Raw genomic sequence first — 125,563 nt, 5'->3', positions numbered from 1 at the left:
ATCATGCCTGTGGTATTGTATCTAAAAGGTCATTGCCATAGTGCTCCAGCTATTCATCCCTCCTGCCATGGATCTCTTTTTATATGTATTTTTCTACTTAAGGTTCTTACAACTTGCAGGTAGATCTTACACTCATGAATGGCACAGGTCTGGGTTTCTGATTTCTTTTGATTCATGGCATAGGCTCATTGCAGGATTCCTTGATACTTCCACTGAAGTCCACAGTACTTTAAATTTACTTCATGGGCAGCCCTTTTTGGCTCCTGGCATTATGTTGGGACTTAAGTTTCAGCTCCTTTTCTTGTATTAATATTATGACCTTATTTTTAAAGTTTGTATTTATTTATTTTAAAATAATTTTTATTTAAAAATTGTGGTAAAAATACACAAAATTTTACTATATTAACCATTTTTTTAACATTTAAAAAATTTATTTATATTTTTGGCTGCGTTGGGTCTTCATTGCTGCGTGCGGGTTTTCTCTAGTGCGGCGAGCGGGGGCCACTCTCTGTTGTGTGCGTGGGTTTCTCATTGCGGTGGCTTCTCTTGTTGCGGAGCATGGGCTCTAGGTGCGCGGGCTTCAGTAGCTGTGGCATGTGGTCTCAGCAGTTGTGGCTCGCAGGCTCTAGAGCACAGGCTCAGTAGTTGTGGCACACAGGCTCGGCTGCTCCGCGGCAGGTGGGATCTTCCTGGACCAGGGCTCGAACCCATGTCCCCTGCATTGGCAGGCGGATTCTTAACCACTGCACCACCAGGGAAGAACTGTCTTAACCATTTTTAAGTGTACAGTTCAGTGGCATTAACTATGTTCACATTGTTGTGCTACCACCACCACCATCCATCTCTAAAACTTTTATCTTCCCAAAGTGAAATTCCATCCCATTAAACAATAACTCCCCATTTTCCTCTCCCCTAAGCCCCTGGAAGTGACCATTTTACTTTCTGTCTCCATGAATTTGACTATTTTAAGTACCTCAAATAAGGGATCATACTGTATTATGTTCTGGTGACTGGCTTATTTCACTTAGCATAATGTCCTCAAGGTTCGTCCATGTTGCAGCATGTGTCAGAATTTCCTTTCTTTTCAAGGCTGAATTACATTCTATGTATGTATATATCACATTTTGTTTGTCCATTCATCCCTCAATGGACATTTGGGTTGCTTCCACCTTTTGGCTATTGTGAATAATGCTGCTATGAGCATTGGTTTACAATTAGCTCCCTGATCTCTATGACTTAAGACTTACTGTCCTTTCCTCATAGACGAATTTAAACTCTATCTCTCAGCCCCAAAGGCATATTTCCAACTTCAAAACCCCTCTAAGTGATGTAGCTTCTGTTCCCACTTGTCAGGGCCACTGGGCCACTGTCAGTTGTATGGATTATATCCTACACAAGAGCACCTGGGCAAGGTGGTGCATCGGGGTGAAATCAAGCTTGAACTCCACTCACCAAGTCCTGCAGCCATGAGGGTGAAACTACTCAGAGGGTGGTCCATTTTCTGATTTATGAAAAGACACCTAAAGGGTTAGCTGCCTTGGCTCTCACTTGCCTCTTCTTATGGCTTTTAGTTTCTGCATCAGTTTTAGCATCCAGAGATTTCCCTCTCTTGCTTTTGAACTTATTTATGTATTGCATTTAATTTTTTGTGTTGTTATGTGTGTTTTATTTCTATACTTTTGGAATGGGAGGAAAGGTCTTTTCATTGACTGGAAGTTATGACCTTTACTGTTATTTTGAAATAATGCATTTCTTCTGTATACTCCTTATTCTTCCAAATTTAAATGGGGAGAGGATTACAATAAAAGAAACAGGAACAGTTAAATTCTAACCTATTAAGAGCTAAAAGATAAAGTGTCAAGTAATGAAGTGTGGATGTAATGCTAGGAACATATTTGTGCTAAGGGGAGATACTGAAAATAAAACCTAGCTGCCTATTTCAAATATCAAGGGAAGTATGATGGGCTGTATTTCGGGCATATTATTGGTAATTGATACGTACACAAAATATTTGTTATTCTTTAATTTTCCCATACAAACAAAAGGATAAACCCCTCTTATCCCCATAACATAGAAGTTCACTGTATACTAGTTATTCTGAATTTGAGTGTTTATAAGTGTAAGATTGGCTCTCCTATGTTTGCTTTCCCATCTCAAGAAACCAAACATTCCTGATTTATACAAAGTAACTGTCTCTGCCTTCCCTTGTTATATAACACCTAGCAGGTAGCAATGGAAGATGTTCTCTGTTCAGTCTCACTGGCTCTATTCACAGTGGAAGTTGAAGGGTTTGCACTCTAGGCAATAATTCTCCCTCTGTGCTTTCCTTTACACAATGACCTGGAAAAATGAAGACTTGAATGTTGCTTAACTTGTTTGAATGGGATGTGAATGTAGAAGCCACAGCTTTAGGATTCTGAACCTGCAAGTGAGGTCAGACCTCGGAAGTCATCAAATCCTAGTTTTGAAGCCAATGGAAGTAGCCTAGAATTTTTTTGTGTGTTTTCTCTTCTTGTTGGCCACAGAGCATAAGCAGATAACTTATGGCTGTGAAAGCTCTCTAGAGACCTGGTGGCAGAGGTATATACCTGAATCATATGAGAAAAAAAGTCTAGTCTCCCCAGCCAACAAAAGATGGCCTCACTTTTCAATGGCGCCTTATTCAACCTTTAGATAAGGCACTTACATTCAATTTTGCTTAAGGTGGGTAATTTCAGAGCAGCCAAAGCAGGAGTGAAGTTAACTTGATGAATCTTAAAAAAACACTCTATGAGAAACCCATATTCGTGCTCACAGTGGGGTAACAGAAGTTCGATTTGCCTGAGATGGATGTAATCAGAAAGAGAAGGACTAATCAAGAAAGAAGAATGGGGGACTTCCCTGGTGGTGCAATGGTTAAGAATCTGCCTGCCAATGCAGGGGACATGGGTTCGATCCCTGGTCCAGGAAGATCCCACATGCTGCGGAGCAACTAAGCCCATGCACCACAAGTACTGAGCCTGCGTGCCACAGTTACTGAAGCCTGAGCGCCTAGAGCCCATGTTCTGCAACAAGAGAATCCACTGCCATGAGAAGCCTGTGCACCACAACGAAGAGTAGCCCCCGCTTGCCACAACTAGATAAAGCCCGCACGCAGCAAAGAAGACCCAACGCAGCAAAAAAGAAAAAAAAAAAAAGAAGAATGGGATGAGTCATGGGATACTTTTGGAATGTGAAACAGAAATAGTTTACCTCTGTAGTTTTTTGTTCCCTGGGGAGTTTGAAGATGCAGAATATAATTCTCCCAACCTCAGCTCACTAACCTGTTGCTACCCCTCATGTTAGTTTCTGAAATAGTCTTGGTGGGGATAGGAGACCAGGGCATAATATGGTCTGCTACTGTCTTTGCCCAGGCTCAGAGAAAGATATCTTATATATATATGTCAGACGAGATGGAGTATTGGGTGGTGATATTTCCATAGGAACCTAGGTCTGCAAATGGACTTGTGTAGCTCCCTTAAATTACAGGTAGACTTGGTATTAGCAGTTTGCCTGCTCAAGAAATTCCACTAGAAAGAGTCTAGTCCCTAATAGGATTGCTGATCCATCTAGGCCGCTATACTTCTGTGAATCCCAGCCCACACCTTAGTCGTGATTCCTCCTCCAATTCCTTCATTCTTCCAACTCCCACACCTGGTGTCCATCAAAAACCTGTCTTCCTGCTTCCAAGTGATTGCAGAGTGCCACTTGATTCTTTAGAGGAGGGAAGCAGGCAGATGGGAATGTGTGTTGCTCCAAGTTCAGCTCCCACATTCTCTCTACCATGTGGATAGAGTGTAAAAGCATGAGTCCTAACCAAATTAAAAAAAAAAATTTATTGGAGTATAGTTGATTTACAATGTTGTGTTAGTTTCAGGTGTACAGCAGTGATTCAGTTATACATATATTCATTTTTTTATATTATTTTTATATAGGTTATCTAAGAATATTGAGTAGAGTTCCCTATACAGTAGGTCCTTGTTGTTATCTATCTTATATACAGTAGTGTGTGTATGTTCATCCCAAGCTCCTGATTTATCCCCGCCCCCCCCCACCATATTTCCTCTTTGGTAACCATAAGTTGTTTTTTTTTTTGAATTTTACTTATTTTTTTAAATACAGCAGGTTCTTATTAGTTATCTATTTTATACATATTAGTGTATATATGTCAATCCCAATCACCAAATTCATCTCACCACCCCCTCGCCCCACTTTCCCCCTCTTGGTGTCCATACATTTGTTCTCTACATCTGTGTCTCTATTTCTGCCTTGCAAACTGGTTCATCTGTACCATCTCTCTAGATTCCACATATATGCATTAATATACAATATTTGTTTTTCTCTTTCTGACTTACTTCACTCTGTAAGACAGTCTCTAGGTCCATCCACGTCTCTACAAATGACCCAGTTTCATTATGGCTGAGTAGTATTCCATTGTATATATGTACCACATCTTCTTTATCCATTCATCTGTCGATGGGCCTTTAGGTTGCTTCCATGACCTGGCTATTGTAAATAGTGCTGCAATGAACATTGGGGTGCATGTGTCTTTTTGATTTATGGTTTTCTCTGGGTATATGCCCAGTAGTGGGATTGCTGGGTCATACGGTAATATAAGTTTGTTTTCGATATCTGTAACTGTTTCTGTTTTGTGAATAATTTCATTTGTATCATTTTTAAAAATCAGATTCCACATATGAGTGATATCCTATGATATTTGGCTTTCTCTGCCTGACTTACTTCACTTAGTATGATAATCTCCAGGCCCATCCATGTTGCTGCAAATGACATTATTTCATTCTTTTTTATGGCTGAGTAATATTCCATTGTATATATGTACCACATCACCTTTATCCATTCCTCTGTCGATGGACATTTAGGTTGCTTCTATGTCTTGGCTATTGTAAACAGTGCTACAATGAACACTGGGGTGTATGTATCTTTTCAAACCATGTTTTTCTCCAGATATATGCCCAGGAGTGGGATTGCTGGATCATATGGTAGCTCTATTTTTATTTTTTAAGGAATCTCCATACTGTTCTCCATAGCGGCTGTACCAATTTACATTCCCACCAACAGTGTAGGAGGGTTCCCTTTTCTCCACACCCTCTCTAGCCTTTATTGTTTGTAGGCGTTTTGATGATGGCCATTCTGACTGATGTGACGTGATATCTCATTGTAGCTTTGATGTGCTTTTTGACCATTTGTATGTCTTCTTTGGAAGAATGTCTATTTAGATCTTCGGCCCATTTTTTGACTGGGTTGTTTTTTGGTTTTGTTTTTGTTTTTGACATAGAGCTGCATGAGCTGTTTGCATATTTTGGAGATTAATCCCTTGTTGGTTGCTTCGTCTGCAAATATATTTTCCTATTCTGTGGGTTGTCTTTTCATTTTGTTTATGGTTTCCTTTGCTGTGCAGAAGTCAACCACATTTTAAGCAAATATGTTTTCTATATTCCACTGTATGCTTTTACTCGCAATACAAAATATGATAGCGATTTATATTACCTTTCAGTAATTGGTAGGAATCACATACTCTTACTACACTATTCTCAGCAATTTATACTCTATCATAACTTCAGTTTATCACAGTACCTACCTGCAGTGCTACCTGATACTCTCCTCTCTGAAAAGAATTTCCTTCTCTTGTGCTGACTTTGCTCTTTTCTGTATAAACTCCCTTTTATAGAGTTTCACAGTTTGTTGGAATAATGGTGTCCTTCTCCCTTCCTTTCCAAGGTGGGTTCAGGGGCTTGGGGGGATGTTGAGTTCTATGCTCCTCCATTTCTAGTGGATTCTTTCCTGCTTCCTTTACTCTTCTTCTCTCCTCTGCTGCTCTCATCACCAGTGTCTCCAGTTTGCTTTTTCCTCTCTTTCCTCCTTTGCCAGTCTTATAGTGCCCTCTAAGAAATGTGATTAGCAGGAAGAAGGTTTCTGTACACTGGTTTCAATTTCTTCTTTGACTGAATTTTTAGCTTTTGTGTAGTCTCTGAGATTTCTGGTACAGCAACATTCATGGAGGACAGCTGGACACTAGGGAAAGGAGAGGGGAAGGCAGGCAAAGAAAGAGAGGAGGGAAGGAGAGGGGCCCTGTGAGGACCCCAAATAAGCTAACATGGAGCATTTGGGAGTAAACCCTAAAAAGAGGCACACTTTTGCAATATTTTTCCAGTTACAAAGTACTTTTTACATTTGTTACCTGATTTATCTGGGGCATAGGTATGCTTCACATTTTGCAGATGGTGAAATGGGGCTATAAATTAAGAATAATATAAACTATGATGCAGCTTGTAATAGGAGAGTTGGGGTTTGAGGCTTCTGACTTCAGCTCTATTTCTCTGTCTACCATTCCATAGTTCTAGGAAAGGTAAGGGGGGTGAACTCAGGGAGAATTCAAGTCACTTTACAAAAGGCTATGCTCTTCACAAATTCAAAAAAAACAAAAAGTCAAGACCTAAACCCTAGATTACCATGATTAGTTTTTCTTGGGGTAACGAGATAATTCAAAAATTAGGTTTGTTATAGCAACAAGGAGTGAATTACCTTCCAAATTGGAAATATCCCTTAATAGTCAATAGAAGAATGAGTAAAAGTGTGGAAGAGTAAATCTGCTTAAAGATAAATATAAGATCAACTGTAAAAGATTCCTGAGGCATTGACAAAGCATGAGACCTAATTTCCAAGTGGGCAGAAAGCTCTCTTTCTGAAACGGCTTTACTTCAGTCCTATGTAGATGTAGAAAGATGGACATGGAGACCATTCAGGGTCCCTTCCAGCAAGGCAGGGATGATGGACATATTCGTGGGCCTTTTTCACTTTTCATGATTTCAGAATCTTACAAGATTCTATTATTCTCCATCCTTTCTGTGCCTTTGTGAACTACTTGTTCTACCTTAAAGCACCTCTGGAATATCCAGGGTAAACATTCTGAGCAAGGAACTTATTGAGTGTAAGGTCTCTAGAAAACAGAGTGCTGTGTCATTGCCTTTGGAAAGCAATCATTTTAAGATAGTTTTCAGGTAGGTGAAAGACCAGTGCAACAAACTGATAAAAGCTCTCTGTCATCTGATCTTCTGCAGCCATTCTGATGAGAAGTGTGTTCCTGTTAGGAATCTGAGCAGAAGCTCTGGCCAGGAGGCCTCTATTTTGCTAGAATCCTACCCCAATTTAAGGGTCAGATTGCAGCTCTCCCAAAAAACTGCTCTGTGCTAGGCTGCATTACTTAGAAAATTCCAATAAAGCACCAGAATGTCTGAGATAAAAGAGCTCTTTGTAAATTAAGGAGAAAAATAAAGGACATCAGCATAATCCTATCTCTAAGCTAAATCTGGATAATGTTAAAGTACTTCCAAATAACACCATTTAACTCCTTCTTTGCCAGAAATACAAGAATCTGCACTGGGAAAAATGTCTCTCAGCAAAGCAACACCTCTTGAACTTACTATTTAAGCTATGGAAAGGAGAAGGAAAAAGTGGGAAAGGGTAAAGTGGGAAGATGTCAAGGAAATGTCCCACTCTTAAAACGCCTAAAAAAAGGAAAAAGATTTTAATGCCAAGATTTGCTTAAAGAATTTCCTCAAGCCCACTAGGGACCTAGAATCCATTGACCCTGACCTCTTTCATCCCCCCTCCTCCCATTGTGTCCTTACTTCCCTCCTTATCCAACTTCCATTGACAGCCCTTTCATACACCCCCAATTTCTTTGCCCCTCTCTCCTTTCACAGCACTTGTCTGGCAAACTCTCAACTCTAATTAATACCAGCGCTGCCTACTTCACACTTAAAAGTGTTGGGGAGACACACACAACCATGCTAACTGGACTCAATTTAAATTTGTGGTCATGGACATCACGTGGCCCCCCCCTCCATTCTGCCTGCCTATTCCATCACATCTCCCACTCTCTTAGACGTCTAGTTCACACCTGCCCCCTTTTACTCTGCTGGTCACCTTGCTTACTATTTCCTTATATGCAAAATTAGAGGAAACTTCCATGTAATCCCATTATCCTAATTCCTCCACAACTCATATCTGTTAAACCTTTGGAAGATGGTGCTCAGCATCAAATTCATGCTCTTAGTTGTCATTTACTTAAAGGCAGTTACTGGAGGTTAAAATAATCAGAGAGCATCAAGATAGCACTGTCCTGGGTACACTCTCTGGCAGCAGTGTCCCTTTGCCTTGTACTGCTGTGTCTCTTCTGTTTGAAGTTTCAATAAATGAATGCAAGCCTATGTAAAATAGGGACCAAGCATATACCCCTTGCCTACATTTCTGCTGAACTGCAGGTCACATGTCTCCCTGGGCCAGCCCTGGGAGGACCTAGGAGTATAGACTACTTTTGTAGTGAACCCTGTCCAATTGCCACACAGAGCCCTGCCTAAAGTTTTCAGGTGCATGTCACAGGAGTAGGGTGGGACCATTCAGGCCAGCACCTGTATAGTACTGCCCTGCTTTCTGTCACATCCCCTGATGTATGCCAGATGAAGTGACCATGGTAGGACTTGGAAAACAATCTTGGGCATTTTCAAAATAGCTACTATTTGTCGAGTGTCTGTTATGTGCCAGGAGCCTTACACATATTAGCTCACTTAATTCACACAACCACATTCCAAGGTAAGTTTCATTGCCCTCACTTTCTCGATGTAAACACCCTGCCATCTCCAGGGCCTCAGTTTCAGATTTCTGGATAGCACCTTCTCCTACAAGAATACACGTTTCCCCAGGCACAAGCAACAGGGCTGCCCTGACACATTTGGATTCATATGAAAATAAAAGCAGCACTGTCTCCACCTCAAAAGTGACAAAGCAGGCAGAGAGACAGCATAGGTTTGGAAGCTAAAAGCAATTGTGTTACCAATGAGAATACCTAGCCAGGTTCTCCACTGAGAGCATTGGTGTTTAGGTTTCCTCAAAGTGTTTTCCACCACCCAGGGAGTTACGAGTTTTATATTTTGTAAAGGGCTTAGTTGGGTCATTTCACCAGGACAAAGGGTGACAACAATGAGTAGTCAAGTTTTTACCTCTTTCTAAACTGAAAAACTCTCTAGCTTTGAAGCAATAGCTTTTCTAGATTCTTTCAATCGACTGCCAACCCTCCCTCACTTAAAAAAATCTTATAAGTTCTGGGCATCCTGCTGAAACAACCCCACTTAAAAGATTAGAAAACTGAGACCTAGAGAGGCTTAATATCCTGCTCAAGATCAGGCAAGATGTGCCCAAATTTTAGATATAAATTCCATGTATTTTCCATTGTAGAACACCGTAAAATTAAATACTATAAGCTCACAAAGAACTTGAGAGATACTCCTTAATAAGGTCCCAAGGTTGAACATGCCCCTATGTATTTTTTTCTGTGGAAGAGAAACTAGCCCCAATCTCTACATGACTATAACTGGAAAAATAAATATTGATCCCATTTCTTCCTGTAATTCTAAATTCTAGATCATAGGAATTTAAAGTTGTAAGCAAATTTTAGACATTAAAATCCATCATAAATTTTAAGTATAAGGGAAAACCCAGAATAGCCTTATTTAAAACAAAAAAAGCACCTTTAGATAAAATGCTTTTTCACATACACATTATTGATAAATGAACCTATTGAGATAAAAATAATATTAGAATAAGCTATCTCTGAGGCCACAATACAGGACTAGTCCTTTTTATGTTAATGGTAAAATTACAGGCTTAAAATATGTATGTTAGGGGCTTCCCTGGTGGTGCAGTGGTTGAGAGTCTGCCTGCCGATCCAGGGGACATGGGTTCGTGCCCCGGTCTGGGAAGATCCCACATGCTGTGGAGCGGCTGGGCCCATGAGCCATGGCCGCCGAGCCTGTGCGTCCGGAGCCTGGGCTCCGCAACGGGAGAGGCCACAACAGTGAGAGGCCCACGTATGGCAAAAAAAAAAAAAAAATTATATATATATATATATATATATATATATATATATATATATGTTAGGATGAAGGTGAAAAAAGTTATTTTACGAAGACCATCAAAGTACAATAAAAGTTTTGGCTTTCATACAAGGTTTGAATTTGTTTTGTAGATTCTTCTTTGTAATTAGATTTAGGGTTTAGATTATCTCACATGACTCTCTTATAAAAACAGAGGTTTTAGCCAAGCACTGACATGTAAAATAAAAACAAAAAATGTTTTCCTTCAAGGACTAGCCTAGCTATAGTTTTAGTTGTAAGTTCAGTAATGCATCTACACATACATGGTAATTAAATCTAGCTTCTAACAAACTTAGAGTTAAATTTTAATGACCTTTTATGGCTGGGCAGTAAATTATATGTAAATGAGTCATGGATATAGACCTTAGTTTATAGAAAATGTCAAAAAACAGTACTGATTGATACACTACAAAGACAAGAGGCTGTGGAGATCTGTGTTCTAAATCTAACTCTGCCACCATAGGTATTTCATCAAATCATTTAGCTTCTCTGGGCCTCAGTTTACTCATTGGTAAAACATGAGGGTTACATTTGGTTAATTGTAACTAATGTGTGTATAGTGCTTAAGTCTCCAAAGCTCTTTTCTGTGCATGGTCTATCTTAATTCTTTTAACTCTATGAAGTAAGTAGGACAGATACTGTTACCCTTATCATACAGATGAAGAAGCTGAGGCTCATAAAGGCTAAAATATAAGACCAAAGTCATGCAGTTTGTAAATGGTAGAGCTAGGATTCAGATGCAGCCCTTCAGACACAATTCTGTATAGGAAGACACCATGCCTACCACCTCTAAATGTCCGATATAATAAAGTCATGTTTAGTCATCACTCAAACATAACCAGACTTTTAAAGTACCTTAAACACCATTCAGCAAGCACAACATATTCTCTAGCTTGCAGGACTGAATGCTTTTATGATCCACTGTAGGAGGATCCAATTAGGTGCTAAGTTAATAGCCAACTTTATAGCCAAGTTAATAGAAAAGCCATATTACACAGGCTCCTTCTTGTCAGACCAGCCACTTTTAAGACTTTGTGCTGATTTATGTCCCCTGATATTTACTGGAATCTCTAGGTTACTGTAAAATAAAAATGCTCCCTATTTCTCTGTTACTAAAATGTGTTAAGTCACAATTGTAGCCAGAACACTTGTAAGTAAACAATGTAGAGTATTCAACCAGTTTAAGAAATAATGCTAGTTATGTCTCCAAGCTCTTTCCTCAGATGTTTGACCCCAGGCATTTGGTAAATCCTAATAAGCCATTTCAGCTTGGTTTCCTCTTCAGGTCAAGCCAAATAGTACACGTGCATGGCATGCTTTTGTATTTTTCAAAGGGCTTTCACGTTCACTATTTTGTTCTAACCTGATATAACACTAATGTGTAGGTTGAAGCTGTTCTCTGTGGTCTCCCAAAACAGCTATTTATTTAGTCTCTGATTTTCTGTCTGCTTTTAACCCACTGAGACATTGCAAATGTTAAAGAATGAATAGAACAGGAGGGTCACAGAACTTTTATGAAGATAATAGAATGAAGAACAGGAGGGTGCGCTAAGTCCACCTTAAGTTAGCAGTGCTTGAAACTAAGGAAGCAACAATAATAAAATAGAGCAACAAATGTTTCAAAAGTTATGAATCAATCTAAAAAATATAACCTAGGTTCAGTCATCAAATTTGTAATTCGAAAGGATAAGAGAAAGTTGTAGGAATTGGCAAAAATACCTTTGTAGCAGAAATGTCGATAGCACTTAAAGATTCAGAAGGAGGCCAAAATAAATTAATGCTAATTTTTTGAAAGATAAAATAAGAAATAACTCAACACAGCTTTACCAAAACCCATGAATGTTCAAAGTAAGAGAAGAGAATGGAGAGTGAGGTTAACAGTTAGATGTCATGGTTTAATCAATAGTCCTTTTTATAATAAAGTTTTAAAGATTATTTGAAAGTGTTTTTCTTTTTATAAAGAAGAAAACATGCTGGTATGTACTTAGGAAAGAATATCTGGAGGCATATACATCCCTTTATTAGAAGCAATTGGCAAGAAGAGAATATTTATTATATGGATCTTGATCTGATCTGACACAGAAGTTTCCAAATGTTCTCGAAATATATATGAGTGTGTTCTCTTTCATAAGACAGTAAGCTCAGTCTCCTTTAAAAATACCAGCTGGAGAGCTACTGATCTGCCTGTAAACTTACTGTCCCTTGAGACATTTTAAGTCAGTGTGTTTTAATCATGGGCCTATCAAAATTTGGCTTCATGCCTATCATAAATTGGTTGAGGGAGAAGGAAGAGAGGAGAGAATAAGAACCAGAAGTCACAAAATGGAGGATAAAATATTGTTGTTGTATTTCAACTTATCCAGGAACAGAGTGGGCAGCATTCTAAGTCTATTGCCAGTGATAGCATATTTCAGAATGCTCAGGGCCTTCTAACCATTTTATATATGCAAATTCTCCTAGAAAAATGCTAATTTGGTTGACTGCCACTTTGGGACCATCCTGGCTCTGGGGCTGGAGTTGTTTTCATCTGTTCCCTCTGGGTGCAGTTAAATGGCCACCTATTGACTGAGTTGGGAATTGCAGCTTCCCTACAGCCCTGGAAGCTTTTCAATTGAGCCACTGAATGAGAGAAATTAGCTTGGCAAACCTCTCCCTAACAGAGACCTCCTTAATGACCCACTTTGCAAGTCTTTTTCTTTGTCCAGAAGAATTTCTCACAAAGCCTTCAAGTCTCACATTTCCTAACAGGGTTACCAAAGGGATAAGCTGAAATTATTGATATATAAACTGAAACACATAAAAGTAGTTTAGAAAATTACTGTTGTTTTGTTTGTCAAACCCTTGGAATAGGTCACCAAAGAGCCTTGTGAAATGCAAGTCTGTCATAAAATCAAGAATGTCAAGCTAGGCAAGATTTAAGAAATCAATAGTCTGAACCCTTCATTTCAAGAATGAGGAAACTGAGGCTCAGAGAGGTAAAGAGGAGGAACTTCACGGGGCTGTTATACTTTCATTCATTTATTACCAGATATTGTTCACCGAATTTCTACTTGGAGCTAGGTGCTGGGGAAGCAAAGATGCATAAGGTCCAAAGAGCACTCTGTCTAGATGGGAGCCAGACTTGAAAGCAAGAAAAAAGAGTGTGGGAGTGCAGTGGTGGAGCTGTACAAAGGACCTGCTCATGCCAGATCCACTGGGGACACTGGGTCCCATATAAGTCAACACACTTTAAAAAGCACACAGAATAAGAAAAACCAAACATGGTATATCTGTACAATGGAATATTATTTTGCTTTTAAAAGGAAGGAAATTCTGACACATGCTATAACATGGATGAATCTTGAGGACATTATACTAAGTGAAATAAGCCAATCATAAAAGAACAAATACTATATGATTCCACTTACATGAGGTACCTAAAGAAGGCATATTCTAAGAGACAGAAAGTAGAATTGTGGTTGCCAGGGGCTGGAGGAGGGGCAGGTGGGGAGTTATTGTTTAATAAACACAGAGTTTCAGTTTGGGGAGATGAAAAAGTTCTGGAGACAGATGGTGGTGACAGTTGCACAATCTTGTGAATATACTTAATACCACTGAACTGTACACTTAATTGTTTCAATGGTAAATTTTATATTATACATATTTTACCACACTTTTTTAAGAAGTACACATAAAGGAATGAGAATGAACCAACTATAGCTCCACACAATATGACATGAAACTCTCACAATGTTGAGCAAACGAAGGCAGGCACAAAAGGATGCAGACTGTGTGCTTCCCTCTATATAATCCATGTATTAAAAGTCAGGGTGTGGGTCACCTCTGGGGGAGGCAGAGATGAGATAGCATGGGCTTCTAGGGTTCTGGTAATGTTTCTGTTGCTTGATCAAGGAGTGACTCTGTAAAAATTGCACTGTGTACATATAATCTGTGCACTTTTCTGTACATATATTAAGCTTCAGGTTTTTGTTGTTGATTTATGGGACATAGACGAACTGAAGAGGAATCAGTAGGAGAGTGAAGGGATTTTAAACTTTCATAGGAGGAAAGGTTGAATATTTTCAGGATGGTCAAAGTAGTCTGTAGTATTCAAATACCTGAAAGAGTGGCATGTAGAAGAGGAAGACGACTTTGCTATACCCAGAGGGGTAGAACTTGGAGGTGAAGGTGGGTGGGAGGTAGAGGAAGACAAATTCAGCTCATTATAAAGTATGCTTCAGGGACTTCCCTGGTGGCACAGTGGATAAGACTCTACGCTCCCAATGCAGGGGGCCTGGGTTCGATCCCTGATCAGGGAACTAGGTCCCACATGCATGCTGCAACTAAGAGTTCGCATGCCACAACTAAGGAGCCAGCAAGCCACAACTAAGGAGGCTGCAAGCCACAACTAAGACCTGGTGCAACCAAATAAATAAATAAAATATTTTAAAAAAAATCAGGGCCTCCCTGGTGGCGCAGTGGTTGAGAGTCCGCCTGCCGATGCAGGGGATACGGGTTCGTGCCCCGGTCTGGGAGGATCCCATATGCCGCGGAGCGGCTGGGCCCGTGAGCCATGGCCTCTGGGCCTGCGCATCCGGAGCCTGTGCTCCGCAACGGGAGAGGCCACAACAGTGAGAGGCCCGCATACCGCAAAAAAAAGAAAAAAAAAAAAAAAAAAAATCAAGTATCCTTCTGTTATAGGGTTAGAATGGGATCTCTTAGAGGATCATACAGTCAAGTGGAATGAGCACTGACTTCCAGGCCAACTGCAATGGGTACGAGCCCTGGCTTTGCCACTTGGACTAATTAAGTCACCCTATCAAGTCTCAGTTTCATATTTGTAAAATGGGGCTAGTGCTAACTACCTTGCTGGGCTATTTTCAGGATTAGTGACAATATATACAAATGCCTAACTCAGGCCTTGGCCCATAGGAGGTGCTCAATAAATAATAGAAGTTATTTTCAGTAGAACATTAAATAGAAGGTGGATAAGACCTCTGTAAGGTATTAGACTATGTTTTCAAGCACTGATCCCTTTCAATCCCAAGAATCTATGATTCTTTGCATCTTTCCCAAGATCACACAGCTACTGATTGGCAGGGCCTTATGTCCCTGAGATCAGTTCACTCTGGTAGCTGCCTCAGGCAAGGGGGTTACCAAGCAATCCCTTACCCAGTGGTAATTATATAACCATCATCTGCATTAGGCCCTGAGGGATAGGGCCCTGTTCCTTTAAATTCTGAGTGTGCTCTGGAAAAGTTCAAAGAGGGGAAAACCTGGGAAGGTTGTTCAAGTGGTGGGCTGTGAACAGACAGGTTACAGCTTGAGGATACCATGGATCTCTGGGGCAGGGGAGGGGGGAAAAGGGAGAAGGGAAGGAGAGATGGAGGGGAATTGTTTTTAAAAAGTGAATTAAAGACAAAATTTGAAGACAAGCTTAGCCTGACTCACCATTTTTTTAGGGTCCAGTTATTACTGGCCAAATTTATAAAGCATAAATAAGAGATGTTACTTTGAAAACCAGTTTCTTCATTTGTAGGAAAAGCAATAGGTTCATTCCACAAAGGCAAGAAAAACCTGTGTTAGTTTAGCACTTTGGGCTAAGTTTTCCCAAAGCCTCTTTCTTATCCTGATTCCAGGCTTACTAACCTTTACATTTCTAAAGGAAATGACTTGATGGAGTGGGGCTTCTCAGTTTTACTCAAGGCTACCTTCCTGACCTCTGTTGAATATTTCTGCCTTGGATTTATGCCCTGGAAACAAGGTGACTCCTTGTGACAAGAGACCTGAGGAAACAAACACCTAGAAACAGTTTCCCTTTGTCTTAGGCATTATACATTCTAGTCAGACTGACCCTTTGAACTTGTTTATTCTCTATTGGTGCTCAAATGTTATGTCTTGGTCTATACGACTTTCATATTGGATGAAAAATAAATGGTATGAATTTAGCTTGCTATAGCTTTGGCCCAGGCCAAAGGAAAGAAATACCATCAGCTTCCTTTTGCAAGTAGCAACTTATTTTAGCATTTTCCCTCTTCAGACTAGAGCCCTTGGTAGAAACCAACATTACAGCCCAAGCCTACACAAAACCCTCAGATTTTAGTCATATGTCTCACAAGGATATTACATCATTTCTTAGTTTACCAAACAAACATTTCCTGAAACACAGAGATCCACTGCAAGCTTCTGCCTAAAGGATTTTGGGGTGATCTGTAACTAGATCTCCTTACTTGGCTATCCCATCGCAGGTTTTTTCTTTCAGCTTGGTCAGTGGGCCTGTCCTTTTCACAGGCAGAGGACAAAGCAGTTAGCTGTCTTATTTTTTGGATCCCAAAAAGCCCCTTGTTGACATTGTTAGGGTCCTGCAGGAAACCATGGCATACTCAAAATGAGTAATTTGAGGAGAGTATATCGTAAAAGGACTATTTACAAAGGTAAACAGAGTTTGGGGGAAAACAACAAAGGACTGGACAGTATCGCAGGGTTAGTAGCTGTGAGAGAGAAAAAAAGAGTTGTTAGTTACAGTAGTGGTTGTCAAACTGTGTACGAATTACTTGTAGGGCTTGTTAAACATAGATTACTGGGCCTCCCCCTGGAGTCTCTGCCTCAGTACGTTTGGCATAGGACTGGAGTATTTGTATTTTTCACAGATTCGCAGGTGATGGCAATGCTGCTGGTCTGGGGAGAAAACTGTGTGGAGAAGGCAGTTTGATTCTAGCTGTGCCCTTCATAGAGAGATGCAGTCAACCCGAGGAGAACCAGCAGGGAGGAGACCAAGGGAGTCTAATCCAAGCAGCTGAATAGCCCCCTCTCCAGTCTCTTCTGTTGCTCCTCATTGATGAAACTCAACCAGCAGCCAAAAGACAAGGGAACCCACTGATGCAATTCAGAAAGTTCAGCCTCTAGAATACAGATGAAAATGGAGAGTGGATCTGGAAGATCAAATGGAAAATACCAGCACTTCCACCCCAAAATATCTTCAAGTACCTTGTCCTCACTACTTTTTTCATGCTGCCTTATATTTCTAACATGCTTTCCAGGATACATGAACATTCACATACACGACATAATGTATTTCTGAAAGTAACCCTACAGGGTAGGTGGGAATGATATTTATGCTCATTACAAATGTGGATACTGAGGCTCAAAATAGTAAAGGCTGCACATTTGATAAGAGCTGGGACTTCAACACAAGTTTTCTGGGTCCCAGTTCATGACTCTTGCCACCACTTCACACCTCAGACATGAGGGGATCGCAGTGACATCAGTCTCCCCTCTTCTGGCTCCTCAGAAGCTGTCTCTGCCTCCTCACTGTCCCATGTGCAAGTCCTTCATGCTGCATCCTCTTCTGGAAGAGGTGGCTCCCTTCCTGACTGAGAAGCTCAGCTCTTGCTCAAGGGCATATGGTGAATTTAGTCTCCTGCTAAAGTCATTTCTTTGGGTTATTCGCTGGTTTTTAAACTCTTCAGTGGCAGGGCTCCTTAAAGTCTTAATATGGGGGCTTTGAAGGGCCAATAAACTGCAGCTCTTAGCCCCTCTGCGTTCAGAACCTTATGAAAAACAGACATGGAGATAGAAGCATTAGCTTTGATAGGGTAAGGTCACAGTGCAAGAGCCCCACAGGTCAGGGCTTACAACCAGACTTCCTGACACTTGCCCCCTAGACCTTCTGGGGAGGCAGGGATGGATGCATGTGTGCGGGGGCTCAGGGCTGGAGGCACCTGTCTGGCGGGCAGGCTAGTCCCAGGAGAAGACGAAGAAGGGGCCGAGTGTGCTCAGTTCCTTCCCCAGTGGCCCAGTCAGCTGAGTCCCTGCTGCCCTGGGGAGAACTGAGAGGGAACTATCAGGAAGGCAAAAGTCTTTCACAATTTTGAAGAAGTGGAGATTCTATTTTATGGACCTGGGAGAGGGAGAGAATGACCTCCCTCCACAATAATGCCCTTTGAGGAATATCTTGCTCTTAGCAGTAGGAACAATTGATGTAATTAATTCTCTCATATGATCTAGGTACTGTATTTTTAAAGATTTGACTCTCATTAGTTTATTAGTATAGCCTCAGGCCTCTTTAGGTGATTAATACCACTTCAGGTGATAGTATATTATCACCTCTTTGGAATGCTACTTTTGTTTCCTTCACCTTGATTCATTTCTGATCTCTTGATCATTTTTTACAGTGCTTTGGATTAGAGCCTCCTTGAAGATTGAAGACGTTCCCATGGTTTCCTTCTGAGAAGATCCTGCTTATTGAATCTAGAGTCTATCTCTTTTTCTTGTCCAGGATCTGGTAGACTATTGGGAAAAGTTCTTACAAGGGTTTTCTGGGAACTCGATTTTTAAAACAAGTATCTGTGGGAAAATACTCTCCAAGTACGAAGGGGCTCTGTTTTTGCCTCTACTTATTTCTCAAGCTCCTTGGGGAAAAGAAAGTACTACAGGTCAAATCTTTTACAAGTAAGCTCCATTGGACTGTCCAAATACATGGTATGGATTCGAATTTTGTTTCATTGACTGTGGCTTGAATTAGGTTAGGCATAAGCTGTGCTGTGGAGGACTCTTGGTTAAATAAAGATTTTCATTGCAAATTTATTTGTTTTAGAGGCATTTACCTGGTAAACACAGATCTCTTCCAGCTAATGTTTTCACCAGGCTGATTCAGACTGGGGAACAGGAGTGGGAAAACACTGTGGACACAGTCTGCTGGCTAGCAGTCAAGGCAGAGGAAAGAAAACATAGGCAAAGGTCTGTGTGAAATATGAATCTGAGTCACAGAGGGAGAGGAAGAAAATAGTATGTGTCATTCTGAAAAAGCTCCTCTAAGGGCAGTTTCTTTTGGCCATAACGGTTGCCTCTCTCCTGGAGAGAGTCACAGGGCCTCAGCTGGCTCTTCCTGCCCCATTTTCAGACTTAAAAGGAAGCCACCTTCAGGCAAATTCCCCCTTCCTCCCAAGAAAGAAAATAAAAGGAAATTGAGAGTACTGGTCTCTGAAGAACCTGGGTGGGGTTTTGAATGAACCCAAGAGAGTGCCCTCCCTCAGCTGAGAATGTCTGCAGTCACAACTGGGACTTGCTCTTCTGGTGCCCCCTTGGGCATGAGGGTGTTCTTTAAAGTTGCCTAAATCCCGACTATTGCAGTCACCAGAACTCTACCCATCATGTCTCCTTTTCTAGGCCTTGCCTCTCAGTGTGGAGCGTTTCCTGACTAACTTTTGGCCGTTCCCAAGGCTGCTCTCTTGAACTTTTTCTCTGGCCACTCCCTATAGGCCCTCCTCAATATATTCATTTTTCTAACAAATTCTTTCTTTTCATTTGACATGCATCTCTGGTCACTAAGTCCCAGAAAGATCCTGCAGCAAACTGTGAATCAATAATAAATGAGCATTTCTAAAATTCATTTAAATATTTTACACTTTTATTGGGATATAACTTACATACCATAAAATTCACCCATTATTCACTTATAATAGTGTACAGTCAATGATTTTTAGTAAATTTATAGTGCTGTGCAACCACTGTTACAACCTAGATTTAGAACATTTCCAAAACCCCATAAAGCTCCCTCATGAGTATTTGCAGTCAATTTCACCTCCAGTTTCAGGCAACTGCTGATCTGATTTCTGTCTCTACAGATTTGCCTTTTCTGATCATATCATATAAATGGAATCATACAATATATAGTATTTTGTAACTGGCTTCTTTTACTGAGCACAATATATTAGAGACTTATCCATACAGCATGTGCTTCATTTCTTCTTTCTTTTTAAAATATTATTTATTTATTTTAAAATATTTGTTTATTTATTTATGCATTTATGGCTGCGCCAGGTCTTAGTTGTGGCACAAGGGACCTTCGTTGCAGCATGTGGACTTCTTAGTTGTGGTATGCGGGCTTCTTTAGTTGCAGCATGCGAACTCTTGTTTCGGCATGTATGCAAGATCTAATTCCCTGACCAGGGATTGAACCTGGGCCCCCAGCATTGGGAGCGTGGAGTCTTACCCACTGGACAACCAGGGAAGTCCCTTCATTTCTTTTCATGGATGAAAAATGGTCCATTGTATAGATATATTACATTTTGTTTATCATCAGTTTATGGACATTTGGGTTGCTTCCAGCTTTTGGCTATTATGAATAATGCCGCTATGAACATTTATGTACAAGTCTTTGTGTGAACATATATTTTCATTTCTCTTGGGTAGATACCTAGTAGTAGAATTTCTGGGCAATTTGTTTAGGTTATTAAAAAAAAACTATCAATCTGTTTTACAATGTGGCTCTTCCATTTTACTTTCCTACCAACAAATACATGAAGATTTTCCCACATCTTGTCTACCACTTGGTATTGTCTGTCCTTTTGATTATAGCTCTAGTGGGTATGTAATGCTATTGTATTGTGGTTTTAATTTGCATTTATCTAATAACTAATAGTGTTGAGCATCTTTTTTTTTTTTTTTTTTTTTGCGGTACGTGGGCCTCTCACTGCTGTGGCCTCTCCCGTTGTGGAGCACAGGCTCCGGACGCACAGGCTCAGCAGCCATGGCTCGTGGGCCCAGCCGCTCCACGGCATGTGGGATCTTCCCAGACTGGGGCACGAACCCGTGTCCCCTGCATCGGCAGGCGGACTCTCAACCACTGCACCACCAGGGAAGCCCTTGAGCATCTTTTTTTAAGTGCCTTTTACCCATTCATATATCCTCTTTGGTGAAATGTGCATTCTAATATTTCCCCTATTTTTAAATTGGATTGTTAGTCTTCTTATTACTAAGTTATAAGAGTTCTTTGTATATTTTAGATAAAAGTCCTTTATCAGATATACAATTTGTAATACTTTCTCTCAGCCTGTATCTTGTTTTTTCAACTTATTAATATTATCTTTTGAAGCACACAAGTTTTCATTTTGGTAAGGTCCAATTTATCAAATTTTTCTTTTGTGAATTGTGCTTTTGATGTCATATTTAGGAACTCTGGGACTTCCCTGGTGGTGCAGTGGTTAAGAATCTGCCTGCCAATGCAGGGGCCATGGGTTCGAGCCCTGGTCCGGGAAGATCCCACATGCCACAGAGCAACTAAGCCCGTACGCCACAACTACTGAGCCTGCGCTCTGGAGCCTGCAAGCCACAATTACTGGGCCGGCGCCCCTAGAGCCCGCGCTCTGCAACAAGAGAAGCCACTGCAATGAGAAGCCCACGCACCGCAACAAAGAGTAGCCCCCACTTGCCCCAACTAGAGAAAGGCCGTGCGCAGCAACGAAGACCCAACACAGCCAAAAATAAATAAATTAACAAACAAACAAACAAACAAAAACTCTGCCTAGCCTAAGTTCATGAAGCTTTTATCTTATGTTTTCTTCTAGAACTTTTATAGTTTTACTTTTACATTTAGGTGTAAGATCCATTTTGAATTAATTTTTTTGTGTATAGTGTGAGATAAAGGTCTAAGTTAACGTTTTTTTTTTGCATATGGATATCAAATTGTCCCAGCATCATTTGCTGAAAAGATTGTCCCTTCTCTATTGAACTGTTTTGGCAACTTCATTGAAAAATCAATTGAAGGGGACTTCCCTGGTGCAGCAGTGGTTAAGAAGCCGCCTGCCAATGCAGCGGACACAGCTTCGATCCCTGGTCTGGGAAGATACCACATGCCATGGAGCAACTAAGCCCGTGTGCCACAACTACTGAGCCTGCGCTCTAGAGCCTGCGAGCCACAACTGCTGAGCCAGTGTGCCAGAACTACTGAAGCCCGTGTACCTAGAGCCTGTGCTCTGCAACAAGAGAAGCCACTGCAATGAGAAGCCTGTGCAACACAATGAAAAGTAGCCCCCACTCGCTGCAACTAGTGAAAGCCTGAGCAGCAACAAAGACCAATGCAGCCAAAAATAAAGAAAGAAAGAAAATCAATTGACCACAAATGTAAGAATTTATTCCTGACTCTCAATACTGTTCCATTAATATATATGTCTATCTTTATGCCAATACCACACTGTCTTGATTGCTGTAGGTTTACAGTAAGTTTTGAAACTGGATATTGTAAGTCATCCAGCTTTGTTCTTCTTTTTCAAAATTGTTTTGGATATTCTATATAAAATTTAGGATCAGCCTGTCTGCTTGTGCCAGAAAGGCTGCTAAGGTTTTGCATACAGTCTATAGATCAATTTGGGGAGAATTGCAATTGTAACAATATTGATTCTTTCCAATCCATGAACATGGAATATCTATCCATTCATTTATATTTCCTACCTATCAACAGAAAGAAAAACTGACAAAATTGAAAAGAGAAATACAGTGCTACAATAATAGATGGAGACTCCAATATCCACTTTCAATAGTACATAAAAAAACAGACAGAAGATTTATAATGAAATATAGGCCTTGAACAACCCTATAACCAATTAGAACTAATAGACATATATAGAACACTGTACCCAACAACAGCAGAATACACATTCTTCTCAAGTGCAGATGGACTAGTCTCTAGGATAGAGTATATGTTAGGTTACAACACAAATATTAATACATTTTGAAAGACTGAAATCATAAATACATGCAAGGTATCTTTTCTAACCACAATGGAATGAAAGTATAAATCAAAAACAGAAGGAAAACTGGAAATGTATGGAAATTAAACAACATACTCTTAACCAATAGGTCAAAGAAGAAAATACAAGGAAATTAAAAAATACCTTGAGATGAATGGAAACAAAAACACAACGTACAAAACTTATGGGATGCAGAAAAATAGTGCTAAAAGGGAAACTGTAAACATATACATTAAAAAAGAAAAAGAATTTCAAGTCAATAACATAACTGTACACATTAAGTGACTAAAAAAGAAGAAATATCTAAACCCAAAGCTAACGGAAGGAAACAATAAAGATTTGAGCAGAGATAAATGCAATGGAGAACAGATAAACAACAGAAAAATCAATGAAACCAAATTTAGTCTTTCAAATGATCAACAAAACTGACAAATAACTAAAATCAGAAATGAAAGAGGGGACATTACAACTGATACCACAGAAATGAAAAGGCTTATAAGAGAATACTATGAACTGTTGTGAGCCGACAATTTGGATAACCCAGAAGAAATGAATAAATTCCTAGCAACACACAACCTACAAAGACTGAATCATGAAGAAACAAAAAATCTGAACACTCATAATTAGTAAGGAGATTGAATCAGTAATCAAAAACCTCCCAACAAAGAAAAGCCCAGGACCAGATGGTTTCATTGGTAAATCTACTAAACACTTAAAGAAGAATGAATACCAATCCTCTTCAAATTCCTCCCTGATACCTAAGTCAGAGAAAGACACTACAAGAAAAAAAAAGTATATATCAATATCCCTTATGAATACTGATGTAAACACCTTCAACAAAATACTAGCTAACAGAGTTCAATAGCACATTAAAAAGACTATACACCATGACCAAGAGGGATTTCTTTTTGGAATGTAAGAATGATTCAACATACAAAAATCAGTCAATGTACTATACCACATTAACAGAATGAGGAAGTAGCTCATTCAGATTCAATATAATTATGCATATGGCTGGATTCATGTCTTCCATTTTGCTATTTGTTCTCTATGTACCACATGTTTTTTTTTCTGTTCCTCTTTTATTGTCTTTTGTTACATTTAATAAATATTTTTTGTGCCCCATTTTAATTCCTGTGTTAAGTTTTTACTATATTTTTGGTGTTATATCAATGTACCATGAATATCTTTCCATGACGATAGATACAGATTCTGTTCTAGAACTGAGAATAATAAAAACATGCTCTCTATCCCTGAGGGTTCAGTTCTAATAGGGGAGAGAGACATAAAAATAGATCATTTCAATTCAATTTTAGTAGAGGTTGCATAAGGTACAAACATGGGGCAGGGAAGGCTTCATAGAGGAAGTGATGCCTGAGTTCTGTTTTAAAGGATAAATAGCAATTTTCCAGTTAAGTAAAGAGTAGAAGGATATTCCAAACAGTCAGCATGTGCAAAAACATGAGGAGTTAAAAGTGCGGCATGTTCATGGAACTATCGACAGCTCAATATCCCTAAAACAACAACAAAAAATGCTAACCTAAGCCTTGCAGGAAAAGAGGCTAGAGAGGTGGGCAATGGGAAAGTTATCGAGGTTTAGATCCCCCGATAAGGAGTTTGCAATTTATCCATCAGACTAGTTTGAACTGAGAATAATATGATCAGATTCTGAAATAGAACGCTCTCTCTGAAGGATTAGCTGAAAAGAGAAGAAATTGGTGGTGGTGGGTGACTAATTAGAAGACTTTTATAATAATCCAGGACAAAGATGAGATAGTAAAGCAAGATGGCAGGGGAAGTGGAGCAATGGGGATGTTTTAAGCATGTTTTCAGGGGGTAAATGGAGGCAATTTAGCTTGAGTGGGAAATCAGAATTATTGGTGAGAGCTGACAAGGGCTTTGCAGGGAAAACACTGCCAAATGTTAAATGCAAAGAGCAAGGGGATGAAGAAAGCTAAATGGAGTTTAGAAGTTGAGGGGGTTGGGAATGGGATGGATGACTTAGAGCCTAGGTGAGAGTCTGGCCAAGGATAGAGGGTGAGAACTGGGGCCGTGGGTATGTGTGTGTCCTGTAATTCCTCTGTCAGGTGGTTCCCATGCACACTCCTGGGACAGCATGGAAACCTTTGAGTAAGAGAGCATGAACAACTGTTGTCTGTCTTCAACAGTCCCATCAACTGAGGGCAAGAATTTTTGGAAAAATGTTAGATGAAGGAATGATTCCCTAGAGATAAACTCTGAAAATAAGTGGGTTGAATTCTCTGTGGGCACAGGGGTGGAATCTAAGGCTTTCAAAGTGAAAGCTAATGTTTATGTATAAAATATTTCTGAAGAAATAGATCATAGCAGTTGTTTCTACTGAAGGGAAGTGGATGGCTGGGGAATGGGAAGGGAGGAAGACTTTTCTGAGGATAACTTTTTGTACATTTTGAATTTTGAATAAACTGAATTTAATATCTATTAAAAATAAAAGTTTGAAAAAAGGAAGCTGAGGAAATGTACTGGAGAAAAATACTTATCACCCCTTCACACATCTGTATGTACTTTCAGGTGAGACACCCCTGCTTAGACAGCCCTGTTTGTTCCTGTAGGGGAATAAACTAGTTTGCCCCCTACTGTCCTAGGACCACTGCACTTTCTTAAAATGTACTGAGTCACTTCTCTGCCCTATTTTCAGCTCAGTGAGAGCCACCTTCCTCCCTGACTGGAAGAAGAGACAGAAGAAATCCAGTTCTTGAGGGTTTAATTTAATAGGTTCAATCCCTGTGACAGTATGTCATTCTGAGTGAAATTACCTGGGACAGAGGTAGAGACAGGAAAAGGAGAAAGAAGAGCCCATATTTACAGAAAAAATATACAGTCTAAATTTACAAGCTTAAAAAAGAACATCCATATCCCCTACATTTTAGGGTAGGACTTGGAGCCAGAGTCTCAGAACAGGAAGCCACAGACAACCTCTTAACTGTCAATACCATGAAAGTACAGGTGAAATGTTCCAGGCTCAGAATCTAGATTTAGGGCTGTAATTTCAGTTCTACTCCTAAGGACCTTGATCAAGTGGCTTCCAAAATCTAAGTATCAGTATTCTTTTCTACAAAATTAGCTGATTGGATGTATAGATGAACTCCAAATATTCTTTCAGTTTCCACATCTTATAATTCTAAATCTTAGCAGGGCCTGCCATATAGTTCTGTAGCTTCTCCTAATAGCCATTTCACTTCTGGGCTTTCAACATTTGTTTCTTAGCTCTACTTTCAATTTTTAGTTTCGGGAGGTGAAAGCTAGAGGAGGAAGAGTAGGAATTGGTGGGTATTCAATCTTTGTGCCTGGGCCACAGGGTAGGAAGCTCTGGCTGTCGTTTCAGCAATTATTCCTTCATAACCTGGTCAACTGGAGATAATTTTGTCTTTTTTTCCCCCACAATTTCTTTTTCTGAGAACCATCACCCTACCCCTAAACTCTTGCTGTTCACTGGCCTATACTCATATATTGATTGTTGTGACTGAATTATATATATAATGATTATTTCAACAAATAATTGAGCACCTACTATGTACTAGATAAGCAGTTTTCAAACATTTTGGTATCAGGACCCTTCTATATGCTTAAAAATTATTGAGGGCCGCCCCCAAAGCTTTTGTTTACATGGATTATATCTATAGATATTTACTGAATTAAAGTAAAACTGAGAAAAACCTAAGCTACTGATTTTAAAATAGCAACAGTAAACCTATTACATGTTAACAACATAAAAAAATAAAACACAACTATATATTCAAAATGAAAAAAGTGAGAGAAGTAGCACTGTTTTACAAATCTGCAAATCTCTTTATGTTAGGCTTAATATAAGATAGCTGGAATCTTGCATGCTTGGTTCTGCATTTAATCTATCACTTTGGGGTTTGCAATAGTTTCCTGGGGCTGCTGTAACAAATTACCTTGGTGGCTCAAAACAACAGAAATGTAATCCCTTATAGTTTTGGAGGCCAGAAGTTCAACATCGGTCTCACTGAGCAGAAATCAAGGTGTGCTCAGGGAAGCACTCCCTCTGGAAGCTCGAGAGGAAAATTCATTCCTGCCTCTTCCAGCTTCTGGTGGCTGCTGGCATTATTTGTGACTACTTGTTCCAATCTCTGCCTCTGTCTTTACATCAATTTCTCCTCTTTTGTGTGTGGTGGCTAATCTCCCTCTACCTCTCTTTTTATCTTTTTCTATAAATTTATTTATTTATTTATTTTTGGGCTGCGTTGGGTCTTTGTTGCTGCACGCAGGCTTTCTCTAGTTGCGGTGAGTGGGGGATACTCTTTGTTGTGGTGCAGGGGCTTCTCATTGTGCTGGTTTCTCTCGTTGTGGAGCACGGACTCTAGGCGCACAGGCTTCAGTAGTTGTGGCACGTGGGCTCAGTAGTTGCGGCTTGCGGGCTCTAGAGCTCAGGTTCAGCAGTTGTGGTGCATGGGCTTAGTTGCTCCGCGGCATGTGGGATCTTCCCGGGCCAGGGCTTGAACCCGTGTCCCTTGTGTTGGCAGGCAGACTCTCAACCACTGCGCCACCAGGGAAGCCCTGCCTCTTTCTTATAACAACATTTATCATGGCACTTAGGGCCCACTGGGATAATCCAGGATAACTTCTTTATTGCAAGATCCTTAATTTAATCACATCTGTGCAAGTTTTACTATATAAGAAAACATTCACAAAGTCCAAAGATTAGGATATGACCATATCCTTGGGAGACAGTATCAGCCTGCCACAGGTTGGTATGTTGTTTAAGTTTATGAAGAAAACCTGGTCTCACACAGATATGTAGTTCAGGAAAAAAGAGTATTTTAATAGCCTTTTCAAATAATTGTGGATATTCTTCATTGATACCATACCAAAACTCAACAAGCAGTAGTTTCTTAAAGGTTTGTTGCAATTTTAAAATATATCAGTGAACTTTTTGTATAGGGTTACATTAAAATCATTGGTCTATATTCATTTTAAATAGATCTTCAGTCCATGCATAATTTTATAACATCATGCATTGATCATTTGGGAAATATTGTTTCATGGAGTTATACAGATCTTCTGAATACTGACACTTTTAATTATACACTATCAAAAAATAACATTCATTACTATCACCACTGATCTTGTCAGAACAGTTCTTACATATTAAGATTACCAGACTCCTGGTAGCAGATACACATTTTTCAAAATTCCAATTTACTCTTGAAAGTTTGAATTTTATTAGTGGTAATGAATACTGTCAGTTATTTTTCTTGAGGCGACAGACTCACTGCTCATTTTCAAGAAAGCCATTGTTTGTTAATCATTATTTCAATTAAAATTGTATTCCATGAAGAAAAGTGGCTGGTTCAGCTTTCAAGTCAAACTGCACCAGTGCTTTTCCTTGAGAAACCTTGGTTACGTGTCAGAACTGCTTTAAGTGTACTCCCCATTTTGTCACACACAGTATTTAAAAGAAATGTACTCAAGGGTTGATATTTAATAAAATTAAAAATTCTTACTGCTTCATTAAAGATATTCTTTTGTGAAACTGGCTTTTTTTTTTTTTTTCTTTAATGTGAGTGTCAGTGGTGAAGAGTACAGTTGGGAGCCTCTGCCTTGATTTGTGCCAAGGTGCCAGCAGTTTTGCCCAGTATTGCTTTTATACAATTAGTGCAAATATCAGCACAGTTGTTCCAGAATAAACTATGAGATAAAAAAAATTGTACAATGTTTTATTTCAGCATCACTTTAGTTTATTGCCAGGCATTTATATAGATCTTCAAGTATTAGCTGGTGCTGCCACCTGACAGATACAAGCAAAGCAACAAGACTAGCTACATCTATAATTATATAATTTTTGTCCATCTTAAAGACAGTATAATTCTGCAGATAGGATATTCACTCAGTCTTTATGTTTGCAACATAATTTCTAATTTGGTGAGTTACTGCATCTTTGGAAAACAGCACTGCCATGATTTCTTTGACTGATTTTTCATCTAGCAGACATTCACTCAGTAATGTACAGGCTTTATTAGTCTTTCAGCTATCATATGTCCTTCTCCAGCCAGTGCAATACAATAATTTAACCTGTAAAATGCTTCAGTTGGTTTTTCATTTCTACTTTGAAAAGTGGTAAAAAAAAAAAAAGCTTTGGCTTTTAAAGAGGTTATAATTTTTATTATTTATTTATTATTTTTTTTAGGTTATCATTTTTTCAATATTCAATTCCCTTTTCTTTAAACTCTGAATGATTGGTCTCAAAATGATGCCTCAACCTACCTGGCACCATAATAGTGCTTGAAAATATTCTGTTGAATAAGACAAAATAAGGTAAATCATTAACATCTCTAACGTCAAGGAAAAGAAATAAGCTTTTGTCACATTTTCCTTTCTTATTTACAGTTTCACCCAGATTATTCCCTTTACCTGAGTCAGAATCCTCTGATATTGATGTCAATATCATATTTTTCAGCATCTTTAGATATGGGAGATTGAGAAAGCAGGTCTTCTAATCTCCCTCTTGTGAATCAATGAAAGAATCTAAAATTTAAAAAAATTATAAACAAAATTTTATTTTAGAATAAAAGATTAAATTCTAAAAAATAACAGTTTTAGATAAAGTTGAAATATTTAGAAAAGTTTTCAATAAATTAAAAATATTCTTGCAAAACAAGTAAACAAAATGAACTTCTTTCTTGTGTTTCTACATAGGCACAAGGAGAATTTAGGGATTTCAAAATACCATTTATTAGATGATTAAATGAGGAGAGATAAGTATAAATGAATGTAGACAAAATTCTTTCTTAGGGAGAAATGGAAACCTTTATTCGAGCCAACTGAGGATTACAACCTGGGAGACAGTCTCTCAGAGAGCTCTGAGAACTGTTCTGAAGAGGTAGGGGGGAGGCCAGTAGTATATGTGCCTTTGGTGTAGGGGTATGTACAATCAAGCATTCATTCATTCACCTTGGTAGAAGGTTACTGCTATTTGCGAGGAATAGATATATTAGTTAATGGTTTTAGTGCTTTTCTAAGTATAAGAAGATGCTGGGTTCATAAAATTTTCTCCTAAAAATATCTAACTATCTGAGGGCCAGTTCTGTCAGTTTTCCAGAGCACAAAGTGCCTCATGCTGAATTCTTTTCAGGGTATATTGTAGGTCAGCAACTACAGTGGCTAATGACTTGATTTTTGTGTAACTGAATGATAGGTAGCATTCTTTATTTTACAATCCCTTCCCTTTTGGTCTTACTTTTGACTAAGGTTTAGGAGTCATTTCATGACCATTTGTCCCATGGTGCTAGGAATGCTCATTCCCAGGTCAGGCAAGGATTTCATTGATATGCCCCTCACTGTGCTATTACTGGACTAGACCCTGTTAACAGTAATCAAAAGCTTCTGTACTGCCTGTCTTACTAGTCTGTTACGGTCCAGGAAACGGTTCCCTCTTGTTGCTTCTTCCCATATTTGGAGTTACACTGTTAAGGTCATTGATCTTATAGGACTATATATTTGACCAATAGTTTCAAATCACCTAATCATCATTAATTTTATCTGAGGCTCAGCCACACATTTGGTGATGCAAAAAAACAATAATCTTATAAAATACGTGGAATACAAGTAATGTTCTAAGTAAATATTTAAGCTAAGAACTTCCACTAGGTGTGGCCCAGTATCTCCCCAGGTTATATGACCAGCCTGTTGTGTACCACCCGCTATCTTTAAGGGAAATGATATACTGGCATTGTACATAAAGTTCACCAAGGTTGTCTGCACATACAAGGTGAGTGGTGGAGCATCGTGACCCCTTAGAGGATTGAGAAAGGAATGTTATCTTCTAAGAGTTACATGGCTGGTGCCAGAAGAAGAAAAACTGATCTTTACGGCTGAGCAGATACTTCTGCCATGGGGGAAGTCTGGTTAATGCATGATGCAGATGCACAATGAACACTAGAGGGGAGACAGGAGGCCCAAATGGGCGGAGAAAAATTTTATGTCTAAATTTCTCATCTTGCCTTAAAATATGAATTTTTATTTCATCATGAAGATAGCTTGTAAGAACACACTAGAAGTACTGAGGACAAACTGAGTTAATCTCTGAAAACGCACTTATACCCTAAACCTTAGATGGATCTATAAAATACAAGAGTAGTACTCAAGCACACACTTCATCAGTCAGTTGAGAGGTTCTAAGTCCTCTATCCTCTTGAAAACTTCTCTATACGCTCTGGAGAGGATGAGAGTGAAAACAACAAATAACATTTAAGTAATATTATGAATATAATTTTGACTTCCTGGATCCTTTGTTAGGGTCTCCTTCAGAACTCACCAGACTACATTCTCAAAAGTACTACACTAGCTTCTGTTCTAGATGGAAGCTGAGGTGACAGCAATGAATAAGACAGGGAGATACATATTTATGTAGTGGCAACTGCCATCAGTTCTACAATGGAAAAGAACAGAGCGTTGTGAGAGGATAGGACTGCGACCTGCTGGGCAGGAGCAGGGGATCTGGGGGGCGCGGGCGTGGCCAACCGACCACTTCCCCTTCCTGGCTGCCTCCCCAAACCCCAGGAGAAGGGGGGCGGAGGGGAAGGGACAGTGGCCAAGAGTCCCCCGCACGCGGCGGGCGCTGAACCCAGAAGGATGACTCCACAGGACAGCCGCGCCGTCATTCAACACCACCAGGGTCCCCGGCACCGCCAGGGCCAGGGCCGTGCGTGGCGCCGGGGCCCAGCATCGATTCCGCCCCTCCGAGTGCGGCCGAGGGAGGTGGGCGGATTGCCGGTGGTCCCCCAGTCAGTGAGAGGCCGCCGAGAGAGGGCCAGGAATGGCCACCTCCCCCGTGCGGTCTCGGGCAGCGCGTAGGCGGCCAAAGGGAAAGGGAGACTTTTGCGGCCGAAGTATAAGAGGGACGGACGGCAGCGGCTACCTCAGGAGGACCCAGAGAAGCTCGGAACGCAGGGGTTGCCATCGAAACCGGGAGCCTCCCGCCCTTCTGCTCCTCCACAGGAGGACCACGTCCACGCAGGCTTGGCGCGCGGTCTTTCGCTTGCGGACTCTCGCGCCCTCCCGCGGCGTCTCTCTAGAACGACACTGTGCTTGTCCGCGCAGAACGCGAATAAAGATTTCTTTTTCAGACAAACAGGAAGTGCCTACGGAGGCCGGGGAGGCGGCGGGGCAGGGCCTGGGCATGAGGCCGGGCGGCGACCGGAGCGCGGGTGGCGGCGGCGGCGATGAGCGACATTGTGGAGAAGACGCTGACGGCGCTGCCGGGACTATTCTTGCAGAACCAGTCGGCTAGCGGGCCCGCGGCCGCCAAGGCGTCCTTCTCCTCCCGACTGGGCGGCCTGGTCCGCGGCATCACCGCGCTCACCTCCAAGCACGTAGGTGTTCTCCGGACCGGGAGGTCAGGGGCGCCTCGGGGAGGCCCCCTCGCTGGGAGGCTCCGGTCCGGCGGCGAGCCTCCGGGGCTGGCCGTGAGGCGTGTGTGTCTGTCGGTCCTGGCGTCTGTCCGGAAGCGTCACTTTGCTGCCCGGACTGACAGCTGGGAGGCCGGGTTTCCACGGTTGGCCCTGACACTGACTCATTATCTGGGACCGATATCTTTAATATTTGAGCCTCCGTGTGTTCCTTGAACGTTGACATAACAGAGTACCAATACATATTTCATAGGTTGTTTCGAGAGTTAGGTGAGACATCGAGCGTGTGAAACTACCAGGTGCCATGGAAATGTCAGCATTATTCTTCTAAAAAGTTTCTTTCTGGCTCCCGGTTCTTTCAACTGCTAGATGTCCTACACTAGAACAGACCCTGCCATTTGAACCTGTTGTTCAGTATGTTTGGGGAGCTTGAGGTTCTTAGGTTAGACCTACGGGTTGGGCAAAGAAAAAGCCTAATTCTCCGCAAATGCAGTATTTGCTGAGTAAGTCTCTGCCTCAGATGGGCTTTGAAAACGAGCAGTTATAATGGAAGTTTTTAAGTTCCCACAGACTTTCAAAGCTTCAAGGGTTTTGTATCTTAAAAAAAGATCATGTGGTAGGTCAAAATCTGTTCAAAAGGTATTTGTGGAAGAGACTATGTGTTAGACCCTAAAGAAACAGTGTAAAACACATTTCCTTTTCCCAAGGAATTGGTCCTTCATCTTAGGCTTAAGACAGCTGTAAGCAGTATACAGTGAAATATGTGTCAGGAGAGAAGAAAAGACAAAGAAAGAAGGTTTTTCTTCAAAGTGCTCTGAGGGTTTAAAAAACTTCTTTTTTAAACTGAAATAAGATGATGTTGTACTGGGGAGGATCTGCTTCACATTCAAAAATCACAAAAAAGAATTATTTGTAGACTTGATATTGCTTGTCTTAAAATTTTGTCCTTTGCTAGTTTTTATGAGGTGGCTGAATGAAATAAAATACTTTTGGTTTTAAACTGCAGTTTGAAACTGTACATAAGGTATCTAAATGTAGCAGTACTTCACTAGCATTGTTAGTTCTTGGTTAGTCACCTAATGGGCACCTGCTAATTCAATGTGTAATTTAAAGATAGCATGATATTCGTCAAAATTGGGGCCAATTTTCAAGTGCTTAAGGAGGTGAAATACAATACAGACAGTAGAAGTAACCATATCAGTGTATTTATTCTGTGTGTGAGAGAGAGAGATGGGAAGTGAGGGAAAGGATGCAAACAATAAGGAAAAAAGGATAGGGAAGAAGAATATAGTTTAAGGGAAAAAGAACAGTTTCTGTTTCTGCCTTCTTACCCTGTTTCTGTAGTCCATGAAGAAGGAGAAGGTGTGAGAACCTTATTCTGGGTCACTACATAAAGAATTGCTTTTCTACTTTCTCTCCACTGTTAATTTTTTTAAAAAACCATTTTCTGCTAACCCGTCCTTAAGGGGACAGTAACTGAGTGAAGAAAAGAGGAATGGTGAGTTAGCATGAAAAGACTTATTCTTTCCAGGAATGATTCTGAGGGTTGGAGAAATGCCTGTAGGCAATCTTAGGTGCAAAATTTTTGTAACTCTCCTTTAAAATAATGTTTCTTTTTTATTGAAAATATTATAAGTTATATTTTTCCCTTTAAAAATACTGTTACAGTTTAAAAAGATGGTTATTCATGCATTCAAATATTTTCATTTTTTCAGGAGGAAGAGAAATTAATCCAGCAGGAACTGAATAATCTGAAAGCAACTGTTTCTGCTCCTGCTACAACTCTGGTAAGTTTGCATAGTCAGTGCCAGCACATTTTGAATTTGAAATCTGGTCCACTGTGGACTCAATAGGGGCATGAATTGATCAGTTGCTAAAATCTAATTTATCACAGTCGAGATCAGTTATGGATGGTAACAAGTCAGACATTAACTTTAGCCTTTTATTGTTGACTGGCTACACCAGAGCAAGACTTGCTTGACTGTTGTCAGTTCAGTGCCAACATGATGATAGTTACATAAATGTGGGACTCCTGGGACCCCAAGGCTGATCTTATTGTTTTAATGTTGTGCACTGGGAGAAGGTTAGGACACATCATTTAAAATAATATTTTCAGGGAACTTCACAGGTGGCTCAGTGGTTGGGAGTCCACCTGCTAACGCAGGGGACATGGGTTCCATCCCTGGTCCGGGAGGATCCCACATGCCATGGAGCAGCTAAGACCATGTGCCACAACTACTGAGCCTACGCTCTAGAGCCCGTGAGCCACAACTGCTGAGCCCGTGCGCCTCAGCTACTGAGGCCCGCATGCCTTAGAGCCTGCACACTGCAACTACTGAGCCCATGTGCTCTAGGGCCCACGTGTTGCAACTACTGAGCCCGCGTGCTGCAGCTACTAAAGCCTGCGCACCTAGAGCCTGTGCTCTGCAACAAGAGAAGCCACTGCAATGAGAAGCCTGCGCACTGCAACGAAGAGTAGCCCCCGCTCACTGCAACTAGAGAAAACCCACGCACAGCAACAAAGACGCAACGCAGCCAAAAAAAAAAAAGTAAAAAATAAAATAGTATTTTCAGACCTGAATTGGTATATTGTAAATCTCTCATTTTACTGTTATATCTTGGAATATAGGTTGGCTGACAAGGTAGAAAAGTGATTTTCTTTCTGTAAAACTGAGTATATTGCACAATAGCTAAATCAGGATCTAGTTTTTTAAAAACTTGGTTCCGTATAATTTGATTTTCAAACAGCATTCATTCAGCAACTATTTAAGCTGTGACCACCATATGCAGACCACTGTGGGACTGTGGGACTGTCCCTACATAGTTAGATTAAGGCCTACTTTTTTTTTCTTTCAATTTTTATGTGGTTTCAGATAATGAGATTTTTCCAAGCAACATTTTTTCAGCAGATATTTTGTGAGTGCCTTCTTTGTGTAAGTTGCTGTGGAATACACTTCTAATAAAAATATTGCGGTGATCATTTTGCATGAATGCATGATTATGTATGTGAATAACACTTGTAAAGACTGAGAGGATATATATATTTCCTTTTATGGTCATAATAATATGTGGACAAATGAAACTCAAAACATAGTTAATGTGATCTATGTGTGTATGTGTATATGTATGTGTATGTATAGATATATATATATGTTTTTATGTGTATGTATAAAATCATTGTGTGTTATGATACTTAATAGAAATGTTACAGAGAAATGGCTTCTCTCGTTTCATTTAGTTTGATTTCCATTTTCTATAATTGGCACCAGTAAATACAGTTTTCATGTTACCAGGCATAAACCTGGTGTTGACAGAATTTAGATAAGTAGGTAGAAGTTAGGGAGCCAGAGTTCGAAGGAAGATTTTATAATATTTATGGCCATCCAACTCTGGGCATACTTTACAGAATAGTCTGTCCCTGAGGTGGTCATGTAGAAGTTGGATTATAATTTGTTAAAGAAATTTTCTAGAGTGAATTCCTACATTGGGAAAAGCATTTTCTACTTCTCCAAAAATAAGAGAATAATAATGTATGCAGTAGAATTTTACTTAAACAAAGTCCATAATGACTTTTGAAAAACTATGAGATAAAATGTTACAAAATCAGGTTTGATACATAATGGCTTAAATGAACACTTTCACTCCTCATTGATGTAGAAGCCTTTGAAGAGGCTTCCAGTATACTTTAAGCTTGTTTTCTCAGTGTTTAATAGTTTTAATTAATGTGCTGATGGATTAACTTTTATTAAACACAAGTGACCTAAATTAAATCATTAAACATTATTCCCTTAAGATTTTCCTATGGTTTATTTTTAAACTCTTCATATTTACATGTACGTGTGTGTGTGTATATATATATATATATATATATAATCTACTCTCTGTATATAATATATATGGAATATTAAATGTTATTCTTTAAAACATTTTATTTTACTGTTTCTTAAGCATTTTTTGATTCAGTAATCCTGTAATATATTAACCCTAATTAATCTTTAGATATTAAAATAGTCTGAGCTTTTCTTATTTTGAAACACATTTATATTTTAAATTTTTGATTAAAATTTGCTATAAATATTGATGCAGATATTCTCATACTAAGAAAACAGACTTGTAGAATCTCTTAAAACAAGTTATTAGCTCGTGTTGTAAATATTGAAAGATCCAGTTAAGTTAAATATTGGAATGATTATACCATTAATGAAATCATAATAGTTGTGAGAATTGTTGAAAAAGTAATGCTTATAAAACAAGCTATCGCCTATTTTAATATATAGCGCAGTAATTCTGAAGAAACTCCAGGTGCAATTTAGTCTTTAAATGCGAAAAATATTTTCATTACAGAAATTATTACCAACTTGTGGGAGCTCTATGTATGCTTTCATTTGACAAAGTATATTAAAATGATGTGCTGCATTCTAGAAGCCACGTTAGAGTACCATGAGTGAAATTTTGTCTGAGGACCATGTGTCTCACATTATAACCAAATTTTATGCAAGGGACACCTAGAATTAGAAATAGCTACATTTGATTTATTTTGTATTGTTGCCAGTAACAAAATATTGAGATAATTTTACTAAAATTTGTACTGTTGGTAGTTAAATTTGGGAGAAACTCTTTATAAAGTCTGACTTTGGGTGATTAATTTATATATGTTATTTCTTCAGTGCCAGGATTAAAGAAGTCTCTTATTAAATGATTACAACATACTAAAAAAAAGTCAAAGCATTCTATTTATTTATACTGTTACTGGATATTTTGTTTTTCAGAAAATGATGAAGGAATGTATGGTGAGACTTATATATTGTGAAATGCTTGGATATGATGCTTCCTTTGGTTACATACATGCAATCAAGTTGGCACAACAAGGAAACCTTTTAGAAAAAAGAGTAGGTATGTATGTGTTTAAGACTTTTGCACTTAATGTTGTCCTTAAAGTTCTGGCTGTTATATAAAGTGAATGATGGCAGGTGTGTAGTATGTTTTTAGAATACTGCCTTGTGATTTCCATAGCTTTAAAAGATAACACTTCAAAAACTCACAGCCTAAAATGGAATCAATTTTCCTGATTCATAGCATTTTGGAGTTATAGAAAAGATGAAAAATTGCCTGTTCTTGTGATGGTAGTTAGATGACTTTGTCAAAACTCATTGAACTATATACTTAAAAGGGTGAATTTTCTTACATGTAAATTATACCTCAGTAAAGCTGATTTTAAAAAGGCTGTCTAACCTCATCAGTTTAATGATAAGGGATGATTTTTTTTATAGACAAAAACTGAAATTGACTTGAAAAATTTTCGGTATCCTGCTCCTAGTTTCACAATTGTTAACTATGAGGATTTGAGGTATCTTTTAAAAAATTTTGTTTCTATAATCAACCTTTAAGTCTATTAGGAAAACAAGGACTTATATCTTGTATTCATATACGTACAGCTTTATATCAGAAACTTAAGAAGGAAGCACTTTGGAATAATATAGGAGTAGAACATGTTCTTATTCAAAGAAGTTGATAGTGTCATGTTGTCAGGGACCAACATTCTTCTCAAGTTATATTGACCTGTGCTGTCAGATGATGGGTACGGCATGGGAGATGTCTTGGTAAAGACTCTGAGACTATATGAACGCAGTGTTCCACTTGTTGAATCTCACTCCACCGAAAATACTCTTTTGTGTTCTAGATTTGTTACATTCTTCCCTCCAAGTAGAGTGTTCTCTGGCATCCTGTCTCTCCCTTTCTGTATTCCAAACCAAGTTTTAACTCTTCTGTGATCTCTTAGGTGGCTCCTACCATCTGTTGTCTTACGGTGTTTGTCTTTTCATGTCGTTTCCAAACTAATTCTGAGATCCCTAACAACAGGAAATTTAGAAAACAATAGATAGTCTATACTTTGTACATCTGTTGCTATATTTTGCTTTTTAGACTTTCATGTAATTTTTCCATTTTCAATTACAATTTATGTTTATTTTTTTTTATTTTATTGGTTTTTTTGGCCATGCCACGCGGCTTGCGGGATCTTAGTTCCCCGACCAGGGATTGAACCCAGGCCATGGCAGTGAAAGCACTGAGTCCTAACCACTGGATGGCCAGGGAATTCCCTAAATTTTATTTTTAAAATATGTAAAAATTACATATGTAATTTGTAATTTATACATGGTCCAAAAGTTAAGACCTGATAAAAAGGTATAGTCAGAGAAATTTCATTTTTATCTCTAACCCCTCTACCAGCTTTGACCCTTACCCCATGGGTAACTATTTTCATTAGTTTCTGATTAATCTTTCCATTGTTTCATTTTGAAAAAACAAGCAAATTCATGGGTACACACTCAAATGCTCTCTCTTACGCAGAAGATAGCATGCTACAGAGATTACTCTGCACCTTGTTTTGACATCTTTATACTTTTATACAATTGCATAGTTTTCAGTGGGCAGATGGATGTACTGTAGTATTTTCAACTAGGTCCCTATTGGTGGATATATGGGTAATTTTTGTTTTTTGCTCTAATAAATAATGTTGCAGTGAAGGACCTTGTATGTGGGTTATTTCATAGTTATAGTGACTAAGGAAACCTCACAGTCATTTTTATTGAGATTCATGATCTTCCTTAGGAAAGTATTTTATTGACACCTAGAAAGATGTGTCTGTGGGTATCAGATATTCCTTTTGTGTGCTAATGAGTGGAAGTTTTTTTTTAAGATAGCATTTAAGTTTTTTATGCCTTTACTCCAGTACCATTGCCTCATCTACTCTCCTGAGATTTCTAAGGCTAGCTTTGGTGCTTTCTCTGATGGATAATGCATTCTTATTTTTAACATGAATACTGTTGAGTAAATAAATCTCAGTACCCACTAAGTCAGGAATTATGTTAGGTGCTTTATCTTGTGAGATGTTATTTCGTTTGACAGAGGAGAAAACTGAAGCTCAGAAAGGTCAAGTCAATTTCCCAAGGTCATAGAGCTACTAAATGGTGAAGCCAGAATATAAACCCAAGTTTCTATGAGTCAAAGCCTGTATTCCTATCCTGTACCTCACTCTTAGTCATATCAAATGTATTCTATAATCATAGTTGTTATTCTTTGTTTTCCTGAAACCTTTTAAATTTTTGAATCACAGAATATCTTTTTCCCTGTTTCCTGATTATCAAAACAGTTTCCTTGTTTTCCCTGATTGTCAAAACAGGATATTCTTTTTAACACATAGAATTAAGATTTCATAAGATTCTGAGGTGGTCTTTGGATTAGTTTGTTGATCTTCTTATATCTTGATATTGGTGACTTGAAAGGGGGTGATATCTTAGCTGAACAGATGTAATCTGATAAGACCTAATTTCTGCTTTAAATGCTGTCTAGGGTTTTTCTGTTTCCTGGTCCTGGTTTGTTCTTTTTTGTCTCTCCTGATTGTGGGAGTGATAGCTCTGCTCCTCTGACCTTCAGTGAAGATGTTGCAGTGGGTCATGCTGCTACTCATTGGTTATGAGAACAGGAAATTTTTAACAGTTTTCCCATCTTCCCCAACAGACACAGTATGGATGCTGGATAGTAATAGGGATAGTTAACACTAGAATTCCTAATAAAAAGGCTGGAAGAATTGAGAAGAATGAAAAACAATGGGGATGGGAGTCAGGGAATAAGGTCTCAAAGTAGACTGTGTGAGAGACAGAATAGCATAGGGGTTAAAAACATGAACTAACTCCTACTGGCTGGGTTGTAGTCTTGGCTCCACCATGTAGTAGCTGTAGACCTTGGGCAGTTATCCTTTTGGGGCCTCATTATTATATTGGGGATAATAATAATATCTACCTCATAGAGTTGTTGTGAGGATTAAATGAGGTGAGGCTTGTAATGTACCAAACCCACAGTAACTGTCTAACAAATGTTATCGATATTAAGGGTGACAGAAAAATGACATGGAGCATCTAGATTCCATGCACATGGTATTTGTCAGAGTATTAATGTACTTCCTCAATTTTAAGTTATATTTTTTAATGTTTTGATATTATTAAAATAAAAGTACTTAAGTAAATGAGTACGTTTAATGTGGTAGACATTGTTTCTTTCCTCAACAACTTCTATTCATTCAATAGTTTATCATCAAATTGAGAAAATAAGGTATTGTTTATGGCTAATAGATGATTTACATCATATGGATTGGTATCAGGTAGCTCATTCAGTAATACAAATAGCTAGTAACTCACTATTTATTAACTGTAGTAGCTATTAGTTTTTGAATAATTATATTTGGCTACAAGACAGAAAATGTTTTGATTGATTGTGTAGAGATTTGCACAGAAGATAGAAGGCATATATTCCTAATGTCATTTATAGGACTTTAAGTTGGTGCACATAGCCTCTTTTCCATTTCAGTTATATCCTGTGAAATACCTAATTGTGAGAGTTCAGGATGAAGAACACCTGAAATCTTCCTTACTGAATTTTTTGAACCTTGTTATTTTACTATTTGTTTTTATATTTACCTGTAACTGGTATCTTTGACACTTAAATTTTGGAATATATTATTGCTTTGTTTAACTTCTTGGGAAATGTTAATTTTTGGCAGGTAATTATGAGACTTTTCCTCTCAAATTTTATAGGTTATTTGGCTGTTTCTTTATTTCTACATGAAAGTCATGAACTGTTGCTTCTCCTTGTGAATACAGTTGTAAAGGTATTGTATTGTATGCTGGTTAATATGAAGTCTTAAATTATTCCTTCAGGCATCTGACATTTCTCATCAATCATATGAAATTAAGTATTTTTCAAAGAAGGTAGGCTTATAGAATGGGCTTAGAAAGATCTTTTATATCAGTTTCTGCATCTGTAAAATGAGGATAATAATAGCACTTAACCAAGTTGTTAGGGTTAAATGAAACACTGTAGAGAATAATAGTTGCTACTGCTGCTGTTATTATTGTTGCATTTAAAAAAGCAGAGTTAACGAAAATATACTCAAAATGGTCTAAAGACCTACATGTAAGACCTGAAACCATAAAACTCCTAGAAGAGAACATAGGTGGAACACTCTGACATAAATTGTAGCAATATTTTCTTGGATCAGTCTCCTAAGGCAGAAGAAATAAAAGCAAAAATAAACAAATGGGAGCTAATTAAGCTTAGAAGCTTTTGCACAGCAAAGGAAATAATTGACAAAACGAAAAGACAACCTATGAAATGGGAGAAAATATTTGCAAATCATGGGACCGACAAGGGGTTAATATTCAAAATATACAAACAGCTCATGCAACTCAATATCAAAAAAAAAACAAACAACTGTATGAAAAAATGGGCAGAAGACCTGAATAGACATTTTTCCAAAGAAGACATGTCGATAGCTAACAGAAAAGATGCTCAACATCACTAATTTGAGAAATGCAAATCAAAACCACAATGAGGTATCACCTCATTGAGAATGGCTATCACAAAAAAGTCTGTGAACAGCAAATGTTAGTGAGGATGTGGAGAAAAGGGAACCCTTGTACACAGTTGGTGGGAATGTAAATTGGTCAGCTACTGTGGAAAACAATATGGAGGTTCTTTAAAAAACTAAAAATAGAACTACCATATGATCCAGCAATTTCACTCCTGGGTATATATCTGGAAAAAATGAAGACACTAATTAAAAAAGATACATAATCCCAGTGTTCATAACAGCACTATTTACAGTATCTGTAAAGACATGGAAGCAACCCAGGTGCCCATCAGCAGACAATTGGATTAAGAAAATGTGGTATATATACACAATGGAATATTATTCAACCACAAAAAAGAATGAGATACTGCCATTTGCAGCAATGTGGATGGACCTAGAGAATACTATTGAAGTTAAATATTAGTAAATAAGACAGAGAAGGACAAGTACTGTATGATATCACTTATATATAGAATCTAAAGAATAATACAAATGAATGTATATGCAAAACAGAAACAAACTCACAGATATAGAAAAGAAACTTGTGGTTACCAAAGGGGAGAGAGGGAGGGACAAATTAAGAGTATGGGATTAATAGATAACAAACTACTATATTTAAAATAGATAAACAACAAGGACAGCATAGGGAATTATACCCATTTATCCTATAATAACCTATAGTGGAGTATAATCTGCAAAAATACTAAATCACTTTGCTGTACACCTGAAACTAATACAATATTATAAATAACTATATTTCTGTAAAAGAATACATTAAAAAAAAGCAGAGGTGGAATTATAACTCAGATCTCCAGACTCTTAGATGCATCTTCCATGCTGTTGTCTTTTTCTCTAGGATCTGTTTTAAAGGGATGTGATATAAACTGAATAATTGAAGTCTTTTAAATTCTGAAAGTCAGTTTAAAGAAGAACAGAGTTTAATTGGGTAACTGAAATGTACAGATAATAAAAACACAATTTAATCCATACACAGTATTGTTTCCTGTTAAACGTTTAAACAAAATTGGTAATGAAGTATAATTGAATTGTTGAGCTTTTTCATGTTTATCTTGTTTCAGTCTTTTGATATGGGAGAGAGAGAGTGTGTGTGTGGGTGTGTGGTATCGATACTTTCTGAATTGTTAAGTTATATACTCTCTTAAGTTTACTAGTAGCTTAAACTTTTGCAAACTTTCAAAAACGTAGTTTTGGGTTCTATTAGAACGGTTTGTAAACTTTGTGCTTATGTAAGTATATATGAATGCATGCATTTTATCGTATATATTCAAGAATTGTTTCCTTTTAAACTTCCACTCATATTGTTGATTAACAAGAAGAATTCATAAAATTATTCTGTTACTAGTTTAGAAACGTTTTAAAGGCTGTAATAAGGAAGACTACTTTGGTCATTGTCAGGACAGAAATACAGTTTCCTTTAGATCAGTTGCCTTTTGGCTATCTTTATCTATTGACTCTATTAAGGCAAATGAAACAGGGATATTCCTATAAAATATGAGGTAAGCCTAAATGTACAAATTAATTTAAAAAGTTAGTAGAAAACTATTAAGTGTGTAGGACCATTGCAATGTTGAGCTCAATGTCCCTAGATTCAGAATTTGCACTGAATGTTTTCTTTGCTTAATAATGTTAGGACTTGCAGAGCACTAACCTAGTAGAAGTATGTATGGCACTTACTATCGTCAGCCAGATTTTCCCTCGAGAAATGATTCCAGCTGTTCTTCCATTAATAGAAGATAAACTTCAACATTCTAAGTAAGTAAATTCTTTTTGGATAGGTGTCTACACTATGTATTTCATAAGGAAAATTTATACTCAGAAGTTTATTCTAACTTTAACTTAATGCTACCAGGGTAGAGGATATTCTTTGACTGCCAGGTATAATGCAAAAATCCCTGATATTTGTCCCTTATTGTCCTTTATTTTTATGTGGGTTTAGAAAAATGTTAGGCAACTTTCTAAAGTTAAACTGAGAGTCAGTGAGGCTTAGCATCAGGAATCCTTGGCTTTCTTCCCACTTCTTCTGCTAACCATCAGGGGTCCTGTTTTTCTCTTGGCTATACGGGGTTGGTTGGTTGAAGATCCTTCTCACAGAGTTCTTTTGAGGATACAGTGAAGTAATGGAAAACATATGGAAATGGTTCAAGTGCTGTGAACACAGACCTTCAATGTATTGGGGATGCTTTATATCAAAACTGCAGCTTTCAAATTCTGTTTTATAGAAGAATATATGCAAATGAACCTTAACTTGTAGTATTTTGCTAATCTTGTATGATTCCTTAACTCTCTCCATCTCAACTTGATTACTTTTTCACCACATTTGGAATTATTTTGTTTTTGACCAAGCCCTTAACTTCATAATCTTTAGAGTTAGGGAAAAGTTTACAGTCACTTGCCATTTTTCCTTTGTGATTGCAGTATTTTAGTTATATATACATTTTTGATAAAGATTTCTTTTGTTACTCATAATATTTCATATGCTTAAGTCAGTATTTTTAGTGTTCTGAGATTTTAAAATGTTGTTTTATGGTTTGTGTTCTTTAAATCTTGGACCATGAATATTTCAGCTAAAAATGATAGCTTTTTCTAAGAATTATGGAATAACTTCAGAGATTTTTCAGACTTGTAATGTTTTGTTTATATCAAATCTGTGCTTAGAACAAATGATGGGTATGGAAAATTAATTACTGGAAATAAAATATTAGCCTTTCTTAGATAATTAGAGGTTGATATGATCATAGAGCATGTTTTTATGAAATTTTTCCATACCACCACTGTTTTGTGGTACCCATACTTATCCTTTGCATGAAATCTTTCAAAGAATTGAATTTTTTCCTTGTTGCTTCCTATTTACCCTTTCAATTTTTTCCTTATTGCTTCCCATCTACTGTCATTTCAAGTCCTGGCCTTTCCTGTCTTCTACCAGTTAGAGTTTAGACTTTCTGAAACTCTGCTTTTGCAATTATGGCCATACCTAACTCCATGCTATGGAGTAAAGACCTAAAGACAGAGCTGTGGGACAGAGCTACAGATAAGCCAGTAGATATCACAACGAAGCTATGAGACAGGGCTTGGACTCGACTTTTGAATCCCTGGTTATATTTCAGCACACCAAACTCACAGCCCGAATCCAGGTTTTTTGATATCTTGTGTTATTGCCACCACTTTGGGCCAGACCTAGGGCTTCCTGAGCTTGTTCAGAGTTTGTATTCTTTTTCCTCGCGTCATTTACTTACTCTCTCCCGGAACTCATATTGGTTAATGCCCAATAGCAATACATTGGGATATAGTTTACAGTTACTGTAGTATTAATACTAATGGCAAATCTTTTGTTAATCTGCTTTTCTTTTTATGTGAAAAGAATTTTCCAGCATGACATAGTTTACCTAGGAAGATAGTAGGTTGCTTGTTAATGCAGAGGCTGGGTGACCATGTGTTAGGAATCTTATAAAAAGTATTCTTGAGTGGAACACAGAGGATTGCATTGAATAATCTCTATTTTGAGATTCTATGATTTTAGGTAACAGAAATACATATTAAGGAACCCTGAAAATAAATACTTCTGTACTGCTGTTGTGGGCACTGCCAGCATAGTCTGCAAATATGAACTTTGTGGAAGTAGGTATAAGAGACAAAAACAAAGAATATAATTCCTTGGAAACTACATTATGTTCATAGGATAGCAACTCTTTATTTTTGCTTCTTGTGTGCTAGACATTATCTGTTACAAATGAAGTGCAAGACTTGTGTATACTTTCCTCTTCATTGTATTGAGGTTTTTGAAACATGAGCTGGGCAAGGAGAGGAGTAACATCTTTTAATGTAAGTCCCCCTTATACTCCCCTGCCCCCCCCAAGTATTTGGAGTATGTTTGCCCATGATATAAAAAAAGAAATATGAAAAGCTAGAATGTTAAGGAGACTTTTAATATTGATGAAGAGACTGTTTAATGTTATTGGCAGAAATTACCTCTCACTCATTTAAACTTACTGTTGATTCTTTTCCCAATTTCTAGAGATATGGCTTTCAAAAATGGAATTAGGGAATTAAGGAATTTATCTTTCCTGGTTTGTTTTGGTTTCAAAAGTAATATATACTTGTTACCAAAAAATTTTATAACTAGAGAAATATATAACATGGACAGTTAAAGTCTCTTGAGGTCTTACCTCCTAGAGATAACCACTTTTTATAGTTTGGTAGATTAGAATAAAAAATTAATAATAAATGTGTAATTCTTTCTTTTTAGCTTCAGGTAACAGCTGATATTTTACAATCATCTGGTCCATGATCTTTTCAAACTAATAAATGCCTGATAATTCAGATGGTTTATTTAGATTTTAACTTTTATCTTTAGGGAGATTATACGAAGAAAAGCTGTCCTAGCATTATATAAATTCTATCTCATCGCTCCTAATCAAGTACAGCATATCCATATTAAGTTTCGGAAAGCACTTTGTGACAGAGATGTTGGGGTCATGGCTGCTTCCTTGCACATATACCTTAGGATGATTAAGGTAAGTTGGCATTTTGAGCAGGTACTGAGTAGCTACCATTAGAAAAATTGTAATTATGTAATTAAAAGAAAACTCATATTTTTCAGTAAAATGCTTGTCACATTTAAATTTGTATTATTGACACTTTAATAGTAATTTTTGCATGTTGTTGATCACATGAGTTGTAGACAAATTATAGATTTAGTCTTTTTTTATGCCTAAAATTTTTTCATGTTACGAAAGAAGCATGGAAAAATGGTAGCTCTGGAAAGTGGTTGAAATTTGCAGATTTGCGGTTTTTCAAGCAGTGTCTCCCTTTTATACAACTTCATGGGATACATATAATGGTTTATAGAAATGAGGAGAGCTGGTGGAGAATGTGCAAGGCATAGTCTACAGTGTTGACTCCATACATTGATACTGCGTTGGAGGAGGAAGGGGGTTGAATAGTATGGTAAAAAATTTTTCTAAATGATGATACGGGTTTATACTAATTCAACCCCAGTGTATTGCCTGAAACCCTTTGTGTCTGAAAGTATATATTTGTGAGAGATTGCATCATACCTCATAATGAAATGGGATATGCTGTTGAAATCAATTTAAATTGTCTTTACTTTTATGCATTGTGTGCTCCAAAATAGTGTGGTATAAATAGATAACTGATATTAAATCTTATTTTTCCTCTAACATTTATTAAACTCTGAAAGAGCTATTATTTCCCTTCCAAAAATTTGTCCTTGATACATAGTAAAAATTACAATGAAGAGTCTAACATTCATTTTGAGGAATGTGTATTTAATTTCCCCAGTTCAGGCATATGGTTACTAGACCTATAGTGGTGATCAATTGGTAATATACATAAATGCTGAATCACTGTGTTGTACACCTGAAACTAATATAGTATTGTATGTTAACTACACTTCAGTTAAAAAAAATAAGATGAAAAAAAAATTTCCCCAGTCCAAGAGATTAGTCAGATAGATAATCAAGGCATACTCATTCAGAATCACAAATATGTTTAAATACTATAGAGTTAATTAATTTTTGGTAAGCAAGCTTACTGATTTTGGGGGTTTTAAATGCTTGAGTAATTTTGGCTATGCTCTTCCACCTGGAACATATTTAGTTCAATCACATGAGAAGTCTTTTGAAAACAAAATTCAGAGATTGGAAACCGACCTTGGTTTTCGTCAAAAGTAGAGATGTTACTGCTTTTTTCAGTATGCCAGTTCTTTTCAATTTTTGCTTTAATTGCTGATACTAGCTTTTAAAGGTTCTAAGATGTAATTACAGAACTTTGGAAATGTGATTAAACTGTATAGGAAGTAGGAAGTGGTGGAAGCTTTTTGGGGCATGATTCAGCTCTGGATCTGGTAGCCAGAGGAGTTTCATGGTGGAAGAAATTACACAGTTAGAGGACTGTTTCCTTAAATATGAACATGAAACTTCTTAAGTGAGCATGTATTAAGTTAGATTCTATATGGCATTTCAATCAGGTCTATTTTATTTTTAAGACATTATTATTAACAGAAAGTTTTTTGTTTTGTTTTACTTTGTTTTTTGGATGTAGGAGAATTCATCTGCATATAAAGACTTGACTGGGAGTTTTGTAACAATTTTGAAGCAAGTGGTTGGAGGAAAACTCCCCGTAGATTTCAATTACCACAGTGTACCAGCACCATGGTTACAAATTCAGCTGTTGAGAATACTAGGACTTCTAGGAAAAGATGATCAAAGGTAAACTATTCTAGGTAAATTTGATAGGCTTTAGTCATCTAGAGGTTTCATGATAAACCAGCTTCTCCCAATGCTTAATTGACTTAATAGTGATAAATAAGCCACTATAAGAAGTGTAAAAATTCAGGTTGCTGGGATAATCCTGGCTCTCTGCTTATCTCAGTCCTACTCACAGTGCAAGATACCTTTGAAGCTCCATATGTTCCGTGAAACTTTCTTAACCATTCTAGTTTGGGGCTTGGGAAACTTTTTTATAAAGGGCCAGATAAATATTTCAGGCTTTGTGGGCTATATGTTGTCTATTGCAACCGTTTAATTCTGCTGTTGTATACAGCTCAAAAGCAGCCATAGATAATATATAAATGAATGAGCACAGCTATGTTCCAAAAAAACTCTTTAAGGACATTAAAACTTGAATTCCATATAATCTTTTTGTGTCATGAAATATTATTCTTTTGATTTTTTTTCAACCACTTAAAAATGTAAAAACCATTCTTAGCCTGTAGCCAATAAAAAAACAGGCATCTGAACAGATTAGACATGCAGACTATAGTTTGCTTACCCTGTTGCTCTAATTGGAACAATTCATTTGTTTGAATTACTCTTTTAGGCAGTAATTTTATTAAACTTTTTATGGGTGCCTTTCCAGTTACATATATTTTTGTAACTTTTAATTTTGTTGTAGTTTTTCAAGCTTACAGAAAAATTCCAAGAATAGTACAGGGAGCTCTCTCTACCTCTGTTCATCAATTATTTGTATTTGCTTTATCATTCTTTCTCTCTCTGTGTGTGCATGTGTGCACACCTGTTATTTTTATTTAATATTTTTTTAAACTGTTCAAGAGCAACTAGATTTAGTCCCCTTGAGAGCAAGGACCATGGCTTGAGCCCCTGATATGTTTCTGTCTTGAGAAAATATTATTAATCAGGTTCTGACTTTAGAGATGTGTTTTGTTTTATACAGTAGGGTACATTTATATACTAATCCTTTTTTTAAAATTTTATTTATTTTTGGCTGCATTGGGTCTTCGTTGCTGTGTGTGGGCTTTTCTCTAGCTGCCACGAGCGGGGGCTACTCTTCGTTGCGGTGCACGGGCTTCTCATTGCAGTGGCTTCTCTTGTGGAGCACGGGCTCAGTAGTTGTGGCGCACGGGCTTAGTTGCTCTGCGGCATGTGGGATCTTCCCGGATCAGGGTTCGAACCGTGTCCCCAGCATTGGCAGGCGGATTCTTAACCATTGCGCCACCAGGGAACTCCTATATGCTAATTCTTTAGTCTCACTTTACTAAGGGATTGTCCTCTAGGCTATTATTGCTCCTAGTAATGTCTCCTCAGCGTCATGTCAGCATCTGTCTTTGGTGAGCTCCTGATGAGCGCTAACTGGGCTGTATCACTCTTGGTGTTGCTATTTTACTTTTTTCTATGTTTATGAATCTCAACCTTGATTGAAACCTAGGGTGAAAACCTGGAGTTGATGGAGCAGACACACACATTGGAAATGTTTGTCCTATTGTGGAGCTCTAGTTGGAATTCACTAGAATTCTGTTTCAAAACCATGAATTTCATAGTAATGCATTCAGACCTTACTGGTCCAAAAGGATTTAATGCCATAATATGTTGTCAGGAAGTAACTTTGGAGGCATTTAGTGAATTTACTAAATTCATTAACTCACTATCTTCCTTCTTTCCTTCATGGATGAATTTGAAGAATATGTACAAAGATGAATATGTTGAATAGAGTTCAGAGAGCTCAGCTGAATAGAAATTAGGCTTAATTAAATGAATAAAGAGTAGAACTCTCATACAATGTTATGGAACATTAGAATGTTCGTTCCCTCCTTTGTTGTTCCAACTCTAATAAGATTTTATTTTAACGTATATTTCTTAAGTTATGATTAGCTCAATGTGGCAAAGTAAAAATGTTAAGTTATTTTATAACAGGATTCTAATGTATTTAATTGAAAGAATTAACTTACTGGAAAAATCTCTTATATTTATGGTCTTTTATATCTATTGTTTGAATATTTTCTTGTGTTTTATAGCATTCTGCTTCTTAGGTTATTAACATTTAGCTCAATCATGTCTGCAAATGTTTCCACATTTCATGTGGTTAATTATGACTCTTATGCCAGACATTGGCTTTTAAAATTGGGCAACTGTACCATAATCTAAGTGTAGTATTACCAAATTTGGGGAGGGAAGGATTTGTAATGTCTACTATATGGTTGTTGTCTGTGGAAGAAATGCTTACATAATAAAATGAGGAATTTTAGGATATGGTTCTGGATTCTCACTGGATATTTATACTTTAGTTAAGATGCAATAGAAGTACATGCATTTCATATTGAGTTTTACAGCTGTATATTTGGAAAAAAAGACATTTTATGAGAAAGTTGTAACATACATGATATGTAATTTTTATAGCCCCAGATTATTTTCATCTTTTTGTTTGTTTTATAGTGTAGTTTCTCTGCAAAAAACAACTGTTTATTCTATGGGTTGGGTTTTTTTTTTTTTTTTTTTGGTTACTTTTTTTTTGCCTACGCCATGTGACCTATGGGGTCTTAGTTCCCCAACCAGGGATTGAAACCACGCCCCCTGCATTGGAAGCGTGGAGTCTTAACCACTGGACTGCCAGGGAAGTCCCTGGGTATTCTGTGTTGATGGTGCTTTTTTTTATTATTGCTTTTTGAGTTTACAAAACATACAAAAATATCAGCTGAGAAGCCATAGTTTTCACATTGGCCTCTTGGAGAGGACATTTCCTTGGAGAAAAGGCTTGGTGGCAGAGTGCTAGGGCTCTATAAAACACTGCATTTTTGTATAGTATCCACCTCAACCCAGTAACTATAACTGTAATCAGTGACCATAAAGATATAGGAATGGTATTAATCTGTTAATTCCATAAAATATAATTTCTTTATATTTAACATAAATGAAAGTTAAAATTTTCTTTCTGATGAACCTGGTACTGCTCAAAGAAAGACTAGTATTTGAATATTTTTTAAAAACTAAGTGTTTGAAATACAGATAATATACTGTCTGGAGTAATCTGGTTATGTGAAGTATTAGTGTAGTAACTTTAAACAGGTAGAAATATTATATTACGAAGAAAATTATAAAAGGTAGCATGTTCAACCAAACAAAAACTTTATTTGTAAAGTAGGTACAGATTGAGGAAAGAGTTGATTGACTTATCTCTTCATTGACTAGTCAGCTTTGATAAAGCAGGAAGTTAAACTCATGAAAAAGAACAAATGGAATCTTTAAGAAGTGAAATTCCCAATTCATAAAATGAATTTCTTTCACTTCTTTTCTGTAGATCCTCAGTTTTAAAGAGAGAGAAGTTTGAAAAACTATGTTTTATTGGGTTATAATACTATAATTCTGCTGCAAATAAAATATCTTTTAAACAGGACAAGTGAATTAATGTATGATGTTCTCGATGAATCCTTACGAAGAGCTGAGTTAAATCACAATGTCACATATGGTAGGTAACATATGTAAATGCTGCTCTAATGACTAATAATGTTTTCAGTATTATAGCTAAATCTGTGTTAGAATATTATAAATTTCAATAGAATTTTAAATGTTAATTTTTAAGGTGGTTTTGGGATTATTATTTTTCACTGGAAGCATTGAATAACTAATAGAAATAATTTGAAATTACACCATTGTTTAAATGTTGACCTAAATTGACTATTATAATTGTCTCTCTTTTTAAGTCTTTATTTTTAAGGAGAAATTGTCTCTGTATTGAAAATGTTCATCAAGCATCTAATTGACTGTGAAGATAACCTAGTAGGTCCATTCCATACTTAAGACAGTTCTTAAATGAAAGAATCAGTCAACTAGTCACCAAATATTTCTTAAGTTTTTGTTATTTATCGGACCCTGTGAAAGATGCTTGGAATACAGTCGTGAATAAAATAATATTATCATTGAGCTTACAGCCTAGATAGATAGATGGAAAGGTACTAGAAATGTTACAGAAATGAATTTACAAGGTACTCTGGAGAAAACAGCAGCTAGTCTTAGACTAGAGGGAGAACAAGGAAGCCTTTTCTGAAAAAGTGATATTTAAGAAGATAACTGACGGTTGAGTACGACATAGATAAGAATATATAGATGTGGAATAATGTACTTTCTAATGAAGAGACAATAGGTATTTATGTTAAATACAATTTTACAAAGTAATTTAGTGATAAGAGACTAGTAAAATGGGGGAGGAGGGAGAAGAACTGAGAAAAGTAACCAAAAAACCTTCCAGTCTTAATAGCCAGAGGGAAGAACTCTTAGTTCTTTATTGATCAGCCTGAAAAAGCTCGTTGAAGAAATTGGGATATTTGGAGATATTTAAAGGATAGAAGTAAAACAGTTTGAATCTCACCTGGTATGGAGAAGGGCAGTAGAAGAGGTATTGAGAGGTATAACTCAAATGAGAAGTCATTTCTTAATCTGGTAAAATACCGTGAAGTAGGGGATGGAGAGCGTTACTTGTTCTTTCAGACAATGGTAAACTGTGAATCTTTAAGAACAATGGTTGTAGAAGTGCAGAGTTAGACTAGAGGGCAGAAATTGAACTAGTTTAATAAAAGTGCTTGACAAAAATGCAGTAGGAATGAAAAGAAAGGATTGCATGCATAAGACTAGTATGGAAAAAATAATGCATGTGGTAGTGAATTGGGATAGTAAATTTTGAAGGATAGATTTATGTTTTGCGTGTATAAATGGTAATTAAGGTAATAAATGTGTATTCATTTGTTCAGCCAGTATTTATTGAATGCCTACAAAACAAAAATTTAATTTGTAAACTAGGTACAGATTGAGGAAAGAGTTGATTGACTTAATGTATTCCTCCATGCTAAGTGTGGGAGCTTAAGGGAAGAATAAGGTAGACACAGGCCCTGCCCTTATAAGTGTATAGTATAATGAATAGTTGATAACATCTAGGATCCTGCTATGTAATGAGAAGAATAAGGTGCCAGAGATAAGGATGATCATTATTGAGGCAGGTGGTTTGGCTAGGAGCTATCAGTGTATCCAGAGTAGTGTCAGAATCTTTGGAGGCAGCTAAAGTAAATTAAAAAGTTTTGCTTGAGATATAATCATGCTCTAGGATAAGGGTTTGAAAGGCTCTCAAGGAATTCTGTTTAAAATCAATTGTCTGCTTTTTTTCCTTGCAGAAAGTTGTTTTTTTCTTTCAGTAACTGACATTTCAGCTTTAATTTTTAAATTTTTTTGAATAGGTAATATATGCACATCGTTCAAAATTCAAAAGGTACAAAAGAGTATACAGTGAACATTAAGTGTCCCTTTGACCCTTATGACCCACCACCCAGTTCCCGCTCCTGGAGATAACCACTGTTACTACTTTCGATTTAGAGAATACTGTACACCTGAGGAAATATTTTTTAATGTTCTCCGTTAGGACATCCTTCTTTTATTAAGATTGCTGGGACCAATGCCAAAAAGTTATTTCTTTGTAGTCTGTCAGTCCAGTGTTTCACCTTGCCAGAGAAACTTATAGTTTCTGTTGTTTCCCTTTTTTCCTTTATTTATCTTGTTTGTTCTACATTTCCCCCCGTATTTGTACTGATACAGTTTATAGCTTACAGTGAGTTTATCAATGGTAGAGTGTTCTCTAGTAAACCTAATATAAATATCTTATTACTTAAAAATGTGAATTTTAAATTATAAACTTCATAAGGGCAGGGACTGTGTCTGTCTTATTGGCCAGCATATCCCAGTATCTGGCACTGGATTAATCAGTGAGTAATATGTTTTAATTGAATTAGAAGAAGAGAAAGTTATTTTACTTTTATCAGTTATCTTATTGGGTTTCAGTCTTAATATTTTTTAAACTGTATTCTTATGAAAGTTTCATTATTATAACTTACCTTAGTGTGAAATCAAGAAATAAATCACATCAGAGGCATTTACTGAGTATCTGCTATGTGCCAGACATTGCATAAAGTGATGTAGAGGATATGAAGAAGTATTAAATATAATCTTTGCCTTCAAAGAATTTACAGTATAATGGAGAAGATAACTTATTTATGAAAGCATAATATCAGTATAAGGCAGAATGCAAAGGGGAGATAAAGTCAATAAATATTACAGGAATCCAGAGGCGATAAAGATCACTCTGGGCTTCAGGGCACATAAAGATTTATTGATGTAATAGGACCTTGAAAGATAGGATTAAGATAGCCAGAAGGGAGGTTAAAAGTGGTTCTAAGGCAGAGGGAACATGAGAGAAGGTGCAGAAATGGGTGTGTTTAAAACAGTTTCAGAGAACAGTGACTTGCCAGCCTGTTTGGACAGTTCATAGTGGAAGCAGTGGGAAGCCCATACTGTGGAGGTCCTCCCATGGCAGCCAAAGGAACTTTATACTGTGTACATCTGGAGGTATGGAATAGTTTTGGGCAGGGTACTGATAAGATGAGAAAGACATTTTTAATAAAATATTTGGTAAATTGGGAGAATTCCATAAAATGGAGTATAAGGGATAGAACCATCAAAAGTAGATAGAAGTACTTTTCCCACTAAGTACACCTAAAAACTCTGGACATTATATGTAAAATAAACATATAAGACTCTGAAAGGTGGATAAATGAAGGTAGACTGGTTAGGGACCTTTGCATTCAATGAACAACACCAAGGTGAGTACCCTGGGCTTTCTTTTTGCCTCATATACCCCAGACTGGGTACTGAAGAGCCAGCAGTCTGAAAATGCCAACAGGTGCAGACAGAAATGCCCTGAAAAAAGCCTGCTCTCTAGCCAAAGGACTAAGGGAAAAAGGGCAAACTAGCAAGACAGAAAACTTTTAGACAATAGCTCTTCTATTACAGTCAAGCATCACACAGAAAAAACTGTGGACCACCCACAGTGGCAGAGGCTGAATGGAGAGTCAAGATTTCCACCCTCACCAGATACAATGAGGTGCCCCAACCCTCCCATGGGGCTAGTGGTGAAGACCAAGAGGGGCAGCTGCAGTTTCATCCCTGCCACATATTAAGGGGTACCCTCCCTGGCATTGCCAGTGGAGATGATGTGGGAAGCCTGGATTTCACATTATCCAGGAGTAGGGAATAATGAGGTAGCCCTCCCATCTTTCCTGAAGTGGCATTAGAAGAAGCCTAGTGACGAGTTAGGGCTTTTAAACTGGGCACGTATACCAGGGCCACCCCCTTAATCTCAATGCAGGTCTTATAGGGAGCAGTAACGGGGTACCCCTCCCTCTTCCAGGCAGGGTACTTCCATCCCCCATCCAGAAAGAACCAGCATCCCCTGCCTCTCTAAGTGTTAAAGGAGGCAGAGCGGAGAATCTGGACTGCCACCCTCATTGCATGGTACCCGCATCTCCCTGCCAGAGTGATGACAGTAGTTATTTAAAATGAAAGTAAAGTCTGAAGGATACAGTGTCAGTAGAACTTCTTCACATTTTGTGCATAATCCTACCCAAAATATCTATGATAAAATCACAGCGTCACAAATGTTAGAATGTTACTAATTTTTAATTTGTTAATTTTTTACTTGATGGTATTTTGATTAGGACCTGGCTTCCTCTGGAAGAGTAAACAAAGCTCCACGATGCATTTTACCTTTAGAAATCCTTAGAGGCTCTACAGCAAGTCCCCTACATACAAACAAGTTCCGTTCCCAGAGCACGTTTGTAAGTCCAATTTGTTCATAAGTCCGACAAAGTTAACCTAGGTACTCAACCAACACAGTTGGCTATATAGTACTGTACTGTAATAGGTTTATAACACTTTCACACAAATAATACATAAAAAACAAACACAAAAATAAATAAAGCATTTTTAATCTTACAGTACAGTACCTTGAAAAGTACAGTAGTACAGTACAACCGCTGGCATACAGGGACACATTCATATCTTTGAAAGTTTGCAACTTGAAGGTTCATATGTAGGGGACTTACTGTATTCTTTTAACCACTGCAGTGAGGAGACAGCAGAGTAATTGCTTTTTCATTTATGGACTTAGACTTTTGTAGAGTTGGAGAATAAAGGCTATTAGCCTCTAAATTATTTAAAAATAATTTTAAAAACCTATTAAGTTCATTTCAGCTCATTTATGCCTAGGTTGACTAATAAGTGCAATTTTTGAACTATTAATTTTACCTAAACTAGCTTTTCAGAAATCTTATGAGCATCTAAATATAAAAGTTTAGGTTTTAGATAGGTAATGAGAAGCTTTTGTTGTCAGTAAAACATCTTGATAAGAGAGCTCTAAATGGTAGAAATCCATAAAGGAAAATATGTCAGTTATGATAGAAAATGGAACATCATCATCTTTAATCTTACTTAGGACTAGCACATTTGTTCAGGGTTTGGCAAACTTTTTCTGAAAAGGGGGCTAGATAGTAAATATTTTACGTTTGGTGTCGGTCATAATAGGTTTTTGTCATATATTCTCCTTTGTTTATTTTAAACCTTTAAAAATGTAATTGTATACCTAAAAGTAATAATTTTATATGTCAGTTATATCTCAAAAAATGTAAAAATCATTCTTAGTTCACAGCTTACAAAGATAGGCTGAGGGCTGTGTTTAATTATGTGTTGCCTACTCCTGCCTTAGTTGATTAGTTAAGTTAGTTGACTAAGGCTCTCTCTGTTTATTTCGTGAAGTCATAAAATCAGCTTTTCTCATAGCACAGAGTAAAGACTTTTTACAGCATAACATCTGGATATATAAAGTATCTTTTTAGGTTCAATTGACTTACTTTCTAGGTTTTCCTTTAATTAAAGTCAGTTCCCTTCTTAAAGAGTTGTTTATTTCTTAAAAATCTTTCCTTCTGATTTCTTTTCTTTCTCCTTCTTTAGAAAGTATTTATTTATGTAAAGCTTTTTACCAGAAATTTATATGTGTATCAATTGATAGACAGCTTAGCAGTGTAAAACATAGTTAGTTGAATATTCAGGATCTATCTTATATCCTGTACACAAATGTTTGATTGTTATGTTTTAAGCTTTTGGAAAAAGAGCAGGAGTGATTCTATCAAAGACACAGTATGCTTCAACTATATAGTTGAACTGTTTTTAAGTCTGCTGATTCTGTCTCACTTCTCATTCTGTGATTCCACAGGACATGCAGCACTTAGTGGTGCCTAAATGATTCTTCTTTACCATGGCGAAGCTCCAGCTCTTTGACTTATGCTCTTTAAGAGAGTTTGAAAAAAATTTTAGTATCTACTTTGATCATCTATTATAGTTATCAGATCTTTGATGAGACTAGAAAATCAAGTTTGAACACTATTAAGATGTTCAGTAGATTTTCTGTATCCTTGGAGGTTAATTGTTAAAAAGTGGTATGAAGATTTTTGAGTAGCAGCCCTATTTTGAAATAAATGCTAGAGCATCCTGAAATGATTATGTTGACATAAACCACAGTGAAATAAACTACATATACAGTTTCTGTGTAAAAGTGGTAGAAACTGCCTAAGAATAAATTATTTCGAAGCATTTAAGGAGTGTTGGAAGTATCTATTTATATAGGAACAATGAGTGTATTACTTATTTGTCCGTTAGAATGTGATTTCCTTGAGGGCAGGGGTTTTTGTCACCGCTGTATCCATACTAGTAGAACAATGTCTGGCTCATAGGAAGTTTCAGAAAATACTTGTTGCATGACTGAATATATCATTCTTATCTATTAATATATATCATTCTCTTTAAATTGTACTGTGGTAACGTAATCCTAACAACTGTATAAAGCCTGAAAACAGTAAAGTTCTTATCTTTGAAAAATTTCCATAAGTAAGATTTTTGACTAAAACTGACCTTCCAATTAGTTTGTTTTATTAGGAGTTCTACACAGATATATTGTTTTATTATGCCTTAATATGATCCCTGACATTATAATATTTTATTTCTGTAGCTATTCTGTTTGAATGTGTACATACAGTCTATTCTATTTATCCTAAATCGGAATTACTTGAGAAGGCTGCCAAGTGCATTGGAAAATTTGTTTTGTCACCTAAAATAAATCTCAAATATTTAGGTAAGATGATTGGTTCTTTTGATGGAAATTACCAAGAGAGTTTTTGAAATTTGCTGGGTATTTGTTTTATGTCACTTTCTATAATGTAATCTTTGCTTCTAGGATTGAAGGCTCTTACCTATGTTATCCAACAGGATCCCACTCTGGCTCTTCAACACCAGATGACAATAATTGAATGCTTAGACCATCCTGATCCCATTATTAAAAGAGAGGTAAACTGGTATTTTGAGTAATGTATATGAAGTGTTACAATTTTTAAACTTTTTGTTGGTATTATGGAGAGAGATTAAAATGGTGGGCAGTTTGTATGTGCACAGTGTGTATTTTAACTTTTGAGTGCATTTTATTCTTTCTATTGAAGTTTAAGGAACTTTTCTAAAAAGCAGTTGTGTCAGTAATTACAAGAATGGTTTTATTTTTTTATTTATTTTTTGAAAACATCTTTATTGGAGTATAATTGCTTTACAATGATGTGTTAGTTTCTGCTTTATAACCAAATGAATCAGCTATACATATACATATATCCCCATATCCCCTCCCTCTTGCGTCTCCCTCCCACCCTCCCTATCCCACTCCTCTAGGTGGTCACAAAGCACTGAGCTGGTCTCCCTGTGCTATGCAGCTGCTTCCCACTAGCTATCTATTTCACATTTGGTAGTGTATATAAGTCCATGCCACTCTCTCACTTCGTCCCAGCTTACCCTTCCCCCTCCCTGTGTCCTCAAGTCCATCCTCTATGTCTGCGACAAGAATGGTTTTAAATTATGAGTTGGGCTTCCCTGGTGACGCAGTGGTTAAGAATCCTCCTGCCAATGCAGGGGAGCCCTGGTCCGGGAAGATCCCACATGCTGCAGAGCAACTAAACCCGTGCGTCACAACTACTGAGCCTGTGCTCTAGAGCCCACAAGCCACAACTACTGAGCCCACGTGCTGCATCTACTGAAGCCCATGCACCTAGAGCCCATGCTCCACAACAGGAGAAGCCACCACAATGAGAAGCCTGCGCACCGCAACAAAGAGTGGCCCCTGCTCGCCGCAAGTAGAGAAAGCCCGCACACAGCAACGAAGACCCAACACAGCCAAAAATAAAAATAAATAAATAAGTTTTAAAAATAAATAAAATAGAAAATGAAACAAAAGCTGTCAAGACAAGAACACTCTTAAAAAATAATAATAAAAAAAATAAATTAAGAGTTGGAGGAGTTAGGTCCAGTTACCTGTATAGGATTCATTAATATCTTTTTGGTCCAAGAATTGTATCAATCGGTGACCTGAATTCTATTCCCAGGTCTTCTTATTAGTACAGTTTTAAGAAGTAATTTATGATGATTAATTTTTTCCATTATTAACATCTATAAACTAGGCTAATGCAGTCCCTATTGAATATGTAGGAATGTTGAAAGAGTTAATAAAGATATCCCTAAAATGTTTTGAACTTTTTGGAAGGAAAGTTGTATAATTTACTTAATTTTTTTCAACTTTTTCCTTTTATAAAATTGCTTCAGTATCTACTTGGGTGTCCATGTAGATATATCTGTTAATTCTCATGTAGAGAATCACTCTATATCTTCATTTAAAATGGTATATGGGGGCTTCCCTGGTGGCACAGTGGTTGAGGGTCCGCCTGCTGATGCAGGGGACACGGGTTCGTGCCCCGGTCCGGGAAGATCCCACATGTCGCGGAGTGGCTGGGCCTGTGAGCCATGGCTGCTGAGCCTGCGCGTCTGGAGCACAGGCCCACGTACTGCAAAAAAAAAAAAAAAAAAAAAAAAATGGTATATGGGACCTAGGTAAGAAGAGCAGATAGTTTTATTTCTGATTTTAAAAATAATAAAGATAAAAAGAATCTACTAGGGCTTCCCTGGTGGCGCAGTGGTTGAGAGTCCGCCTGCCGATGCAGGGGACACGGGTTCGTGCCCCTATCCCGGAAGATCCCACATGCCGCGCAGCGGCTGGGCCCGCGAGCCATGGCCGCGGAGCCTGTGTGTCCGGAGCCTGTGCTCCGCAACGGGAGAGGCCACAGCAGTGAGAGGCCCGCGTACAGCAAAAAAAAAAAAAAAAAAAAAAGAATCTACTAAACATCTAAATTACTTAAAAGCAGTGCATTAAAAGTAGTTTATTGAGAGAACACTGTATTACATTAAACAACTATAATTTTTAAAATATAAGATTACGAATTTTGAATTTTAGAACTATTTTTGAAATAATATTTTCAAGAAATTGCCATCTGCATATATATACATATGTATTTTTTGCATTCATATTTTTAATCTTCTGAAAATTGTTACCTGCCTTGAATGAATCCAGGAAGTTTACAGATGTGGTAATTTCTATGTGTGGACATTGTAGAAAAATGAGAAGATGCCAAGGGACAGTAACAAATAATTATATTGCTCTTCCACTTTGAATAGACATAGAGCATGCATTTTCTTTGTGTGGTTAAGTACTAAATTGAACACGGTTGACTTAGATACAGTTTTCTTATTGCTGTATTTATTTATTGGGATCTCATTTAAAAATGAGGGTCAAAGGGAAACTAGACAACTTTTAAAATTATGAAGTCTGATCTGTAGTGAGAAAAGTAGCTTGAATTTTTGGGGAAGGGTACTGAGTATCAGTGGTGTCCCAAGAAGGCACTGCAGTACTGTCTCCTCGATGCCACTGTCACTTCTAACCTCCATCAGTAACTATATGGCAAGAACTTTGGTCCTGGGGTATGGAGTGACCTGTTGCTTGGGGCTGGGATTCCCTTTTACCTGATTTTATTACTTTTCTTTCATAGCAGGGAAAAAGAAGGTAAGAAGGAGTTAACAGAAAAGACCTCTAGCCATGCAGTTCATAATACCAGTCCCCATTCAGTCCTGGAAATGCTAAATTTCATGGTCTTAGAGTAGGAAGTAAATTTGGTGTAGATTATCTTAAAATACGTGACATATAGAGTCTACAGGAAGCATGTCTGAAGCAGCTTCATAGGTTGAAAGCTATAAATACATGGGGAACCTATGTATTTATAGATTTTAAATGGTGTTAAGGATTAACTGGAACAGTTAAAAAAAATTCAAAATCTGTTGTCCTTTGTACTTGAAGTCCTGGGTATAAGGACTGAAAAATTAGAAAGAACCCTAAAGTAGATGAACAAGTTTGATGAGAAGGATATGTGGAAATTCTCCTGCAGCTAATATTGTTGCTCTTGAAATGCCAGTAAATGATGCTTTCTCATTATTGCCGTTTGTCTCATACTGATTTCTGGGAACTATGATATTTTTAAAACCCTGATGTAGGGCCTCAGAAAGCCAGCCAAATGGGAGCTTACTCTGGTACTGGTCTTCCTTCGTCTTACTTCAGGCAGCAAGAGGTATATGCCTCATCACTGAGAAAGCTGTAAAATGGTTCTTCCTTGATACCGGAGATTCTGAACGTAGGCCTTGCTGGGGTTTGAAGTGCTTGCACTACCTTATCCATCCATTAGAGACCATTTGCCCTTAGCTGACAAATCCATTCAAGTGTGGTTTTCTGTTGTTCGGGTAGTGTGGAAAAAGCATTTTGCAAGACTGGGTTTTTATATGTGTATGCATGTATACACACACGCGCGCACATGCGTAGCACACAGGCATAAGTAATGTAGGTTTAAGAAGCTGTTACATTTTTAGAAAATAGATTGTTAACCTTTTAACTTTTTAATCTTTACATGGCCTGTCATGTAGAGATGTCAGATGATTATTATCTATATCAATAGAAAGCTTTTAGACTTTGGAATTGATTATAATTCTTTTTTTTTTTGACAATAGTCTTACCTGTCTTAAGTTCTGTTCAGTTAAAATGTGCATTTCTTGAGCACCTATTAACTGCCCAGTAGAGCTACATAAAAGTGGAAGAATCAACTGTTACACACCTATATGTTACAGTATTTATTTGTTATGCATAGTTTTATAATACTATTTTTATTTTTCTTTCTTAAATAGACTCTGGAACTTCTTTACAGAATTACTAATGCACAGAATATAACAGTGATTGTCCAGAAAATGCTTGAATATTTACATCAGAGCAAAGAAGAATATATTATTGTCAATTTGGTTGGCAAAATAGCTGAGCTGGCTGAGAAATATCCTTTGTTTGGACCATGAGTCATAAAATACCTTTAGTTACACAGTGACTTTAAAATAATTGGTCTAGACATGGTCACTTGCAGGTTGAGTTCAGAGGCCCAGCAGAAACTTCCATTCCTGATATTCAATCCTCTCTTATTGTCAAAAGCAAGAATTTGTGTAGACTTCGTAGGGGATGACTTTTTTCCTGGTTCTTTTTATTCCATTGGTCAGTATTATCAGCAGGAGCATACAGGAATCTCTGTCTGATTCCTCTTAGAGTCCCTCCTTGTCGTTGACTTTACTTTCTACTCAGTTTCTTTCCTGAGTAAAAGTTCTTGTTGTTTTCAGTGGATTGTTGGGATCAGGATGCTAAAATTTATCCTTTACACTACTGTTTATACTGGAAATTGTCACAGTAAAGTAGTTGGCAACTCCATTCACATGTTACTTTTCTTCACATTTGTTTTTAAAAGTCAAAGGAACTTTGCAGGTCACGAGGTTACTCATCATTCTTTTTAAGATGTCTGTTGTTTAAATCTAAGATTGAATGAATGAATAGTGCTGATCAAAGTATCTTGGAAATTGCTTAAGTATAGTTTTGTCCTAACCAGTGCTATAGCTCTGGCCAGCAGAATGATAGAATTTTAGAACTGAAGAGGAACAGATTAGAAAAGAGGGTCAACAACTTGTTCAGATAGACATGTCACAACATTTAGCTTATGAAGTGCATATCATTTTCCATTATGTTTTTGTCCATAGTTAGCTGGAACATTTCTTTCAATTATTGCACAGTTATTTATTGGACACCTGTTATGTGCAATATATGGTGCTAGATAAAGCAACATGAACTGGTTTATTAAGTTTATTCAGTAAGCTTTTACTGAGCACCTATTTTACATAAAACTTGAGTATAGAACAATTTATTGGCAGAAGTTAAAGGTATAAATGCCAAACTAGGATGAATTGAGGGTTATTTTTTTAAGATTTATACAGAAAGGATAATTTTAATAAGTGGCATTTGGAAGTGTACTTGTTCTTAACACTGTGGACACATATGCTCCTGATAATGCATGGTTTATTCAGACAATGAATGCTGTATTTTCAGTGGGAGGAGATGTTATGCATCCTGATATTCCCAATAACTTTCTGAGACTGCTAGCAGAAGGTTAGTAAACTATTGCATTCTGCAAAGATTTTAAAATTAAATGTTTTTATTACAGAGTCCTTAGAGAATTTAGTAGAAATTAAAATGGTATATTAATTTCTTTGTAGGTTTTGATGATGAAACAGAAAATCAACAATTAAGGCTCTATGCAGTTCAGTCTTATTTCACTTTACTAGATGTGGAAAATGTGTTCTACCCACAGAGATTTCTTCAAGTTATGAGTTGGGTGAGCAAAGTACATTGAATCATAAATGTTTATAATATTATTTTTTATAAAGTCAAATACTAATAATATATTTCTTCAGAAATAATTCAGTTCTACTCAGTTAACTCCTTCAGCTGTCAATTTGCTTTCCCAGTGGCTACCTTCTATCACTTAACTATTTCCTTATCTATTCATTCTCTCTGCCATCTCACTTGACTAGTCTTTTAAATATGGGTATTTATTTAGATGCCTGTCTGTGTCTACAATGCATTTGTTGCGTTTTCTATGTGAATCTATTTTTGAATATGTGAATACTCAAATATCTGTGCTGTGTTAGCTTTCTATTGCTGCATAATAATGTTACCACAAACTTAAAGCAACATACATTTCTTATCTCACAGTTTCTGTGGGTTAGGAGTCCAGGCATGGGTTCTCTGCTTAAGGTCTTTCAGGGTTGCAATCAATGTGTCACTTGGGGCTGCTGTTTCATCTGAAGCTTGATTAGTAAAGGATCTCTTTCCAAGCTCACATGTGGTTGTTGGCAGAAATCAGTTTTTTGCAGGTGTAAGACTGAGGGTTTGAGGTTCAGACTGTTGACTGTTGCCTGCCCTTAGCTCCAAGAGCTGCCCTCAGTTTCTTGCCAGGTGGGCCTCCCAACATGGCTGCTTGCTTCATCAGAGCCAGCAAGGAGATCATCTCTGCAAAACAAGGTCACAGTTTTATGTTATATAAACCTACGTAATCGTATACATCCTGTCACCTTTGTATATTCTTTCTTGTGCATATGAGTGAGCATTTCTTTAGGGGGAGATTTGGAGAAGTGCAGCTCTGGGTCATAGGATATTCACACTTTAATATTTTATGGTTTTGCCAAATGTTAGCATGTTAACCATAATTTTACCCAGACTTTTATTAAAGAATTCTTTTCTAATCTATAGGAAAGTTGAAAAAATGGCATAATAAATACCCCTATACTTTTCACCTAGATTCCCAGTTAATATTTTTAACCACCTTTGCTTTACTGTATCTATTTGGTTCCGTAAGAGCCTATGGAAAAACCCGAACGAACTTTTTGGCCAACCCAATACATCTATATCTATAGCTAGGTCTACCTATATACAGTTTGTTTTGTTGAGCCATTTAAAATTGAGTTGCAGACCTCATGACACTTACCCTATAAAAAATTCAGTGTGAATCTTCCAAGAGTGATGTTCTAGATAACCATAAAACCATTATTGCACCTAAGAAATATGACCTTAATTCATTAATATCACCCAATATACAGTCCATATTCAGACTTATCCAGTTGTCCAAAAAATGTCTCTTATGACTATTTTTCTACTCCTCCCAATCCCATATCAGGTTAAGATTCACAAATTGCATTTAGTTATGCCTTTTAGCCTCTTTTATTTTACAGTGATGCTCAGTTTCTTTTTGTTTTCATGACATTGATTTTTTTGGATGAATACTGTTGACTTGCAGAATGTCCAGCATTCTGAAATGGACTATTTCTGATTCAGTTAAACATTTTTAGCAAGAATACTACATTGTCAATATGTATTTCTCACTGCATTGTATCAGGATGCATATAATGTCAGTTCCTCCAATTATTGGTGATAGTAAATTTCTTTGGTTAAGATGGTGACCTTTGTAAAGGTTCTCGCCATTGTAAAGGTGCTGTTTCTCCTTACTAATTTAGAACTAATCTGTGAGGTGATTCTGTGAGACTTTGTGAGCATCTGTTCTTCAACTCTCTTTCATCAATGGTTTTAGCATTGATAATCCTTGCCTAAATTGATTGTTGTATTTGGTGGCCATTTATATTTTCCTCCATGAACATGATATGTTCGTATATTTAGAGTGTTTCTCTTTCTACAGCATACAAATCCTGTACCTGTTTTGTTAGATTTATACTTAGGTACAGATGGTCCCTGATTTAAGATGGTTAAGCTTATGATTTTTCAACTTTATGGTGGTGCAAAGTGATACAAATTCAGGAGAAACTTCAAAATCTTTTTTTTTAATTGAAGTATAGCTGATTACAATATTATATTAGTTTCAGGTGTACAGCATGGTGATTCATTATTTTTGCTGATTATATTCCATTATTGATTATTACAAGATAATGGGTATAATTTCCTGTACTATACAGTATATCCTTGTTGCTTATCTATTTTATACATAGTAGTTTGTGTCTCTTAATCCCTTACCCCTGACTTGCCCCTTCCCCTTCCCTCTCTCCACTGGTAACCACTAGTTTGTTTTCTTCTTCTTTTCATTTTATTTTATTTTATTTTATTGAAGTATAGTTGATTTACAGCATGTGTTAGTTTCTGGTGTACAACAAAGTGATTCAATTATACATATATGTACATACTCTTTTTCATGTTCTTTTCCATTATGGTGTAGTACAAGATTTTGAATATAGTTCCCTGTGCTACACAGTAGGACATTGTTGTTTATCCATTTTATATATAGTAGTTTGTATCTGCTAATCCCAAATTCCTAATTTATCCCTCCCCCAACCCCTTTCTCCTTTGGTAACCATAAGTTTGTTTTCTATGTCTGTGAGTCTGTTTCTCTTTTGTAGATAAGTTCATTTGTATCATATTTTAGATTCCACATATAAGTGATATCATATGGTGTTTGTCTTTCTCTTTGACTTCACTTAGTATGACAATTTCTAGGTCCACCCATGTTGCTGCAAATGACATTATTTCATTCTTTTTTATAGGTGAGTAGTATTCTATTGTGTATATATACCACATCTTCTTTATCCATTCAATATGTTGACGGGCATTTTAAGTTGTTTCTTTGTCTTGGCTGTTGTAAATAATGCTGCTATGATCACTAGAGGCATGTATCTTTTCAAATTATAGTTTTCTCCAGGTATATGCTCAGGAGAGAGATTGCTGGATCATATGGCAACTCTACTTTTTATTTTTTTAAGAAACCTCTGTACTGTCTTCCATAGTGGCTACACCAATTTAAATTCCCACCAACCATATAGGAAGGTTCCCTTGTCTCCACACCCTCTCCAGCATTTGTTATTTGTAGACTTTTTGATCATAGTCATTCTCACAGGTGTGAGGTGGTATCTCATTGTGGTTTTGATTTGCTTTTCTCTAATAATCAGTGATGTTGAGCATCTTTTCATGTGCCTGTTAGCCATCTGTACGTCGTCTTTGGAAAGATGTCTGTTCAGGTCTTCTGCCTGTTTTTTCATTGGGCTGTTTGTTCTTTTGATATTGAGTCGTGTGAGCTGTTTGTATATTTTGGAAATTAAGCCCTTGTTGGTTGCATTATTTACAAATATTTTCTAGCATTATGAGGGTTATCTTTCATTTTGTTGATGGTTTCCTTTACTGTGCAAAAAGCTTTTAAGTTTAATTGCATACCATTTGTTTATTTTTGCCTTAGGAGACAGATCCAAGAAAATATTGCTACGATTTATGTCAAAGAGTGTTCTTTTCTAGGAGTTGTATGTCTCATGTCTTACATTTAGGTTGTTAATCCATTTTGAGTTTATTTTTGTATATGTTGTGAGGAAATGTTCTAATCTCATTGTTTTACATGTAGCTGTCCAGTTTTCCCAGCACCACTTATTGAAGAGACTGTTTTTTCTCTGTCCTATACTCTTGCTTCTTTTTTTGTAGATTAGTGGACATTAGTGTATAGGTTTATTTCTGTATTTTTTCTTATACCCTGCAATCTTGCTGAACTCACTTATTAATCTAGAATTGTTTTTTGTAGATTTCTTGAGACCATGTTAATAATTTTTGCATCTCTATGCATGAGGGATAGTGGTCTGTAGTTTTCTCGTTTTTTTCTACTCTGTTTGGTTTTGGTATCAAGGTAATACTGGCTTCATAAAATGCTTGGGAGTGTTCTTTCCTCTTTTGTTTCCTGGAAAGATTGTGTGCAAGGGTGTTGTTTAGTCTTTAAGTGTTTTGAAAATTTCTTGTTATCTTTGCTGTTACTGATTTCTAGTTTGATTCCATTGTTGTCAGAGAAAGTACTTTATAATTTCAGTTCTTTTAAGTTTGTTGAGGTTTATTTTATGGCCTAAGATATGATCTGTCTTATATGTTCTGTGGGTGCTTGAAAAGAGTGGGTATTGTGCTTATTGTTGGGTGGTGTGTTCTATAGATGTGGATTAATTCTTTCAGTGATGGTGTTGAGATGGGGTGTAGATATCTCTAACTATGTGGCCTCCACTGAGCCCAAGTCTCTGCTAGGCTTCCCCTGACACCACTCCAGCAGAGAGGGGGAGGGCTACTTCTTTAAACTTGGGTGGAGGTGAAGTATAGGCTTCCTATGTAGTCTTCACAGACACTGCAAAAGAGTGGGCCTTTCTACAGCTTGGTGGGGATGAAGTTCCTGGTTTTCACTCAGTCTCTCTGTTACCACCCTTGCTGGGGAGTTGGGATGCTTTTTACAACCTGGTAGGGGTTGAAGTCTTGACTCTCCACTCCACCTTTGCTGGTATGGGTGGGGCTACAGTTTTTTCTATTTGGTGCTTGGCTGGAGTAGAAGGATTATTATCTGAAAGTTTTCTGTCTTCCTGGCCCTTTGGCTAGAGGGCAGGCTTTTCTTGGGGCTTTTTTGTCCTTTCTCACTGGCATTTCTAGGTTGCTGGCTCTCAAGTACCCAGTCTGAGGTATATGAGGCAACAGATAACCCACTGTATTGTTCCTTAGGTCCCAAGGTTCTTAGTGATCTGCCTTTTTTTCTCTACCTTTCAGTCTATGTATATGTGTTTTATGTATAACATCAAGGGTTTTTAGGTGTACTTAGCGGGAAGAATAGGGGAAAAATTCACCTACTCTATCTTCCCAGAAGCTTAAGTCCATTGATTTTTTTTAAATTAATTAATTTATTTATTTTTGGCTGCATTGGGTCTTCGTTGCTGCTCACGGGCTTTCTCTAGTTGCAGTGAGTGGGGGCTACTCTTTTTTTTTAACATCTTTATTGGAGTATAATTGCTTTACAATGATGTGTTAGTTTCTGCTTTATAACAAAGTGAATCAGCTATACATATACATATATCCCCATATCTCCTCCATCTTGCCTCTCCCTCCCACCCTCCCTATCCCACTCCTCTAGGTGGTCACAAAGCACCGAGCTGATCTCCCTGTGCTATGCAGCTGCTTCCCACTAGCTATCTATTTTACATTTGGTAATGTGTATACGTGATGCCACTCTCTCACTTCATCCCAGCTTACCCTTCCCCCTCCCCGTGTCCTCAAGTCCACTCTCTACATCTGACAGGCTGATTCTTAACCACTGTGCAACTAGGGAAGCTCAAGTCCATTGATTTTTGAACTGGGATTTAGGTTACCTGTTCTTCTAGAACTTCCTTCCATCTTTTACTAAACCAGTCAAAAAGTTATCTTACTATTTAAGGATTGAATTTATGTAGTCCTATTTCTTTTTTTTTTCCTCTTCTTGTTACTAGCCATAAATCTTCCCTTGCCTATCACCTCACCTCACTGTTTTTTCTTGCTGGTCCCAGTATTATACATGAATATACTTCATAAATACTACTTAGGAAAGATCTCACACTCCATGAATTATAAGTTTATTAACGATCCTTAGACCGATAGGATTATATATCACCTGAATAAATTAGATGTAGGAAAGAGTATGTGTAAAATAGATCAGTGTTCGTCAGAGTCTCTTCTGTGGATCATCTACATCAGAATCAGCTGATTCTTTTTCAGAATGTGTATTGTAGTTCCCCACCACAGACATACTAAATCAGATTATCTGGGAGGACAGTATAGAAATGTGTATTTCTATGAAACACCTCAGGTGGCTCTTATGCGTACTAGTATGTGAGAACCACTTGTTTAAATGCTTATTGGAAAAAATAGTAACAGAATGTGAAAGTGCTTTTAAAAACCAACATCCAAACCTGGAAGTTCAGAAGAAAGCTAACTTGTAACGGTATGCTACTTTATATATAGTTAACGATAAAGATGTGGAAAACCTTTTTGTATTCACTTCCAATTCTTGGTGTAATTTTGAACCTAAAATATACAATTGTATCTTTAATAATTTCTTCACCATGAGAATATGTTTAGTATAAATTAAATTCACTCTGGCAGTAGGCACTTTGTTTAGATTTCTGAGTATAGTTGTTATATAACTTGATATTTGTATATATACATTTCTTTGTTTTAGGTTTTAGGGGAGTATTCCTACCTCTTAGATAAGGAAACACCAGAGGAAGTTATAACCAAGCTCTACAAGTTACTTAGGAGTGACTCCATTTCTTCAGAAACAAAAGCCTGGATAATTGCTGCTGTGACCAAGTTGACACCTCAAGCACACTCCTCTATTATAGTTGAGCGATTAATCCAGGAATTTACCACATCTTTGGATACTTGTTTGAGACAGCATGCATTTGAATTAAAACATTTGCATGAGAATGTGGAATTTATGAAGAGCTTGCTTCCAGTTGATAAGAGTTGTGAAGACATGGTGGTAAGATATCTGCATTCCATCTTTTACAAAATTGCATTGTCTTTAAACAGAATAATTCTTGCATTTGTGATATATCTGGAATATGCCAAAATGTAATTTCTGTAGCACTTTAGATGAAGGTTGGCATTTTTCTCACATTAGTGTGAGAGAGCATTTGAGAGCTTCTACTCAGTAGTGATCCTAAATAGTTAGGAAGACTAATCTGTTCTGGAGAACTTCAGTGCAGGGGTTTATAGTCTATGACAATCTCTTTTAACATATAATAATTTGAGAACTTAAAAATTTTATCTCCTTTGAACTTCTCTAATAATGTTATTTTATTATTGCTCTCTTTTCTTGGAGAATGTAAGAAAAAAACAGTTCTCCATTTTGTTTTGTCCATCTACTATCTAAATCTTTACTACTTTGGAACCTGATCAACCACCTTTTCTTCTTTCACCTACTTTCAGCCAGTGCTGCTTTTAATCCAAAGCACTTAGTTACTGCTCACCTCTGAGTGCTCTGTCAGATTGGTGTAAATCTGAAAACTTCCAAAAGGAAGTCAGATTTGTTCAGATTTTTATATTAGATGTCATATAGTTGAAGAAGTGGGGAGGATGGGCAGTATTCCCACTAATTATGACTCAGATGTTCATGGCTTTTATTCATTTTGAACCTTTGTTCATTAATTTTTTTCATTAGCTCCTCATGGGCAGAGGCCTTGGTTTAACATTTGGTAGGCATTCCAGAGACTATATGAATAAATATGCTATACATAGTATTAAACTAGTTAGTTACTCTACTTCCCTTTCTTCCAACAAAAGATGATGATGATGACATGGCTTCATCTCTTAAGAATCTTATCGAGGGACTTCCCTGGTGGTCCAGTGGTTAAGACTTTGCCTTCTAATGCAGGGGGTGTGGGTTCAATCCCTGGTTGGGGAGCTAAGATCCCACATGTCTTGTGGCCAAAAAACTGTAACATGAAACAGAAGCAATATTGTAACAAATTCAATAAAGACTTTAGAAGTGGTCCACGTGGAAAAAAAAACAAAAAAAATCTTATCAAAACTAAACTTTGCCAAATGCACAGTGTGACATGCCACTTAAATTTTTTGAGAATTACCTGCTGTTCTATATCTGAGCTGTTTGTATACACTTGGCTAAATTAGGAGAGGCAAATCTGTGGTTTCTGAGGTTGTTACTGCTATATTCTCTTGTGTATCTCATTTTTATTTCTCCCCTCACTGTTTCTTTTCTCCTTTTCCCCTTACTCTTTCTTCATCTCTTTATTTCTTTTCATTTAAGCATTCTCTTGTACCTTTCTATTCTTGTACTTTATTGAAATTAAGTAATTTTCCACAGGTTTGTAACAAAGCATTTTTAGGTAGAATGGAATAGGATAGTTAAATCAAAGGCACTGTGGGAGGCTGGATAATGGGCCTCCTCAAGATATTCACATCTTAATCCCTGGAACCTGTGCATAAGTTACTTTATATGGTAAAAGGGACTTTGTAGGTTTGATTAAGTTAAGGATTTTGTAATGGGAAGATTATCTTGGATTATCTGAGTAGGCATGATATAATCACAAGGGTCCTTATAAAAGTGAGGCAAGAGGTCAGAGAAGAGAAGGCCAAGTAACAATAGAAGCAAAGATTGGAGTGATATAGCCACAAGCCGAGGAATGCTGGCAGCCTCTAGGAGCTGGAAGAGACAAGAAACCTATTCTCTGCTGGAGCCTCCAGAAGGAACTAGCCTTTGATGGGGGCTTTGTTTTTAGCCCCCAGCAAGAGGAAACTAATGTAGACACTATAGCTCATAGTGTATGTGTCTTCTCCTTTGGTAGGTTACAAGTCTTATGAGGCAGGACTTGTGTCTTACTTTGTCTCAGTTATAGCATCTAACATGATGCCTTAACACGTTGGATGCTCAAAAATGTATTTGCAGTGCAGTGAAATGAATAATAAGTGCACATGACTTATATTGTTATATTTTTAGCTGAGTGTTTTGATTATAGATGTTTCAGAAAGATAGAGAGTTGAGTAGCAATTTTAGAGTTGAAGTTCTGTTTTTTACTTAAAAATTATTTTTAGGAAATATGGGCTGAAATCACTTCTGTGAATGTGCAGTCTACTGTTTAGAGTAAGTTTTTTTAATTCCTAATTTTTGCTTTACTTTAATATAGGTAGATGCTTCCTTATCTTTTCTGGATGGTTTTGTGGCTGAAGAACTAAGTCAGGGGGCAGCACCTTACAAACCTCACCACCAACGGCAGGAGGAAAAGCTTTCTCAGGAAAAAGGTAATTTTTCATGGGTTTATAATAAGCTAGATTGTAGGGACATCACTTTTTAATGCAATTGATATTATAGTCATGTAAGTAAATAACTGAGGAGATTCATTATCTCTTGTTAAGTCTGCTTGTGACTTGTTCACCCTGACCTTGTTTGGGGTAAACAGGAAAAAAAAGTTAGCCTAGAGGTGTTCCCAAAGTCATAGGTTTCATGTACTTAAGTACCTAAGATATGGCAGCCATCCTGGAATTTTAAAAGAACTTGAAGGTAGAATTACCATGTTGGTCACTGTGCTAAAGGGCTGACATATCAGCGTGAGCATATCTGCAGAAGAGTTTCAGAAGAAAACTCTGGTTACTATGAACTAGTGAGTTTCATTTTATTCTGAACAATCTTGTATAGCTTAAGTGTGTTAAAATGCTTCCTCCAGCGAAATGTCTGATCAGTGAATTTAGGAACAGCCTAGAAAGAAAAGAATAACTTTACATTTAAAAAATGTAGGCTGTCAGGGAAAGACTTCTGTCATTATTTTAGTAAAGAGGAGATCACTGAGATATTTGATGGTGGATGGGATATACATATATATATATATATATATATATGAATAAAGGGAAACCATTGAATATTATCTGTATAGGAATTCAGAATGTTAATACTGAAAAGTTCAATGCTGAAAGGTCTTTTTTTTTCTCCTATTCATTATTTAATGATTTTGTAGAGTACTTATTATTTTTTAGGTTCTGTGCTAGGCATATGAGTACAACTAAATGGTTGATCCTACAATGAAACCAAAAAGTATAAACACTAATAATAGGCTTGATGTTATTTTTTTTGCAGAAATATTTGCTCTTTTAAAGTTTTTGACATTATTTAGCACAATGATACCTAAAGCCCTAGAAAATACAATTTTCTGTCAAAGGGTAATCAGTTTCCTTCCCATTTAACTCCTCATATATTGATAGAATATGTGGGGGGAAATAAAGTTTTGAATTACAGTTGCCCAACCTCTGACTATAGTGCATATAGAGGCCTTATGACATCCAAGGCATGGAGTGAAAATCTGGAGTTCCAGAGTGGGAGACATGGTCCAGTTGTCATATTTCCTTATTTTCAAATGTCTGGGGGCCATCAGTTGCTCTTTTTTTTTTTTTTTTTTGGCTGTGCTGTGTGGCATGTGGGATCTTAGTTCCCTGACCAGGGATCAAACCCATGCCCCCTGCAGTGAAAGCACAGAGCCCTAACCATTGGACCACCAGGGAATTCCCCATCAGTTGCTCTTATTACTGCAATTCAAGGCTAGGGTAGGCAAGAGGGGGTAGGACAAGGAGCCTAACTTCTGGCACTGCCTTTCTTCTTTCTTAAAATAAGTTAAGTGGCTGATGCAAATATAATAGACCTGGAACTCCCCAAGCTAGTATATTCATTTGCCAAGTACATTTTTGATCATGGAATCATCATTATAAATGGGGTTAAACTGTCAAATTAGGCTCTTCCCCTCTCCTCCCAAACCTATTTTTCAAAAGTTCTCTAAAGCAAAATTGAAATTTCATGAGCTAAACTGTCTTTTATATCATGGAAAAGGAAATCAGTTACGAGACAGGACATAGCAAGTGCTTATGCTATGTACTTGAAGAATAAGTTATAAGGTCATGTATCTTATAATTGTGGTTATTACAGAAAGTGAAGAGTCGGGGAAAAATAGGTATTTTCTGCCTAAAAAGTTGTTAATTCTGGAATCCTTCAATTGGCAATCGGTTCTGATACTGATCTTGTTTGAGATTTTTAAAAACCATTTGCAGAGTAGTAGTCAAATGTCACTTTTATGAAGGATACAGTACTTAGCTCTCTTGGGTAGAAAAATGCCAAGTTCATAACAATAAACTTCAGGAAAATATTGTAAGATAATGAGAATTAGCAAACATAGGTGGGATAGTGGGGAACAAACTTTTATTACCAGTTCCTACCCAAGAAAAGCATTGAGGAATCAGTGTGGATTATTCTGTTAAAATGGTATTTGAATATGTTGTAGCCCCAATGTTAGATAAAACCACAGATAATAAGGGGAAGTAGCAGGATAATCTCCTGTCTACAGAACTATGGATTTTTGAAAACCACATCAAGTTTAGACTGTTAGTCTCTCAAAAAATAAAATTAATAACAGCCGGGGATGGTCAGAGAGGTATAGCCAAATGATCAAGGTATAAAAGAACTGCAGAAAACTTCAAGATGGAGGAGGAGTAAGACATGGAGATCACCTTCCTCCCCACAACTACATCAGAAATACATCTACACGTGGAACAACTCCTACAGAACACCTACTGAATGCTGGCAGAAGTCCTCAGACTTCCCAAAAGATATATATACTTTTTTCCTTTTTCTCTTTTTGTGAGTATGTATGTGTATGCTTCTTTGTGTGATTTTGTCTGTATAGCTTTGCTTTTACCATTTGTCCTAGGGTTCTGTCCTTTTCTTTTTTCTTTTTTTTTTTTTGTATAGTTTTTAGTGCTTGTTATCATTGGTGTATTTGTTTTTTTGGCTTGGTTGCTCTCTTCTTTCTTTCTGTCTTTTTTATTTTTAATTTTTAAAAAAAATTTAATAATTTTTTTTAGTTTTTATTTTAATAACTTTATTTTATTTTATTATTGTTATTTGTTTCTTTCTCTTTTTCTCCCTTTTCTTCTGAGCCGTGTGGCTCATAGGGTCTTGATGCTCCAGCCGGGTATCAGGCCTATGCCTCTGAGGTAGGAGAGCCGAGTTCAGGACATTGGTCCACCAGAGACCTCCTGGCTCCATGTAATATCAAACTGTGAAAGCTCTCCCAGAGATCTCCATCTCAACGCTAAGACCCAGCTCCACTCAATGACCAGCAAGGTACAGTGCTGGACACCCTATGCCAAACAACTAGCAAGACATGAACACAACCCCACCCATTAGCAGAGAGGCTGCCTAAAATCATAATAAGGTCACACACATCCCAAAACATACCACTGAACCCGGTCCTGCCCACCAGAAAGCCAACATCCAGCCTCATCCACCACAACACAGGCACCAGTCCCCTCCAACAGGAAGCCTACACAACCCACTGAACCAACCTTAGCCACTGGGGGCAGCCATCAATAACAACGGGAACTATGAACCTGCAGCCTGTTAAAAGGAGACCCCAAACACAGTAAGATAAGCAAAATGAGAAGAAAGAAACACATAGCAGATGAAGGAGCAAGGTAAAAACCCACCAGACCAAACAAATGAAGAGGAAATAGGCAGTCTACCTGAAAAGAATTCAGAGTAATGATAGTAAAGATGATCCAAAATCTTGGAAATAGAATGGAGAAAATGAAAGAAATGTTTAACAAGGACGTAGAAGAACTAAATTACAAACAAGCAATGATGAACAACACAATAAATGAAATTTAAAATTCCCTAGAAGGGATCAATAGCAGAATAACTGAGGCAGAATAACGGAGAAGTGACCTGGAAGATAAAATAATGGAAATAACTACCACAGAGCAGAATAAAGAAAAAAGAATGAAAAGAAATGAGGACAGTCTCAGAGACCTCTGGGACAACGTAAAACACACCAACATTCGAATTATAGAGGTCCCAGAAGAAGAAGAGAAAAAGAAAGGGACTGAGAAAATATTTGAAGAGATTATAGTTGAAAACTTCCCTAATATGGGAGAGGAAATAGTCAGTCAAGCCCAAGAAGCGCAGAGAGTCCCATACAGGATAAATCCAAGAACAAACACACCAAGACTCATATTTCAAGCTATCAAAAATTAAATACAAAGAAAGACTATTAAAAGCATCAAGGGAGGGCTTCCCTGGTGGCGCAGTGGTTGAGAGTCCGCCTGCCGATGCAGGGGACACGGGTTCGTGCCCCGGTCTGGGAGGATCCCACATGCCGTGGAGCGGCTGGGCCTGTGAGCCATGGCGGCTGAGCGGGCGCGTCCGGAGCCTGTGCTCCACAGTGGGAGAGGCCACAACAGTGAGAGGCCCACATACCACAAAAAAAAAAAAAAAAAAAAAAGCGTCAAGGGAAAAACAACAAATAACATACAATGGAATCACCATAAGGTTGACAACTGATCTTTCAGCAGAAACTCTGCAAGCCAGAAGGGAGTGGCAGGACATATTTAAAGTGATGAAAGGGAAAAAGCTACAACCAAGATTACTGGACCAGCAAGGATCTCATTCAGATTTGACAGAGAAATTAAAACCTTTACAGACAAGCAGAAGCTAAGAGAATTCAGCACCAACAAACCAGCTTTACAACAAATGCTAAAGGAACTTCTGTAGGCAGGAAACACAAGAGAAGGAAAAGACCTACAAAAACAAACGCAAAACAATTAAGAAAATGGTAATAGGAACATACATATAGATAACTACCTTAAATGTAAATGGATTAAATGCTCCAACCAAAAGACATAGACTGGCTGAATGGATACAGAAACAAGACCCGTATATATGCTGTCTACAAGAGACCCACTTCAGACCTAGGGGCACATACAAACTGAAAGTGAGGGGATGGAAAAAAGATATTTTATGCAAATGGAAATCAAAAGAAAGCTTTAGTAGCAATTCTCATATCAGACGAAATAGACTCTAAAATAAAGACTATTACAAGAGACAGAGAAGGACACTACATAATGATCAAGGGATCAACCCAAGAAGACGATATAACAATTGTAAATATTTATGCACCCAACATAGGAGCACCTCAATACATAGGCAAATGCTAAGAGCCATAAAAGGGGAAACTGACAGTAACACAATCATAGTAGAGGACTTTAACACCCCACTTTCACCAATGGACAGATCATCCAAAATGAAAGTAAATAAGGAAACACAAGCTTTAAATGATACAGTAAACAAGATGGACTTCATTGATACTTATAGGACATTCCATCCAAAAACAACAGAATATACTTTCTTCTCAAATGCTCATGGAACATTCTCCAGGATAGATCATATCTTGGGTCACAATTCAAGCCTTGGTAAATTTAAGAAAATTGAAATCATATCAAGTATCTTTTCCGACCACAACACTATGAGACGATACCAATTACAGGAGAAAAAATCTGTAAAAAATACAAATATGTGGAGGCTAAACAATACACTACTAAATAACGAAGTGATCACTGAAGAAATCAAAGAGGAAATCACAAAATACCTAGAAACAAATGACAATGAAAACATGAACACCCAAAACCTATGGGAGGCAGCAAAAGCAGTTTTAAGAGGGAAGTTTATAGAATGCAATCTTACCTCAAGAAACAAGAAACGTCTCAAATAAACAATCTAGCCTTACACCTAAAGCAATTAGAGAAAGAAGAACAAACAAAACGCCTAAGTTAGCAGAAGGGAAGAAATCATAAAGATCAGATCAGAAATAAATGAAAAAGAAATGAAGGAAACAATAGGAAAGATCAATAAAACTAAAAGCTGGTTTTTTGAGAAGATAAACAAAATTGATAAAGCATTAGCCAGACTCATCAAGAAAAAAAGGGAGAAGACTCAAATCAATAGAATCAGAAATGAAAAAGGAAAAGTAACAACTGACACTGCAGAAATACAAAGGATCATGAGAGATTACTACAAGCAACTCTATGCCAATAAAATGGACAACCTGGAAGAAATGGACAAATTCTTAGAAAAGCACAAACTTCCGAGACTGAACCAGGGAGAAATAGAAAATATAAACAGACTAATCACAAGCACTGAAATTGAGACTGTGATTAAAAATCTTCCAACAAGCAAAAGCCCAGGACCAGATGGCTTCACAGATGAAATCTATCAGAACATTTAGAGAAGAGCTAACACCTATCCTTCTCAGACTCTTCCAAAATATAGCAGAGGAAGGAACACTCCCAAACTCATTCTACAAGGCCACCATCACCCTGATACCAAAACCAGACAAAGATGTCACAAAGAAAGAAAACTACAGGCCAATATCACTGATGAACATAGATGCAAAAATCCTCAACAAAATACTAGCAAACAGAATCCAACAGCACATTAAAAGGATCATACAGCATGATCAAGTGGGGTTTATCCCAGTAATGCAAGGATTCTTCAGTATATGCAAATCAACCAATGTGATAAAACATATTAACAAATTGAAGAATAAAAACCATATGATCATCTCAATAGATGCAGAAAAAGCTTTCGACAAATTTCAACACCGATTTATGATAGAAACCCTCCAGAAAGTAGGCCTAGAGGGAACTTACCTCCACATAATAAAGGCCATATATGACAGACCCACAGCCAACATCATCCTCAGTGGTGAAAAACTGAAATCATTTCCACTAAGGTCAGGAGCAAGATAAGGTTGCCCACTCTTACCACTATTATTCAACATAGTTTTGGAAGTTTTAGCCACAGCAATCAGAGAAGAAAAGGAAATAAAAGGAATCCAAATCAGAAAAGAAGAAGTAAAGCTGTCACTGTTTGCAGATGTCACTGTTTGCAGATCCTCTATACATAGAGGATCCTAAAGATGCTGCCAGAAAACTACTAGGGCTAATCAATGAATTTGGTAAAGTAGCAGGATACAAAATTAATGCACAGAAATCTCTTGCATTCCTATACACTAATGATGAAAAATCTGAAAGTGAAATTAAGGAAACATTCCCATTGTTCCCATTGCAACAAAAAGAATAAAATAACTAGGAATGAACCTACCTAAGGAGACAAAAGACCTGTGTTCAGAAAACTATAAGACACTCATGAAAGAAATTAAAGATGGTACCAACGGATGGAGAGATATACCATGTTCTTGGATTGGAAGAATCAACATTGTGAAAATGACTATACTACCCAAAGCAATCTGCAGATTCAGTGCAATCCCTATCAGATTACCACTGACATTTTTCACAGAACTAACAAAAAATTTCACAATTTGTATGGATACACAAAAGACCCCAAATAGCCAAAGCAATCTTTAGAAAGAAAAACAGAGCTGGAGGAATCAGGGTCCTGGACTTCAGACTATACTACAGAGCTACAGTAATCAAGACAGTATGGTACTGGCACAAAAACAGAAATATAGATCGGTGGAACAGGAGAGAAAGCCCAGAGATAAACCCACACACATATGGTCACCTTATTTTTGATAAAGGAGGCAAGAATATACAATGGAGAAAAGACAACCTCTTCAGTAAGTGGTCTGGGAAAACAGGACAGCTACATGTAAAAAAATGAAATTAGAACATTCCCTAACACCGTACACAGAAATAAACTCAAAGTGGATTAAAGACCTAAATGTAAGGCCAGACACTATAAAACTCTTAGAGGAAAACATAGGCAGAACACTCTATGACATAAATCACAGGCAAGATCCTTTTTGACCCACCTCCTAGAGAAATAGAAATAAAAACAAAAATAAACAAATGGGACCTAATGAAACTTAAAACCTTTTGCACAGCAAAGGAAACCATGAGCAAGATGAAAAGACAACCCTCAGAATGGGAGAAAATATTTGCAAATGAAGCAACTGACAAAGGATTAACCTCAAAAAGATACAAGCAGCTCATGCAGCTCAGTATCAAAAAAACAAACAACCCAATCCAAAAATGGACAGAAGACCTAAACTGACATTTCTCCAAAGAAGATATACAGATTGCCAACAAACACGTGAAAGAATTCTCAACATTCAGTGCAGAGGCTGGATGACTTACTGTCACAGATGCTATTTAAAAGAGGCCAATATGGGATAGAAGGTTAAACCAGATGATTGGAAAGCTTAAAATGAGAGGATATTCTTTCTGAAAAGGACCTTGGATTTAGACAGGTGGTTTCCAAACATGATTCAGAATCAGAATCACATAGAGAGTTTTAAAAAAATGATACAGATTTTTGAGACCTACTCCTATACCTTCCGTAAGTATATCTCTGAAAGCCTGGTTGTGTGTATAAAAAGACACGCGAGAGATTCTGTGAAGTCAGCTTGTTCCTGGTTATCAAATCAGCACTTGGAAACTACTGACCTAGTCTGAACCCTTCACCTGTTTATTAATTAGCCCGTTATTTTTTTATAGTGAACAGTCGTTCCTCTTTTATATCATTCATTTAGCTAACAAACAAGCTAATTTATTTAGTTCTCTTTGGATTAGGTGCTGTTTCCTTTGAGGGAGACAGTGTAATATAAAGGTTGAGAGTGCAGTTCTGGAACCAGAGTATCTGATTTCTCATTTGCCTCTTTCATTTCTTGTCTTTGTACTCTTCGGTGACTTTTTGGCAAGCTCTTTGCCACAGATTCCTCATTTGTAAAATGAGGATAATAATTACAGAAGTTCACATTTTATTTTCTAAGATACTTTTTATGATTTAAGAAGGTCCTTTGTATTATAATCCAGACAGTCCAAAGAGATAATGTGCCAGTTAGGATTAAGTTTAACTAAATAGCATATTAGAAAACAGAGAAAGCAGGGCTTTATACAAGGCAGAGGGTTATTGCTCTTTTCCATTAAAGAAATCCGGAAATAGGCAGCCTAGTATTGATGATGGTTTTTTATGAACATAAAAGAGGAAGGGAGAGAGGAAGTTTTTTCTTCCAGGAGGATTCCTCCCAGAAGTTGTACACAAAATGTGTATATAATTTCATTGGTCAGAATTCAGTCACATGGCACAGGAGTCTGGCAATGTCATCTCTTTTCTGGGTGGCCATGTACCTAGCTAAGAATTGAAGGTTCTGTAGCTTAGAAAGAAGAGGAAAGTGGATATCGGTATCTGCTCTACCACAATAACAATATGAATTTTATGGCTCTGATTGAATTCATTTGGGTATACAGACGCAAAGGAATCTGAACCTGGGTAAACCTTGTTCTTTGTCAGTAAGGGGGATTTCACATTAAGGGCTCCATCAGTCCAGTTGGTACAGGAATGTGCCTAAGAGCATTTTGTTAAACAGAAACATGGTCAGCTCTTCATTCATAGTTCATTAAACATTTTTGCATTAGAGCAGCAACTTTTCAGTAGACCTGGCTTATCAGTTGTCTTTCCTAATTGAATTCTTTTTTAGCTTTTAAGGGTGGTAAAAAGAAAAATGAAAGGCTGTCTTTGATTAACTAATTGTATGAAGACTGTAGTAGAGATTTTAATAAATCATAGCTGCTTTATTATTATTGCTATAAATATTTGATTAGATCATTTCCAAAGTCCCTTCCAGTTTAAAAATTGTCACTGGATCCTAGTCTTCAATTATTTTATTTTTTGCTTTTTTTTCATAATTTTTGCTTTGTTTTAAATATGAACCTCTGTTGTTGTTTTAAAATTCTAGTTCTCAGTTTTGAACCATATGGACTCTCCTTTGCTTCATCTGGCTTCTCTGGACGACAGTCTCCTGCTGGCATTTCTCTTGGTTCAGATATATCTGGGAATAGTACAGAGACCGGGCTAAAAGAGTAAGTTCCTTTTTATTAAAATTGAGAACACGGGAGTGTTTAAATATCTTTACATGTTGAAGGATTCCTGAAAGCTAAATTCTGCATGGGTTGTTGTTTCAGCTGTTTCTATTTATTGCTCTCAAGGTATTGATAGTGTATAGCCTGTCCTTGTACTTTAAGAGAGCTTGCTTACTTCCAAGACAGCATAGAATGTATACAAGCTTTACACATAGTAATGATGTGTGTGTTATTACTACATATCATGCATACACACACACACATATTTTTAAAGAAATGTATCAGAACTCATATACCCAGGTGAGGTGACTGTTCATATCATTCTGCATTCCTCATAATCTACTTCTTATAACCATCTCATTGGAAGATTGATGAATATATAGATGAACATAAAGATGATGGACTTCACTTGAGAAAGCTGTGTACTTTGCTCAGAATACTTTCAGAGCTTCTTTCCAGCCACCTTGAAAATTGGTGATACATTTGTCTAAATGTCTTAACATGGAGTCAAATCTTCATCCTTTTTAGGTAAATTTTGATTTTGGAAATATGAATAAATTACTAGAAATATGATTAAGTTAATAAAATGAGATAATGTATGTAAAGTGCCTCATACAACCCAGTACGTAATAAATGATCGATAAATGGTAGCTACTAAAATTAATAATTGTCATTGCTATCATTATTGTTATTATCCAAAAGCTGAATTTACTACATAAAATTAGTAGTCAAGCTGGATAACTTTGGTCAGTATACCAATGTGCCATAAAGTAATGAAAATGGCTTGTTTGTGAAGGAGCCTCTTCTAAGAGTTCAAAAGTGTTTTGAGAAATGACAACATTGTTAGAATAAATGATAAAATCTCAAAGATGGCAACTTTGAAAGATGACATTTGAACAGACGCAGTAACCTTATTTTATGTTCGTCTTTGCATTTGTCAGTCTTCCAGTGATATGGTTATAAGAAGTATTTATCAGAAGAATGACACATAGATTATGAGCAATGTAGAATGATATGCTGACTGAAATGGCATAAGTTCAAAATCTCTTTCTTAGCATTTTTTTCCTGCTCTGTTGACACCCTTTTCTTTCCCAGACATTTAATTTCAGTATTATAAGCATGGGGAGCAGATACGGTTTATGAGCATGTGATGGTGGTGGTGATAGCAATTAAGTGCCTCAAACGGGGAATAGGGGGGCAAGGGAAGGAGAGACAGAAACCCTCCAAACCCAGGGAGGAAACGTAGTCCCTTTTGCCTGCACAACAGATGATGGCATCTGCTTTTTTAGTATTGAACTAGGATCTGGGGGACTTGACAGGGCCTTGTAAATCCTGTATGTATACATGTACTACCCTCAGAGAAATGACATTTGGCAAAGCTGCTCAGGAATTATACATATGCTGTATTATCAGGAAATGCAACATGAGGGGTGAATTTAAAATTTCTTTCCAAAGAGGACCTCAGCTCACACATTATTTCAGATTAGGAACCTAAGTGGTAATTGGCAAGGTGAATCAGCTTTAGAGAGGAGATGATCATTCTTCTGCAGTCCCTGGCAAGCTGAGAATAGAGTGGGGCAAGCCCAATTTAGCATTTCTTACCTTAAGCTTTATTACGGAGCAGCACCCTACCGCAAATGGGGATTTCTAGATTTCAAAGTACATTCCTAATCTTTTGAAGGTTGCTTGGCCATAATCTACATCTGTGTTTGAATGGTCTGATTAAAAACAACACAAAGGGGCTTCCCTGGTGGTGCTGTGGTTGAGAGTCTGCCTGCCAATGCAGGGGACGCGGGTTCGTGCCCCGGTCCAGGAAGATCCCACATGCCGTGGAGCGGCTGGGCCCGTGAGCCATGGCCGCTGAGCCTGCGCGTCCGGAGCCTGTGCTCCGCAATGGGAGAGGCCACAACAGTGAGAGGCCCGCATACCACAAAAAAATAAAAATAAATAAAAATAAAAAAAACAACACAAAGGTATACCATATAAAACCATGAATTATATTATTATTGTTGTCAAAATCCAGGCAAAGATGACTTATGTTTAAAAAATTTTTTATGATATGTTTCGTATCATAAAGAGACATATTTTGTGTATGAAATGGTTTTATGCTGCTCTCTTATTTATCTACCTCCTTTTTAGACTTTCTGTATGTAATGCATGACAGTGAAAATTTATGTTGATAATAGGCATGTATGCAGGCTCCTTTTTCTTCCCCTTCTCATTTTTGCCTGTTACTGTGGGTTGAATTCTCTGGGAAGTGCATTCCAAGATGGAATTTAGCATGCAGAATATTAAGGAGTGCCCTTGGCATCAACAACCATGGAAGGAAAGGAAAAGAAGAGGGTTTGGGCAGAGGAAGAGGTGAAGAAGCAATGCAGTGCCAACAACAGTGTCTGCTGACCCCATAGGACGCTCTGAAGCTAGAATGGCCCATCTGAGCTGTCCTGAGTTAGGCTAAAATGGGTGGCCAGGACTCTGTACTTCTGTTCATCAGTTATTGGATATGGGCTGCCCTGGAAAAGGGCATGGTCTACAATTGAGGTGCCTCTCTGCAACTGAGGCAAATCCCTAAGGGTGCTATGCTCCTAACAGCTGCGCCAATAAAGTCCTTCATTGAAGGGGGATCTGGATGGAACATCCCAAGGTCTACCACACCTATCTTTTTTTAGTTAAACTAATATTTAAATCATTTGGGGAGTTGCTCTTTTTTATCGCCCCCCCCCATAATTAAAGGATATGTTTTGGTAAACAGGGTTACAAAAAGCACAGTAATCCTGCTGTGGGCATTCATGAATCCTTTTGAGTTGTTGCTGTTGAGCATCCTAGAAATGCTGGGGTCATTTTAGGGGTTCCCCTGGTGACTTTTTTGTCCGCTCACACAAGATCAACCGGTTTTCTTCTAAGAGGTTTGATAGATAACTAACAGTTTTGGTTTTTTTAACTTTTTAGAAAACTCTTTGGTACCTGAAAGAAAGGGACAAATGAAGATATTTGTAAAGGAACATTCAGCAGTAAAATTCATTGAGTAGGAATGGACTAATTCCCTATAGGGCATTCTTTATTAACATTAGACTTTCTTTCAGCCAGTTGGTACTTAATAGCATTAGTTCTTCACTCAGTATGAAGCATAATGATCTGTTTTTGTTTCTGGCATACTACAGAAAATCAAACTGACCATGATTCCAACAAATTAAAATGGAATAATAGTTAGTACAGATATTTCTGAATCCTTCTTTTAGATTCATTTCACGATCTGCCTATCTTGTAGTACAAATTTTAAAAATTCAGTTTTGGATCATGAGAGGGATACTTAAATGAGCCAGTGCCAAGGACACATGGTTCTTATATGAAAACAATAGAGGCAGTCTTTGGCTGTTTCAGCCTGCACTTATGATTCACAGCTGTAGCTTTTGGGACAACAGTAGGTGAGTCCTAATTCTAATCACAACTTTATTCTTTTTCATCTCAGGTATAAAAAAACTTCTAACCTTCATGCTTTTTCCAAAAATACTACTGTTTTCTTCTACAGATCAAACCTCATTCATTTTTATAAATGTACATTTATAATAGTTGAAAGTGTAGCTTGTGCTCACATTAAGAAAACCTTGTGGATTAAAGGTAAATTTACACATAGGAGTAGATTTGAATGATTTTTTTTTTGCTCTCAACAGGATTTTATGTAGTGAATTTATGTAGTGTTAATTCCTTCACTGAGTGATTATAGGTATGAAACTTACATCATTTCTGATCTTTAACCCATCAGAATTAAAGGTATTTTTGAAAAGTCAATAGGTGAAAGGAACTGATTTACAGTACTATTTTTGGACATCTTATTCAAGGAATTAAATGAAAATTAAATAATCTGAAATTTTTAACTAAGTCTAGAGTTCTGTTGCCTTAAATCTTTTGGCTGGAGAGTTAGGGGAGGTTGGCTATAACTAAAATAAAATCTAAAGATCTAGGTTTTATTTCTGGCACGTAGAATATAATATGAAAGCTATTTCTAAAAGGTCATGACAATGATGTGTTTTTAAAAACGCCTCAAGAAGGTAACTGTTTAGCAATTATTTAAATTGACTTGATTTCATTATCAATCTCCTTAGGACAAATAGTTTGAAGCTGGAAGGTATAAAGAAACTGTGGGGGAAAGAGGGCTATCTTCCCAAGAAGGAAAGCAAAACTGGTGATGAAACAGAAGCTCTGCCTGTCCCTCAAGAGAATATAATAATGGAGAATGTAGATCAAATTATAACAAAAAATGATCAATCTCAAGCCCTTACCCAATCTAAAGAAGAGAAAGAAAAGCAGCTGCTGGCATCATCATTATTTGTTGGACTAGGATCAGAAAGTACAATCAATTTGGTAAGTAGTCAGTTATATTCCTTTGAGAATCTGTATTCCCTGTTTTGAACAAAAAAACTGGCTCTACAAAAGCTCATGACTATTATCTATACACATGGTAGGAATGGCTTCCCCAGCTCCAGAGCCACCAGTGACATACCTTTTATATTCCTGAAAGAGAAATCTAATTCGCTCAGCTTCAGTCAGGTATTCTCTTTAGTCCAGTCAGTTGGGGCAAGAGTCCGGGTCCAAATTAAGTTAAAAATAGGACCATGTGTATTCTCACCCCCATTGGTGGAGAGGACAGGTCTCAGTGGAAAGGGGACTTGATGGAAATATTACCAATAGTAATAGTTCAACAATATTGATATGTCTACGGAAAAAATACTTCTTAAAATGGTATTTTTAATAGTGAAAAAGAGGAATCAATTTTGATATCCTAACAGGAGAATTGGTAGATAAATTATATTAGCTCTGAATATTACTTCGTCATTAAAAATGATAAATACTGCATTGTAAAATTAATACTTATATATTAAGCAAAAAAAGCAGAATATGAAGTTTTACTTATACCTTGCTTAAAACTGTTAAGATAAAAGTATATTGAGGTTGAAAGGAATAATACAAAAATGAAAATTATATTCAGACGTTATGATTATTATTTTCAAAACTTTTTATGCCGATATATTATTCTCTTAGTAAAAAAATGAAAAAATGGAGTGAAGGACAAGTGCTATTTTTGAGTATCTGAGAATTCCACATGTAATTTTCTGTTTGGTGGGCAGATGATCCCACCTAGTGCAAAACTGTGATTAGAGCTATATTTTCTTCAGTTTTACATCATCACAGTTCTTTCATCCTCCATTTCCCTTGGTTGAATTTCCCTTCATCTCTGTCAACACTAGGCCAGTCTCTAGGCTACACTCTTTGCCTGTCATTTCTTTCTTTTCCAGACCCCACTTTTTTCAGACTTGATATTCCTTTCTAAGAAAAAGCAAATTCAGCCTAAAAGTATTAATAAGTATCTTAATGCTGTTTCAGTCAGCATTTGTAGTTCAGCAGAGTGACTGATTTTGGGTCTTTGAGCTGTTCCAGCAGGCTGTGCTGAGGGTACCAGAGAATGACCTGGCACTGATAGGGCAAGTTCTCAGTGGTCAGAGTGCATCAAGTTCAGAGTGCATCCAGGCTTATGGAGCCCTGATTTGTGAACCTCATTGCTGATGTTGAAGGATTCCTGCCTTCTCAACGAAGTGCATAGCTTTCAGTTAGAGTCTTTCTCTGGAGAACATTCAGGGTGATAAATTAATTACCAGACTTTTTTGTGGTGGGCTTGAAATCAGAAATGTAATTAGGATGTTTTTCTATTTAAGTTAGGTTAAATCCTTTTTGGGTTACCCCTTAACATTTTTCTTTTCCCCTCAGCTATCACTAGAATCGTTGAAAAAAAAAAGAAAAGAGATATTTCCCTGTTTTATGGGGCCATGAATTCTGTGAGGAGCTATAACTCAGATGGCACCTTGCAGAAAGGAGGGGAAGCAAATAATTACATAAAATTAGCATGTATTCTCTTACCCCTCATCCCCAACTTTTCCTCTCTCACTCGGGCAAAGCAGGCAGGATTGGCACTGGATATGCTTCATCTGTACCATAAGTCCTTCTGCATGGCTGCTTTTCTCTAGCAATCCTATTCTCTTCTGATTTTTCTAGTGTTCAAGGTTCTCAGTTACATAGATCTAGGCTGTATTGAGTATTTCATTTTAACGAGCTTTTAGGACTGTGGTCCATTCTGAGTTAATTTTTTTACATAGTTCACTGTAGGGATTAAGGTGTTTTTTTTTTTTCTTCCCATCTTTGCCTTTTATTTCACCTTCATTTAAAAAAGTATTTTCTGGGCTTCCCTGGTGGTGCAGTGGTTGAGAGTCTGCCTGTCGATGTAGGGGACGTGGGTTCGTGCCCCAGTCCGGGAGGATCCCACATGCCACGGAGCGGCTGGGCCCGTGAGCCATGGCCGCTGAGCCTGCACGTCTGGAGCCTGTGCTCCGCAACGGGAGAGGCCACAACAGCGAGAGGCCCGCGTACAGCAAAAAAAAAAAAAAGTATTTTCTCTGGGTTGCGAACCTGAGGTTGACTGTTTCTTTTTTTTTTTTACATCTTTATTGGAGTATAATTGCTTTACAATGGTGTGTTAGTTTCTGCTTTATAACAAAGTGAATCAGTTATACATATACCTATGTTCCCATATCTCTTCCCTCTTGTGTCTCAATCCCTCCCACCCTCCCTATCCCACCCCTCTAGGTGGTCACAAAACACCAAGCTGATCTCCCTGTGCTGTGCGGCTGATTCCCACTAGCTATCTATTTTACGTTTGGTACTGTATATGTGACCATGCCACTCTCTCACTTTATCACAGCTTACCCTTCCCCCTCCCCATATCCTCAAGTCCATTCTCTAGTAGGTCTGTGTCTGTATTCCCGTCTTACCCCTAGGTTCTTCATGACATTTTTTTTTCTTAGATTCTATATATATGTGTTAGCATATAGTATTTATCTTTCTCTTTCTGACTTCACTCTGTATGACAGACTCTAGGTCCATCCACCTCACTACAAATAACGCAATTTTGTTTCCTTTTATGGCTGAGTAATATTCCATTGTATATATGTGCCACATCTTCTTTATCCATTCATCTGTTGATGGACACTTAGGTTGCTTCCATCTCCTGGCTATTGTAAATAGAGCTGCAATGAACATTTTGGTACATGGCGCTTTTTGAATTATGGTTTTCTCAGGGTATATGCCCAGTAGTGGGATTGCTGAGTCATATGGTAGTTCTATTTGTAGTTTTATTTATTTTTTTTTTACATCTTTATTGGAGTATAATTGCTTTACAATGGTGTGCTCGTTTCTGCTTTATAACAAAGTGAATCAGTTGTACATATACATATGTTCCCATCTCTCTTCCCTCTTGTGTCTCCCTCCCTGCCACCCTCCCTATCCCACCCCTCTGGGTGGTCACAAAGCACCGGGCTGATCTCCCTGTGCTATGCTGCTGCTTCCCACTAGCTATCTACCTTACGTTTGGTAGTGTATATATGTCCATGCCACTCTCTCGCTTTGTCACAGCTTACCCTTCCCCCTCCCCACATCCTCAAGTCCATCCTCTAATAGGTCTGTGTCTTTATTCCTGTCTTATCCCTAGTTTCTTCATGACATTTTTTTTCTTAAATTCCATATATATGTGTTAGCATATGGTATTTGTCTTTCCCTTTCTGACTTACTTCACTCTGTATGACAGACTCTAGGTCTATCCACCTCATTACAAATAGCTCAGTTTCGTTTCTTTTTATGGCTGAGTAATATTCCATTGTATATATGTGCCACATCTTCTTTATCCATTCATCTGATGATGGACACTTAGGTTGTTTCCATCTCCGGGCTATTGTAAATAGAGCTGCAATGAACATTTTGGTACATGACTCTTTTTGAATTATGGTTTTCTTAGGGTATATGCCCAGTAGTGGGATTGCTGGGTCATATGATAGTTCTATTTTTAGTTTTTTTTTTTTTTTTTTTTTTTTTTTTTTTGCGGTATGTGGGCCTTCACTGTTGTGGCCTCTCCCGTTGCAGAGCACAGCCTCCGGACGGGCAGGCTCAGCAGCCATGGCTCACGGACCCAGCCACTCCGCGGCATGTGGGATCTTCCCGGACCGGGGCACGAACCCGTGTTCCCTGCCTCGGCAGGCGGACTCTCAAACACTGCGCCACCAAGGAAGCCCCTATTTTTAGTTTTTTAAGGAACCTCCATACTGTTCTCCATAGTGGCTGTACCAATTAACATTCCCACCAGCAGTGCAAGAGTGTTCCCTTTTTTCCACACCCTCTCCAGCATTTATTGTTTCTAGATTTTTTGATGATGGCCATTCTGACCGGTGTGAGATGATACCTCATTGTAGTTTTGATTTGCATTTCTCTAATGATTAATGATGTTGAGCATTGTTTCATGTGTTTGTTGGCAATCTGTATATCTTCTTTGGAGAAATGTCTATTTAGGTCTTCTGCCCATTTTTGGATTGGCTTTTTTGGTTTTTTGATGTTGAGCTGCATGAGCTCCTTGTAAATTTTGGAGATTGATCCTTTGTCAGTTGCTTCATTTGCAAATATTTTCTGCCATTCTGAGGTTTGTCTTTTGGTCTTGTTTATGGTTTCCTTTGCTGTGCAAAACCTTTTAAGTTTCATTAGGTCCCATTTGTTTATTTTTGTTTTTATTTTCATTTCTCTAGGAGGTGGGTCAAAAAGGATCTTGCTGTGATTTATGTCATAGAGTGTTCTGCCTATGTTTTCCTCTAAGAGTTTGATAGTTTCTGGCCTTACATTTAGGTCTTTAATCCATTTTGAGCTTATTTTTGTGTATGGTGTTAGGGAGTGTTCTAATCTCATACTTTTACATGTACCTATCCAGTTTTCCCAGCACCACTTATTAAAGAGGCTGTCCTTTCTCCACTGTACCTTCCTGCCTCCTTTATCAAAGATAAGGTGACCATATGTGTGTGGGTTTATCTCTGGGCTTTCTATCCTGTTCCTTTGATCTGTATTTCTGTTTTTGTGCCAGTACCATACAGTCTTGATTACTGTAGCTTTGTAGTATAGTCTGAAGTCAGGGAGCCTGATCCCTCCAGCTCTGTTTTTCTTTCTAAAGATTGCTTTGGCTATTTGGGGTCTTTTGTGTATCCATACAAACTGTGAAATTTTTTGTTCTAGTTCTGTGAAAAATGCCAGTGATAGTTTGACAGGGATGGCATTGAATCTGTAGATTGCTTTGGGTAGTAGAGTCATTTTCACAATGTTAATTCTTCCAGTCCAAGAACATGGTATATCTCTCCATCTATTTGTATCATCTTTAATTTCTTTCATCAGTGTCTTATAATTTTCTGCATACAGGTCTTTTGTCTCCTTAGGTAGGTTTATTCCTAGATATTTTATTCTTTTTGTTGCAATGGTAAATGGGAGTGTTTTCTTAATTTCACTTTCAGATTTTTCATCATTAGTGTATAGGAATGCCAGAGATTTCTGTGCATTAATTTTGTATCCTGCTACTTTACCAAATTCATTGATTAGCTCTAGTAGTTTTCTGGTAGCATCTTTAGGATTCTCTATGTGTAGTATCATGTCATCTGCATACAGTGACAGCTTTACTTCTTCTTTTCCGATTTATATTCCTTTTATTTCCTTTTCTGATTGCTGTAGCTAAAACTTCCAACTCTATGTTGAATAAGAGTGGTGAGAGTGGGCAACCTTGTCTTGTTCCTGATCTTAGTGGAAATGATTTTAGTTTCTCACCATTGAGGACAATGTTGGCGGTGGGTTTGTCATATATGGCCTTTAATATGTTGAGGAAAGTTCCCTCTATGCCTAGTTTCTGCAGGGTTTTTATCGTAAATGGGTGTTGAATATTGTCGAAAGCTTTCTCTGCATCTATTGAGATGATCATATGGTTTTTCTCCTTCAGTTTGTTAATATGGTGTATCACGTTGATTGATTTGCGTATATTGAAGAATCCTTGCATTCCTGGAATAAACCCCACTTGATCATGCTGTATGATCCTTTTAATATGCTGTTGGATTCTGTTTGCTATTATTTTGTTGAGGATTTTTGCATCTATGTTCATCAGTGATATTGGCCTGTAGTTTTCTTTCTTTGTGACATCCTTGTCTGGTTTTGGTATCAGGGTGATGGTGACCTCGTAGAATGAGTTTGGGAGTGTTCCTCCCTCTGCTATATTTTGGAAGAGTTTGAGAAGGATAGGTGTTAGCTCTTCTGTAAATATTTGATAGAATTAGCCTGTGAAGCCATCTGGTCCTGGGCTTTTGTTTGTTGGAAGATTTTTAATCAGTTTCAATTTCAGTGCTTGTGACTGGTCTGTTCATATTTTCTATTTCTTCCTGATTCAGTCTTGGCAGGTTGTGCATTTCTAAGAATTTGTCCATTTCTTCCAGGTTGTCCATTTTATTGGCATAGAGTTGCTTGTAGTAATCTCTCGTGATCTTGTGTATTTCTGCAGTGTCAGTTGTTACTTCTCCTTTTTCATTTCTAATTCTATTGATTTGAGTCTTCTCCCTTTTTTTCGTGATAAGTCTGGCTAATGGTTTATCAATTTTGTTTATCTTCTCAAAGAACCAGCTTTTAGTTTTATTGATCTTTGCTATCGTTTCCTTCATTTCTTTTTCATTTATTTCTGATCTGATCTTTATGATTTCTTTCCTTCTGCTAACTTTGGGGGTTTTTTGTTCTTCTTTCTCTAATTGCTTTAGGTGCACGTTTACGTTGTTTATTCGAGACGTTTTCTGTTTCTTAAGGTAGGATTGTATTGCTATAAACTTCCCTCTTAGAACTGCTTTTGCTGCATCCCATAGGTTTTGGGTCGTTGTGTCTCCATTGTCATTTGTTTCTCGGTATTTTTTAATTTCCTCTTTGATTTCTTCAGTGATCACTTCATTATTAAGTAGTGTATTGTTTAGCCTCCATGTGTTTGTAGTTTTTACAGATCTTTTCCTGTAATTGATATCTAGTCTCATAGCATTGTGGTCGGAAAAGATACTTGATACAATTTCAATTTTCTTAAATTTACCAAGGCTTGATTTGTGACCCAGGATATGATCTATCCTGGATAATGTTCCATGAACACTTGAGAAAAATATGCATTCTGTTGATTTTGGATGGAATGTCCTATAAATATCAATTAAGTCCATCTTGTTTAATGTATCATTTAAAGCTTGTGTTTCCTTATTTATTTTCATTTTGGATGATCTGTCCATTGGTGAAAGTGGGGTGTTAAAGTCCCCTACTATGAATGTGTTACTGTCGATTTCCCCTTTTATGGATGTTGGTATTTGCCTTATGTATTGAGGTGCTCCTATGTTGGGTGCATAAATATTTACAATTGTTATATCTTCTTCTTGGATCGATCCCTTGATCATTATGTAATGTCCTTCTTTGTCTCTTGTAATAGTCTTTATTTTAAAGTCTATTTTGTCTGATATGAGAATTGCTACTCCAGCTTTCTTTTGATTTCCATTTGCATGGAATATCTTTTTCCATCCCCTCACTTTCAGTCTGTATGTGTCCCTAGGTCTGAAGTGGGTCTGTTGTAGACAGCATATATATGGGTCTTGTTTTTGTATCCATTCAGCCAGTCTGTGTCTTTTGGTGGGAGCATTTAATCCATTTCCATTTAAGGTAATTATCGATATGTATGTTCCTATTCCCATTTTCTCAATTGTTTTGGGTTCGTTATTGTAGGTCTTTTCCTTCTGTTGTGTTTCTTGCCTAGAGAAGTTCCTTTAGCATTTGTTGTAAAGCTGGTTTGGTGGTGCTGAACTCTCTCAGCTTTTGCTTGTCTGTAAAGGTTTTAATTTCTCCTTCAAATCTGAATGAGGTCTTTGCTGGGTAGAGTAATCTTGGTTGTAGGCTTTTCTCCTTCATCACTTTAAATATGTCCCGCCAGTCCCTTCTGGCTTGCAGAGTTTCTGCTGAAAGATCCGCTGTTAATCTTATGGAGATTCCCTTGTGTGTTATTTGTTGTTTTTCCCTTGCTGCTTTTAATATGTTTTCTTTGTATTTAATTTTTGAAAGTTTGATTAATATGTGTCTTGGCGTGTTTCTCATTGGATTTATCCTGTATGGGACTCTCTATGCTTCCTGGACTTGACTGACGATTTCCTTTCCCATATTAGGGAAGTTTTCAACTATAATCTTTTCAAATATTGTCTCAGTCCCTCTCTTTTTCTCTTCTTCTTCTGGAACCCCTATAATTCGAATGTTGGTGAGTTTAATGTTGTCCCAGAGGTCTCTGAGACTGTCCTCATTTCTTTTCATTCTTTTTTCTTTATTCTGCTCTGCACTAGTTATTTCCACTATTTTATCTTCCAAGTCACTTATCCATTCTTCTGCCTCAGTTATTCCGCTATTGATCCCTTCTAGAGTATTTTTAATTTCATTTATTGTGTTGTTCATCATTGCTTGTTTCCTCTAGTTTTTCTAGGTCCTTGTTAAATGTTTCTTGCATTTTCTCTCTTCTATTTCCAAGATTTTGGATCATCTTTACTATCATTATTCTGAATTCTTTTTCAGGTAGACTGCCTATTTCCTCTTCATTTGTTAGTTCTGGTGGGTTTTTACCTTGTTCCTTCATCTGCTGTGTGTTTTTCTGTCTTCTCATTTTGCTTATCTTACTGTGTTTGGAGTCTCCTTTTTGCAGGCTGCAGGTTTGTTGTTCCCGTTGTTTTTGGTGTCTGTCCCCAGTGGCTAAAGTTGGTTCAGTGGGTTGTGTAGGCTTCCTGGTGGAGAGGACTAGTGCCTGTGTTCTGGTGGATGAGGCTGGATCTTGTCTTTCTGGTGGACAGGTCCCCGTCTGGTGGTGTGTTTTAGGGTGTCTGTGGCCTTATTATGATCTTAGGCAGCCTCACTGCTAATGGGTGGGGTTGTGTTCCTGTCTTGCTAGTTGTTTGGCATAGGGTGTCCAGCACTGTAGCTTGCTGGTCGTTGAGTGAAGCTGGGTGTTGGTGTTGAGATGGAGATCTCTGGGAAATTTTCGCTGTTTGATATTACGTGGAGCTGGGAGGTGTCTTGTGGACCAGTGTCGTGAAGTTGGCTCTCGCACCTCAGAGGCACAGCACTGACTCCTGGCTGCAGCACCAAGAGCCTTTCATCCACATGGCCAGCCCGCTGTCCCCATGACTGTTACGGCTTCGGCTGCCGGGGCCCCTCAAGAGCCGGCAGCCTCAGTGAGGCCGCCCTCCCCTCAGGCTCCGGGGCAGTTCCATGTCGGCGGAGGGAAGAGACCCCGAGCCAGGAGTTTCAGCTCTGCGGAAACCGACTGTTTCTTTTCTTTAAGTAATTTAACAAAGATGTCTCTCTGGTGTCTTCTGGCTTGTGTAACTTCTAACTAACAGCAGATTAGACAGTGCAGAAGAAAAGATCAGGGACTTCCCTGGTGGTCCAGTGATTAAAACTCCACACTCCCAATGCAGGGGGCCCAGGTTTGATCCCTGGTCAGGGAACTAGATCCTACATCCTACAACTAAAGATCCTGCATGCTGCAACTAAAAGATCCCACATGCTGCAACGAAGATCCCGTGTGCCACAGCTAACATGCAGCACATCCAAATAAATAAATAAATAAATATTTTTAAAAGTAAAGATCATACACTTGAAGACAAAGTAATAGAAACTCCAAAATGAAACACAGAGAGAACGAAAAGACAAAACAGAAAACAACCCAGAGCATCCGTGACCTGAGGAACAATATTGAGCAGTCTAATGTACATCTAATTCGAGTCCCATGGCTACTGGAAATGGAAGTCCTCCTCTCCCCCAAACCCTCAACTTTTAAAATTAATTAATTAATTAATTTTGGCTGCAGTGGGTCTTCTCTAGTTGTGGCGTGCGGGCTCTCTAGTTGCATTATACAGGCTCTAGAGCACGTGGGCTCAGTAGTTGTGGCACGTGGGCTTAGTTGCGGTATGTGGGATCTTACTTCCCCAATCAGGGATCAAACCTGGAGCGCGGAGTCTTAACCACTGGACCTCCAGGGAAGTCCTCCAACTTGTTTTCATTTTTGTGTTAATATAATGTTAGTTCTTGTTTGATGGCTTCTGAATTGAAAGGTAAGAGACAAACTTAGCTGCTGAGACTTGGAACAGAGCTAGAATTCTGGTTAACTAGAATCATGTGAAGGATGGCCACTCAGTGTTAAAGACCCCAGGAGGATGAACTTAAAGTAGACCCAGTCTACTGCACTGATTCTACATAGAACTTTGTGAGGCAAGGGGGCACTTGAGCCATCACTCTTCTTAGATGGATTCGCAGACATTTCCTTGGGAGGCTTAGCTCAAGAATGGCAAGTTTGCTGTTCCCATCTCCTGAGTCTGTACCAAGCATCACTAGTTACTTTTAGAATTCTTTCTTGCTATGTGTTCCAGTCACCCACACTAGCTGTTTCTTGAGGTGAAGTCAGTTTTTCTTCCCTGCTTATCGACTCACAGGTCATGAAAACAGGATTATTATAGATTACTGAACCAAAGTTTGACCCATCCCTGTATTTGAGGGTATCTTAGCTTCTACAGCACAACTCTGGAAACTCAAAAAATGGCTTAGCTTTCTCACTGTTTTTAATTTGTGCAGTTCTGTACTCTAGTTTTCTTAAGTCTAACAAGTTTTTAGAATTGTTCATTATTGACTTTTTGACCTTATTTCTGTTTCTTATTTTATGTGTTTTTAGTGAGAAATAGATATAGCTTACTAGTTCAAAGTTATGTAGCTGTCAGAATTTTAGGACTTAACATTTTATTCGTCTCTGAATTTTTGTTAATCTATGCTTTATAGGTAGAACCTTAGCAAGTTAGTACATTGCTCATTTGAAATTATAAAAAAAATTTAAAACTCATGACTTAGTAGAATGGTTTCTTTTTCTATTATTATGTTTTATCTTTGCAGCTAGGAAAAGCAGATACCCTTTCTCACAAGTTCAGAAGGAAATCAAAAGTCAAGGAAACCAAAAGTGGGCAAACAACCGCTGCTCAAAATATGACCCGTTCTTCCTTTAGTTCTTCATCAAATGTGACTTATGAAGAAGACTATTATTTGGATCATTTGCAGGATAGAGGAGACAAAGAAGTAAAGAAATTTTCTCTTAATTCAGAACTTTTAGATTCTGAGTCACTCACAGAACTGCCCTTGGTTGAGAAAATCTCAAATTGCAGGCTGTCTACACCCTCTTTGTTTGCTGATAACAACATGGAAGTTTTTCACCCTCCTCAGTCCACTGCAGCCTCAGTTGCCAATGAAATCTCTTTAGCTGCTTCTTTGTTGGAAGAAACTACTGAACACGTGCATTCAGATCTTATGGAGGTCTGTAATAATGAAACCATATCAGTGTCTTCTTACAAAATTTGGAAAGATGAGTGTTTGTTGATGGTCTGGTCAATTTTTAATAAGAGTGCTTCAGAACTGAAAAGTGCTAACTTAGAAATTGCTCCTGCAGAAAATTTCAAGGTAAGACAATGAATTACTTAATGTTTTTTAGTGTAAGAAACATTACTTAGTGTTTCTGCTGTTGACTCATCTGATAGCTTGTAAATTTCTCCCACATCCTTCTTTCCTCTTTAGCAAAAACAGTGAAAGGTGTGACAGATTGTTTTATTATTTTAAGTAGGAAAAATTTATTCAAAAGAGACAAGGAAGCATAATAAAGATGTATTGGGGAAGACTGAGAAAACTGACCCAATTTCTTCCATGAGCTAGAATGTATTGAATGGGATACTACCTGGGCCTGACCTGGGCAGAAGTTCCTGACTGTAGATGTGCATTAGAATCACCTGTGGAACTTAAAAACACAAAACAAAACCCAATTCAGTTGTCTGAGCTTTAGCACCAGAGCTTGAGTAAGGGTGGAGAATGAGAGGGAAAGATTTTTTTTTTTTTTTGCACTCTCCTAGCTTTAAAAATTTGGTGCTAGGGACTTCCCTGGTGGACAAATGGTAAAGAATCCACCTTCCAATGTAGGGACACAGGTTTGATCCCTGGTCAGGGAACTAAGATCCCACATGCCCCAGGGCAACTAAGCCTGCGCACCACAACTACTGAGCTCATGTGCCTCAACAAGAGCCCGTGTGCAGCCAACTATAGAGCCCGCACGCCCTGGAGCCTGTGCGCCACAGCTAGAGAGAAGCCCGTGCACCACAGCGAAGAGCCTGCATGCCGCAATGAAAGATCCCGCATACCTCAACAATCCCACATACCTCAGTGAAGATCCTGCATGCTGCAGCTAAGACCTGATGCAGCCAAAAAAAAAAAATTAATTAAAAAAAAAAACTGGTACTAGCTAGTATTGAGAGCCACATGACTAGAGTTTAATCTGTTTTTTGTTGTTGTTAAACCATACAGACATTTTCATTGTAATACCATTTGTTACATAATTCTGACCTATGTATTATTATTTCTTAATTATCTGTGCTAGTGAATTTTTCTCAAGTGAAGTTGTCAGTTATGTTCATGGTGTGGCTTGTTATTAACATCTCACAATTGTATGCTTTTGTAGCACTTCAATTAAATAGAAAATAGTTATTCATATGATAGCCTGTATTGAACCCTTCTTCAATACTTACATTACTTTTATTTACAGATCACTGAGCAACCTGGATGCTGCTTGCCTGTAATAGAAGCAGAAAGCACCAAAAACTTTGAATACAGTGTGCAGATGGAAAAACCTTTTACAGAAGGGAATCTTTCTGGTTTTATAAATTATCAAGTGATGGATACTCATTCTGTTCAGCTCGAATTTTCAGTAAACTTATCACTATTAGATTTCATTAGGTAAATATTTTTTAGAATATTAATTCAAGTTATTCCTTCATTCAGCAAATATTTATTAGGCCTCTTCTCTGGACAGAGCACTGTACTAGGTGCTAGAGAGTGTAACAACTCAAAACTACACATACCCCTATGTTTAGGGAGTGTTCAGTCTAGGGAGGAGACATCGAACAATCACATAAATGCATGTATAATTGTGAATTGTGCTATGAACAGGAAGTAAATGGTATGATGGGCCATTATAATGTGGGTCCTGATGTAGGTTCGAGTTGGCTAGTGATCTTGGAGAACTTCTGAGGGAAAGTAATATTAAAGTAATGTTTAAACTGAAATAATTTCAAAGATTCTGCCTGACTTTTTAAAAAGCTTTTTAAAGTTTCTTTCATTTGTGTTTCATTTATTTGATTAATTCTTTCATAAAGTTTGTTCATTAAGTTTTAAATCTGCAAGAAAATGGCTTAACAAAGTTACTAAACTTTTATTAGACATACAGTATTTAGTATTTTACTAGCATTGTGCAGTTACCCAAATAATTGAAAACAACCTTTTAACCCTTCTGCTCTTGTTTAGTATTATGAGTATATTATACTGTATTCAAACATTTTTAAAAATGAAGCCTGCCTGAACCAAGAATGCAGAATACCAATGAATATCTGTAAAAAAATTTTTTTAACCTTCACACATCTACCTGTGTTAGACTACTATAATTTTTGCCCATTCTTTAAAGCCTTTTAGTAAGAACATGTTTATCAGTCTGTCAGAGTATTTATTTATACCTGTGGTGCTGAAAAGATAGAATCTAGCCTTCAAAAAACTTACATTCTGTGACTACGAAGGTATGTCCCATGGTGAGCATTAGTAACCTGAAGAAGCACAACATATATGACACAGACGGTTCTTCTGTGCTTATTAATAAAATCCTCTGTATCTTAAAAAATATTTTTCCTAATTATAAATTCAATACATAGTTATAAAGATTTAAATGCTATAGAAAAATATAAGTAGAATATAAAAATTTCCTATAATTCCTCCCAGAGATACCCCATTGTAAACTATTTGATCTTCAGTCACCTGAGCCATTTAAAAAATACATTTATTAAAATCCTTTCTTGGGGCCTCCCTGGTGGCGCAGTGGTTGAGAGTCCGCCTGCCGATGCAGGGGATACGGGTTCGTGCCCCGGTCTGGGAGGATCCCATATGCCGCGGAGCGGCTGGGCCCGTGAGCCATGGCCGCTGGGCCTGCGCATCCGGAGCCTGTGCTCCGCAACGGGAGAGGCCACAACAGTGAGAGGCCCGCATACCGCAAAAAGAAAAAAAAAAAAAAAAAAAAATCCTTTCTCTTGGTCCAGTTTGCTTAAGGTGCTAAGTCTTTGTATTCTTACTCTTGTACATGACTTTGATAGAGTATCTCATCCCCAAATCTAAAGTATACATGAAAGAAAAGTTTTATATTTGAATGATTCATGAAATTACTTGGTGAAATTTTACTGTAATGACTAATACTCAGAAAAAGAGAGAACTGGGTGATTTATTGAAAAGACATTTGTTCTTTAATAACATTTGCTTTCAGCATTTTCTTCAGGTTGGAGGATAATGGTAAGTATCCTAATCATATTTGGTTTAAAAAACATAGATTTTGTGGGATTTAGATTTACAATGATTTTTTTAATTCCCACGAGTCATTTGAAATGTACTTATCTGTTTAGAATCATTTCATTCTTAATGGACATAAATCTAATTTTAAAAATTATTTTCAGGCCATTAAAAATCTCGACTGAAGACTTTGGTAAACTCTGGTTATCCTTCGCAAATGATGTGAAACAAAATGTGAAGATGTCAGAATCACAAGCTGCTCTGCCTTCTACCTTAAAGACCCTGCAACAGGAACTAAGACTTCATGTTGTTGACATTATAGGTTTGTAGTGTTCTAAAAAGGCAATCTTGTGTTTATAGGGGCTTTCTTACAATCAGCAAACAAATCAACTCTTATAAGTGTCAGATTTCTTAGAGCTGTATTTCATGTTATGAGTATCTTTCAGATAAGTGTGTTGTTCAGACTTTATTAAAGAATTTTTTTGTGTGGTAAAATATACATAACAAAATTTACCATTTTAACCATTTTTAAATGTACAGATTAGTGGCATTAAATACATTCATGTTGTGCAGCCATTGCCACCATCATCTCCAGAACTTTTTCCTCTTTCCTAACTAAAACTGTACCCATTAAACACTAACTCCCCATTGCCCCTCCCTCTCCAGCCCTTCGCAACCACCATTCTATTTTCTGTCCCTATGAATTTGACTACTCTAGTTACCTCATCTAAGTAGAATCATACAATATTTGTCCTTTTGTGACTGGCTTATTTCACTTATCATAATGTCTTCAAGGTTCATCTATATTATGTGTCAAAATTTCCTTCCTTTTTAAGCCTGAATATTGTTCCATTTTACGAATGTACCACATTTGTTTATCCATTAATCTTTTGACGGACACTGGGGTTGCTTCCACCTTTTGGCTATTGTGAATAACGCTGCTTTGAACATGGGTGTACAAATAAATCTTTTTGAGTCCCTGCTTTCGGTTCTTTTGGTTATATACCCAGAAGTAGAATTGCTGAGTCATATGGTAATTCTATATTTAATTTTTGGAGAAACTGTCATGTTGTTTTCCACAGGAACTGCACCATTTACATTCAGCAATGCACGGGGGTTGCAGTTACTTCACATCCTCACCAACACTTATTTATTTATTTATTTATTTTGATAATCACCATCTCAATGGGTATGAACTAGTATCTCACTTTAGTTTTGATTTGCATTTCCTTAATGATCAGTGATGTTGAATATCTTTTCATGTGCTTATTGGCCATTTGTATATCTTCTTTGTAGAAATGTCTGTTGAAGTCTTCTTGTATTAAAGAATTTCTCACTTTGTTTTGCTGTAGGCAATGAAGGGCTGTTGGCCTGTCAGCTGCTCCCATCCATCCCCTGCTTGCTGCATTTCCGAGTTCATGGTGACATGTTAGCCCTGTGGTTCAGATCCTCCTGCTCTACTCTTCCTGATTATTTACTATATCAGTGTCAAAAGGTGATGGAAGGATCCTAGCAGAAGCTCTGCTTATATTTTACTCCATCAAAATAAATGGTTTACATAGATAAACTTATTTACCAAAGTAAAAAGGACTCATGGTACTTCTAATGAAAATGGGGATTATTATAAGTGTGGTTTTAATGTGTTTTCTTTATGATTCCTGATCAAGAAAGATCCCCAAGAAACTGTACCCCTAACCTTTTACTCAGGATTGTACAGTATGTTTGGGTCCTAAAACAGTGACCTAAGCTAATGTTATAAACTGCTAATGATTTATATATCACTTAGTGTAGAGGGACTGAAAATATTTATTTTGTTATAAGTAATTTTATAGCAGATTTACTCTAGTGCTAGCTGATTTATAGTAAAGCCAACTCTCAGTTCTCTGCATTAATGGAGGGGAGACATGGACTTAATAATCCCAAATCGAATTCAAATTTGGCTTTGGAATGCAATGTATGCTTTTTGGTAGGCAAGTCATTACTTTCAATAATGTTTTGCTTAGATCAGTGTTGATCTAAGTTGGCACAGCACACACTAATAGTTCAGGAGATCCATGAGCATGTTGGATATTGGGGGGATCCAATCTGTGGTACAGTTTTTATTATAGGTAACTTGTTACACATAATTGCAGACAGTTAGGCTATAAAATTTGTTTTCCACTTGCGTTTATTTTTAAAATTCAAAGTGACTCACTGTATTCTTGTTTTACAAACTCAGAGCCATTTACAAAATATTGTATAGAAACAAAACCTGAAAGAGCACGCAGTACTAAAGTAAACAGGTATAAAAGGACTTTTTAGTTATGGCAAATATCTTAGTTTCCACTTGGGTTTTTTTTTTTGGCAAATTAAAATTTGTGATTAGAGTATAAACGGCAAAACCATCTTTCCTGGGCTTTGAATCCACTAGTATTCAATGGATACAACCAGAAGAGTGACTGTCTAAGTATACCATACAGGTTCTTCAGTAAAATATATGATTTTTATGTTACAGTTGTGCCTATATATATGGCCTTTGTCAGAAAAGAGGTTAAGCCTAATATGAATGATAGACCAGAATCTTGAGATTATACATTAATGTTAAAGACTGCAATAGTATTTTATAAAACCTTATGGTGCTGTGGAAAATATTTATTATTTCACTTTTTCTGATACTTCACCATGGAAACTATTCAGGTAATATAGTTTTAAGTCATTGCAGTTAATACTCTGGTTAATTGGTACTGTTTATCACCCAGGTGTGGAATTGTGGTTTTAGGTTATCTCATTATTAATCATAGCTGATAAAGATGCTGAGGAGATTCCCCAAAGCTGATAGAGTTCATTAGTCATTTGTGTTTAGCATATCTCTCCCTAAAAACAAAAGCAGCATTAAAAAATTAATTTATAAGTTACTCATTAAAAAAAATAACACCTTGTTAATTTCATGCTTTTAAAAAACATACAGTGAAACCTTGCTGCAAGAGCAATGAGAATTGGCTAGAATTTCCTGAGTAGGTTTCTTCTTTTGAATAGAAGATCAGACTCATCCTCAAGCTCCCAGCAGTGTCATGATGAAGGGAATGTGAATGATGGGGGAGTGGTGGACACTGGTGGCTAGACTCATCAGCTTTCTCTTTATTCCTGTGTCTGTCAGCAGCACCCTCCCACCCTACCTGGTTCTGCTGATACTCTGACAAAGAGATAGGAAGTGCCCTCTCACTTTGCAAAGGAATGTAGAGTGTGGCAAAAGAGGTGCTTCTGTTTTTTGTGTCCCTGCTTCCATGTGTTTGCATGGTAACCAAGGCTGGGTGTGGAGCAGTGGATGTAAGGTGCCCAGCAAGCAGATGGACAGCTAGCTGGGACAGATTACAGTGAGCTACTGTGCTGCTTTGTTACAGGGTGTTCATGGGTGACAGTAGCAGTTGTCATGAGAGACATGCTTGGCCTACAGCTCTGTCTAATGGTGGGAAATGTGTAATGGTAGGTTAGGGCTGGGAGCATGATTTGGGGTCTGCCAAGGGGAACATGGTGTCACTTTTGTTCTTTCTAAACCCACTACATAGAAAGTAAGGTAACAGTTTCTACTGAAATGTTTAGTAGAATGTTTACATTTTTATATTTTTATGGTTTTTAAAACAAACAGTAATAGGAAAGAGTAGATTTTAGTGAACTTTAGAGCAGTATATATTCTACCTAAACTAATTAATCTTTTAAGTTCTAGATCAGGCATCACCAACCTTTTTTGCATTGTAGGAGATGTGACTATGAAGTAGGAAGAACAATTTTTGTGGGCAGATCGTCTCTTTACCTTCTAGTCATAATTTAGTCAAGTAAAGGGGCATCATCTGGAGTGAGAGCTATTGTAGGGGAGACTCAGCTGTGTGAGTTCTGTGCTGGGCATCTTTGCTGAGAATGCAGGTGGCAACAAGTGTGAATCTGGGGAGAATGAAGGGAAGACCAGAAAGCCTTAAGAGCAGGTGGAGCAAGAAGGATCAGGCTCCCACCAGAATAGTCCCTGTGGAGTCAGGCAGATTAGTCTCGGGAATGTGGGCCCCCGAATAAGGATCCTTCTGAAAAAACTGCAGATGGAAGCCGAGCAGTTACCAAGGGCTAATGTGCCAAGCATGCCAAGCACCACAGACGCTCTGCAGAGGAGCATTATTCAAGACAATATTCTGTCGTCTACCAAAACAATTGTGGTGAAAATGCAGTATTTTATTTGTTCCTTTATTTTAGTTCATGTCATGAATATTTAAAAATATCGAGCTTCTTTTTTTTAATGGATAAATGTGGTCTTTGTCTCGTGATTTTGAGTCACTAAAAGTGCACTGAACCTATTCACATGTCTTTTAAGGTGTTTGTTTTCAAAATTTAGGAGGGAAAAATGCAAGTGAATAACAACTTCCCAGACATTAATTAATTACCTTATTTTGGAGTTGAATTCTGTAATTTGAAAAAAATCATTTAAACATGTAATAAATACTAAGTGATCTATATTGTTCTTTGGTCTATATATATGCTTTATCATCTAAATAGCTGAATAAAAGTAATACTATTCAGTAATTAGATAGGCATTAGCTAAAAAGAGCAGAAGCAATTGGAATGGGATGAAAAGAGTAATATACTCATTACAGCCCCAAAGAACGTCATCTAATTGGTTAAAAGTAAAGATAACTGCTCTTTCTGTATGATGTTCAGAGAAAACTTTATGGGCTTCCGACAGGTTAGAGCATGGATCGATCCTCAGGTGCCTGTCCCTATCCCCTGCTTTCATCCTGGCCTGACCAGAGCATTCAAAGCAGAGTGTTTTGTTTCTGTATTCCTCTCCTCAAGATGCAAGAAACACGGTAAGTCAGGTGGTGACTTAGTGTCCAAAGACTCTGAGTCTCCTGGCCATCTCTATATTGTGTATCCTAAAACACAAAGCTAGATCAGAAATGGTATTTAAATCTCACTGATGCCTCTTGTTGGCTATACTGTGTAGCAGAAAAAATGTTCTAAGACTTGAAACCCCATCTTTGGGCCACAGAAGGTAAGGAGGTTTAAATGCCTCACACCTACTGCAGTAACTAAAAAGAAGGGTGGCCTGCAGCCAAATGGACTGGGGTTAATGATTATATGAATGTTACTCGTTATGTGTGTGCATAATGAGAGACATGAGCTTTTTATGGTTAGGAAACAGGTGTGTATTTTTATGTCCCTTTTGCCTGGTACCTGACAGTCACTCAGTTTATTGAATGAATGCCAAAAAAGACCTGTTCCCTCAAAATAAGTAATCTGAGACCATGTAATATCAAGGGATTTTAGTGATCCTGTGGCTCTCCCAGAAATAAAGAAAAGTGATCTGATCTGGTTTATAGATATAAGTCAGCAGAAAAGCGTTCTAGTGAAAATAGCTTGTGCCAGTTTGAACCAGGTAGGAGAGAGGAAATATGACCACTTGATGAGAACCTTACCAGTTTAAGGCTAAGTCCCATGAGAATTTGCCGTGTCATTTAAGAGATCTCTGCAAATGCAGTGTGATTACAGCTAGAAATTATGACTTGGAGAATGGGGACTTTGATGTCCACGAAGTCTTACTGGTCTAGAAGAACTTGTTCTAGGACAGGAAGCAGTAGACATTTGGTCAGTGAAGTTAAAGATAGGGAGCTACTGAGTATGATAAGGCAGATTTACCAGCTAAATTAGTATCACTTATTTCTTTATCAAAGTAAGAACTGATAATGGGAGAGACAACTATATTGACATTAATAAGGTCAATAGTGTCAGGAGGAGTTGGGAAAGAACTGGCCCTCTGGGATAAAGCACAGGAAAAGGAGTTATTTAAAAGGAAATGTGTTTCATTTGCATCACATGGGAAACTTTATGGATCCAGGATAGGAGGATACCCACAAAAATGAGTCCCAGAAAACTGAAAACTTAAAGATTGTGGCCTGGATGCAGAGCAGATGGGCCTACGAGTGGGGAGAGTCAAACATGTTTACCTATAATGCTGAAAAAATAGTGGGTCCTCGTAAGTGGTTGCAGCTAGTTTATGGGCTTTTTTCCAAGAGAATCAATTTCCTTTACTTATTTTAAACTATTTTCCTAAGTGGATGCATATTTCCTTTCTTAAAACATTAAGTTGCCAATGTGACTAAATGGCTGACTTCAGGAAGTTTTTTCGCTGATGGGGTCTGACAGGACTTATGCCAAATTGTTAAGAGACTAGAGCCTAGAGATTATTTGTGCTTCAGTGAGAGAAAAGTAATTAGAAATTTGTTTGCACATCTTCTCCACCCTTTATATTATGTGACAAATAGAAACAGAGGCGAGGCTTATATATTCTTAGGGAGAGGCATTTGGTCTGATCTGCTACCACATAATTTAATAAAGGTAAGGGCAATATCAGTGACTAGAACAAACTGGTCCTCATTGATGATGGATATCAAGATGTAAGAATTTAGTTTTTTCATCTTAGTTGATGGTTGATGGGGTTAAATAGAAGAGTTTTTGTGAGCTATGGGAAAGATGAAATGATTTGAACCCAAATGTTGGACCAGTCTTCACCTACAGAAGTGATAGGAGTGTCTTTTGTTACTCATAAGGAGCCTTTTTGAGCACACCTGAGTTAATGCTAATGAGGTGACTTTGGAGTGGGGCCCACACACAGCCTCAGAAAGGGGCTGGTCATCAGAGAGACCAAGTGATTAGACAGTTAAAGCTTTCAGCCCTACCCACTGACCTCAAGGAAGGGGAAGGTTTGGGGGCTGGAGGTTAAGCTCTAAAAAAAACTATTGAACAAAAGGATTTGATGAGCTTCTGTGTTGGTGAATGCATCACATCCTGGGAGGGGACACACCCCAGTTCCAATGAGGACAGAAATTCCTGTGCTTGGGACCCTTCTGTTTCTCAGTCTATGTACCTCTTCATCTGGCTGTTCATCTGAATCCTTTATATTAATATCCTTTATAATAACCTGATAAACGTAAGTAAGTGTTTCTCTGAATTCTGTGAGCCACTCTAGCAAATTAATTGAACCGCAGAAAGGTTGTGGGACCTTCCAGTTTATAGTCATTGGGTCATTAGCATAGATGACAACCTGGACTTGTGATTGGTGTCTGAAGTGGGGCAGTCCTGCGAAACAGCCTTTAATTTCTAAGATCTGGTGCCATCTCCAGGTAGATAGTGTCAGAATTGAGTTAATTTGTAGGACAGCCAGTGTGTGTCCACTTAGAATTGGAATTGCTTGGTGGTGTGGGGAAAAAAATGCATCAATTGACCAAAAAAAAAAAGAGTACATATTTAGGTTGTGCAGTGTGATTTTTTCAAGTTGTCCAACCTGATGATTTAATATATATTGTGAAATGATTACCACAATCAATTTAATTAACACATCCATCACTTCACATAGTTACTTTTGTGTGTGTGTGGTGAGAACACTTAAGGTCTTAGCAAATTTCAAATATACAACATGAATACTACTAAGTATAATCACCATGCTATCCACTAGACTGGGGACCTTTTTAAAATCCCATACCCTAGACCATAATCAGATTCTCTGAGGTGTCAGACATAGGCTCCAGTTATTTTTTAACTCCACAGGTAATTACAACATGCAGCCAAGTTTGAGAACCTCAGTTTTAGATGCTGTCTCACCCCATGCTTCCTCAATGGGATTTTTTTTTGGTTGTGTTTTCCCCACACTCCTTCCTGCAATGGGGATTGATTAAAAGTAATTAGCTATTGAGTGGGAGGTAAGTAATGGCATTATTTGGAAAGATTGGGTAGGTACAGAGGAGGAATCTTGTGTGAATATATAAAAAGCTGTAGGTCCTATGGCAGTATCAGCTTAGTGTTTGAATTTAGCAAGCTTAGGTTTGCTCTTAAAATGATAGCATGGTAGGATTTGAGAGATGAGGGTCTCTCAAGTCCGAGTGGGAAAGTACGGTAGAAATCATTAGGTAACTTGCAAATTGAAGTTGGGTCGTCACATTTTAATTCTTGGCTTCACTAATTACTAATTTGTGCCTTTGGGCAAATTACTTAAACACTCTGTGCCCCAGTTCTCATCTGTATGATGGGGATAATAATAATACCTACTGTATAGGGTTACTGTGAAATGAGGTAATGCACATAGTGGTTCATGTGATCATAATCTTACCAGTTTCTTATATCAGCTTATTAACATCATTATGGAAAAAAAGAAAAAAGAGGGGACAGTAACGATGAAGGAAAGAGAGGGTCCAGATAAAAGTGAGGAAATTTAGCAGAGTAAGAAAACATCAGAAAGCAAGTTGCTATATTTTTTAACATTATAGAAAAAACAGGAAAAAGAAAGCTTTGTGAAGTTAGAAAAGCTATTTTCAAGTACGTCTCTAAATATTTAGGAAAATAATTTTATAAAAATACAAGCAACAGAAAAATACTATGGTCAACTCCCATATAAACTTATTATGAGAGAGAGAGGGAGAGAGATATTAAAGACGTGCGATAATATCCCTACAGAAAATAAAAGCACACTAGTATAACATGCTCACAAAATAGATCAAAACTGTTAACCTACTGTTTCAGAACAAGCTAGATGAAATTTTAAAAATGATTTAAGATGTGAAAGAACAGCATATATTAGTACTATATAAACTCGGAAATGTGACAGAAATTAGGGAAGAAATAAAAATTAAAAATTTCAGAACTGTAAACTAAACTAGAAGAAACACAAATGTGAATAAACACAAAAAAATAATGCCTTAAAGGAAATAGAGGATGAAAATGAGGATTTAAAAAAAATTATTTTATTTATTTGTTTTTGGCTGCATTGGGTCTTCATTGCGTGCGGGCTTTCTCTAGTTGTGGTGAGCAGGGGCTACTCTTCTTTGCAGTGCATGGGCTTCTCATTGCGGTGGCCTCTCTTGTTGTGGAGCACGGGCCCTAGGTATGCAGGCTTCAGTAGTTGTAGCATGTAGACTCAGTAGTTGTGGCTCACAGGCTGTAGAGCACAGGCTCAGCAGTTGTGGTGCACGGACTTAGTTGCTCCGCAGCATGTGGGATCCCAGATCAGGGCTTGAACCTGTGTCCCCTGCATTGGCAGGTGGATTCTCAACCACTGCACCACCAGGGAAGCCTGAGGATATTTTTAAATTAAGTGAAGTAGAGGTAAATATTCAAGAGAAAGTATCAAATATTGAAGATAGGCAAAGAAAGTCCAACATATGGATTATAGGAGCTCCTGAAGAAGAAATCCAAAGCACAGGACCAAAACAAATCCTAAACAGGGTAACTCAAGGGGACATTCCTGAAAGTACAATTTAAAAACAAAAATTAGGGGCTTCCCTGGTAGCGCAGTGGTTGAGAGTCCGCCTGCCAATGCAGGGGACATGGGTTCGTGCCCTGGTCTGGGAAGATCCCACATGCCGTGGAGCGGCTGGGCCTGTGAACCATGGCCGCTGAGCCTGCGCATCCGGAGCCTGTGCTCCGCAATGGGAGAGGCCACAACAGTGAGAGGCCCGCGTACCACCAAAAAAAAAAAAAAAAAAAAATTTGTAGCTAGAGGGAGTACACTGTATACCTGAGACTATCAACTGATGAACACCAAGACAAGACATTCTAGTAAGATTACTAAACTCTTTTAAAAATAGAAAAAATTCCTTAGTCATCTAAGAAAAAATAGCAAGAAACTTATAAAGAAGTCAGATTATTATCAGACTGACGCATGCTTATACCAGAAGAAAATAGGATAATATATTTTAGATACTCAAAGGAAGATGTGAACCAACGATTTTACACTCAGTAAAACTGATCTCCAAGTTTAAAGAGACCAAACTGCTATCAACATATAAGTAGACAGGGAGTATTGTTCCTATGAACCCTTCCGGGGGAAGCTCCTAGGAATGAGATTCATAAGGACTGGTTGTGAGCATTGAATGTATGATTATTTGTAGAACTAGGAATAAATGAGAATTAAAAGGGAGAAGGTATAATATATAATGGCTGTATGCACTAACGATGCAGATACAGTACAACTGAAAGAAAGGAGGGAAATATAAAAAGCATATGCACAATCAAAAAAGTTTTTTGTAATTATAACAGTAGTGGTAGTATTATCTGAGACTCTGTGTAATGTGGGATAAAACAAATGAGTAATTATGGGGTATTTCAATTTTACAATAGTCTGTATCCTTGAGACCAGTATTCTCAGAGTGGAGGAAAGTAAATACAGATATAATATAGAAGATAGTGAATAAATTCTGTAGTTCTCGTTTTGTGTTGAGGGTACACACACACACACACACACGCGCGTGCGCGCGCGCCCTTACTGTCCAGATTATGGTCCTGAAGTATAACACTATTTCCCACTAAAAGAAACTAAGGCTTCTCAAAGAAATGATTGATTCCAGATCTGGGACAGAAAGTATGTGAGATGAGCCTGAAATATCTTTTATACCAGGTAACAAAGAATCTTATCAAAGACCAGTAAAGTCATAACACAGAACATAGTAGCTAACTTGAAGAGGCTCCCACTGGCCAAAAATGAGATAATTTTAGCTTCAATGTAGGTATGCATTGAAATCCAAATATGCTTAAATCCTTGAGTTCATAATGCTTACTGTTGGAGGATTATAGGGAATAAATTCATTGTGTTGAAAACTAGCAAATGAAGAGATTAAACCATTGGATAACCAAATGGTAGATAAAGAGAAGCATCTCTTAATAAACTATTCCTGCTAATAAATGAAAAACAAATGATAGAATATATTTTGCAATCTTCGGTGAATTAATGGATCTAGGTATTGAACACTAAAGACTTAATACCACAGAGAAAGGCAACTAGATGTTTTGTGCCTACCAATGAAAGAATACAAATCACCTATAATCTTAACCAAAGTGGTAGAATAATATGAGTTTGTTAAGTCTCTGGATAAAGTTGCCAGCTTGCAACTCACAATACAGAGGAGACAGGAATAAGTTAAACTGCATCACAGGTTTGCAGTCAGCAAAATTCAGACTGTGGAAAACCCTAGAGACCTTCAACAGATAAGGAAAAGAAAGAGATGGAATGGAATCTTTGGATTAAAAGAGACATATCAAGTTTCTTAAAAATGGGCAAGACTAAACTATAGTGTCTAGGGATGCATAGTTGGTTATTAAAACTAAAAGAAATGCAAGGAATTGATTGTAATAAATGTTGGGTGATGTTACTTTGGGGCAGGGAGGAGATTTTGGTTGGAATTGGGCCCACTAAGTGGCTTTTTGGGTGGTTGGCAAAGTATTATTTCTTGACCTGGGTGGTATTACAACAGTTTCCCCCTTATTAATCATTTATTAAGTTAAAAGCAAAAATAAACAAATGGGACCTAATCAGACTTATAAGCTTTTGCATAGCAAAGGAAACCATAAAAAAAAAAGAAAAGACAACCTATGAACTCAGAGAAAGTATTTTCAAATGATGCAACCAACAAGGGCTTAACTTCCAAAATACAAGAACAGCTCATACAATTCAGTAACAAAAAAAACCAAACAACCCAATTGAAAAAATGGGCAGAAGATCTAAATAGGCATTTCTCCAAAGAAGACATACAAATGGCTAATAGACACATGAAAAGATGTTCATATCACTAATTATTAGAGAAATGCAAATCAAAACTACAATGAGGTATCACCTCACACCAGTCAGAATGGCTGTCATTAAAAAGTCTACAATAACAAATGCTGGAGAGGGTGTGGAGAAAAGGGAACCCTCTTACACTGTTGGTGGGAATGTAAATTGGTGCAGCCACTATGGAAAACAGTACTGGAAGTTCCTCAAGAAACTAAAAATAGGGGCTTCCCTGGTGGCGCAGTGGCTGAGAGTCCGCCTGCCGATGGAGTCAACGCGGGTTTGTGCCCCGGTCCGGGAGGATCCCACATGCCGCGGAGTGGCTGGGCCCGTGATCCTTGGCCGCTGAGCCTGTGCGTCCGGAGCCTGTGCTCCGCAACGGGAGACGCCGCAACAGTGAGAGGCCCGCGTACTGAAAAAAAAAAAAAAAACTAAACTAAAAATAGAGTTGCCATACGATCTAGCAATCCCACTCCTGGGCATATACCCAGACAAAACTATAATTTGAAAAGATACATGCACCCCTGTGTTCATAGCAGCACTGTTCACGATAGCCAAGACATGGAAACAACCTAAATGTCCGACAGATGAATGGATAAAGAAGATGTGGTATATATGTACGATGGGATACTACTCAGCTATGAAAAACAATGAAGTAATGCCATTTGCAGCAACATGGATAGACCTAGAGATTATCATACTAAATGAAGTAAGTCAGAAAGAAAGACAAATACCATATGATATCACTTATATGTGGTATCTAAATTATGACACAAATGAACTTATCTATGAAACAGAAACAGACCTACAGACACAGAGAACAGACTTGTGGTTGCCAAGGGGAAGGGGTGGTTGGGAAGGGAAGGATTGGCAGTTTGGGATTAGCAGATGCAAACTGTTACATGTAGGATGGATAAACAACAAGGTCCTATTGTATAGCACAGGGAACTATATCCAATATCCTGTGATAAACCATGATGGAAAAGAATATATATAAATATATATATATATATATATATATATATATATATATATATATATATATATATATATATACAAAAATGATTCAGTTTGCTGTACAGGAGAAATTAACACAACATTGTAAATCAACTATACTTCAATAAAATTTGAAAAATTATTAAGTTATCCATTTTTATAGTGTGGTTTTCTGTATCTATGTTTTATTTTACTGTTTAAAAAGGGGTTTCCAAAAAAAGATTGTAGGTCATTAAGATGCCCCTAGTAATGAAGTTTGAGCCACTTTCTATAATGATCAGTTTTTTCATATCATATTTTTGCTTATTATTAATCTATGCTCTGTCTTTCTTGGAGAATATGGGAGCAGCAAGGCTACCACTACCAGTGGAGAAGGAAACACACCAGTTGCTCAGCTTTAATTTCTCCTTTTCCAGAGACTTTTCAAATTGAACCATCCATGATGTGACGGTTCTTTGTTCAGCATATTTCATTCCCCTTCTCCTTTCTCCTTCCATTCTTGTTGGTATGGCCAATGGAATGTTAGTGAATGTAATACAAGCAGAGGTCTTCAGTGCGTATGTGGTTTGGCTGGGCTCTTGTATGATGGTGATTTGCTATGAAGAGAGTTTGTGCCCATAGCTGATGCTCCTTCAGTGGCATGCCCTACTCTTTGCTCATTAGGTGGCTGGATAAAGAGAATCTGGTGAAAGTCTCCAGAAAGGAGACAATGGAGCCACTGGCTAAAAGAAGCTTGAGTCCCTGAATGAGGCAGAGTTCTTTTCCCAGTCAACCTCCTTGGACTGTAACCCGAATTTACAATAAGTCTTGGGTTGTGTTAAGCCACTATGACTTTTGGGTTTCTTGCAACACCTAGTATTACCCTGACTAATGCAACTGCATAGACTTATGTTGTCCAATATGTTAGCCACTAGCCACATGTGGTAACTGTGCCCTTGAAATGTGACTAGTCAGGACTGAGATGTATTTTCAGTATAAAATAAGCATTGGATTTTAAAGACTTAGTACAAAAATGTAAAATATTAAAATTTTATATTAACAATATTGAAATTATAATATTCAAATATATTAGACTGAATAAAATATATTACTAAAACTTTACCTATTTTTATTTTTAATGTGGCTACTAGAAAATTTAAATTTAAATATGTGACTACATTATATTTCTATGGAAGAGTGTTATCTTGGAACTAACATTCAACCAAGATCTCAATTTATAGACCTATAAAAATCAAATCTAGAAAAAACAATCAGTGATTATTCCTTCCTTGCTGCTAATCCTAACATTAAATCCATTGTCCTTAAACTTTAATGGCAATTCCAAGAGAATTATGTCTTCTTAAAAGGAAGAATTTCAGGGACTTGCCTGGCAGTCCAGTGGTTAAGACTCCATGCTTCCAATGCAGGGGCATGGGATCAATCCCTGGTCAGGGAACTAAGATCCCACATGCTGTGTGGCATGGCCAAAACATAAGTAGTAGTAGTAGTAGTAATAATAATAATAATGAAGAATTTCCCTCAACTTCTGGAAGAATTTGGTATCTATTTGTTCTTGTCTTTGTCTCCTTCCTATGTCTAACTTACCTTTGTCTAAACTGCTATTAATGTGTTTTCAATTCAGACATCATATTTTTCATCCCTAGAGGTTCCATTTGGGTCCTTTTTATATCTTCATGTTCTTTCTTCATCATACTCAGGTTTTCTCCTAGTTTCTTAAACATATGGAGTGTAATTTTATTTATTTATTTTTATTTTTTATTTATTTTTTTTAAAGATTATTTTATTTTATTTGTGGCTGCGTTGGGTCTTAGTTGCAGCACACAGGATCTTCACTGAGGCATGTGGAATCTTTTGTAGTGGCATGCGGGCTTCTCTCTAGTTGTGGCATGTGGGTTTTCTCTTCTGTAGTTGTGGCGTGCAGGCTCCAGGGTGCGTGGGCTCTGTAGTTGTGGCGCGTGGGTTCCAGAGCACGTGGGCTCTCTAGTTGAGGCACGTGAGTTCAGTAGTTGTGGCGTGCGGGCTTAGTTGCCCCGTGGCATGTGGGATCTTAGTTCCCTGATCAGGGATCGAACCTGCATCTCCTGCATTGGAAAGCGGATTCTTTACCACTAGACAACCAGGGAAGTACCTGGAGTGTATTTTTGATAGCCGTTGTAATGTCTTTTTTGAATAATTCCGGCATCTCTTGTCATTTCTGTGTCTGTTTCAGGGTCCAGAGTGCTAACCATTATACGTGGGGACTGTGTCTGTTTCTATTGATTGTATTTTCTCCTGTTATTGGTCATATTTTCCTGCCTTTTTGCATGCCTAGTATTTTTTTTTTTACATGCCAGACATTGTGAATTTTAGCTTGTTGGGTGCTAGATTTTACTATATTCTTTTACATGGTGTTTGGGTTTGTTCTGGTGCTTGATTAAGGTACTTGGAATCGGATTGATCTTTTCAAGACCTGCCTCTAAGGTTTATTAGGCTTGGTCCAGAACAATCTTTAGTCTAGGGTTAGTTTATCCCCACTAAGGCAACACCTTTCTGAGGATTCTTCCTCTGTGTCATGAGGGCACTTTGGCTGGTGTAACATAAACTATTTCTATCCCCAAATATAGCCATCCTGGCCTCCCTGAACTCTTAGAACTTTTCCTCCCTATCCTGTGCCCTGGAAACTGCTTCCAGGTAGTAAGGTGGGACAATCACAGGGCTTGCCTTGCTTTTGTTCCCCTTCTTTCAGGGAAATTAGAGTCTTTTGCTGGTTGTTTCTCAAAGTCTAAATAAATCACGACTTCATATAGTTTCTCCAGCTTCCTAGTTATTTAAGGCAAGAGGGTCAATTCAGTTCTTGTTACTCTTGGCCGAAAGAGGTAGTGCCCTAACCAGGTTTTGATTTCATAAAGGACACATTCCTACCCTATTCTAGGGATTCCTGAGGCACTTGATCAAATTCAGTATAAAATTTGGAAAGGAGAGGCATGTGTCACTCTTTGTAGACACAGAACCCTCCTCTGTATGTTTTAGGTTTGGCCAGGTTATTAAAGATAATGAACCTATAATTAGGGAGTGCAGTTAGCATCAAAAGGGAGAGCCCCTTATTGTGGCAGCTAAGTGTTGATTAAGAAAACAGAGTGGAGTAGAAGAGGACTTCTTAAATCTTCCCATCAGAGTGAAGCCTCTGAAGACTTGCATCAACAGACATTGCCAGGCAGGCCAGAAGGGCACAAGCAGAGGCCTTTGCTGGAACAACTCCAGGCTAAAAACTCCAGTATCAGCAGTGGTATTTGGGAATGTTCTTTGTGGGAGAATACTGTGGACTTTGAACTACTGATTTGTCTGTGAATAGTAGGTATTTTGGGGAGTGAGGGAGCAAGGGAGAGGGTTGTTGTTTCTCAGAGTTTCCTTCCAAGGACATGAAACTTATAAATGTTGAAAGTGTTGTCAGCTCCTGGGCTGTCCAACAGAGTATACCTTCCCAACCTCTCCCTCAAGTTTCAAGGGCAGAAGTCAGAAAAGTAGGATATTCATGAAGAGTTGTCCCTGTAGTGTCATAGATCTTACCAGTATTGGCATTTCTGTTAGTTTTCTTTTTCTTTTTTGAAGTAAATTGTTTCTCAACTAAAATATTTCTTGGTTTAAGAAGTACTATTACTTGTCTGAGTTTCTCTTATGAAGTTGGCTACCACAGTCATTGCAGGTTTGTCTTTTGTGCATAGAAGGTAAGGAATGGCATGTGCCATCACTTCCTCTTCTGAGGTCGGGGCGGACATCGCAACCTGTCACATCCCTCCTGCCCCTGGATTCAGGACTCAACTTCAGAATCCTTTCTGCCATAGCACTTCAGGCATCCACTACTAGTTAGTCTGAGTTGCCACTCAGAATGAAACTTATTTGTCCTCTCTGTTTTAAAGAGTACAAAGCTGGTTTAAAATATCAGCCTCCGGGACTTCCCTGGTGGTCCAGTGCCTAAGACTCCACGCTTCCACTGCATGGGTTCAGTCCCTGGTTCAGGGAACTAAGATCCTGCATGCTGCGTGGCACAGCTAAAATAAAATAAAATTAAAATGTCAACTTCCCTTACATTAGGGGGTTCCCAACTTGTATTCTGCAGGCTCCTCTATATAATTTATCTACTATCTATAATGACTTTCTACCCCTAATTAAATCCAAAAGGGCTCCAACGAAAAGTAATTTGTCATCAAAACAACCAGAAAACATTTATTGAGTGCCACTGGGTCAGAGGTTTGTTCCAGACACTATCATGGGCTTAATCTCCCTAAAGCCCTGAAGACAGATATTATTTTCCTATTTTATTGTTGAGGAAACTGAGGCTCAGAGAGTTTAAGTGACTTGCCTAAGGTCACACAGATATCTAGCAGTAGAGTTAGGACTTAGATTGGGATTTTGTGATCGTCCTTGAATACCATCTGCCTATTTTCTTATTTCCTTTTTTTCTTTGACACCTCTTGGCTTTGGTGAGGAGCAGCTGGCCCTTTGGGTGTTCTGCCAATAAGAAGGTGTATAACTTCTGTGAGCAGATTGACAAGCCTGTCACTGGGAGGGTTTTTCTTTTTCTACTGGAGAGAGACACATTTTGCTTTTTCTTGGTTACTTCCAGATTTGGAGCCATTCTGAATGATAAAAGTCCAGCTAGTCTAAAGAAAATTGAGAAATTACAGTAATTTATTTTTACTTTAGATTAATTTGGCAGGAAATTATATAATGCTGTGATTATTTTATTTAATTGCAACAGTTAATTGTGAAGCCAGAGGAAAACTATGTTTAACAAATTAATCATTGGTAATTGATTATTCACTGGTATTTTTTTGGTTTTATTTTTTATTAGAAGAATAATCACCACCAAAAATGAGTGATAAGCAGATTAATCCAGCATACATCCACAGATACACACACACACAGGTACATATATAATTATTTAATGAAATAAAGAATTATTTCAGCCACATCAACTTGAGATCCTCTTAATATTAAGTTTCTTGGCCATTGTGCCCTGACTGCTCTCAAGAGGGCATGGTATAGAATTATCAGACCACCCAGGGCCTCAGGACCAGAGGTCAGGGGATGCGTATCTTTCTCTGGGGCAGGGCAGTCTGTCTGAGGCTGGATGTGAGGCTTTACTGCAGGTCCGGGGAGGTGCCGTTGCCAGTCCAAAAGCCCAGAGAGGAGAGGGAGCAAGTGCCAGTTGTCACACCAGGTTTCTCATGCTTCTTCCCAGACCTCATACTAGAGAACAGAGGGGGACACGACCTCTGGAGGATTGGGGCTGCAGGAATAGAGCAAGTAGGAGTAATCCTCCCTCCTTCTCTTCCTCCTCCCCTTATTTCTTCCCTTTCATCATTCGAGCACCTTTTATAGGTCAGTTGCGTGCTAGTTTCCTGGGGAATGAGACCGGGTTCTTGCCCTTAGGGAGTTCTCGGTTTGGGGGAACTATCCAGTGGCAGAGAGCAGTGCTGGTAGGGACACAGGTAACTGCAAGAGCCCCACAGTGTGTTCAGAGGGGACCTTCTCCTCTGTAAGGGTGTGCAGTGTCCTGGTTCCTCAGGGTACAGAGGAGCTATTACCTGTTACTCTGGATTATTTCTTCCTAAGTAGGGTGATCATATAATCTGTGGTGGAAACTAAGACACTTAAAAGTGAATGATGGGGGCTTCCCTGGTGGCGCAGTGGTTGAGAGTCCGCCTGCCGATGCAGGGGACACGGGTTCGTGCCCCTATCCCGGAAGATCCCACATGCCGCGGAGCGGCTGGGCCCGCGAGCCATGGCCGCGGAGCCTGTGTGTCCGGAGCCTGTGCTCCGCAACGGGAGAGGCCACAGCAGTGAGAGGCCCGCGTACAGCAAAAAAAAAAAAAAAAAAAAAAAAAAAAAAAAAAAGTGAATGATGGCTTAAATATAATTTGAATTATATAATTTTTGAAATATTCATTGATGAATAAATTGCTTTTGTTATATTGGTGGATTAATAAAATAAAAACCAATTTTCAACAAATTTTGGGGGAAAAAAAACACAAATCCATGTACATCAAAGCAAAAGTTTATGTCTTTACACTGATTATCTGATCATTAAAAAAAATAACATAAGCAGAATTATTTTTCTTGGAACATACTCATATTTCCTAGCCATTTCTGTCCCAAGACATGTCACTGGTGTTTTTTTGAAGAATGCATTGAAAGATATGTTATTAACTTTTTTCTCAAAGTTGCCTGTAATCTTCTTCAAAGTTGCATTTTACAGTTAATAAGTTTGAAATTGTTGATAATATTCTCTGAAGACTATATATGTTTGTTAAACTTTAGCATTTTTTGTTGAGATGTAATTCATATAACATAATATCCATCATTTTAAAGTGTACAGTTCAGTGTTTTTTAGTATATTAACTATGTTGAGCAGTCATCACCACTATCTAATTTGCACCAACCCCAAAAGAAACCCCGTGCCAATTAGCAGTTAGTACCAATTTTGCCATCTCCCCACCCTTTGACAGCCACTAATGTTATTTCGTACCTATGGATTTGCCTACCCTGGACATTTTATAAAAATGGAATCATTCCATATGTGGTCTTTTGTGTCTGTCTACTTTCACGTAGCATAAGGTTCATCCGTGTTGTAGCATTTAGCAATACTTATTGTTAATATTCTGTTGTATGGATATACCACATTTAGTTTATCCACTCCAGTTGATGTACATTTGGATTGTTTCTACATTTTGGCTATCATGAATAATGCTACTGTGAAGATTTGTGTATAAATTTTTACATGAATATATGTTTGCAGTTCTCCTAGGTATACACCTAGGAGTATAATTGCTGGGTCATATGGTAACTCTATATTGAACTTTTTGAGGAACTGCCACATGGTTTCCCACAGTGGCTGCACCATTTTACATCCCCACCAACAATGCATGAGGATTCAGATTTCTCCACTTGTTATTGTCTGTTATTTTTGTTATATCTAGTGTGTGAAGTGGGTAAAGTGATATATCATTGTGGTTTTGATTTGCATTTCCCTAATTCTAATGATGTTCAGCATCTTTTCATGTGCTCAACATCACGTCTTTTCTGGAGAAATGTCTGTTAACCTTTTGCCAGTTTTGAAACTGGGTTATTTGTTGTTTTATTGTTTAGTTATGAGTCCTTTATATATTATGGATGCAAGACCCTTATCAGATGATTTGCAAATACTATCCGCGTTCTGTGGGTTGTCTTTTCACTTTCTTAATAGTGTCTTTTGAAAGCACAAAACTTTTTAATTTTGATGAATCCAGTTTATCTATCTTTTTGTTCGATTGCTTGTGCATTTGGTGTCATATCTAAGAAATCATTGCCTAATCTAAGGTCATGCAGATTTTTCACCTATATTTCCTTCTAAGAGTTTTATAGTTTTACCTCTTAATAATACTTTATTAAAAGGTGAAAATTCCAGGACATATGCTAAAAAGATGTCATACCAGGACAAGCATATATTGAGGTTGTCCTTGGCAAACTAAGGATATATGGTCGCCCTACCTCTGATGGACTGGGGGAGAGAGGCAGCTGGGGCAAGGGTTGATCAAATTCATTTCTCTCCTTTACGTTTATTCAAAGACCTGAAAGGACTCAACATTTCTTTGATGCCAAATGGGATCTAGACTGAGTTCCATGGGGGTACAGTGGCTTTCTTTAATCTTTTATGTAATCTATAAAGAGGTCTTCTCTCCCAGGCTGGGAATCCTGAAAAAGGGGGTTACATGGAAATGGGAGCGAGAACATGCCTAAAATCTACTTCAAATTTTTATTCAAAAATGGATACCCTTGGGCTTCCCTGGTGGCACAGTGGTTGAAAGTCCGCCTGCCAATGCAGGGGACACGGGTTCGTGCCCTGGTCCGGGCAGATCCCACATGCCGTGGAGCGGCTAGGCCTGTGAGCCATGGCCGCTGAGCCTGCGCATCCGGAGCGTGTGCTCCACAATGGGAGGGGCCGCAACAGTGAGAGGCCCGCGTACTGCAAAAAAAAAAAAAAAAAAAGGATACCCTAGCTCTTGAGAGTTAGTAACATTGCCTCTTTTCATGGTCCCTTCAGCCCTAGGGATTGGTGGCAGCTTGGGTTCATGTCATTGCCAATCTTTGGGGTGCATTAATGTACCCTGTTAGGCTTCTCAGCCTTCATCAACTTGATAATCAATTCCCTGTACCAAATTCTCTCATTTGAAATGTCTGGAGTGCTTTCTGTTTTCTTGACTGAACTTTGATTGATTCAGAGCTCCTCTCTATTTTCTTTTTGTCATAATCTTTAGGTGCTTAATGTTGCCCACTTCATTCCATTATGGGAATCTACTTAGGGTTACTGTGCTATGCCTTCCTGGGTTTTCTGTATTTTATGTACCCTGTCCTCTATCTTCTATCAGAACTTGCCACATCAATATTCCATTACATTGTTTTCCAAGAAAACAGCTAGCTATTTGACCTACAGCTGTGCCAAGGTGTTAGACATGATAATGGATTACTGTGTATCCTTCTCAGGAATATTTAAACTTTGCACAGAAATGTATGGCAATATGATGCTTTACTCAAAAGAAAGAGTCCCAATGTTAGAATTCTAGGCTTTTCCCTAGGAACTCCTAAAATTTCTCCAGGTGTGTGGTGCTTACATTAAGTCGGTCCTTTCTGCTGAGAGACTATCGTTTTCTCAAACGGACCAGAATTTGGGAAGCCAGAAGTGAAACAAGATGGGCTCAGAGAGACCATAGATTGAAAACAGCAGGAAATTTTCTGTTATTTGTTTTCCTGAAGTGGGACTCCAAGCAAGGTCTGCTGATCAACAGAATAGCTAAGTCCTGTTCTCTAGGGGTAAAATTGTAGCATGGAGGAGGAATTTGGGTTAATGGCTCAGGAGAGGGCAGGGATGGTGAGATGGAGAAATGACAGGGCAGGCAATTGTGTTTGAGCTCCAAAGCAATCAGGTTCTAGTTCTTGTAGGGAACAAGGATAGAAACAGAGGAAGCAGAGAGGAAGCAGAAGCAAATGCGCAGCTTTGTGAATCCTCGACTGCCTCAAGACAGCCTGAGATAGGACTCGCTACAACCTGAGAACAACAGAAACCACTGTTTACCTGGGCAGGTGACAATGACCACACCCCTTTATATGAAGCCTTGGCTGCCTCCCTCCAGGATCAGCCCTTAAACCGTCATCCAGAAATTCCCCAGGGAAAGGAGTAATGTCAAATAAAGTGACCTACAGTGAGGGATTCTTCCAAAACCTGAAAAACCATTACCCAAAACAGGCATCCAACATAGTCATTTATGACTTGCCATAAATACCAGCACTAGCAATATTATCTTCATATGAGGAGTTGACCTCATAGTGCTTTAGCAAGTTACATTATAAATATCTACAAATATGTTATTTCATCTGCTTCATAATTTGTCTGCTCCAACAGAGTTCTGGCCAATTTTAGAAGTTTCCATGTAAATATTTGAATATAGTGGTAACAAGATAATGAAAACAGAACAAAATGAGGTCAAGTATCACATTTCATCCACAAACATTATGATAGAATGAAATTGTTTAATGGGTGACTAAAGTAAATTGTGGGGGGGGAAGGGGGGGGAATGATGTGTATTGTGTATAGCCACCAGGCTAAAAGAGAGAAAGGATGCCTAAATAGGAAATGTGAGGAGCAGACATCTTTAGAACCTCTTTTTCCCCCGCTCTGGTTAATGGTGTTCATCTTTAGAAATGATTTGGTGGTGACCTAACAGACTAGACTCAGCACATATATGTACATATAAATTTAAACTGGCACTTTAACAGTAACAAAAAATGTTACTTTATAACACTCAGTGCCCTGTGACACATCTGGAAGTGTGCCATTAAAGGAAATTAATTCTGAAATGGAGTTGGTTCCCATCTGTTGTCACTAAAAGTCATTTAGGTGGAAATGAACAGTTTGGGGTTGACTCTGTGAGGGTGTTAATTAAGGGAGCAAATAAAGAAATGGGTTAACAATGGTTGCTCATGCCAATTTTCTGAAAAAATATGCCTGGGGTCTGATCTGTGATTCTCTCTTCTCTCTTTGAGTTTGGAATCCTCTCCTGCTCCCAGTTACTTTTCCAGCTATTTGAGATTTTCTGGGGAACCTTATGATGGCTTTGGGTTCCCAGGTATGCTACAGGTTTGGAGCTGGCAGATTTCAGGTTGAGGAGGTTCAAGTTCAATACCCAGGAGACACATTGGAGGGTTCAGCTGCTGTTTGAATGTCCATGTTGTATAGGTAAATTGGTGACAGGGTAGATTAAAAAACCACTGCTTAGTGGTTTGCTGGCAACTGATTTCCTCCAGACTTCCTCTCAAAGGCTCAAAGTGAACTCAGTAATATTATTTCTAGGAAGAAGTGGAAGTAAAGGTGGTACGAGTATTGATTTGAGATGAGGAGAGATGCCTAGGTCTGGAAAACTTGATTCTTCCTCCTCCTGAGACTTCTGTTTATAAGGGCAGGAGATGTGGCTTTAGAGAGTAGGTATCTGCCATATAATCTGCTTTGGAAGTAAGCGGCAACAAAGGGGGAATGAAAAAAAATCTAATTTACCATTTAGTCTAAAAGAAAACAAAGCTATACCTTATATCTCACCAATGCTTTAAGTTTATTTTTATTTTTTATTTTTTGTAATGTGGTAGCTCCAGGACCACTTTGGATAGTGAATACCAGTGACCAACACCTTTTAAGTGCCTCCTGCTTGAGTGTTTGTTCTCGTCCTGGTTTCAGTGGAAACTCAGCAACCTCTGGGCCCTCTTACAAAGCATAATTGAGGGCTTACAAAGAAAGAAGATGGAGTTACGAGCATTCACAAGTAAATTCACTCAACAACTGCTATAAGGGGTGTAGGTAAGCACACACCAGATATTCAGGAAGGTTTGAAGGCTGAAGTGAGATGCAGTGAGCTTATTATAGAACCTGGTGGAGCTCAAGGAACCATTTCTGAGATAAACATCCTTATTCAAATGCCACAGACACACTGTTTCCCTCAACAGAGAGACTTGAGGCCCAGCAGTTTTTATGCTAGAGCAGAAGATTTGGGTCAGAATCAAAGTTTTAAAGACTTTATTGAAGAAGTTAAAAGATTCATTGGCCAGCAGCCAAGCGTAGTCTGATTTGTTTGCATTTCCTCTGGGAACTCGCAGGCAAGCAAGGAATTGGCCAGCCACGACTGTGAGGGTTACTCACTCCCCTGTGGGACTTTTCTCCCTGGGCATTTACAGGGTGGGGGAGGAGAGCTGGGGGAACTCTTTCCTCACAAAGGCCTAGTTCAGCAGCCCAGTCAAGCTGCAGTTCTCTTCAGGGTAAAGAAGCCTGCAGTCTCCCCTCCCATCAACCCAGTGTTTATTAGTTCACAAGTGAGACCAACATCACTCAGAGGGTGAGAGGCAGTGAGGGGAGAGATGGGAGGCGACATGTCACCACTTCTTTCTATCAGACATGGTCGGAGGACCTGCTCCAGGCTCAGAGGCATCAAGCATGCATGCTCATGGGCTGGTTTTCCTTGTTCAACTTCTTGTAGATGTTAAGTTTTTCCAAGAATCTTTCAAACAACCCTACGGTCTGTAGTTAACTCCGAGAGCTTGGGGGAAATTTATTGACAGACTTTAACTTTAAAAAAATGAAAAAAAGGGCTTCCCTGGTGGCGCAGTGGTTGGGAGTCCACCTGCTGATGCAGGGAACACGAGTTCGTGCCCCGGTCCGGGAAGATCCCACATGCCGCGGAGCGGCTGGGCCCGTGAGCCATGGCCGCTGAGCCTGCGCGTCCAGAGCCTGTGCTCCGCAACAGGAGAGGCCACAGCAGTGAGAGGCCCGCGTACCGCGCAAAAAAAAAAAAAAAGAAAAACCAAACCCCAAACTTGGTATGGTTTTGTGATTTAGAAAAGAAGGTGCTGGTATATCCACACGTGTGCGCACACACACACACACACACACACACACACACATACACAGAGCATGAAGATCCCTCTCTTTTTCTCAGGAATTTGATCACATTGGTAGAAAATTAGGCAAAAATGTAACAGGATATATGACCGCAAGAAGATGAGGAGGAGGAGTTGAGAGATTTAAAGGGGTGGGTCCCTGGTTCTCTGGGACCAATAAATCCTGACATGTGGCTGTGATGCCACTTGCTGAGGAATTCATGACCTCTTCAATAGTCTGAACACCCAGGTAGAGGGTGGAACAGGAAAACTGGAGGTCCTGCATGTATAGATGTGCTAGGGCACGGGGTGAACAGACAGGGGACCCAAGGGTGAATGTGCCAAGGAGGATTCTGGGAAGGTAGTGGAGTAAGAAGCAACAGGAAATGTGTTTCCCCACCTAGAATAACAATTGCACTGGCAGAATTTGTCTTACATAACTATTTTGGAACTCTGGAGTTTATTGAATAAGGCTTGTCGCTTGCAGGGGAAGACTTGGAACTTTAATTTTGGTCAATTTCAGCTCTTAGCATAGTAGTAGCTACCCATTCCCTATCCCCAGCCACGTGGCAGGCAGCTGTGTGCATGTCCCTGTAGCATCTTACGCACAGCTTGCAGGAACCAAGGTGGGCAAAAAGGACCCTGTCTTCCAAATATCGGGGATCTGTGCTCTGATCACTGATTGCTCCTTCTGATCACAGAGGTGTAGGTGATCATTGTCGTACCTCCCACCATTGCTGTAAGTCCCTCATCTTCCAGCTGATGTGACTCCTAGGGGATTTAGAGAACTGGCACCTTCCCCTCTTCATATTTCTCTTTTTTCTTTTTGGGAGCCAGGTATCAAAGACAAGGACATTCAAAATCACCTTCATATATGGGGAAAATTAGAAAGTCACTATGCATGCCCAGGGAAAAGTGCAAGCTCAGAAAGGACCTGAGAAGACCTTAGGTTTATACCTCAGGCTTGGCACAGAGACAGCCTATGACAATAAAACAACAACAACAGAAACAACAAAATCTAGCAAACTCTGGGAAAGGGGAGAACCTGATTTCCAAAGTTAACACATTATTAGATTCAGATGTCCAGTTTTCAACAAAAAATCATCATCCAAGAATCCTATATCTGGCTAAACTGTCCTTCAGAAGTGAGGGAGAAATTAAGACGTTCCCAGAAAAACAAAAGCTAAGGGAGTTTGTTACCACTAGACCCACCCTGGAAGAAATGCTCAAGGGAGTCCTGCAGGGTGAAATTAAAAGACACTAGGCAGGGCTTCCCTGGTGGCACAGTGGTTAAGAATATGCCTGCCAATGCAGGGGACACGGGTTCGAGCCCTGGACTGGGAAGATCCCACATGCCGTGGAGCAACTAAGCCCGTGCGCCACAACTACTGAGCCTGTGCTCTAGAGCCTGCCAGCCACACTTACTGAAGCCCATGTGCCTAGAGCCCGTGTTCCGCAACAAGAGAAGCCACCGCAATGAGAAGCCCGCGCACCACAATGAAGAGTAGCCCCTGCTCACTGCAACTAAAGAAAGCCTACACACAGTGACGAAGACCCAAGGCAGCCAAAAAAAAAAAAAAAAA

The 125,563-nt window shown here is 38.0% G+C and overlaps 1 protein-coding gene across 4 annotated transcripts; it reads left to right on the top strand.

Moving 5' to 3' along the window:
* The first annotated feature begins 30,550 nt into the window (after window positions 1-30,550).
* AP4E1 (adaptor related protein complex 4 subunit epsilon 1) lies at window positions 30,551-103,966 on the top strand. Of its 4 annotated transcripts, XM_081227644.1 has the most exons (21): window positions 30,557-31,854; window positions 33,606-33,677; window positions 36,660-36,783; window positions 40,482-40,555; window positions 42,948-43,069; window positions 45,669-45,828; window positions 47,378-47,544; window positions 50,961-51,034; window positions 57,449-57,571; window positions 57,674-57,783; window positions 61,534-61,662; window positions 62,701-62,824; window positions 62,932-63,050; window positions 69,216-69,518; window positions 71,683-71,797; window positions 81,070-81,193; window positions 85,297-85,555; window positions 96,023-96,580; window positions 97,710-97,900; window positions 99,655-99,812; window positions 100,843-103,966. In XM_081227644.1, exons 1-21 carry the CDS (start codon window positions 31,705-31,707, stop codon window positions 101,001-101,003), a joined length of 3,417 nt encoding a protein of 1,138 aa, XP_081083770.1. In that variant the 5' UTR covers window positions 30,557-31,704; the 3' UTR covers window positions 101,004-103,966. The 4 variants fall into 4 exon arrangements, with proteins under 4 accessions (XP_081083769.1, XP_081083770.1, XP_081083767.1 ...); XM_081227641.1 differs by lacking the exons at window positions 61,534-61,662; window positions 62,701-62,824; window positions 62,932-63,050; XM_081227643.1 differs by lacking the exons at window positions 61,534-61,662; window positions 62,701-62,824; window positions 62,932-63,050; window positions 96,023-96,580 and having other exon boundaries at window positions 30,551-31,854.
* The last annotated feature ends 21,597 nt before the right edge of the window (window positions 103,967-125,563 follow it).

Source organism: Mesoplodon bidens (genome assembly GCF_964165515.1).
Source record: "Mesoplodon bidens genome assembly, chromosome: 3".
Classification (NCBI taxonomy): domain Eukaryota; kingdom Metazoa; phylum Chordata; class Mammalia; order Artiodactyla; family Ziphiidae; genus Mesoplodon; species Mesoplodon bidens.
The sequence above is the reverse complement of the archived record's forward strand: the minus strand, read 5'-3'. Positions and strand labels throughout refer to the sequence as shown.

Coding starts and splice junctions, on each gene's coding strand:
- AP4E1 (XM_081227644.1), top strand. CDS start 31,705: ATGAGCGACATTGTGGAGAAGACGCTGACGGCGCTGCCGGGACTATTC. Junction 47,545..50,960: donor CTAGGAAAAGATGATCAAAG/GTAAACTATTCT, acceptor TCTTTTAAACAG/GACAAGTGAATTAATGTATG. Junction 85,556..96,022: donor CAGAAAGTACAATCAATTTG/GTAAGTAGTCAG, acceptor TTATCTTTGCAG/CTAGGAAAAGCAGATACCCT.